This window comes from Pipistrellus hanaki, assembly GCF_964339955.1.
Source record: "Pipistrellus hanaki genome assembly, chromosome: 15".
NCBI classification, from domain to species: domain Eukaryota; kingdom Metazoa; phylum Chordata; class Mammalia; order Chiroptera; family Vespertilionidae; genus Pipistrellus; species Pipistrellus hanaki.
The window spans coordinates 42,090,565-42,231,105 of NC_140517.1; the positions used below are offsets into that span (position 1 = coordinate 42,090,565).

Here is a 140,541-nt window from a genome sequence, read left to right on the forward strand (position 1 = left end):
TATTCTTTCTTAAGTAATTTTACTATCTTTTGCTCTCACTTGATTTCTTCACATTGAAAACTTTTTTGGTTTCTTCCTCCTTGTCCTGGGAACTCAGCAGGTTGGCCTGTGGCACCCCTTTGTGCTCTACGGGCTCCTGTGCTGTTTCAGCCTGTTGCTGGGGTCGGCTCCACCCAGGAAGCAGCCCCCGGCCTTGGCTCCATTGCCTGCGCTCAGCGGTCGAAGGCTCGGGGGCACCCCCTTCCCCCCCCGGGAGCCCCGTCGCCCGGTTCCTTGCTGGCACCTGGCTGGCCGGTGTCCGGCAGGGGCTCCTGCTCCTCGTCGCGTTCCTCCAGTCTGGAGCTTTTTTTCTCCTTCCTGCTAGGGGAGTCTAGGATCAGAGTCAACAGACTGTCCTCTGCGCGCAGTGTGCGCAACTCCGGGGGCTCCGCTTTTCGCCGCTTCCCTGGGATTCCGCCTCACAGCCCCGTCTCCCCCTGCCGGAGCCTGGGTCCCCAGGGTCTGGCCCATAAACTGGGGCTCAGCGCTGCCGGTTCGGGGGTTCAGCCCAGGCTGGGGGTTCTATTTCCTTCCCGCTAGGGAACGCCAGGCAGGCACCCAGCCCTCTCCTCCTCTCCGGCTACGTCCTCTCTGCCCGCACGTGCGTGCACGCAGCATGTCTCCGTAACTTAGGCTTTTTCAGCTCCTCTGATTTTCCTTCTGGTTTTCTCTTTCCTTCTTGTTGTAGAATTTTCAGTCAGTCGACTATCTGTAGCTCTGGGCAATGTCCACTCTACATTTTAGTTGTATTCCATTGAAATTGTTGTGTGCTGCTGCGGTTAGGTGTCTACCTGAGCAGCCCTCTTGGATCCTCCTCCTTTTACTTTTCTCTTCCTCTTTTGTCCCCCATAAACTCTCCCAGGGACACCCCTCCCCCCCAGGAATGGCTTGTCAGCCTCCTATGTCTCCTTCCGTTATTTCCCCAGTAATCCCACATAGATGTGTAGATATAGCCATATATATAGATGTATTGATATCAATATATATGTCTACATGCATATGCCATGACTATATTATCAATACACCTGCCATAGCTGTAGCATGTTGACATGTTTGTGTCATGTCCCTGTCATGTAAGTAGATAGGGTTTAGGGGCCTCTAAATGTTAGCCACAGCTCTCTGCATCTCGCTGTTCCCAGCAGCTCCTCTGGGGAACCCCCAGGCCATTTGATTCCCCCCTGAATGGCTGCGGGGGGCTCACAGGGCCGGCCCTGCTGTGCCAGCTCGTGATCTGTCAGTCCCGCTGCTGAGAGGCTCACAGGGCCGGCCCGGCTGCGGGGTCCCCTTTGCTTCCTTCCCTCCCTCCGGCCGTGAGCGGGGCAGCAGCAGGAGTGCTCATTGTTCTGTGCTTCGCGTCTCAGAAGTCCTAAGACTCTAAAAGCCTGGACGATAGTGCCCTTTCATACATTTAAATGAAATTCTAACTTGTATAATGACCCGGGATCAAAAGGGACACACACATTAAAAGTGAGAAATGGAGACCGCCACCTTCATCCGGGAGCCGGTGCCCAGGAGCCGGTGCCGGGCGCGTCCTGTGCCATCGAGAGCCGCTCTGCTTCTGCCCTCTTCAGCCCCCACACCACGTACGCCGTCACGATCAACGAGGTCACACCCCACAGCTCCCCAGTGCCCGAGCTCACACCCACACTGCCCAGTGCCCGAGCTCACACCCACAGCTGCCCAGTGCCCGACCTCACATCCCACACTGCCCAGTGCCCGAGCTCACACCCCACACTGCCCAGTGCCCGAGCTCACACCCACACTGCCCAGTGCCCGACCTCACACCCCACACTGCCCAGTGCCCGAGGTCACACCCACACTGACCAGTGTCCGAGGTCACACCCCACACTGCCCAGTGTCCGAGCTCACACCCACAGCTGCCCAGTGCCCGAGCTCACACCCACACTGCCCAGTGCCCGAGGTCACACCCCTCACTGCCCAGTGCCTGAGCTCACACCCCACACTGCCCAGTGCCTGAGCTCACACCCCACACTGCCCAGTGCCCGAGCTCACACCCACACTGCCCAGTGCCCGAGCTCACACCCACACTGCCCAGTGCCCGAGGTCACACCCACACTGCCCAGTGCCCGACCTCACACCCCACACTGCCCAGTGTCCGAGCTCACACCCACAGCTGCCCAGTGCCCGACCTCACACCCACACTGCCCAGTGCCCAAGCTCACACCCACACTGCCCAGTGCCCGAGGTCACACCCCACACTGCCCAGTGCCCGAGGTCACACCCACACTGACCAGTGTCCGAGGTCACACCCCACACTGCCCAGTGTCCGAGCTCACACCCACAGCTGCCCAGTGCCCGACCTCACACCCCACACTGCCCAGTGCCCGAGCTCACACCCACACTGCCCAGTGCCCGAGGTCACACCCCACACTGCCAAGTGCCCGAGGTCACACCCACATTGACCAGTGTCCGAGGTCACACCCCACACTGCCCAGTGCCCGAGCTCACACCCACACTGCCCAGTGCCCGACCTCACACCCACACTGCCCAGTGCCCGAGGTCACACCCCTCACTGCCCAGTGCCCGAGGTCACACCCCACACTGCCCAGTGTCCGAGCTCACACCCCACACTGCCCAGTGTCCGAGCTCACACCCACAGCTGCCCAGTGCCCGACCTCACACCCACACTGCCCAGTGCCCGAGCTCACACCCCACACTGCCCAGTGCCCGAGGTCACACCCCACACTGCCCAGTGCCCGAGGTCACACCCCACACTGCCCAGTGTCCGAGCTCACACCCACAGCTGCCCAGTGCCCGACCTCACACCCACACTGCCCAGTGCCCGAGGTCACACCCCACACTGCCCAGTGCCCGAGGTCACACCCCACACTGCCCAGTGCCCGAGGTCACACCCCACACTGCCCAGTGCCCGAGGTCACACCCCTCACTGCCCAGTGCCCGAGGTCACTCCCACACTGACCAGTGTCCGAGGTCACACCCCACACTGCCCAGTGCCCGAGCTCACACCCACAGCTGCCCAGTGCCTGAGCTCACACCCACACTGCCCAGTGCCCGAGGTCACACCCCACACTGCCCAGTGCCCGAGGTCACACCCACACTGCCCAGTGCCCGAGCTCACACCCACACTGCCCAGTGTCCGAGCTCACACCCACAGCTGCCCAGTGCCCGACCTCACACCCACACTGCCCAGTGCCCGAGCTCACACCCCACACTGCCCAGTGCCCGAGGTCACACCCCTCACTGCCCAGTGCCCGAGGTCACACCCCTCACTGCCCAGTGTCCGAGCTCACACCCCACACTGCCCAGTGCCCGAGGTCACACCCCACACTGCCCAGTGCCCGAGGTCACACCCCACACTGCCCAGTGCCCGAGCTCACACCCCACACTGCCCAGTGCCCGAGGTCACACCCCTCACTGCCCAGTGCCCGAGGTCACACCCCTCACTGCCCAGTGCCCGAGGTCACACCCCACACTGCCCAGTGCCCGAGGTCACACCCACACTGCCCAGTGTCCGAGCTCACACCCCACACTGCCCAGTGTCCGAGCTCACACCCCACACTGCCCAGTGCCCGAGGTCACACCCCTCACTGCCCAGTGCCTGAGGTCACACCCACACTGCCCAGTGCTCGAGCTCACACCCACACTGCCCAGTGCCCGACCTCACACCCCACACTGCCCAGTGTCCGAGCTCACACCCCACACTGCCCAGTGCCCGAGGTCACACCCCTCACTGCCCAGTGCCCGAGGTCACACCCACACTGCCCAGTGCCCGAGCTCACACCCACACTGCCCAGTGCCCGAGGTCACACCCCTCACTGCCCAGTGCCCGAGGTCACACCCACACTGCCCAGTGCTCGAGCTCACACCCACACTGCCCAGTGCCCGAGGTCACACCCCACACTGCCCAGTGCCCGAGGTCACACCCCTCACTGCCCAGTGCCCGACCTCACACCCCACACTGCCCAGTGTCCGAGCTCACACCCCACACTGCCCAGTGCCCGAGGTCACACCCCTCACTGCCCAGTGCCCGAGGTCACACCCACACTGCCCAGTGCTCGAGCTCACACCCACACTGCCCAGTGCCCGACCTCACACCCCACACTGCCCAGTGTCCGAGCTCACACCCCACACTGCCCAGTGCCCGAGGTCACACCCCTCACTGCCCAGTGCCCGAGGTCACACCCACACTGCCCAGTGCCCGAGCTCACACCCACACTGCCCAGTGCCCGACCTCACACCCCACACTGCCCAGTGCCCGAGCTCACACCCACACTGCCCAGTGTCCGAGCTCACACCCACACTGACCAGTGCCCGAGGTCACACCCCTCACTGCCCAGTGCCCGAGGTCACACCCCACACTGCCCAGTGCCCGAGGTCACACCCCACACTGCCCAGTGCCCGAGGTCACACCCCACACTGCCCAGTGTCCGAGCTCACACCCCACACTGCCCAGTGTCCGAGGTCACACCCACACTGCCCAGTGCCTGAGCTCACACCCACACTGCCCAGTGCCCGAGCTCACACCCACACTGCCCAGTGCCCGAGGTCACACCCACACTGCCCAGTGCCCGAGGTCACACCCCTCACTGCCCAGTGCCCGACCTCACACCCCACACTGCCCAGTGCCCGAGGTCACACCCCACACTGCCCAGTGCCCGAGGTCACACCCACACTGCCCAGTGCCCGAGGTCACACCCACACTGCCCAGTGCCCGAGGTCACACCCCACACTGCCCAGTGCCCGAGCTCACACCCACACTGCCCAGTGCCCGAGGTCACACCCACACTGCCCAGTGCCTGAGGTCACACCCCTCACTGCCCAGTGCCCGAGGTCACACCCACACTGACCAGTGTCCGAGGTCACACCCCACACTGCCCAGTGCCCGAGCTCACACCCACAGCTGCCCAGTGCCTGAGCTCACACCCACACTGCCCAGTGCCCCAGCTCACACCCACACTGCCCAGTGCCCCAGCTCACACCCCACACTGCCCAGTGTCCGAGGTCACATCCCACACTGCCCAGTGCCCGAGGTCACACCCACACTGCCCAGTGTCCGAGGTCACACCCCACACTGCCCAGTGCCCGAGCTCACACCCACACTGCCCAGTGCCCCAGCTCACACCCCACAGCTGCCTGAGATGAGGGGAACATGCCCCACGTGCCCAGCCACCCCCAGGACCTCCAGGGCGGAAGCCTGGAGTGGCTGAAGACACTGTGAAACTCCCCCTTCCCCCTCCCCCTCCACTGACAGGGAGGAGGCCCCCTCCCTGTGGCCCCAATAAAACATGAAAACTGAAAACAAAAGGTGAGAAATGGTGAGCTGGCCTGGCCGGTGTGGTTCAGGGCATCATCCTATGTTTGGAGAAAGTTGCCAGTTTGATTCCGGGTCAGGGCACAGGCCTGGGTTCGGGCTCCACCATCTCCAGTGGGAGGCATGCAGGAGGCAGCCCGTTCTCACATCATGTTTCTCTCTCCCTCTCCCTCCGTCTCTCTTAAAAAATTAATTAATTAAAGTTATATAAAAAAAAGAAATGGTGAGTCGCGGTTCAAGCCCCAGCTTCTACTCCCTTCCCCCTGACTCTCATCATCCTTCCCCAGGCCAGGGTCTCTGCACATCCCCTCTCCCCTGCAGGTTCCATGGAGAAGTCAGCGCAATTACTTCAGTCCTTGAACTTGTCGGTGGAAGGGTGCTGGGGTGAAGGAACCCAGTGCAGTTCATTGATTAAGAGGTAAGGCCAGCCCTGACCAGTGTGGCTCAGTGGATAGAGGGTGGGCCTGCAGACGGAAGGGTCCCGGGTTCGATTCTGGTCAAGGGCATGTACCTTGGTTGTGGGCACATCCCCAATAGGAGATGTGCAGGAGGCAGCTGATTGATGTTTCTCTCTCATCAATGTTTCTAGCTCTCTATCCCTCTCCCTTCCTCTCTGTAAAAAAATCAATAAAATTAAAATAAAAAAGAAAGAGGCAAGGCCAGATTGGCCTTTAGTAGTTCTTCTTCTTCTTCTTCAAATATTTTTTTAAAGGATATGATGTCATGCCTTTATTTATTTATTTTATTTTTTTAAATATATTTTATTGATTTTTTTTACAGAGAGGAAGAGAGAGGGATAGAGAGTTAGAAACACTGATGAGAGAGAAACATCAATCAGCTGCCTCTTGCACACCCCCTACTGGGGATGTTCCTGCAACCAAGGTATGTGCCCTTGACCCGAATCGAACCCGGGACCCTTCAGTCCGCAAGCCAATGCTCTATCCACTGAGCCAAACCGGTTTCGGCATCTTTAAATATTATATTGATTTCAGGGAGGAAGGGAGAGATGAGAGAGAATCATTGATCGGCTGCCTCCTGCACACCCCACAATGGGGATCAAGCCCACAACCTGGGCATGTGCCCTCACCGGGAATCAAACCGTGACCTCCTGGTTCATAGGTCGACGCTTAACCACTGAGCCACACCACCCAGCTGAGTGCTTCCTCCTGAGCCCGACCTCTGCGCCTCTGCCTGGGCGCCTGTTCCTCTCTGCGGGCTGAGCCTGACTCCCAGCCTCCCCTCGGCCTCCTTCCTTCAGGAAACAGCCCTGTCCTGCCTCCCTGGCCCTCTGCAGGCAGCAGCTCAGGGCTCTGCCCGGGGCTGCCTATGTTTTTATAATGCCTGTTTTTTCTAGAATACTAAAATAGTTGAAAAAACACTGAAAATCTATCTAAAGGGTATATTAAAATTCATTCTTTTGAGTTAAAAATGTTTTATTTATATCAAACAGAATTGATTATAATTTTATTTTGGCATAAGTTAATTAAAAACTGTTTAACCTCCTCATCTGGTCTAGAGGACTGTAAAGCCTGAAAACCCTCTCATTTAAAAACACAACGGATGAGTTTGTTTCCATCAAAGCCAGGGCACACTTTTTCCCCTGGTGTCTGGGCATGGCACTGGTCCTTACTTAAAATGTTGAGATTTTGTTCATTCAAATATCATGGATTTTTGCGTTAATTTTTATTTTTAAAAAAGCATTACATTAAACTATTCTTTTTAAAAATATATATTTTATCGATTTTTTTTTTTTTTTTTTTTTTTTTTTTTTTACAGAGAGGAAGGGAGAGGGAAAGAGAATTAGAAACATTAATCAGCTGCCTCCTGCACACCTCCAACTGGGGATGTGCCCACAACCAAGGTACATGCTCTTGACCAGAATCGAACCTGGGACCTTTCAGTCTGCAGGCTGATGCTCTTTCCACTGAGCCAAACCGGTTAGGGCACATGAATCTATTCTTTATTGAGCTTCTGTTCCCCTTTAATTTTGCAGCCAGGGCAGTGTCTCACTTGTTGGCCTCAGCCCTGGCCCCTGCTCTAATCAAGTTGTACCCCTGATCCCCACCTCACTCCTGGCCCCCTCTCACGACTCTCCTCAGAGGCCTTTGGTTCTCTCCCAGGTACCAGGTGAGTGAGTCCTTCTAGAACTCGCTCCCCCATCACGCTGCTCCAGCCACACCAGCCACCACGCCTCTCCCAGCCACACAGGCCCGGCTCTGCCTCGGGGCCTTCGCCCTCCCGTGCCGTCTGCCCGGACTGCTTTCCCCTCGTGTCCACATGGCTTGTTTCCTCACTTCCTGCAGCTCCCTGCTCAAATAGAACGTCCCCTTCTCATAGGGCTCCTCCCAGAACATTCTGTCAGACGTAATGCGCTCCCTCCCCCGAATCATCTGGCTATTCAGTGGCCTGCAGGGATGATCTGTTATCTCTCCAGAGTCTGTGGGGTGGTTGGGCTCCGCTGGATGGTTCTTCTGCTCCCAGGTGGTGTTGGCTGGGACCACTCTTGTGGCTGCATTCAGCTGGAGCGCCACGGGGGCTGGCATGTTCTAGAAGGCTTCAGGCTCCGCTCCCTGTGGCCTGCCTCTCCCCAGGGTCTCTCCAGCCGGGGGGCGGGATCTCTCTCTTCGTGGTAGCTCGAGACTCTGAGGAGCTGTGGAGACAGAGGCTTCAGTGAGGGGAGCTGGGGTCCCCCCAGGGGCCTAGGTCTCTGACTGTTGGTCCCTAGACCTTCAGCTCCTTCCCGGTGCAGGTCGGTCCCCACCCTTTGACCCCATCTCAGCTCCGTATCTCTCCACTCCTCCGTGACCGGTGCCTCTGACGCTATTTTGCTCTGGTTCCTTCTGGCGTGGTCTCTCGTCCATTGTAACGTCCTGCCCGATTCTCCCTTGTTTTTCCCTTGGGGAGTCTTTCTTCCCACCCCACTTCCCCCTTTCTTGGGGGCAGGGGCTTTGCCTCTTTTCTTTCACGTCTCTCCCTACTCCCATCTCCCTCTTTGTCTCACTGCTGCCACTTAAAGCGATGAGAGGAGAGAGCAGAATGGAGAAAGGCATCCGGGAGAATCAGCACTGAGCTGGGACTTGAAGGACAGGTTGGAGATGGTGTGTGTGTGTGTGTGTGTGTGTGTGTGTGGCGGGGGTGTAGGAGAGGATGTGAAAACTCAGGGGGTGAGGAGGCCAGAGTCATGGGGCCTGGACAGCAGCTGCTGAACTGGGTGTGGATGCTGCCCAGCTGACCCCATGGGCACGAGTCCTGCAGGACTAGGCAGGGCCGCTGCAGTGGGGTTTCTGAGCCGGCCTCTCCCCTGCGCTTCCTGTGGTCCCAGCAGTGCTGGCTCAGCTAAATCCCCTCCCTCCCCACAGGGGCGGGTGAGTAGATGGCTCGGAGAGGGGAAGGAGAGGGGAAAAGGAACAGTTTGTTTCGGGAACTGAGTCCCTGACGGAGGAGAGGCAGAGGGCGGGTGCTGAGCGGGGCCAGGCCCTCAGACACCGGGACGATGTCCTGGGCGTCATGGCGACCACGGGCAGGTCTGGAACCAATCTGGGTGTTAGGAAGAGCTCTCGCTGGGCCCCTTAAGGGGGCCAGGGCCCAGAGTGACTGACATTGGCCCCACGCGTAGCTGGGGGGTGGGGTCCCTGCCCCAGGGTAGAACCCCACCCCCTGACATCACTGTCCCATTATTGCACGTGGGCTGGCTGACCAATAAGCTGCGGCTGGCTATGGTGGGTCCTAGCAACGGGGTCTGGCCCCGGGCTAACAGGAGAGGAGAGCCTGTCAGTGGGGAGCGTGTGAGGGGAGGAGGAGAGCCTACAGGGCAGGTGAGCGTCCCCAGGGCAGTCGCTGGGGCCTGTGGGTGCAGCTTCCCCTCCCAACGCCACCCCGGGGCCCTGGGTCTGTCTGCCCCTGGCCGCTGGTGGCCCAGGCTCCACACCTGAGACGGGAGTGGGGGTGGGGGGGGAGGGGAAGAGAAGGGAGGGAATGGGCCTAGGGTGGGACTGGCCGACCTGGCATGGGGTCGGACCTGGTGGAAGAACGCAATAGGGACACATCTCTGTGGGTCGGGGGATGGAGGTGGAGACGGGGGCAGCCAAGGAGACAAGGTGGAAGGGGGGGGGAGACGGCTGCCAGAGGCAGAGCCGCTCCTCAGAGGGGCAAGGAGCCGGGCCCTGGGAGTGAGGCCTGGTGGTGGCTCGGAGCAGAGGCTGAGCCTCAGTGACGGGAATGTGGTTGTCTCTCCCAAGGTTCTCTGAAGAGTCTTAGTCAGTGAGGAAGTGTGTCTTAGAGGCGATGGCCCCGAAGACAGTGTGACTGGGAAGAGGGAGGGCCAGGGCAGCTCCCAGGTGAGGAGGACGGACCCTAGAGGCCCTGGCGGGCTCCAGGGCGTGGGGGGGCCTTGGCCTGGCGAGGCCACGGCAGGGCTGGGCGTCCAATGAGGGGACCCTGGCCGGTGTGGGGGCTTCTCCCGCCTGCTGGGCCCAGGCTGTCCTCACAGTGAGCCTGGAGACAGACCCCGGAGGCAGGCAGGGTCCCCGCATCCGTGCGGACACGGCAGCCGAGGCTCAGAGAGGGCAGGGGCTCGCTCAAGGCCACGCAGCTGGAAATATTAATATTGACAATAGCACAGGCCGCCTGCTCCGGGCCAGGCGCCACTTTAAGTGCTCTGTGTGACTGACTAGTGAGATTCTTAACAACCTGAGGAGTGGCGGCCTGCAGAGGAGAAAAGGGAGGCAGAGCATTAAGGAACCTGCCCCAAATCGCTCAGGGGCCTGTGGCAGAGCCAGGACCCGACCCCGGAGGGCCACTGTCCTTGCCTGGCCCGGGAGCTGGGCGGAAGCCGGGCGGAAGCCCTCTCCCTGGCCGGCCTGGCTGCCTCACTGGCAGGCCCAGCCCGGAAGAGAGAGGCAGGGCGCCTAGATCAAGCGGTGTTAAGGCTTTCAACCGTGCTGGCAGCTAAGCACCAGGCCAAGAGCCGGGCCTCTTAGGTGCAGGGCCTCGTGTGACTCCGCAGGTCACACGGCCCACGAAACTGCCCCCTTCCCCCGGGGTTACCCCAAGACTCCTCGGGAGGCAGGCCAGCCCCTGTGTCCGGGGCCGGAGAAGCAAGCAGGCTCAGAGAGGTGCCTGTTCCGCCTCGTTAGGGGCAGAGATGGGATGTGAGGCTGGGCCTGCCGGACTCCAAGGCCCCCCACCTCCTTCCTTCCCAGAATGTCCCCCAGGGAGTGTGGGAAGGAAAGGGCTGTGGGGAGCCCGAGAGGCCCTCCTCACATCCTCTGTGTCTCTCTCTCTTTCTCTCTCTCTCTCCCCCCACCCCGCCCCAGGCCCGGAAGGCGAAAAGGCTCCCTTCTCCCCGAGAAGCCAGGACCAGCCGGTCCGTGCCTCGCCCATCGGCCCTCTGAACCACCACCGGTCGCCATGGCCACCTCCAAGTGCCCCGGCGGGGAGGAGGAGACCACCATCCTCATGGCCAAGGAAGAGCTGGAGGCCCTGCGCAGCGCGTTCGAGTCCGGGGACATCCCGCAGGCCGCGTCCCGCCTGCGGGAGCTGCTGGCCACGACGGAGAGCTCCCGCCTGGAGGTGGGCGTGACGGGCGAGTCGGGCGCCGGCAAGTCGTCGCTCATCAACGCGCTGCGGGGCCTGAGCGCCGAGGACCCGGGCGCCGCGCTCACGGGCGTCGTGGAGACCACGATGCAGCCGTCGTCCTACCCGCACCCGCAGTTCCCCGACGTGACGCTGTGGGACCTGCCGGGCGCCGGCTGCCCGGGCTGCCCCGCCGACAAGTACCTGAAGCAGGTGGACTTCGGCCGCTACGACTTCTTCCTGCTGGTGTCGCCGCGCCGCTGCGGCGCCGTGGAGACGCGCCTGGCCACCGAGATCCTGCGCCAGGGCAAGAAGTTCTACTTCGTGCGCACCAAGGTGGACGAGGACCTGGCGGCCTCGCGCAGCCAGCGGCCGTCGGGCTTCAGCGAGGCGGCGGTGCTGCAGGAGATCCGCGAGCACTGCGCCGAGCGGCTGCGCGCCGCCGCGGGCCTGGCCGAGCCGCGCATCTTCCTCGTGTCCAACCTGTGGCCGGGCCGCTTCGACTTCCCGCTGCTGCTGGCCACCTGGGAGCGCGACCTGCCGGCGCACCGGCGCCACGCGGGGCTGCTGTCGCTGCCGGACATCTCGCTGGAGGCGCTGCAGCGCAAGAAGGACATGCTGCAGGAGCAGGTGCTCAAGACGGCGCTGGTGTCCGGCGTCATCCAGGCGCTGCCCGTGCCCGGCCTGGCCGCCGCCTACGACGACGCGCTGCTCATCCGCTCGCTGCGCGGCTACCACCGCAGCTTCGGCCTGGACGAGGACTCGCTGGCCAAGCTGGCCGAGCAGGTGGGCAAGCAGGCGGGCGACCTGCGCTCCGTCATCCGCTCGCCGCTGGCCAGCGAGGTGTCCCCCGAGGCCGTGCTGCGGCTCTACTCGCAGTCGTCGGACGGCGCCATGCGCGTGGCGCGCGCCTTCGAGCGGGGCATCCCCGTGTTCGGCACGCTGGTGGCCGGCGGCATCAGCTTCGGCACCGTCTACACCATGCTGCAGGGCTGCCTCAACGAGATGGCGGAGGACGCGCAGCGCGTGCGCATCAAGGCGCTGGAGGACGAGGAGGAGGACGAGGAGGAGGCGGCGGCGGCGCCTGGAGGCAGCGGCGGGCTCAGCCTGGAGGCGGCGGGCGACGGCGGCCCGGAGAAGGGCGGGGCCCCCGGGGAGGGCGGCGGCGAGGACGCCCCGCTGTCCACCCGCCGCAAGCTGGGCCTCCTGCTCAAGTACATCCTGGACAGCTGGAAGAGGCGGGACCTGGAGGAGAAGTGAGAGCGCAGCCCCCCGACCCCCCTGCCTCGCCCCACGAACCTTAAAACAAAGCCAGCCAGCCAAACGCCAAAGGCCCCTGTGGTGGTGTCTGTGCGCCGAGGGGCTGAGGGTGGTGCAGGGCGGAGGGAGGGGCAGGGCCGGCCCTCTAGGGGGAGAAGGGGGTGGGCAGGGGAGAATGGGGTGGGAGGGCCAGCCGGGAAGCAGGTGGGGTCTCCCGAGTGGAAGAGGGATTCACTCAACGGGGACAGGAATTGATTCTGGGGGCGGGGAAGGGGGGGAGGTTCAAGGGATGGGTGGTGGGCCTAGGGCTCATTGGTGGTCTCTCTCCCTGGCCCCTAAGTGGCCCCGGGGGATGTGTGGGGTGACAGGGCAGCCCAGCCTGGATGTAAGACAAAGACAAGTGTCGACCTACGAGGGTGGCTGAGCGGGGGTCAGTGCCCGCCGAGGTGCTTATTTTAGTTGCAAGGTCATTCACATCCCTTTCTGAGAACCCTTGGTCCTGAAGGCTGCCTCTGGAGGGGGGAGGGGCAGCCAATCGGTGCCCAGGATTGGCACAATGGAGCCTAGCAACCAACCGGTTAAGCAGAGGTGGGCAGATGGACATCCTGGGCCTGTGAGTGATGGTGGGCCGGGAGGCCAGCCGAGGGCGCCCCATGGCCCCTGGGCTGGCCTTGGTGCAGAGGTGGTGGGAGGGGGTGGGGCAGGCGGTTTCTCTGAGCATCAAAGCAGAGAGAATGGTCGGAAAGACTGTATGTTGATAAGCGAGCTGTGTGCTGGCTGGGAGGAATCCTGGCGAGTCTCCATGATATTGACGCCATGTGTCTGAGGTAGAGAGTAGTTTGCTGAAACGGGGTTACCTGTGTGCGTGTGCGTGTGGGTGTGCGTGTGAGAATACTGGGATTGTGCTGAAAGGCCCTGAGTGTGAATGATGGCGACTGTGTCGGGATCTGAAAGCTGCACGTGACTGTGAGTGACAGGAAACGTGCACACACGTCTGGACCAGGCACCCAGTGAAACCAAACTCCTTGGCTGGTTCAAGGATCACATGATTGCAATCGAAGGTCTCCCAGGCTGGGGTTCTGGACAGGGTGGCTTGCCCGGGCTTCTGTGGGCTTGGACAGGGTGAGGGAAGGGTCAGGCTAAGCTGCAGAGAAGGTGAGTTCCCAGGAGTTCACCGAGGGCTCAGGAGGGTACGAGGCCGGTGGCAAAGCGGGGACGGTGGTGCCGGGAGCCGGCCTCACACAGGTGCTCACACACTCCCCGTGGGTTCCCAGGAGCTGGTGATGGTTCTTGCCTCATCTGGGGGCCTCAAATGATCCCTAACCCAGGAAACAGCTGACTCCGAGGTCCGCTTTAACCTGGACCATTAAAGGGGTGCTGACGCTCTTGGCTTTGCCAGAGGGTCCCTCTTCCCAGAGGCCTCACATTCACTGCCTTGCCGGGACTACGGGGGCCCACATGGGTCTTTCTGCACCAGAAAGTGTGTGGGGATCATGGTGGGGAAATCCCAGGTCCCAGATGTGTAAGACATAATCCTTTCCAAATCCACTCTCACACCACAGCTCACTCCTTCTACCTGTGGGCCCTCAGACGTCACTCTAACACAGGACTCTCTGGCCCAGGGGCCAGGATGCAGAGGGGGTGTGAGTAGGGAGTGCTCGCACCACACTGGGCCGAAGGGTCGCTTCTGTCTCCAGCCAGTCGCATGTCGTGGCCCTCCTGCCTCATCTCTCCACTCCCCATCTCCCACCTACACATCCGGAGCCTCTGCTCAGCTCAGGTCTCGCCCCTCCACCCAGTTCCTGCTCCAGCCCCTTCCTCACCTCATCTCCCAGGCTCTAGACTCCCTCCCCATGAGGCCACAGGAGGACTCACCATTCATGGCAGACTGCTCCCTGGCTGCTCAAACCCTTCCCATGGCTCCCACAGATAAAGATCAAGCTCAGCCCGTCCCGAGCCCCGCCCCCGCTGGCCCTGCCTGAGCCCCGTCAGCAGTAAGACCCGGGCCTTCCTGCAACAGCAGAGCTGGGAGGCTGCGAGGAGCCCTCTCTCCACCTGCAGGTGAGGAGGCGGCACCCACCCTCAGGGGTGTAGGAAACAAAGGCGGCAGAGGGGGCATGGCTTGCTTAGCGCCGCCTGGCAAGTCCCAGGCGCGGCAGGGACTAGACGCAGTCGTGCAAGTCCACGTCAGCGCTGGCAGCCCGTCCATCCCATGACTGAGGACTCCAAGCCCAGAGGCAGATCCGGGGTGCTGGGTGCACTGAGGCTCCGGAGCAGACGAGCCCTCAGAAGCCAGGCCGCGAGGTGGGCAATGTTTCCACAAACGCACCAGGTTCCCTGGGTCTCTCTTCCTGGCGTTGGAACCGCAGCACCCAGAGGCCCTGGCGCACGAGGCGCTGCATCAGGGGACACACACAGGGGAAGCGCCAGGAGGGGCCGGTCCATGTCCTGTCTCTCCCTCTGTAAAACGGGGACTTCATGAAGTGATGCATGTGTTTGGACAGAGGCTGGCCCAGAGCAAACAGTAAATACACTGTTAGCGATGATGAGGGGGTCTAGCTCTTCATCACGGATCTATGCTTTTTTTTTTTTTTTTAATATATATATTTTATTGATTTTTTACAGAGAGGAAGGGAGAGAGATAGAGAGCTAGAAACGTCGATGGGAGAGAAACATCGACCAACTGCCTCTTGCACACCCTCTACCCGGGATGTGCCCACAGCCAACATACATGCCCCTGACCGGAATCGAACCTGGGACCTTTCAGTCCGCAGACCGACGCTCTACCACTGAGCCAAATCACTTTCAGCTTAATCACTGACCTATGTTGATTGTAGTGCCTGGTGCAGGGTTATTTAAGAATTGGAATTGTAGGATCTCGAGACCAAAGTCCCAGCCCCACCCCCACACACTAGCTGGAGGCCTCGAGCCAGGGCGCTCTCCGCTCACTGCTGAATGTGGATCGTAAGGGGATCGATCTCTTTTGGCCCTTGGGGACTCGATGATACCCTGCAGCAGGGCAGGGACAGTAAAGCACTTGGCCCCGGGCTGGGATACATACGGTCACGCTCGGTACCATTACTGCTCATGCTGTGACTGCCCACGTCTGGGGCTTGCTGAGGGCTGGAGAGGAGAGAGGGCAGCTCGGGGTGAAAGCACTGCTTTGCCTGTCCTGCCAAAGGTCACCAAGTCCCAAAGACGTGGAACGGGGGTCAGGCAGGCCATGGCCAGCCAGCTTTTCCAGTCCAAGATATCACAGCTCTCCATGGACTCGGGGGCTCTCAAGGAGACCTTCGAGGCGGGGAACCTGCCAGTGGTGGCCGCCAAGCTGCAGGCCACGCTCCAGGCGCTGGAGAACGTCAAGCTGGACATCGGCGTCACCGGGAGAACAGGCTCGGGCAAGTCCACCTTCGTCAACGCCATCCGGGGGCTGGGAGATGAGGACCCCAGCTCGGCCGGCACGGGCGTGGTGGAAATGACGGTGGAGCCCACGCCGTACCCGCACCCCAAGTACCACAACGTCAACATCTGGGACCTGCCGGGCATCGACACGCCCGCCTTCCAGGCCGACGCGTACCTGCAGCGGGTGCTGGCAGACCGCTACGACTTCTTCGTCATCATCACCTCGGACCTCTTCACGGCCGGCCACGGCCAGCTGGCCCGCGGGCTCCTGCAGCGGGGCAAGGCCTTCCACCTCGTCCGCTCCAAGGTGGACGTGGACGTGGCGGCCTCCAGCCGCCGCCGCCCCAGGGCCTTCTCGGAGGCGAGGGTGCTCAGCCAGATCCGGGAGGACTGCTGGCAGCGGCTGAAAGGTGAGGTGCCCCCTCCGGGGGTCCTGGGGGTGGGTGGATCCTTGGGGGACTACCGGCCTCTCCCCCTTTGTCTTCCAGCTGAGACTCAGAGTGGGGAACGGGCCACCTAAGGTCACACGGGGAGGCTGAACGAGGCCTCTCAGGGCCATGCATACTGCCAGCTCAGCCCATCAGTGACCTACACTGGGACGGACAAGCCCTCCCGGTTCTTAGGATGGCAGATGCTCGCCCTTCAGCAGCAGCCATCGGGGACACTGAAAAGATGCAGGTCTACTACTCACAGGACCTGGCCTCACACACAGCACCCCCGGGGCCACGCAGCGAGGGCGCAGAGAGCAGTGGGCCTGGGTGCTGCTTTTACTGGGCCTCGGGTTCCGGCGTTAAATGTAAGAGCAGGAACAGAAGGCGCAGGAGGAGAAAACAAGTAGCCCAGGGGGTGAGATATCAAAACCCACCAAGTTCTCTAACACAGGGCGGGGAGGAGGCTGGCCAGCCTGTCTATTCCAGACAGCCCTCTTTGACACGGATGCCTCCTCAGTCAAAGCTTAAGTCAGGCGCGTGTGTTACAAAAAAGCCAACGTCAGGCCTCACGCTCCATTTCCTGAGCTTTGGCACTTCTCAGTCACAGCGACAGAGGCCCGATCACGTGCATCAAGGAAGGACATAGTATGTATTGGCTTGTGTGCTAGTTGCCAGGCAAGCGGTGCCAACGCTATGCAGATGCTGGCGCCTATGGCTGGTGGCACCAACGTTCACTGAGGGCTCAGCACAGGTCACACAACTCAGTTCACGACCACAACTTCCTTACCAAGTAGGTAAAACGATCACCTTCATTTTACAGACCAGTGGCGAGGTTTGGCAGCTTGCTCAAGGCAACACAGGTAGCCAGGCTCCTGCCTGAACCCAGGCAGCCTGGCTCCAGGGCCCACACTCCTCAGCCACAGGCTGCGTGGGCTCCTGGCACGCGCGTGAGCCCAGGTAGCTGTCAGGCCCGCGGCTGCTCTGGCGTGGAGGCCACTGACCGGTGCTCTTGCCTCCTGCAGCGGAGGGCCTGAACAGCCCCAAGATCTTCCTGCTGTCCATGTTTGAGCTGGCCAAGTACGACTTCTGCCTGCTGGAGGAATCGATGGTGGAGGGAGTGGAGAGCCACAAGCAGCATGCACTCGTGGTGGCCCTGCCCACCGTCTGCAAGGCCATCCTGGAGAAGAAGGAGGCCTCGCTGCGGAAGCACGTCTGGCTGGTGGCCGCGGTGGCCTGTGGCATCACCCCGGGTCCTGTGCCAGGCGTACAGGACGTGGCGTGTGACCTCGACCGGCTCACGCACGCCCTGGAAGGCTACCACCACGGCTTTGGCCTGGATGAGGACTCCCTCGCGAGGCTGGCCGAGCAGACGGGCCAGCCCCTGCACGGATTCCTGGAGGCAATAGAGGGCCCGAGGGCCACGGTCACCAGGGAGCAGGTGGTGAACCTGCTGGGCCAGGCCTCCAGGGACGCCTCCATGTTCACCCAGGAGCTCCTCAACGTGCCCATCCTGGGCGCCCTGGCAACCTGCGGCATCTCCTTTGCCACCGTCTACCAGATGCTCCGCATGTCCCTGGACGCGGCGGCCGAGGACGCCCACACGCTGATCAAGACCTTCCAACACACCAGTGAGCATAGGCTCTCAGAGAATACCAACCAATGACCAGCCTCCGCCCAGGCCGGCGGGGGTGGCAGGAAGGGCGTGGTCTGCCTCCAGGCTGGGGGTGTGGGGACGAGAAGATCAAGGTCCGACTCTCCTGACGCAGCCCGTGTGCTGTCTCGTGTTCTTGTGCTCCGGGTCTTGTGCCCTCTGGAGCCATTGCCCCCTGCCCACTTCCCCACTTTGCAACCCACCAACCAGCAGCCCCCTGGGAAGGGGCAGGGGATGGGCCATGGACAAGAGCTCAGTTGTCTGCCTGGAGAGGCCGTTAGGAGCGCCTGGGCAGGTTGGGGGGTGGCAAAGATGCAAAAGCATTTCTCTAAGAGGGCAGCGGGTGTCACAGGATCCTCTGAAGGATCCCAGGGCTCCTTAAGGAAGGTCAGCAAGTGGCAAGGCCAGAGCCTGGTCTGGGCGTCACACCTCCCAGACTGCAGCCCTCCCAGAGAGCGGCAGAGTCCCCACTTCCGGCCAGACCTTGCCTGGCCTCAGTGCTTTCTTCAGCTGTGCTTTTTCTTGACAGACTCCGATTCCCATGACATGGACATCAGGACTCTCTGGGTCCGCCCAAGGGCGGGGGAAGCCAGGGAGACTGAGAAGGGGCATGGTGCGGTGGTAGACATGAGACTAGCTGGGTAGACTAGAACCGACTGCTTTATGGAAGGGTGGAGTGGCATGATTTGACAGGACTAATTTGGGATGTGGGTGGGGTGACCAGACCAATTCAGAGACATACTTTGTGAAATACTGAGATTATATCCTGTATTTAGCTTAGCAGATGAGAGAGTACTAACTGAACTGTATGGTGTATTTAACTGGGGGTAGGTCTGGGTTTAAATGAAAAGTAGGGACCATTTAAAAAAATTTTTTTTTAAATAATGGGAACATACCTGAGGGACCATTTTTTAAAGAGCAGATGAGGTTTATAGGGAAAGGAAGCCAACATATTTAACCAACAGCAGGTTAATCATGTGGGTCTGAGTATTTGAACACAGCCGGACTGGCTTCAGCCACGGGGAAGCACTATATTTAACCAACTGCACCGAACTAGGAACATGCTCTATTGCTAACCAGGTGATAAGCTAGGCGTTGTATTTAGGCATTTCACCAAAGGCAGACACTACCTTCAAGTGAGAGCAGACGGTACAAGGGCAGTCAGTGACTTTTCCTATTCACAACACAGACTGAGGCCTGAGGGGAACAGAACACCCGTATCGAGGGCTTCCTCTCTAACTGAAACTGGTCTTCCCCTCCCAGCGAGTCTGTGACGGACACTGAATGAGGCAGAGGAAGTTCCTTGAGGCACAGGGGGTGGCCAAGGATGATCTGCCCGCGGGGTTGGGACCCAAACGTGCCTGCTCCAGGGTGGCATGCGGGAGAAAAGAGGAGCAGCACAGCATAAGCTTGCATGACGGTCTTTATTCGCACCACCAGGTCTGCTCCAGTAAAGAGCTCCCAACACTGGGCCCCCCCTTCTCGGAAAGGGCTGGCGTCAGGGAGGCGGGGCCTGTGCTCCGGTCCCTGCAGGGTCAGGGTGGAGCCTATGCTCTTTGGTGACCGTTCACCTCCTCCCACCACCCACCCTGTGGGGGACCAAGGATGGCTGTCCTGTCCCAGGCTGGGGTAGGATCTCAAAGTCGTCCCTGAAGAATGCTCCATGGAGGGTCAGGGCCTGACCTGAACGCCTCACGTCTCCGGGCGAGGAAGGCACGGTTCCTCACCCACCGGTCCCTCTGCCACACTCCACCTGCCGGAGGGCCGAGGACGTATGTGCTCCATGCCACCCACTGGGGCCCAGAGAGGGCTGCTGCATGACACTGCGCCCCTCGGTCTCAGGCCAGCAGACGGCTGTACTCTGCCAGGGCAGAGGACTTTTTCACCCCGTCCCAGATCCGGGCAGCATAGTGGAACCTGTGAGAGGAGCGACAGTCAGAGTTGCCCTGGCTGGGGCCCCACCCCGCCGTGGGCCCATCTATGACTGTGATGTGGGCCTGCTCAACTGGGCGACAGGGAAGATGCCAACCCTGACTCCCTAACTGCCATGGTAAGTGAAGCTGCAGATCCGGGACCTGGACTAAAACCCCAGCCCCCACCTCCGTGTCCAAACCTCCCTCCACTCTACTCAGTGCTGGCTTTGTGGGAGCGGCTTTACCTCTGCCTCCCTCCAGTCTTGTGATGACCAGCTGCCTACCCTCCTACCCCAATTCTCCCTCCCCACTGGGCTGGTTCAGACCAATGGGAGGAGAGCTCCAGCCCGCCTCCTCCTGCCCCTTCCCACAGCCGAAGGCAAACAGATCCAGGGAACCACGGCACAGGCCGCACCAAGCCAAGCTCTTGCTTTTTCTGGTTTGTTTCTCTTAGAAATTGGAGGAGGCAAGCCTGGTGTGGGCTCTGGATATAAAGTCACTTAAACGTGGGGCTGGGGAGGGGTGCAGGCTCTAAAACCAGTGGCAGAGGAGGGAGAACATGGGGGGGAGAGGGGGCGGCAATGAGACCACCTGGTGAAAGCTGGGAAATGCAGTCCGGTGGTTCCTGGCGGCTTCTAGTTTCTTCTCCTGTGAGGCTACTTTCTGCACTGAGGGCCTTAGCATGAAGCTTACTGTCCTACTCTTCACAATCAAACGACACCTAACCACAGGGGTGTGACCTAGCCATGTGACACTTCTCTCTGAGCCTAAATTTCCCACCAGTAAAATCAGGGAGGAAACGTACACTCCAATGGTTAATTAGGATATAAAATCACATGAAACAATCCTATCTATACATTCTACACTAATAAAAGAGTAGGATGCAAACTGACCATATCTTTGTGATGCCCACCAGCCAATCAGGAGTGCTATGCAAATTGACCCAACAAAGATGGCGGGTTTATTTATACATGCAAGCACCGAGTGGCCAGGGATGGGTAGGGCGCTTTGTCATTGCCATGGCAACAACACAGGCATTCTGCACCACCCCAGCCGCTTCAGGCCTCTGGGCATCATGGGAAGGCAGAAAGGTGGCTCTGGCCAGAGTGAAGGTGGTGCTAGCAGCCAGGGGAAGGAAGGCCCATCCTTGCATGAATCTTAGTGCTTTGGGCCTCTAGTCTATAGAATTAAAGGCTAATATGCAAATCGACCAAACAGCAGATGGCTATGACATGTGCTGACCACCAGGGGGCAGATGCTCAATGCAGGAGCTGTCCCTGGTGATCCATGTGCCGCTCAGCCAGAAGCCAGGCTCACAGCTGGCGAGCACAGTGGTGGTGGCGGGAGCCTCTTCCACCTCTGTGGCAGCGCTAAGGATGTCCAACCGATGGCTTAGGCCTGCTCCCCCAGCCTAAGCCACCAGACACCCCCCCTCGGCTCCCAGACTGCGAGAGGGTGCAGACCGGGCTGAGGGGACCCCCCTACTCAAATGCACAAATCTCGTGCACCGAGCCTCTAGTGTGGAATATAAATTTAAAGCAACAAATGAACAAAACAAACCCATAGACACTGACAACAGTATGGGAATGACCAGTAGTAAAGGGGTGTGGAGGAGGATGGAGAAGGTAAAGGGGTCAAAATATCTGGTGACAAGAGACTAGACTTTGGGTGGTGAGCACACAATGCAAGATATAGTTGACCAGAGTTGATCATAAGTGTATCATAGAATTAAACTATGACTGTGATGTGGGCCTGCTCAACTGGGCTACAGGGAAGATGCCAACCCTGACTCCCTAACTGCAATGGATAAAACTTAGATAATGCTATAAAACTTAGATAATGCTATTAACTTATAAAACTTAGATAATGCTATTAACCAATGTTACCCCATTAAGTTTAATTAAATAAAAAAATAAACCTAACCCTAACACTCTTAACCTAACTCTCTAACACTAACTATACAACTAACCTCAACCATTTAGCACTAAACCTAACATTAACCCTAACGGCCTAACCCTAATACTTACTCTAATCCTAAACCCTAAACTTTAAGCCTTAACCCTACACATAACCCCAAACCTAAGTCCTCAATCAAGCATGTCAAACTCGAGGCTCAGGGTTTGCAGCCCACAATGAACATTTTTGCAGTCCAGCCAATATAACAGTATGTAAAAAATGTTTTAATAAAAATTTTGTAACTTAATTTTATAATATCCTGTTATATATAACTAATGACCCGGTGCATGAAATTCGTGCACCGGGGGGGTTGTCCCTCAGGCCAGCATGCACCCTCTCCAATCTGGGACCCCTTGGGTGACATCCATCTTGCATTCCAGGACCGCTGGCTCCTAACTGCTCATCTGCCTGCCTGCCTGATCACCCTTAACCACTCTGCCTGCTGCCTGCTTGCCCCCAACTGCCCTCCCCTCCTGGCCTGATCGCCCCTAACGGCTTCTGTTTTGGCCCTGCCACCATGGCTTTATCTGGAAGGATGTCCGGAAGATCTCTAATTAGCATGTTGCCCTTTTAATAGAATAGATATTGGTATACAGGCCTGGTACACAGGTGGGGGCCGGCTGGTCTGCCCTGAAGGGGGTCTCAGATTAGGGTAGGGCTCCTATTGGGGGGTGGGGCCGGTCTGGGCGAGGGGCTGGGGCCATTTTCAGGCTGGTCACACACCCTTTGGGGTGGGGGCCCTCTGGGGGGGGGCATGGCTGGCCTGAGGGAGGGGCTGATGGCCGTTTGCAGCCTTGCCACGCCCCCAATCTGGGTGAGGGTTCCCACTGAAGGGACGTGGCTGGCCTGGGCGAGGGGCTGAGGGCTGTTTGGGGGTGGTTTGCAGGCCAGCCACACCCCCAGCTTTGTCCAGAAGGTCTCCGGGTCTAATTAGCATATTACTCCTTTATTAGTATAGATTAATTCCGAACTACAACATACGTTAATGACTAATTACTATAATCATGTTGCATTCATTTCCCTACACGCCTTACATGCAGGTGCACCATTTCTCTCACTAATACCAGCAGCAAATATTTTAGCAGCTGAAGGCCACATCAATAGTCTTGAACTGACTTGTTTGGTGTGCAACAGAAAATATTTTGCTTTCGGAGAACAAGAGAAATAGGCTTATTTGTTTTATGATTTTTAATTTGTGCAATTATTCAGTGTCTGGTAAGTTCACTTTCAAGAAAAAATATTAGTTTTTATTAAAATGTTCTATTTATGTTAATGATTACTCATTGATTTCAGCCCTCTGTATTTAGCATGTCTCTATCAAAATAAACCCACGTTTCTATGGAAATTGAAGCTTTTGTTTTTTTGCAGCCCACATAAACTTACACCTTATTTGGCCCGTGTTAGCCTTTGAGTTTGACATGCTTGACCTAAATCCTCAACAATAACCCTACTGCTATCTCTATACCTAACTCTAATCTAACTGCTAAACCTAACCTTAAACTCTGCCCTAAACCCTAACCCTGACCCTAACTTTAATTTTATCCATACAATTTAAAATATATATATATATATATTTTACTGATCTTTTACAGAGAGGAAGAGAGAGGGATAGAGTGTTAGAAACATCAATGAGAGAGAAACATCGATCAGCTGCCTCTTGCACACCCCCTACTGGGGATGTGCCCGCAACCAAGGTACATGCCCTTGACCGGAATTGAACCTGGGACCTTTCAGTCCGCAGACCGACGCTCTATCCACTGAGCCAAACTGGTTTTGTCTATCCATACAATTTTTAAATAAAAATCACCACATGAAACAGCACATTGCCTGGCATGGAAGAGGCCCTTACAAGATGGAAGTAATTACCAATGTTCCAGGAAAGGAAACAATGTGGAGAGAACTCTGAGAACATATTCTGGGCGGGTGGGAGGGAGGAGGTAGGGGTGGGGGCACCCCCTCTCTGCCAAAAGCTCTTACCAGTTCTTCTCGGTGAGAATCGTGTGCGACAGCTGCGGCCGGGCCATGGACATCACTTGGCTCCGGAGTTTGCTCACCAAGGACTGGAAGCTGGGGTGGCCACGGTACCCCGGGAGCAGGGAGAAGAGTGGGCTGGAGCTGGGGCCTGCTAAGTGGAGGTAGGAAGATAAGGGGCTTCCAGAAGCCACCGGGGCTCACCCGAGCCCGGCTCTTCCCATCCGCCCCCCACTCTGAAACGCTCCTGAACAAGGTCCCGGCACCTCAGGGGCAGGTCAGAGTCTCTCCTCACCCCGGGTGGGTTCCTGTCACCCCCAGGCCCGGGCGGACCGTGTCGCCCCTATCAAGGTGGACCCATGTCAACCTCCAGACCAAGGAAGCAGTCTCCCATGGCCCATTGCCTTGAGGGGGAGCCATACCCGCTCTCGGTGGGTTTTCACTCTCCGCTTCGCTGTCCATGAAGGGCATCAGGAACAAGTTGACCTCGGAGTCCAGGAAGTCCGGGGGGAGCCCGGGGAAGATGTTGCACTGTAACATGGACAGAGTACCTGGAGGAGAGAGCTTGTGAGCCTGCTGGCGCCATGCTGCCAGGGGAGGGGCGGGAGGCACTTGTAAGATGGTCAAGCTGGGATCAGACTAGTCTGGGATCTGGGCTGTGAGGCTGCACCAGGAGTCAGGAGGCCAGTGGCCAACTTGGGAGTGAGGGGACCCTCACCCTTGTAACGCAAGTGGGAGTGAGCCATGAGCTGGTCGATCATCAGGTGCATCTGCCGCAGCTTTCTGGGACAGAAGTCCTCCCGGCGAGCTTTGTTCTGTAGGAACACTGTGGGTAAAGGGGAGATGGGGCCTGTGAGGCTTGGCCACGTGCACGCCTCCCTCCCACCCCAAAGATCTACCTTACCCCCAAGACCACTTGTAAATATTTATGTGACATGGAACTGCACGTGAGCACCAGGCCCTGGGTGAAGCCGGGGACCCCGAGGATGAGTCAGCAAAGATGTAAAGACAGAGAGGAGGATGGCCACAGGATTAGAAGTATTTCAGAAAAGCACGAGGGGCTCGGCAAGGCCAGAGAAGTGGGCAAGACCCTGCCTGGGTGCCCTAAAGGAGCTGGGTCTCTGCAGAAAAGCAGGGCACCCACAGAGCAGAGCAGGAACCGAGCAGGCAGAGGAGCGGCAGGTGGGAGCACAGGGCCAGTGGGAGCACAGGGGCGCTCGGATCCCTCCAACACTCCCTCTGAGCCCGTTTGTGTAGATGCCAGACCCAGAAACAGGCAGATGTAGGTCCTGTCCCCCAGCGTCTCCATTCTGACCAAGGAGCCAGACCCAGACTCAGACTCATGCCCTCAGAGGCCAGGGTGGGACCCGCAGAAAAACTAGTGGCTAATTCTTTCTTACTTCCCTCCGCCCAGCTCCCTACTTCCCCTTTCTTCCCTCTACCCATTCCTCTGGCCCCCGAAAGCCTCTCACCCAGGTGGGGGTAGTACTCGGTGCCCTCATCAGAGCCGGAGGAGCTGCTGGACTCGTGGCTGGGGGACGGGGTGGAGGGCTTCACCATCTCTGCTGTCTGGAGGAACCTGGGGGATGTTGCATACACACCAGATTTCTCACACAATTGTAGGGAATTCAGACACAAATCTATGGATTTATATCAATTGTATAAATTTTTTATGAGTTTATGCTATTATATTTAAGAGCAGTTTAAGTTCATAGCAAAACTGAGTGGAAAGTACACACATTTCCCAAAGGCCCCTGCCCCAGTCCCCAGCCTCCTTGCTATCAACCTTCCATGAACCTACACCAACGCCATTATCACCCCAAGGCCACGGTTCACATCGGGGATCCCTCTGGGTGCGGCTTACTCTTAGGGTTTGGACAAACACGCCATGCGGTGATCACAGTACTTTTGCTGCCCTAACCGTGCTCTGTGCTCCGCCTGCTTACCTCTCCTTCCCTCAGCCCCGACCCTGGATCCTTTTACCGTCCCCACAGTTCCGCCTTGTTCAGAACGCCAAAGAGCTGGGAGCACACTGAACGGCACCGCCAGGTCGGCCTCCTTTACTTAGTAATATGCACTAGAAATTCCTCCGTGTCTTTCCACGGCCTGACGGCTCAGTGCTTTTGAGCCCTGAGTAATATCCCCAGGTCAGCACGGACCAGTTTACCGATCCATCACCCAGGGAAGGACATCTTGGTTGCCTCTACAGTTTGACAGTTATGAATAAAACTGCTGCAAACATCTGTGTGCACTAAGTTTTCAGTTTATGCTACTTTTAGGTGTTTCCAAACATGTGAAAGTAAATACCATTAAGCTGTTATGAGGTAAGAAATGATGGGATATGATAAAACGATGGCCGTTTTCCTCACAGACACACACCCAAACACCATGGTCTCCACAATTTAAGGGGTTCACCTACTCTAAGCCCACTGGTAAACTCCGGCTTAAAAACAGGGCTCTCCCACCTGCCAGCACCTGAGCCCACAGTCCCCCAGAAAGTACACGCCAAAGGGCAGTCTGTTTAACGCTGTGTTCACAGCTGGTCCCCGGTGCCAAGAACAATGAATGGCATGCATTAATGCTCCATGTTATCTGTCACGTGAATGAATTCCAATGAACAATGGTGAGGAGCGGAGGTTTCACAATTAGGTAACTTGGACCTGGTCACAAAGCTGGCTCCCCAGCAAACCTCCTCTGACCAGACCCAAATTCCCCCAGCACCCAGGGTTACCAACACAAACACAAAGCCCCATTTAGCCCCAGTCGGTTAGAGTCGTCCTGATATGCCAGGGTTGTGGGTTCTATTCCTGGTCAGGTACAGACAAGAATCAACCAATGAATGCATAAGAAAGTACAAAAACAAATCCATGTTTCTGTCTCTCTCTCTCTAAAATCAATAAGTAAATTAAAAAAAACACACCTTGTATGGTGGGAGTACAAGGATCATACCTCAACATAATAAAAGCTATATATGATAAACGCACAGCCAACATTATACTCAATGGGCAAAAACTAAAACCATTCCCTCTAAGAACAGGAACAAGACAGGGATGCCCACTCTTGCCACTCCTGTTTGACATAGTACTGGAAGTACTAGCCATTGCAATTAGACAAGAGGAGGAAATAAAAGGCATCCAAATTGGAAAAGAAGAAGTAAAGTTATCCTTATTTGCAGATGACATGATATTGTACATAAAAAACCCAAAAGATTCCATTAAGAAACTAACTGACTTAATAAATGAATTTGGCAATGTAGCAGGATACAAAATTAACGCCAAGAAATCCATGGCATTTCTATACACCAACAGTGAAACTACAGAAACAGAGACTAAAAAAGCAATTCCATTTACCATCGCACCAAAAAAATTAAGATACTTAGGAATAAATTTAACTAAGGAAGTAAAGGATCTATATGCAGAAAATTACACGACACTGAAAAAAGAGATAGAGGATGATGTAAGGAGATGGAAGAACATACCATGTTCATGGATTGGTAGAATCAACATCATCAAAATGTCCATACTTCCTAAAGCAATCTATAGGTTCAATACACTCCCCATTAAAATACCAACGGCCTATTTCACTGACCTAGAAAGAACTCTCCAAAAGTTCATTTGGAACAATAAAAGACCCCGAATAGCCACAGCAATCCTGAGAAAGAAGGGTAAAGTAGGAGGGATCTCAATACCGGACTTCAAACTGTATTACAAAGCCACTGTTCTCAAAACAGCCTGGTATTGGCACAAGAACAGACATATAGATCAATGGAATAGAATCGAGAACCCAGATATCAACCCAAATCAATATGCTCAATTAATATTTGACAAAGGAGGCACGAATATACAATGGAGTCAAGACAGTTTCTTCAATAAATGGTATTGGGAAAATTGGGCAGACACATGCAAAAGAATGAAACTAGATCACCAACTTACACCATACACAAAAATAAACTCAAAATGGATACAGGACTTAAACATCAGACGGGAAACCATAAAAATACTAGAAGCATCCACAGGCAGCAAAATCTCAGACGTATGCCAAAAGAACTTCTTCACTGATACTGCCCCTAGGGCAATGGAAGCTAAAGAGAAAATAAACAAATGGGACTACATCAAAATAAAAAGCTTTTTTACAGCAAAAGAAACCATCAACAAAACAACAAGAAAGCCCACGGTGTAGGAGAACATATTTGCAAATAACACCACTGATAAAGGTTTAATCTCCAACATCTACAGACAGCTGATACAACTAAATAAAAGAAAGATGAATGATCCAATTAAGAAATGGGCAATGGACCTAAATAGAATATTTTCAAAAGAAAACAGAAGGAAGGCCAAAAGGCACATGAAAACATGCTCAAAGTCACTAATTATCCAAGAGATGCAAATCAAAACAACAATGCGGTACCATCTCACACCTGTCAGAATGGCCAACAACAACAAATCGACAAACGACAAGTGTTGGCGAGGTTGCGGAGAAAAAGGAACCCTCGTGCACTGCTGGTGGGAATGCAGACTGGTGCAACCACTGTGGAGAACAGTGTGGAGTTTCCTCAAAAAACTGAAAATGGAACTCCCATTTGACCCAGTAATCCCACTCCTAGGAATATATCCCAAGAAACTAGAAACACCAATCAGAAAGGATATATGCACCCCTATGTTCATAGCAGCACAATCTACAATAGCCAGAATTTGGAAACAGCCAAGGTGCCCGTCAGCAGATGATTGGATCCAAAAACTATGGTACATCTACACAATGGAATACTATGCTGCCATAAAAAAGAAGGAATTCTCATCATTTGCAGCAACCTGGATGGAATTGGAGAACATCATGCTGAGTGAAATAAGCCAATCAATGAAAGAAACACCACATGACCCCACTCATTTGTGGATAATAAAGATCATTATAAACTGATGAACCAAAAGATAGATATAGATACAGTAAAGCAACAAGCAGATTGCCAAATTACAGCGGGGAGGGGAGGAGGATCTGGGGGAGATAATATATCAACCAAAGGACTTGTATACATGCATATAAGTACAACCAATGGACATAAAACTCTGGGGAGGGAGGGGATATGTGGGAGGGAGGGAGGGGGGCAAAAAAAAAATCAATAAAATATGTTAAAAAAAATAAATAAAATATGGAAAAAAAAAAACCACAAAAAAAACACACCTTGTAAACATCAGTTCTCACTATGTACCAGGCACTATGCTGAATGCTTTAAATTCTTTTAACTCGATCTGTGTAAATCCTTGCATACGGGGAACTGTGGGGCAAGAAGCCACGTCCAGTGGGAGCTAGGAGTCAAACCCGGGGCTGCCTGGTTCTGGAGACATCTGCTGCCTTTAGCTCAGCGCCCCCCTCCCCAGAGCTCCCTTCCCTCCCGCCTGTGCCTGTGCCCCAGGCCGTTTGCCTCCCCTCAGCTACCTGCCTCGGGGAGGCCAAGAAGAACCTGTGGCCCTAGGTTCTGAGCCAGCTCTGTCTGGGGCATTTCTGGAACTTCCAGCTGCCTGAGCCAGGACTGCTGCCAGATCCCAACTCCCTCCCTTTTCCTGCCTGCAGGATACCAGCGGATGGTACACATGCCTGCAGGAGATGGATAAGACTCTAAGGACCAGCCTAGCCAGCTCCTGCTATTTATTCAACAAATCTGTATTAAATATCTACCCTGTGCCAGGCACTGAGTGAGGCACTGGGGATTCTGTCCTCCTAGTCATCCCTCCATCTTCCTAATCCCCTGGCAACCATGGAGCTTCCATCCTAATGGGGAAACAGAATAAAGAGATCTACACTATCCTGTCAGCGGTGAAAAGTGCAACGAAGGAAACAGCAGGGCAAGGGGGGAGGGGCAGAGAGTGCTAGTGAGGAGGTCAGGGAGGGCCCGAGGCTGACTGGAAGGCCATGAGGGAGGGATTCTTTTTCCTTTTCTTGATTAAGGTATTACATATGTGTCCTTATCCCCCCATTGCCCCCCAACACCCCCCCTGTGTCCATGTCCATTGGTTAGGCTTGTATGCATGCATACAAGTCCTTTGGTTGAGCTCTCCCCCCTTGTCCCACCCTCCCCTACCTCCCTTTGAGTTTGACCGTCTGATCGATGCTTTTCTGTCTCTAAGGTCTGAGGGCAGAATGTTTCTGCTGAGGGGTGAGGATGCAGAGTCTGCGCTCCACGTGGAACAAGGCTGAGGGCGCTGTGGCTTTAATGCAGGGGGAGGGAAAGTGGTGGGAGAGCCCTGAGGTGACAGGAGGGTCAGGTGGGAGTGACCCACTCCAACTCCGCACACACTCTGAGAGGGCCCCGTGGCTGCGGAGTGGAGCTTGGGAGACTGGGCAGGTGGCTGGGACTCTGGGCCGTCTCATGGCCAGTCCCCGCTCCTACCAGCCTCTCACCTGTACAGACTGAGGTCCGTGAACCAGTCCTGGACGACGATCACCACGTGGCAGACGGTGAAGAGGAAGGCGGCAATCTGGAGTGACTGCGGTGGGGGAAGAGACAGCAGAGCTGAACGTCTCCTCTGCCCAGAGAGGGGTCCCTGACCCCAGCCTCAGCTGAGGCGGCAGCAGGGGAAGGGCCTCAGAGCCTTGAGGCACGCACCGTGTGCCCAGACTGTGCTGGCACCTCTCTCAGGGGCCATTCCTAAATCGGACAAAGTTGGAACAATCCCCCCGCCCCCCCCCCCCCCCCCCCCCCCCCCCCCCCGTTTTCAGAGGAAGACACTGAGGCTGGGAGGGGGAGGGGCGGGCATGACTTTGAGAGGCAGCACCGCGTCTGACTCTGAGTTGTCCTCTTCCTACAGCCGGGGCTCTGATGAAGCAGAAACAAGGACAACCCATGCCCAGCCTCTCCCCCACCATTACCGATCTTGCAAGGAAGGGTAGGGCCTCCCCCCTGGGCCTAGCTCGGCCCCTCACCTGCATCTCAACGTAGGTGTGGGGCAGGTTGTACTCTGGAGGCAGCTTGCGGTCATTGTTGATGAGATGGTCCAAGATGGAGGGGCTCAGGATGGGCTGCAGAAGAGAAAAACGGGTCAGGGAAGGGACTGTGGGTCGGATCCTAAGTGTCACGGCTACCTAAGTCTCTCAGGCTAAAGGCAGAAACATCGCCTCACCTCTCTCAGGACAAAATAAGGTCAGAAACACAAGCGGGCAGCTGCTAGTTAGTGCTGGTCAGCTAGAGGCGGAAGGAAAGTTTCGAAGCAGCCTCTTCCCCAGCTCTCTTACAAATCACACTGCTCGCAAGTGCCTCATGCCTGACAGGAGAGAACTCCTGGTGCTAACAAGTGGAACATCCACTTGAATGAGTCAGGCCCCTCTAACACTCTTCTGTTGTTGTTCCAAACACTTTCAAAACTTTGCTAAGATAATTACTTAGGTAGAAAATGATTAGTGTGACCTGGCTGGGTGGCTTAGTTGGTTGGAGCATCATCATCCTGTGTACATAAAAAGATTGCGGGTTTGATTCCTAGTCAAAGTGCGTACAGGAGGCAACCAACCGATGTTTTTCTCACATCGATGCTTCTCTTTTTTTCTCCCTCTCTAAAAAAAAAAAAAAAAAAAAAAATCAATAAAACATATCCCTGGGTAAAGATTACAAAAAAACTTAGTGTGAGGATTTAAAAATTGTACCAGCCCTAGCCAGTTTGGCTCAGTGGATAGAGCGTTGGCCTGCAGACTGAAGGGTCCCAGTTTGATTCCGGTCAGGAGCATGTACCGTGGTTGCGGGAACATCCCAAGGGGGAGGGGTGCAAGGAGGCAGCTGATAGATGTTTCTAGCTTTCTATCTCTCTCCCTTCCTCTCTGCAAAAAAAAAAAAATCAATAAAATATATATATTTTTAAAATTGTACCAGTGAGTGTAAAAGAATCAGCGGTGCACACATGAAACTATTTGTAAAGGACTATTGTATTAAAAAACTTAGAGCTAAATTAGCTGATAATCTCCTGCCTTCTTGCAGTGAGTGGGATTAGGAAATGTGCTTTTCCAACTGCTCACTATCTGAAACTCCAAGCACTGCAGTGTTCTGTCCTGTCTTGTTTGCTAACTTCCGTTCTGCCGCTGACCCAGCTGACATACAGTTCGGTTCACTTCCAGGGCCCATGGTCCCTGCACAGAGCCTGGCACACGGGTCTCGGCCACATTGGCAGGTTTCCCTCTCCATGTCACCAATGCCCAACGTCAGCACCGCCTATGGGACAGGCTCCCAGACTGCTCCAGGCAGGTGGGGCGGGGGAACAGCACACAGGAACCAAACTGATCATCGACCTATGAACCAAATCAGTTTGATTCCCAGTCATAGTATACGCCCGGGCTGCAGGCTTGATCCCCAGTGGGAGGGGTGCAGAAGGCAGCCAACCAAGGATTCTCTTTCATCACTGATGTTTCTCTCTCTCTCTCCCCCTCTTCCTTCCTCTCTGAAATCAATAAAATAAAAAAAATGTTTTTTTTTTTTTTAAAAGAACCAAACTGATAAATTACGTGCTGCGATGAGAGGAGAGCACAGGCCCTAGTGGGCTCTCAGAGGAGGGGAAGGCTTCTGAGAGCAGGTAACATCCCAGTGAAATAATTCAGGGAGAGGGCATTAGCCAAGCAACGTGGAGAGGGCAGGAAGAGTGCTCTAAGGACAAAGGCAGTGAGGGATAGGAGCACTGAGTACCTACTTTACGGCAGGTGCACTTGTGTTAACTCACTGAAATCCCACAAAAACCCTAAAGGTAGGCAATGTTGTTTCCCACTTAAGAAAAGAAAGCCCGCAGGGTCTCTCCAGACCCCAGCACTGCAGTGTTCACAGACCACGGTGAGGCCTGCGATGGGCGTGGCAGGCTGGTGACTGCAGCAGAGAGGGAAGGCTGGAGGGTCTGGAGGAGGCAATCACATAGGCCCCGAAGGCCAGGCTAAGAGCAAGGGACAAGGTAGGGAAAGCTGCCAGTTAAATGCATGACAGGCCTCTATGAAAGGTAGCGATGAGCCTGGATGCTCCGTATGTGGCAGATCCTGTGCCATGCACCGTGCCTGGATGGTTCCACGGGATCCTTGCCACAATCCTGAGGCTGGGATGCTTAGCATCCGTTTACAGATGAAGAAACTGAGGCTGGGAGTGGGGAGAGGGTGTTGGTTACTTATAGTCACCCAGCTGGTAAGACTGAAAGGCAGAATCCGGACAGACTGATTCCAGGGCCACACTTTAAATTGGCATGCTAGAAGAGTTTTTAGGCTACTCTGTACTCATGAAGGGGAGAAGAGGGAGGGCAAAACTGATGAGACATAACTTGTCTTTAAAAACTGCAATCCAAACAGGGCGCTGGCTTAGACTATTGTGGGATGGAGCTGAGGGTGCATGCAGCAGGGTGGGGCAAGTGGAGGTTGGCACCTGAGTGTCCAGGAAGACGATCCGCTCTTGGGTAATGAAGAAGTCGATTCCACTGGTCTGGTTGCCCCCTCGCTCCTTCATTTCAGCGCTCTGGGCCCGGAAAACATACGCCCTGTGGAGGAGCAGGTGGGGAGCACTGGAGTCTGGTTCCGGCCTTGGACCCTCCAGTGAAATGAGCATGTGGACTGTGGCTCCCTGCCTGCCCACAAAGCCTTCCCCCCACTGCCCTGCAGTCTGGGGATGGAGGGGAGCTATATTTTACGCCACGTGACTCCACCCACTCCCATAAGTATATCTGTTAATTCATTTAACAAAGTTAATAGACTGCGGTGAAGAGCAGGGACTAGGCCTGACTGCTTGGATTCAAACCCCAGCTCTGCCTCTTCCTGTCTGTGTGGCCTCAGCAGATTCCTTTTTTCTTGATTTCCTCATCTGTAACATGGGGATAACAGTCTCAAACCTCTTGGTTACTGTGAGCCTAATATATGCAAGGCCCTTAAAAGAAAGTGTCAGATATACACTGATTTGTAATTGCTAGTCATTAATTACCAAGTGTACCTGCTCTCTGCCAGGCACTGGAAGCGAGCACAGATACCTCTCCATCATAGAGAGGTTGTTTGGTGTCTTGGGCCTAGCTCTCCCCCATCAGGCGGGGCTCTCACTTCTGCCTGTGCCGGATGCTGCGGGTATGACATCAGAGCTGGCAGAGCTGGGCCTTGTCCTAAACCACTGAGTTCAATTTGGTCACTGTGACTTAGAGCGATTCTGTCTCTTTTGAGTTATAAAATCACGACACCCTACCCCTCCCTGAGATGCTTAGTATGTCCTCAGACACAGAGCAGGTATCTTCCCGCTTAACCCCGTGCCGCAGACCTCCTATGTGCCAGACACAGGACGTAGTAGTGAACAAGAAAGACAAAGTCTCTGCTTCCGAGGAGCTCCTGGTCTAGCTTAGGATCAGCAGAAGTCAGTAACTGCAGGGGTTAGGAAGAAGTGGGGGTGAGTCTGTCTATGGAGGAAGGAAGGATTGCCCTGAGAGGCAAATGCTGCTGCTGAGGGTGAGAGAGGAAACTAAGCAACTTAATTAACTTAAAGAGGGACGTGGGTGGGGGGATGGAGGACAGAAAACTAGTCCAGGCTGAAGGCATGGTCTGTGTAGGATCAGAGCAGAGTGGGGAGGGCACAGAGGACAACGGGGGTTGGGAGTTGGAAGAGGTACACAGGCCCTGGAGGGGCACAGTGAGGAGCTGGGGCTTTGGCCCATGAACCTGGGGAAGCCCTGAAGAGACTTGGCAGAGGAGTGACAGGACTGGATGTGGGTTTTGGAAGAGTAGATAATGACTGACAAGCCCTGCCCTCTGGAGCCGCCCTGTCTTTAACCTGATGCCCACCTCCCCTTCTTGTTCACCCTGCTCCAGCTGCGGGGCCTCCATGCCACTCTGCACACACGCCAGGCACTCTCCTACCCCAGAGGTTCACACTGCCTCCCTCCGGCTGGAATGCTTTCCCTCCTCCAAGTCTGCTTTTTCTCCAATGCCCTTGGCGGACCCTTCCCTAACCACCCACCTGAAGACTGTAAAGTAGCCCTCACACGGCCTCCCCGAGTCCTTTCCCACTGTGTCATCACCTCCTAGCACGCCCCATAGTGTGTTTATGTAGTTAGGTGACTATCTCCTCCATTACAATATAAGTCCTACAAGGACAAGTATTTTTGCCAGTTCTGTTTACTCTCACCTCCCAGGACCCAGAACAGTGCCTGCCTCACAGTAAGCACTCCATAAATACTTGCTGAATTGAACTAAAGCAGAGAGACCAGTAGGGGACTTCTTGGCATCCTCCAGGGGAGATGTCAGTAGCTTGAACTCGGGAGGTGGGAGTGGAGGAAAAGAGAAGCAGATGAATTCTAAAGGTAATTAGGAGGTAAAACTTATGAGACCTGATGACAGAAGTTGGTACCAAAGTCCTCCTTGTCACAGGCTGACAGGGGTCAAAAAAACAAACTAGTCCAGCGGCCGGCAAACTCACTAGTCAACAGAGCCAAATATCAACAGTACAATGATTGAAATTTCTTTTGAGCCGAAGCCAGTTTGGCTCAGTGGTAGAGCGTCGGTCTGCGGACTGAAAGGTCCCAGGTTCGATTCCGGTCAAGGGCATGTACATTGGTTGCGGGCACATCCCCTGCAGGAGGCAGCTGGTCAATGTTTCTCTCTCATCGATGTTTCTAGCTCTCTATCTCTCTCCCTTCCTCTGTGTAAGAAAATCAATAAAATATATATTTTTTTAAAAATTTCTTTTGAGAGACAAATTTTTTAAACTTAAACTTCTTCTAACACCACTTCTTCAAAACAGACTCGCCCAGGCTGTGGTATTTTGTGGAAGAGCGACACTCAAGGGGCCAAAGAGCCAGCTAGGCCAATAGAATTCTGGCTCAGGAATCTGAGAGTCACAGGACATTGTGCTAGGTGGGGTTGAAAGCTGAGGCTGGGAGACTAAGAGGTGGAGCTATTCCAAAGCGGAGCCGAGTCGAGCTGAAGTCATGAGTGAGAAGAGGGGACGGAGCGACTGGGAGGCAGGGGAACTCAAACTCCGGCTCTAGTGGGTATGTGTTCTCACCGCGATGGTCCTTAACCAGTTCTGGGTCTGCATCAGCCCCACCCCACCCCTATCCCACCCCGGATCCGGTGGAAACTATGGATCCTCTGCCTGGGTGAAACCCCTGACCGCAGATGTGTAAAATTCTGCGTTTGTCGTTAGGGGTTCCCCATGGATCCCTGATGCCCATCTGGGGAGTGCAGTGTGATATCACCTGCTTTATTAAAGAAACAAAACTACTGTTTTGAGATAATCCAAGTGGCTACCTCCCGTTCTCTTCCCCCATTTTGAGTCTTCCTACTCTTAACCCCTGCCTTTCTCCCTTTCCTTCTCTGCCCTCAGTTTTGGATCCTAGATCTTAAGCTCTTCCTCCACCAAGTCCTCTCCTGAGACTTCATCCTTTATCTTCACACCTCATCCTTACTCAAGAATGCAGGACTGAGGCTGGTCCAGAACCCATGCCTTCCATCCACATCTCACATCCTACTTCGCAGGCCGAATCAGCCACATCCGTGAGCATTTGCTCTGTGCCAGGCTCTCGTTAGTGTTGGCCTTCCTGATTTTACTTCAAAAACCCACTTTACAGATGAGGAAGTGAGATGCGGGAGGTGACCTGTCCAAGGTCCATCAGTTAGTGAGCAGCAGGGCTGGGACTGAGGTGGGTCTCAACCAAAAACAAATGAGTACACCACCCCAGCTCCTGGCTGTGCTCTGTACATTTTCCAGGGGAAGTAGAAGGGGAGGGAGGACCAGGATTGGTTACCTTGGAACTACACAAAAATTTAGACAGCCTGATAAGTCCTCATCTGATGAAGGCATTGAGGCTAAGAGAGGGAAAGCAACTCCTCAAAGATCTTTGGTGACAGCACTAGGAACACCCAGGCCTGCCCTCCCCTGTCTCAGGTGGGTGCCCACTTCTCTCCTGGCCCTCCCCACACTCCTACCTGATGTCCCCTCACCTCTGGTCCTCCTCAGGAGTGTTGGCTGACAACAATGACATGACCATGGACTTGCCTGTCCCCTGAAGGCCCAGGACACCAACCACCAGCACATCAGTCTGATCCAGCAGGTACTGTGGGAAGATGCAGGAATACAGCCCTTACGCATCTGTCAGCTGCTACAGTGGGAATGAGATGAAGGGGCTCCAGACCTCCATGGCTTGCCCACCTGTCTTATCAGGTATGAAGAAAAAAATTCTTGCCCTCAATATGTGTATGTGTGTGTGGTGGAACACATAGAATATTTGGGGCACAAAGAACAGCATATGTGAGAATTCCAGAGTAGAAAAGAGCCCGGCTGGTCACGAAGCTAACAGGAACTCAGTGGGAAAAAGGGGAGCGTGGCCTCTGGGAAGAGAAGGGGAAGCACAGGAACGAAGGACAGGTTCAAGGTAACTGGGGCTATCAGAGCTGACTCCTGGGAGGCTCTCTGCTCAGTCAGGCTGGGACAGCATGGGAAGGAAGAGTGAGAGAGGGAGCAGTGTGCAGAAACGGGAGGTCAGTACGTCCTGGCTCTTTCTATGGGATTTGTGAGACCTTCACCTCTGGGCCAACTCTGCTGACTTTCACCACCAGGGGGCATAAGAGACATTACTCAAGGAAAAGGAATAGAGCAGGTCCTTGAGAAGCATAATTTTTTTTATAAGGTTAATGAGAAAGAGAAAAAAAAAATCAGTTCCCAGCAAGGGTCACTAACTGTGTGGAGTTTGTATGTTTTCTGCATGTCTGCATGGGTTTTCTGTTGGGAATCCGGTTTCCTCCCACCTCCCAGGGATGTGCAGTTTAGGTGAACTGGTGTGTCTAAATTGTCTCAGTCTGAGCCAGTGTGAGTGTGTGAGTGTGAGTGTGTGTGTGTGTGTGTGTGTGAGAGAGAGAGAGAGAGAGAGAGAGAGAGAGAGAGAGAGTGTGTGTGTGTGTGTGGGTGTACTGGCCCCTCGATGGCAGAACTACTGTCCTGGGTGGGTTCTCACCTTGAGCCTGAGCTGTAGGAATAGGCTCACCTGTGACCTTGAACCAAATGGAATAAGGGGGTTGGAAAATAAACACCTAACTTGTTTTTATTCATCTTTTGGATTTCTTAAAATTAATAAAAGCATTTATTTCAATGTTTAATGTTAGAAGTGTTTCGGGTCTTTATTTAGAAATTTGGTGATGTTTCTGTGACCAGAAATAAGCCATAAGACCTTAACTCTTGTTCATATCAATTAGCCTAGGCCCTAGGGCAGTGTTTCCCAAACTTCTCTCCTGATGAGAATCACCTGTGCCCTGGTTCAGTATACAATCTAAGCTTAGAGCACTATCAGGGGTCCTCAAACTTTTTAAAGTGGGGGCCAGATCACGGTCCCTCAGAGAGCTGGAGGGCCGGACTATATGAACTACTAATTCCTACTGTAACACCTCGGCTGCGCTCACTGCCCAAAAAACCTGGCGGGCCAGATCAGACTCCTCTGCGGGCCGCATGTGGCCCGCGGGCCGTAGTTTGAAGACCCCTGATAAGTGTACAATTTTACCTATATGTTCCCAAAAATTCTAGTTTAGCACTTCTTAGTTGGGATTCAGGAATCTGTATTTTAGCAACTCCACCGGGTGATTCTCATCATGAGAGAAGTTTGGGAAACACTGCCTTAGGGTAAAATCGGTTTCATTATACATCATTATGCTTAAAAGTCGCAGTTTCCAAGACCTTATCAAGGATGGTAAATGAGGATTCACTCTGTCCTCAACTGTGACTGCCTCTCCTTAGAATCACCTGGAGAGCTTTTTTTTTTTTTAAAGGCAGCTAATCCTGGGCCTAACTCTGAACACATGAAAGCAGCACATCTAGGGCTAGCCCTGCCACTGACCACATGTGGCTATTTAAATTAAAATTAAACAAACTTAGCCAAAACTGGTTTGGCTCAGTGGATAGAGCGTCAGCCTATGGACTGAAGGGTCCCAGGTTCGATTCCGGTCAAGGGCATGTCCCTTGGTTTCGGGCACATCCCCAGTGGGGGGTGTGCAGGAGGCAGCTGATCGATGATTCTCTCTCATCGATGTTTCTGACTCTCTATCCCTCTCTCTTCCTCTCTGTAAAAAAATCAATATATATTTTTAAAAAATTAAACAAAATTAAAAGTCCAATTCCTCAGCTGTACTAGCCACTTATTGGGACATGTGGATCAGTGCTCAATAGTCACATACAAGGATAATGGCTACCACACTAGATACCACAAATACAGAGCATCTTTACAGTGCTAAAGTAGGGCCTGGACACTGGCTCCTTTTTATTTTTTTAGAGTGGACAAGAGGAAGAGAGATAGAGAGAAACACATTGATTGGTTGCCTCCACATGACCCCAATCAGGGTCGGGGATTGAGCCTGCAATTAAGGTAGGTATGTGCCCTTGAATGAAATTGAACCCAGGACCCTTTAGTCTGCAGGCCGACACGCTGTCCTCTGAGCCAAATCGGATAGGACTGCCTCCTTAAAAAACAAAACAAAACAAAACACACTCCCCAGGTGATATCAATGTGAGAGAGGACACACAGATGCAGCAGAGCCAGGTAACAGGTGGGCCTGGCATGTTGTCCCAATAAGTCCAAGCTGTTGGGGAAGGAGGAGGCACACCAGGTGAATTGACTAGGAGCCTGATCTGACAAGTCTGGCGATGGGGGGAGAGCAGCAAAAGAGGCGAAGTGAAGACTTGGAGACTAGAGGTAAGTATGTCAGCCCAGGAAAGGGAAATCTGAACCAGAGCAGGGCACTGGGATGGAGGGGGAACCTCTGGGGAGTGATATTCAAACCAGTTAACACTGGTACAAGTGCTTCCACCAATTAGGAGGGAGACTGAAGCAGGGTCCAGGAGGCCACCCTGCTGTGGGAGGGTGGAGTAGACCCCCAGGCATCTAGGTGGCAGTGGGAGCACCTCTTAGCCAACCAGCATGAAAGGTCAGTACTTTACCAACCAGTACAGCTGAGCTAGTGAAGCTACTGAAATTCAGCCCTGGCCGGTGAGAGCTTCCGGATCCGTTTCCTCTCATTGCTGCAACTGCCCGATAGCTTGTCTGGTGTAGCCCACCAAGAGGCCGGAGGTATGGGGTGGTGGGGGTGAGGCTGTGGGACTGGGGAAGCTCAAGCACGGAGAGACCCATCCCCCCGTACCTCAATGGCACTGTCGCACCAGTTCATCTGGTCATCCACCAACTTGATGCTGTGCTTCATGCGCTCGGGAGGCAGCAGTTTGGCCTGGCCCACGACAGCTGGAAACAAACAGAGCAGGAGACAGAGGAGGCAGTGAGGGTCTGTGCGGGGTTCCAGCTCCCAACCAGATTCTCGTCAGTCCCAACTCACGGTCCATAACAGCTGGAGCGGCAGTGCCCATGCCCCGGTTCTGGATCTGGTACACAGGCTGCGTGGGCCTCTGCCCCTCCTTCTCCCCCTTAGGTAGCACGGGGGCTGCAGGGGGCGGTGGGGTGGTGCCCTCGGGGGCTGAGGCATTAGTTGCAGCTGCAGGCCCTTTGCCCTCCTCCCGTGGTTTCATCAGGACGATGGGCTTCTCAAGAGGGGCTGGGGCAGGTGGGGCAGCAGGGGCCGCTGGAGGTGGTGGCTGCTTTGACTGTGAGTGAGGAGGTTCCAATCAGGGGGAGAGATCCTTGACCCATTACTCCCAACCTCCCCCCTCCCCCCCAAGATTCTTCCCTGCTCACCCGCTCTGCCGGAGGTTTGGAGAGGATGATGGGGGTTTTCTGCATGATGGAGGCACCTGTCTCTTCGCTGCCATCCTGTGATGAGGGAGGGCAGTTACTCCACTGGTTCTCCTAGACACCACTCTGAAAGCCTTTATGTGCCAGGTACTATTCTTCTTGCTTTCATACATTAACTCCCTCAGTCCTACCAACAATCCTGTGAGATACATACTATCATTTTTTAAAAGTATTTTCAGAGAGGAAGAGAGAGGAAGAGACAGAAACATGAATGATGAGAGAATCATTTATTGGCTGCCTCCTGCACACCCCACACTGGGGATCAATCCTGCAACCCAGGCATGTACTCTGGCCAGGAATCGAACCGTGACCTTCTGGTTCATAGGCTGACGCTCAACCACGCTGGTCTGGCAGATACATACTATTATTATGTACAAATAAGCAATTGAGGCAGATAGGTTAACTGGCTAGTCAACACAGCCTTATAAGCAATGGAGGCAAAACTGAACCCTGGCAGCCTGACTCCAGAACGCAACAGCTCTGTGCAGCTCTCTCTGCTAGATAAGCCCAGGGGGAAGGAGCAAGGATGCTGGAGCTAGACAGATCTTGGTTCAGACCTAGCCCTGCCACTTGTGAGTTGTATGAATATGGATGAGGAATATCCTCACTTAGGCCTGTTTCCTCCTGGTGAGACCATTATGAGTCTGAAAGAAGACAGAATTCATCATCTGCCCATGTGGCACATCTGACACATGGCAGGTGCTCACCATCTGAGAGCTGCTGGTAGCACCTGCTATTCTGACCCTCTTCTCCTCAGCCCTGCTCTTGTGCTGGCTGAGCCCATGGACTGATTCCCACACCCTGCCCACTCTGTGCCTCTTCTGACTCCCCCCATCTGCCTGAGGAAAGGGAGATGTGAGTTTGAGTCTTAGTCTTTCTCTGGTTTCTTGATTAAACTTGGGAGAACCTTGACCTCTCCCTGGGTCTGTTTCTCCTCCCACATAGTGAAGATCATTTAAGCTCCCTCACAGCTCTCTCCACTGGCCTCTGGTGAAGAAAAGAACAGAAGGGTGACATGCAAGAGCTCTGGAAAGGACAGTGGCAGAGAATTGTTGGAGGAAAGGCTGTGGGCTTCCAGGTGGCCAGGGTGACAGGTGAGGAGGTGCCGGAAGGAGTGGATGATACTGGGACTGAGGCAGTGAGGGTGGAGAAGATGATGGATAGGATATAAATCCAGGAGGCACAATGTGCAGCACTGGTGCCTGACTGATGTAGGATTGGGAGGCAGTGTCCAGGATGTGGCCCAACGGGTTGTCATTGATACTAGGAGGAGAAATGGCAGAAGGAAGATGCTGAGGTCAGCAGGGGACATGAAGGTTGTGAGGAGTCCATTGGCCAATTAGGAAGCTGTCAGGGCTCCGTCGTCAAGACAAGAGACAAAGCAAAGATTTGGGAGTTTTGTTCAGGGTCTGAAGGTGTAGGAAGATGGCAACATTCCCCAGAAGATGTGTGTGGAAGAAAGACTGTGTTAGACTCAAGGGAAGAAACAAGCAAGACACTAGCTCCCTGTGAATAAGTTATTCTTTTTAAAAAATATTTTTTATTGATTTCAGAGAGGAAGGGAGTGGGAGAGAAACACCAATGATGAGCTAGAATCATTGATTGGCTGCCTCCTACATGTCCCCAACTGGGGATCGAGCCTGCAACCCAGGCATGTGCCCTTGACCAGAATTGAATCTGGACCCTTCAGTCGGCAGGCCGATGCTCTATCCACTGAGCCAAACCAGCTAGGGTTAGATAATTTATTCATCTTTGCAGTCTTAAGACTCAGAAACTGGTCCCAATTGTTACCTTCTTCCACCCCACCAAACAGCTTTCAGAGGTGGGCAGGCCACTAGAGGAAAAACCCAGGGGTAGATCCTGGCAATAAGTCATCTAAGCACCAGAGAAGAGCAAGGAAGGGCCTGGGCCACACCAAGGCCCTGATTCCCAGTCCAGGACACTCTGCAGCAGTTAGGTGGTGCTCTGCTTAAGGCTCAGCTGGATCTGGGTTCGAGTCCTGGCCCTAGAGCTTACTGGCCATGACTTAGGGCAAGTCCCTTACCCTCTGAAGCTCAACTTCCTCCTTAGTGAAAATCACATTTATGGGTAGCTGTAGAGTTCAGGAATACCCGAAGGATGGAAAGCACTTTGCACAGTGTCAATACACTACATGCTGCTCAATAAATAGAAACAGTTATTGTTAGTCTCCAACTCTCCAATGCCCATTTCATCCCTTGAATACAAAACCATTTCCATGGCTTCCCATGGCCTACCAGTTACCTCCCTGACCTCATCCGGTCCCAGTTACCTCCCTGACCTCATCCTCCTATCATTTTCCCTCCTTCATCCTCTGCACCACACTGGCCTCCTGGCTTGAACACACAGATACAGGCCTCAGGGTCTTTGCTGTTCTATCTAGAATGCTCTTCACTCAGGTTTTTATCAGTGCTTGTTCCTTCACCCCAATCAGGCCTCTGCTCTTCAGAGAAGCCTTCTCTGACCACCCCATCTAAGACAGCTCCCTTTTTCACCCTCTACCTTCTTACTCGCTGAGGGCAGTCGGTTTTGTTCACAATATCCCCAGCATCCAGATTAGTGCCTGGCACGTGGCAGGTGCTCAGTAAACATCTGTGGAATGAGTGGATACAGAAATGCTGTGCTTGGGACTGGAAACTCACCCGTCTCTCTCTTTCCCATGGTGCAATGTAATCCCTCTCCCGACCACCAGGCCCAGAGAGGTTCTGGGGGCCGCCGGCGCCAGGCTCCTTCCACCGCCGCCGCCTCTCTAGACCATAGGGCCCAGGCTGGCTGTGACCAGACTCAGACATGGTCGCCTACGGAGAGAAAGAGGTTGAGTCCAAGGTGAACCACTCCATTTGGTTCACCCTGGACCATAAGAAAACATTTCAGGAGAGCTCTGTAGCTGCGGCAGTGACTGCCAACTGGCTCCCAATATCACTTTTTCCAAAAAAATAAAACCCTCAGTTCTGAGCTGGGTATCAGCACACTCTGCAGTTAGGATGTCGCGTGATGGCAGCTCAGAAACTTTCCTTCATAGACGCTCGCCCATGCCTTTTGCGCCTTCCCCGTCCTGGCTGGAAGGAATGTGGATGTGGAGGCGGGGCTCAAGCCGCCATCTTGGACTGTGAGGCAACTTAATGGAAGGAAGGCCGGTAGAACAAGATAGAAGGTTCAGGGGTTTGAATTGCCTACCTCAACATTCATAAGAAAACAAACACACTTCTACTTGTAACCAAAACTACTCCCAACTATTAATTGCTTTGTCCCAACATATATATAATTCATAGAGGCAGGGTCCCATAAAAATGGGACGTTCTCTTTCTCAAAATGCTGTAAGGCATTTCCTTACAAATCAGCAGCATGATTCTCAGTGAGACAACTCCTCTTTTGATGAACACTTACTGGCATTTGGGGACGGGACTCCAACATTCAAGGGCCTGTTTTCATCTGGTGTCCCTCAACATTCCAGTGTTGGTTACCTTCCTTTCCTGGTGGCTCACCATCCATTACACTCCGAGGTCTCACCAGTGTTCATGCTATAAAATGTATGTCATCTGTGTGACCCTCTCCCTACCACTTACGTGACTGTCTACAGGCACCGAGGCACTTTCCCGGGTGTTTACGCACCATTCCAGGGAAGTCTGAGCGCTTGTCTGTCTGGTTACAGGGCTATAAGGCCAACTGTACTGCTCATGGGTCAAGTTGGCAAACCACAACCTAAGGACCAAATCAGCTCCGCCTTCTGTTTTGGTAAATAAAGTTTTATTGGAACACAGCCATCAGTTTACAAATTGTCTATGGCTGCCTTCTTGATTCAATGCCAGAGCCAGGATGGCATGCAAGTCTAAAAGAATTCCTCCCAGCCCTTTGCAGAAAAAGCCTGACTCTTGCTTAGGGAGCTCTCAAGTGCCTGTGAAATCAGTAAATCCCCTCCAATCCTGTCCCAGTACAAGGTGACATAACAGGTCCTCATGAGCGACTTTTTCTAGAACGGAAAGTGTCTGTTGACAGGATGCAGGAGTACTTTTGCTCGCCAGGTAGGGACTTGCCTAGCTGCTCTCACTGTTCTGTGACCCCTTCCCCAGCCACAAATGCGACTGAAGACTGGAGGCCACGGCATCACTAATGTTGATGGAAATGATTCATTCAGACTTAAATGACTGTTTACAATCTCAGTACGAGATTCCCTGCAGAACTTGGGACTCCCGGCTTCCTCCCTGGCAATTAAGCGTCTGTGGACTCATTCTTCTGACGACGACTGCAGTGCCTAAGTGTCTGTTTTCAGCCTCAGTGGGGATTCTGTCCCCAACAGTGTTTGCGTACCTACAGGCCCCCTTCCCATGCAAAGAAGTGCCCATTTGCGTGTTATTCCAGAAACTTCCACAGTATTTGGGTCTATTTAACAGCCCCAGGTGGACAGTTACCCAGAATAAGGGTCCACCAACATGCAATTTGGAGGCCTTCACTGTTGTTTCCAAGCTCCTTTGGGGATTTCCCCCAAAACGTATAAAGCCCATCTATTTCTAAGTGTCTATTGACAGGATTCCATGGTGACCTCCCAGAAATGGGAGTCTAATTACACATTTCTTTGGAGGGGGAAGGGGTCTCCTCAGTACGTATACATCTCTGCACACACACACCCCTTTTGGGGATCTCCCAGAATCCAAATTATTTGGGGGGAGACTCCCAGTTCCTAACTCCTAATTTATGCCCACCCTAAGCATCCTAAGGAAGCACTCGAGTCTGCACGCTTCTTCTGAGGACTCTCTGGCACACAAACATCTTTGCAGTCCCTGACCGGGGGCCGCCCCTACAAAGGATGGGTCCTTTATTCAGGAGACTTCCCCCGTGCAGGCATGAGGGACCCTGTGACACTGACACCGCATCTGAAGGGACCTGGAGTGGCTCCCTGGCCCTCGGGGGGGGGGGGTCTGCTTGCAGGCGCACCTCCACGGCTTCAGTTCCTCTCGACACGTTACCGTTTGGGCCTCCGCGCGCTTTATAACCAGCTGGCGGGCCCTCCGTCCCAGCGCCTCCCAGAACCGAAGTTCCTAGTTCCAGGTTAACGTCCACTCCCCTCCCCACCCCCGCCCGCCAAGCCGGCGACGTTCAGCGCGCAGCTCCTGGCTCAGAACCCGATCCCGCAAAACCCGCGGACGTCCGCCCCAGCGACGGTTTAACGGTCAGGAAGGGGGCGGGCCCTGGGGCGCCCCCGCCGGTGCGCCGGCCTCGCGCGGGCACGCGGGCCCCTTACCTAAGGCGGCTGCTGATTGGTCCGTGGGACGCGGCGCGCCCTCTCCGTGGCGGGGGTGGGGAGGGGAGGTCCCAGCAGCGGCCGGCCGCCCGTCAATGGCGGCCGAGGGGCCAGGAGCGTGGGTGAGACAGAAAAGCAGGTGCTGGTCACTCCGGAGCCGGCGTGAGCATCCCGGAAGCGGCACCTGAGGAAGACCGGCCCGAAGGAGGAAGAGGAGGCGGGGTTATCGCGGGGCCAATCAGAACGCAGGTCCCGCGAGCGCGCGCCCGACGGAGCATGCGCTGTTGGAGGTGGTTGGCCTCGGCGCGCCTGCGGGTTCCGGAGGGCGGGCGAGCGGCGCGGCGGCTCCGCCTCAGTGCGCGTGCGCGTGCGCGTGCGCGTGCGCGTCGGGGGTGGGGTGGGGGCCGGAGTGGGTGTGCGGAAAAGAGGGAGAGAGGGCGGCCCCGGAGATTGAGGTTCGAGTCCCGCCTCCCCAGTGGTTTTGGCGGGATGCGGTGGGGTGGGGCGGCCGGGAGGAATTTCAGTGTCCTGGACCAAGTATGTGCTGAGACAGTAATGAGTCCGGTCTGGCGTGGCGCCGCATGAGTTGCTTCCATTATGTGCAGGGAGTCAGCTAGAGGTTCAAGGCACTTAGGAGAGGGTGCAGGGCCGGTTGGACCTTGAAGCAAGGATGTAACCCCCTCCCCGGCCCCCCCAATAAAGGTCCAGACTGGCTTAGACTTGGAGTTCCCCCGAGATGTCAACTGGGATGGGCAGGTCGGAACCCTAAGTGGATCCAGAGAGACGTGGAGTGGGGGGACAGGACCGCTTATTAAATCCCACAAGGGCCTCGGACATAAGAGGGGTCCAATCAGGGGTGGAAAATGCAAAAGCCTGCAGAGGCAGAGAGCCCTGTGCGCGCCCAGAGTGCAGCCCGTGGAGAGCGCATGCGCAGTCCAAGTTGGCTAGGGTGGTTGGTTCCCCAAGGGAATGAAAAATTGTTCAAGAGAAGAAAATGGTGTATTCATATGTAACGTGTATGATAGGTGAGTGGGGGAAATATCATTTTTCATTTGAAATTTTATTTAAAATTTTTTTTAAATTACACCTGAATAGAGAACGCATACATTCTGGCAAAATTCAAGCAGCCAGTAAAATACAATACAAGTAAGTCTTCTGCCCTGGTATTCCATTCCTAAAGCACTTGTTCCCAGTTTCCATCCTGAGCTTCGGTTAGAGCAAAGCATTGTAGTAAGAGCTTGGGTCTGGGTTCACATATAAGGCTGCTGACCTTAGCCAAGATTCCTTAACCTGCTCTGCCTTCTGTGTCCCCCATTTCTGAAATGGAGGTGACAGCAGCTCGTACGAGGTCATTGGCAGCGTTAAATGGGTGAAAGTGCCCAGAACAGTGCCTGGTGCATAGTTACACTATTAGTATATGTTGTCCCTTATTTTGTGGTTCATAATAATGCTAGTGATTGATTCTGAGTCAGCCTCTCCTCTCTGAGCCTCTTCCCTGCTGCCATGTTCTCAGCACTGGTTTCTGGTGGAATGGGTGAAAACACCCGTCACACAGAGTTGAGAGTCCTGTTGTTTATGGATTCTTCAGGAGGTTGGGGGTGTTTAGGGGAGATACACATGACAAGCCATCTTGGTATTATATCAGTCAGTGTCCCTTTTTAGCATCTTCATCCAGCCATATCTGTTTTTCTTATCTGAATTTCTCAACCCCAGCTCACCCTCCATGCCACTTCCACACCTGGCAACCCTCCAAGGTGGCTATGACTTACGGGAAAATAAGGAGCCTGGCACTGACCATGGGCCCACTGTGTACCAGGCTCTATTTTATATACTAGCATATTGTAGAGGGCCCCTTGGGAATGCACATGGATGACCTTTACATTAATGTCAGCTGAGTCACCGTGACTGGCATGGCCGTCCCCCAGAAACAGCCTCCCAAAATGTCGGAGACCGTAATCAGCACCGATTTCTTATCTTTATCCATGAGCTTGGAATGCAGAACGAATAGGACCTTGACTTACCCAGGTCTTGATATGCTAAATCCCAGGAATGAGGAATGAATAGGACCTGGGCACACCCAAAACTTCTTTGACCTTAAAACCCCCCTCTGGAAAGCAATACATGCCCTGTGTTGTCTGTGGTGGGTGGTGACTGCCTCTCCATCAGAGTGGCAGCCCCCCATCTGGATCCCAGCTTGAATCTACTTCTGCCTCTTGGTTTCTTTCGTTTTTCTTTAATTTCTTAATCCCCAGCTCCTCCACTCAGGAACCTGTCGTTTTCCGTGCGGGTCGAGGAAAAGAGAAACAGCCCCCCACAATATGCAACCTTCCCCCCTCCCCTATTTCACAGATGCGGAAAAGGAGTCTGAAAGAGAAGCAGGGCCTTACCGAAGGACCAAAGCCAGGCAGCAGCAAGCTTGTCTTACGCTGGGCAAACCAAATTTTTTCTTTCCCTGGCACTGGGCAGGCTGCCTAGTGGTGAGTCAGTCAAGTACCCAGAGAGTGATTGTATTCGAACTTTTGCTCCGACAAAAAAACGTCTGCTGTGATTTACATCCTTGTCTATCTGATTGCATGTATCTGATAAGTATTATCAGGAGAATATCTTTTGTTTGAAATAGAGTTTCTGGTACAAAGGACAGATGTTTGGGGAACGTTGAGAGTCATTCCCAAATCACCTATTCACTTCTTAATTTCCCTGTTCGTTTTATTCATTCATAGATTGAATGAATTATGGAACTCTAGTCCTCTGCTGGACATGGCTGTAGTTTGGAAATCCTATAGTGAATAGGACAGAGTACCTGACCTTTGGGAGCAGATGTTCTAGTGGGGTAGGCGATGTCAGGTGAAAGATGCTTGGAAGAAAGGAAAATCAATCTGTTTTCCAGCCAGCTGCACGGGCATTTCAGGAGCTGCAGGACGGATTGTGTTTTTAAAAATCTCTTGTTCCATTCTGATCAACTAAAGGAAATAAAATTAAGGCGTCCGCTCCTCTCAAACAGTGACCTTCAGGTTGGAGGGCAGGGAGAGTGCCATCCTTGCTGCTGTCCTGTTGCTATGGAGCTGCTGACAGCCATAGGCCTCAGACTGGGGCTGGGACACTGTGCTGTGCGAGGGCCAGTGCGCCGCCCACCTGCCTGCCACAGAGGGACAGAGTCAGGACTCTCTGGTTGTGTTTTTAATGGAGTCAAATCCACGTGGTTTGTATATTTTTCCTTTAATCTTGGGCATTTTGTTTCTCTTTCTGAGAACATAACTTGAAACACTACAGAGCCAATAATCATATAAAAAGTGTACCCGTAAACGCTGTACAGTTTTATACACATTCACAATGTACTTTTTGCTGCCTTCTAGATAATTTATTTTGCAACACATTACTGCACAGTTGTAAATAACTTATGTACTGTAACATCACTTCAGTTATGTGTAAAGAAATAAATGAATTAATTAAATGCTCTTTGTACATGACAGTCCCCTTCCCGGGAGGGGCCAGTATACAGGACTGTGAGATGAGGGTTGTTCCACTGAAAAACTCCATTGTCTTAAACATTTTTCCTCCCAAATGATTAGCTTTTGATTTTGAAACAAATTATATAATTGACCCTTGAACAAAATAGTCAAAAATCGTTGACTCCCTCAAAACTTAACTACTAATAGCCTACTGTTGACGAGAAGCCTTACTGGTAACATAGTTGATTAACACATATTTTGTGTGTTATATACTGTATTCTTACAATAAAGCTAGAAAAAAGAAAAAAAAAAAAAAAAAAAAAAAAGGAAAATCAGGGTAAGGGAACTGAGAATGGCAGGTGGTCAGGGAAGGCTGCTCGGAGGAGGCGACTTCGGAGCGGAAGGTGAGGAAATGAGCCATATAGAGATGCTGAAGAGCAGGGAGGGGAAAGACCCGAGAAGGTGGCGTGGGCCTGGCTATGTAAGGATTGTCAGGGTGGCCAGAGTGACGAGCAGAGCCAGGGGAAGAGAGGCAGGATCTGTTAGGGATGGAGGTACAGAGAGAAACTAGATGATGTGAAACCTTGCAGACCACTGTAAGGGCTTTGGAATTAACTTCTAAGTGTAACAGAAAGCCATGGGAGGGCTGTGAGCAAGGACCAGTGTGTTGTGTATGCTTTGTAAAGATTTCTCTAGCAAACACCAAAAATTAATAATGGCGGTTGTGCCGAAACCGGTTTGGCTCAGTGGATAGAGTGTCAGCCTGCGAACTGAAAGGTCCCGGGTTCGATTCCGGTCAAGGGCATGTACCTTGGTTGCGGGCACATCCCCAGTAGGGGGGGTGTGCAGGAGGCAGCTGATCGGTGTTTCTCTCTCATCACTGTTTCTGGTTCTCTATCCCTCTCTCTTCCTCTCTGTAAAAAAATCAATAAAATATATTTTAAAAAATAATGGTGGCTGCCTGTGGAGGTGAGGGTAACAGACAGATGTGGATCGGGGCTATGAGGAAGACCTGTTAAGACTTTTATGTTTTTGAACCATGTGATTATTATCTATTTTTAAAAAGTTAAGTAAAAATGCCGGTGGCTTTGAGGAGAACGGCCTGCAGCTGGGCAGGGTGGAAACAGGAGATGAGGAAGCCGGTGTCCCTGCCTGGGCAGGAGACGATGGTGACTCAGGAAGAGGGCTGTGAGAGGAAGCATGAATCAGGGATGACTTATAAATTGTCCTAAAGGTTTTGGAACTGACTGACTGGATGGAAAGTGATGCTTTTTATCAAGATGGGAAGTAGTCTTGACGGGAAGCCGGCAGCCTTTGAACTTCTTAACTTTGAGATGCACATTGGACACCAAGTAAGGGGTCACAGTTTGGGAGAGAAACCAGGGTTTGTAGATTCAGAATTTTTTTTAAAATATATTTTATTGATTTTTTTTACAGAGAGGAAGAGAGAAGGATAGAGAGTTAGAAACATCGATGAGAGAAACATGGATGAGCTGCCTCTTGCACACCTCCTACTGGGGATGTGCCTGGTACATGCCCTTGACCGGAATCAAACCTGGGACCTTTGAGTCCACAGGCCGATGCTCTATCCACTAAGCCAAACCGGTTTTGGCAAGATTCAGAATTTTTACCGACTTTTTAAAAACACACACAAAGGTATTGTGATAAAGAACATCCATCACTGAGTATTGACAGTCATCTACATCTTTCTTGTCTTTTTTCTCCCATTTCCCCCTCCCACATAAAGGCATACTCTTTCCTGTAGTTTTTCTTTTAAAGCGGATTTCACATAGCTCATCATTTTACCAATAACTACAGTATGCTAAATTTTGGAGCTGTTAATATAGAGATGATATTTAAAGCCCTGGGTTTGTCTGAAGCCATCGAGATTGAGGGGATAGAGGGATCGGGCCATCGGGCCTCCCACATTTGGGGACAGGAAAAGGACCAGCATCCTAGAGAGGAAGCAGAGACATCAAAAGAGGTGATAATCTGGTGCCAAGGGAACAGAGGGTTCCAAAGAAAAGGTGCTCCACTCGAGAGCCAGAGGAATAGGGCAGTGGCTGCAGGTGGCTGTGGGGACCACAATGAAAAAAGCACAGCCTTCTTATCCCTCCGTCTAACTATCGATATGTTATGGAAACGTCTCAATAACGTGATACAGATTCTAGAAGAAGTTTGTAAGTACTTACTTTTCTTTTACTTTTTAAAAATATATATTTTATTGGTTTTTTACAGAGAGGAAAGGAGAGGGATAGAGAGTTAGAAACATCAATGAGAGAAAATCATCGATCAGCTGCCTCCTGCACACCTCCTACCGGGGATGTGCCCGCAACCCAGGTACATGCCCTTGACCGGAATCGAACCTGGGACCTTTCAGTCCGCAGGCTGATTCTCTATCCACTGAGCCAAACTGGTTTCAGCTTTTCTATTACTTTTTTTTCAATGAAGTGTAACTTAAATGTAAAGTGCATAAAGAGCACAGATTTGGATGTAGGTCATTCAATTTTTTTAAAAATATATATATATTTTTTATTGATCTTTTACAGAGAGGAAGGAAGAGAGACAGAGAGTCAGAAACATCAATGAGAGAGAAACATTGATCAGCTGCCTCCAGCCCAGGGGATGTCCCCACAACCAAGGCACATGCCCTGACCGGAATCGAACCTGGGACCCTTCAGTCCATAAGCCAACACTCTATCCACTGAGCCAAACCAGTCAGGGCAGTCATTGAATTTTTTATAAATAAATATACTCATATAACCACTAACATTTCCAAATACTCAAAAATTGCCCTGTTTGCATTTTCCTGTCCATTCCCCCACTCCAGAAGCAACCACTGAGCTGATGCCAGTCACTCCAGGTTAGCTGTGCCTGCTCTTGAACTTCATAGAAATGAAACCTTAGAGCAGGTCTTCTGTGCGTCCGGCTTCTTTAGCTCTATGGCCGTGGAAGTCTTCCCGATGCATGTAATAGGATTTGGCTCTACCAGAACTGATTTCCTACTGGTTATCTTTCATGCTGGTTATTTTACAACATCTAAAGTAAAGACAGAATGTCAAGGCCAGATGTTTTGCAGTTTGGTGAATACCTAGTGAACTTTAAGGATAGTGGAGGCTCTATAGTGCTTAAAGCTATAGTGGGATGTTTTTAAGATGGGAGAAATCACAGCTTGTTGGTATGCTGATGGGAGTGATAGAGGAAGAGACTTGGGAACCAGCTCCTCATAAAGGTGAAGGGGGGGGGGGTGCGACAGGGTGGAAAGAGGGGCTGGAATTAAAGGAGGGCCAGCTCATCCTGGTAAAAGAAAGGAAAGTCTTACTCTTTGACATCCCCTCCAAATTGTAAAAACCGCTCCCGTGGTTTTTATATGTTGGCAGCTATTCCACATGGCACAAAAGCTCAAAACAGGTCTTTGGACTTTCAATCCGATGTTGACGCAGATAATACGGCTCTTTTTATGGATCTGAGTAAAAAGCTGGACAAATACTGGCGATGGTTGTTCTAAGTGGGCGGGGCGAGAGGGAGAGGAGCGTGGTGGGCAGTTACTGCAAAGAACGTTTGGGAAGGAAGAGGAGCCACATGGCAGCCACAGGTGCGATACTGTGATTTACAATAAACAGGTATTTGCTCTTCTTCCTGTTCCCCTGCACAGAACCCTTCAAACCCTTCAGACCCTTGGCATTTTCGGAGATGAGAGTGAAAAAGGTGTCTTGTTATGTTAGTAAGGTGACTTTTGGAAAGCCCCTGTGTAACCGAAGGAGGGGCGCTGGTGGCCCGGAGACCCAATCATATGATTACAATCTTAGAATTTTTAGGTCCACAATCCCTCCACCCCATCTCCTGGGAGGGAAGAAGGAAGGGCTAGTGGTCCAATCAATTGCTAAATGGCCAATCACTTAATCAACTATGGCTAAGTAATGAAGCCTGCATTAAAAAAATCAAGCCGAAACCAGTTTGGCTCAGTGGATAGAGCATCAGCCTGAGGACTGAAAGGTCCCAGATTCGATTCCTGTCAAGGGCATGTACCTTGGTTGCAGGCACATCCCCAGTGGGGGTGGTGCAGGAGGCAGCTGATCGATGATTCTCTCTTATCGATGTTTCTGACTATCTCTCTCCCTTCCTCTCTGTAAAAAATCAATTATATATATATATATATATATATATATATATATATATATATATTTTTTTTTTTTTTTTTTTTTTTAATGAAAAGGCGGGGTAAAGAGAGCTTCCGGGCGGTTACTACATGGAGCTGCCAGGAGAGGGGCATGCTCAGAGTAGGGACGCTCCAAGCCCTTCTTTCTTACCTTGCCCTTTGCCTCTCTTCCACCTGGCTGTTCCTGGCTTACATCCTTTTATAATAAGCTGATGTTCCAGTAAGTAAACTGTTCCTATAAGCCACTCTAGCAAATTAATGGAATCCAAGGGATCGGGTTGTTGGAAACTCTGATTCATAGCCAGTCAGAGGCCCAGGTGACAACCTGGACTTGAAATTGGTGGCTGAAGTAGGGGGACAGTCTTGTGGGACTGAGCCCTTATCCTGTGGCATCTGGCTCTTCTCCAGTTTCATATTCTAAGAAATGTCTAAGTGTAAGAAATGTCCAGGCCGAAACCAGTTTGGCTCAGTGGTAGAGCGTCGGTCTGTGGACTGAAAGGTCCCGGGTTCGATTCCGGTCAAGGGCATGTACCTTGGTTGCGGGCACATCCCCGGTGGGGGGTGTGCAAGAGGCAGCTGGTCGATGTTTCTCTCTCATCGACGTTTCTAGCTCTCTACCTCTCTCCCTTCCTCTCTGTAAAAAAATCAATAAAATATATTTTAAAAAAGAAAAAGAAAAAGGAATGTCCAGATCTGTGGAGAGTGGGTATGAGCCAAACTGACCATAATTGCCGGCTTAGGATATGACAAAATCGCAATGGGTTGAGAAAATGCCCCTGAGAATGGCAGTTTTACTTTACAATCAAAGGAGGAGGAGAAAGAACGGTTACAGGAAATTCATTGGTGGTAGATTAGGGAGGTGGGAAAAAGAAAGCAAGGCAAGAGGAAGTTTCTGAGATTGGGTAAAGAGTAAACTGGAGAGACAAATACTTCTTTCACATTGGCGGGTACCAGATCATTAACCATTAACCTTTACAGCACGGAGGGACGGTGTGCAGGGAACATGATGGCATGAAGGGTTTCTGGCCCCAGCGCCAGCCAGCGGCTCTGTCCTTGAGGAGTCTAGAAAAAAAGGGATTGTTTTGACCCCCCAAAGGCAGGTTATCATAGATGCACAGAGATAATAGGCTCAGTTAAGGAAGAAATTGACCTTCGGCAGGAAAATACTGGCTTAGGCTATGACTGCCCTCCATGACTCACTTCTAGTTAGGAAGCTCTCATTTCAAGCCATCCCGTGTGGTTATTTTTGGATGTCATGCAGGCCTCCTCAGAGCTTGTCTGGTTCAGTATATGACCCCTTTTTCGTCCACACGATTCAACAAGATCTCATTATGCTATTTATTCCCGTAAGACTCCCAGCTGGCCTCTGAGGATTGCTTGATGTGAGGAAAATCCATAAGTGGGAGCTGGCTGCATAATAGTTAGCAGCCAGGAAGGGGGGTGGGGGTGTGTGTCTAAAGTGGGGGGCAGCATCTAAACACCCCTGTGGATGTGTTAACACAACGGAATACTATTCTGCAGTGCAAAAAGAATGAGTGGATGGAGGGGTCTCACAGCCACTGGAGAACCAAGAAGGAAACACTGAGGGTGGAGGAAGGTGTCGGCTGGGACAGGAGGGCTTTTAAGGGTCTGGAAACGCCTGGCCGAATCGGAGTAACAGCTACTCTGGTGAATGCATTTGTAAAAATTCACTGAGACTGCATTTAACATTGGTGTGGCTTTATGTAAAATGGATCTTCATAAAAGGAAAAACGAGCTAGGCTTAGGAGCTAGACCAAGAGAGGGCAGGAGGGAGCCACGGAAGGTTTTTGAGCGGGGATGGCCCAGTCAGGTCTGGGTATGACGAGGGAGATCTTCAGGGGTGCGTGGGGGCGGGTCCATGGAAGGAGAGGGGCCAGAGTGTGGCCCCCGCCTCAGCTCCTGACCGGTTCTCTGGTCCTGGAGAGCGTCCACGCCTCTCTGGATCCTCTTTTTCCACCCAGCCCTTCCGTGGGAGTGCAGGCAGAACAGAAGTAGGAGGGGGAAGTAGCCCAAAATTACCCTGAGACTGAGCCCCTCGAGGACAGAGCCCTGACTCATGCCTGCAGCCCGGCGGCCAGGGCCTTCAGGAAGTGCTGGTTCGGTGAGGAGGGCAAAACCTGCCAGAAGAGGGGGTAGATAGGGGTCAGGGGTCAGGACCTGTGCCCACAGCGGAGAATGGGAGCAGGTAGGTGGGGGCAGAGCCGAGATAATGCAGAACTGGGGTCTCTCACGTGTTCTTAAGTTCTCAGTCATTGCCAGGGCCAGCCTGACGGTGGAACCGGGCTGAGGTAGGGAGGTGGGAATTGAGAAAAGAAAGACAGGAAAGCGGGGTCGGGAGGACTATAGGTAGCCATTGACCGACTGCAGCAGGTTTATTAACTATGCAACGCCTTTTATACACAAACACTGAACAGGAGGTCTGTCAAGAGGAATGTATTCTTTGTTCCTCTTAATCTCTAAGGGAGAGACAGAGCAGAAGGACAAATTCTTGGTATAGAAAATCTCAGTAAATACCCTGTTTCCCTGAAAATAAGACAGTGTCTTATATTAATTTTTTTCTCCCAAAGTTGCGCTAGGTCTTATTTTCAGGGGATGTCTTATCTTTCCATGCGCTAGGTCTTATTTTCAGAGGATGTCTTATTTTCGGGGAAACACAGTAGTTATAGACTTCTTGGCAAGCCATGAAAGGTTGCTCTCATTCTACTGATAGTCGCCATCCAAACAAGCGTGGGAAAACTGTGTGGGTAGGGGGCCAGCCTTGCTAGCCCCCTTGAATGCAAGGACCTTGTCAGCTTACACCCTGTCTCCAACAAGTCATAAAGCCCCTTCTGAACAGTCCCTCCCTTGTCTCAGTGGAAGCCAACATGTGGCAGAAGGTGAGGGGCTTTGGGCCACATTAGAGATTTACTGTGCACACGAGGCCCTGCACATGGCATTGATGACACAATGTGAACAAAAATGAAAATATGGCCGGGACCGGTTTGGCTCAGTGGATAGAGCATCGGCCTGCGGACTGAAGGGTCCCGGGTTCGATTCCGGTCAAGGGCATGTACCTTGGTTGCGGGCACATCCCCAGTGGGGGGTGTGCAGGAGGCAGCTGGTTGATGTTTCTCTCTCATCAATGTTTCTCTCTGTCCCTCTCAATTCCTCTCTGTGTAAAACCAATAAAATATATATTTTTTTTAAATGAAAATATGGTGAGCTGATCTGAGAAGACCAGTAGGCTAAGCACTGGGCTCTGGAGCCAGCTGCTGGGGCAAATCCCAGCTCACCCACCTCTTCGCTGTGGTTCTGAGGTTTCTGCATCTCAGCTTTCTCATCTATAAAATGGGGCCAGCAGTGCCCGCTTTGCCTCCTTTTGTAGAGATCTGTAAGATGGGTTCTACACAGGGCTTAGCGTGGTGCTGGGCCCGGTAAATATTGTGAGCAGGCTCACGGGGCTAAGGTAAGGTGACCAGACGTCCCGCTTTTTAACAATTTGTCCCCGCATCCCGATTTAATTGGGACTTTTTAAAAACGCCTCGGGACGAGGGACAAATTGTTAAAAATCGGGACATCTGGTCACCTTAGGCTATGGAAGCTTCAGGGGACTTCCTGGGAGCGGGGACATCTAAGCCAAGGCCCAAAGGAGGAGGAGGAAGGAGTTTGCCAACTAAAGGGGGTTGGAGGGGGCCGGAGAAAGAGTGGTCCCAGATGAAGGAGTTTGGCAGGTTACCAGGCGACACTGAGGAGGGCTTCCTGGGGGGAGAGCCTGTTGGAAGTGTCTTCAGAGGTTCCATCGGGTTCCTGTCTCCGTTACCCTCCAGGAGGGCTGGTGGCGAGGAAGGGCAGTCCGGCAGTGGGCGGTGCAGGCCCCAGTTTAGCAGGGCTGAGGGGTGCGGCTGGCTGCGGATTTGGAGGGAAATCCAAAGATAGCTCAGCAGAGGAGGATGACTTGGGGCCCAGCTTCCCCGAAGCTCCAGGGAAGTGAGCATGAGTCAGCCTCTCAAAGGGGAGCGAAGCCACTTGTAGGAAGTGAGACCTGGGTTCGAGCCCCGTGGCCACTGTGCCTCTGACTCATCTCCCTCGGGGCACAGGGAGACAGGCTGGGTGTGAATCTGGACCCTGCAGCCCTGGTTCTCGGTGTCAGGTCTGGCTCCACTTACCCGCAGTTTCTGTATCTGTACAGCAGGGTGCGGTGGGGTGAGGCGGGGTAGGGTGGGGGGTGATCTTGGTGATCTATAAAATGGGAGCACAGTGGGATCTCCGAAAGTGCCAGCCCCCTCCCTCTTCCTGACTGAGTCCTAGCAGATGTGGGTATAGGGGGGTGGTTTAGGGTGGTTTAGTCTCCTGATGGGTGAGTTGTCATCTAGGTTTCAGTGAGGGGAAAAGGGCAGAAGAGAGAAAAGGGGCAGCTGAGCATGGTCTGAAAATCAATAGAATAATACAAAGACTGACTATCTTCCGTATTTGGTTCTCACTGAATTCCTGACCCTCTGTGCCATTCTGTTCTGGCCCAGTTCCATGGGGGTGGCCCATTTTACAGGTGAAATAAAATATTCAGGGCGATGGGAGCGTTTGTCCCAGTCGCACAGCCAGTGGATGGCGGAGCTGGAATCTGCCTGAATCTGTTCTTAGTCTCAGAGCTAGGAGGGGAGGTGGTTGAGGACTCTGAAGCCTTCAGACACGGGAGGGCGCTTAGGAAGGGCCTCTGCTTTACAGACGGGGAAACTGAGGTTCAGACAGGGCAGGATAAGGGTCTTCCATTGGATGAGCTGCCTGTGTGAAGTGTGGGCATGTTTAGAAAGAAACAGCGACGCCTGTCTTTGTGTAAAATTTATTACAAAGTGTAAGAACAGATACCGGTGAATCCCTTCACCCCCTCCACCTCCTCTCCCACCATATTCTCTGCAACTCTAGAAAAATAGTGTCCTCCTGCTCTCCCACCAGGGGGCGCCACCTCCTGCCTCGTCCAGCTTCAGGCCTGGCTCCTTCAGCTCTGCCGACCAGCGGTAACTGAGGCGCCTCAGGACCCTGGACTCTGGGCCCCAGCTGTCTCAGCCCCCAGAAGCTGGGGGTCATCGGTAGCAGCACAGTGAGGATGTTTTGTTGAGGGTACGTGGGGTAGTGGTGACCATTTTCCCATGTGGGGCCTCCAGGATGGGCCGCGGCCTCCCTCCTTCAGCCGGTGTCCCTCCAGCAGCCTCAGTGAGTCAACCCACCCCGAGGTGGGGCCCCCGCAGGCCTTGCATTTGAGGTGTTTTAGTCATAGGGCTGGGCCAGGAGTAGAAGAGAGAATGTCCTTGACTTCAATCCTTGGGAAAAGTAGCCTGGTTCTTCCTCCATGGGTCCTGGGGAGACAAAGGGAGATGGATGGACGTCAGACCAGACACCAGAGGAGGAGCTAGAGCGGGGACATGGAAGTGGAGGCGGACAGAAACCAGTGGGCAGAGGAGGAAGTAAGAGGGTGGGTGTACCCAGCACCAAGAGATCAGGAGCAGCCGGCATTTGGGCAGAGGCAGAGCAGGGGCCCAGGGACAGGCAGAGAGAGGGACAGACAGATTCCTAGCAATAAAGGGGCGGGTCCTGAGGGCCAGCACAGGGCAGAAGAAACGTGGCCTTCCGCCCCTGCCATCCCATCCCAGGCCCGGAGTCCTTTCTCCCCAGCACAGCCGGTGCTGTCTCGGGCCGTCCCCGGCCCCCCTCACCGTCCGGGTGCAGACCGGACCCCTTTCCTCCGGAACGCTCTCCCACCCACGCCCCCGCCCCGTACCCGCTATGTGGCCTCCTGGCTGGGTTCCGGGAGCTGCCTCAGGGCCGTGCTGAGCAGCTCCGTCAGGGTGTCCAGCTTCCCTGCCAGGGTGTCGATCCGCTTCTCCAGGGCCTGGTGCGAGCTGCTCAGACCCAGCTGCAGGTCACACAGGATCATGTGCATCTGGTCAGGGAGAGGGACGGAGGCGTCAGGACTGAGGTACAGCCCCCCTGTCCGGCGGAGGAAGGCAGTGGAACGAACATTTAGTGACGGGCCCTCAGGGTTTATCCTCAATTGTAACAGGTACAAAGTATTGACCTCTATCACCTCCCCCCCCCCATCTCCCACTACTTGGCAAAATCCTGAAAGTCATGGGGAGTGAGAATCCCGTCCCCATATTTACAGCCGAGGAAACAGGCCTGGGCAGTTCATGGACAGGCCCGAAGCAGCCCCTACCACAGGGCCTAGGACCTTGTAGGTTCTCACTAATACTCATGGGACTGCTGACCCTATAAATTGATATTATGATTTTTTTATTGTCATATATATTATATATATATATATTATTAATTTTTTTACAGAGAGGAAGAGAGAGGGATAGAGAGTTAGAAACATAGATGAGAGAGGAACATCGACCAGCTGCCTCCTGCAATAAAGGGGAGGGTACTGAGGGCCAGCAACCAAGGTACATGCCCTTGACCAGAATCGAACCCGGGACCCTTGAGTCCGCAGGCCAACGCTCTACCCATTGATCCAAACCGGTTTCGGCAATAAAATATATATTTTTAAAAAAATACTTGTGGGACTGACGAACGCCTGACTTTAAAAACCCACCTACCCCCTTCCCCTGCCTTCTCACACCAGGACTCACAGCTTCCTCCGTGAGGGCAGGGGAGCTTTCTCTGAGAAGTCTCTAATTCTGTGCTGGACGGCAAGATAATCTTGGGAAATTATCGCCTGTCAGTTCCGGCAGACCGAGGCCACGGCCTCCTCGCCGAGGCCTGTATCCGGGGCTGTGTTTACCCTGGCAGGGGCGCCGGGGGCCACTGTTTGAACTGTCACAGACTAATGAGGAAAGGCAAAGGCCACGGGGTGAGCAAAGGGCGCGGGAGCCCAGCCGAGGGGCGTGAGGCCCCACCCCGAGGGGCGAGCGTGTCCAGGCAGGCGAGGCACCCTGGTCCCGGGCCCCTCTTCCCAGGGGCAGCAGAGATTGAGTTTCACCGAGACAGCCTCCCTTCCCCATACCAGTGCCGTGCGTGCGCCTTTTATTGGCCTTGCCGTGTGTGCTTGGGCTTGGTTTGTATATTTGCTTTGGTTTTATTATTGCGTAAGAGTCAGAGTTTGAAGGAATTTTATATCCGTTCACAGGTAAGTAAGTTGACAGTGAAAATAATTTACAACCAAACACTGGAGTTGTGCCATTGTTTTTCTTTTAAGTTTAAAAAGGATCTCTCTGTATCATACGTGACTTTTAGAAACTCGGGATTGCATCACTCATTCATCCATCAGCCGCAGACCTTTCCTGAGTGCCTGTGTGCCGGCCCTGGCCGGCGCTCCCCGGCCCCGAGCCAGGTCTCCCTGCCCGCGGCCCCGCCTCCCGCCCCGCTCCCGCGGGACCCCGCACCTTGGAGATGTCCACCATGGAGTTCACCTGCTCCCGGAGCTTGCGGTGTTTCAGCCGCACCTGGCGGAACCTGTGGGAAGAAGCAGGGGTTCAGTTTTCCCATAAGCCTGGTCCCCAGTTGTGGCCCTAATGCAAGGGGGGCGGTGAGGGGAGGAGAGACCCACGTAGATACCATACAAGGAGGAAAAGCTGCTAGAAAGCTGAAGTGGGGGCTGCACCCATGAGTCCACCTCCCTGGGAGAGACCCAGGTCTGGGGGTCCACAGACACCCCGAGATATGCAAAGTCAGCCACCGCAGACTCACAGTCACGAAGAGGGCCAAGCAATATCTGTTCAGTCACACACGGTGCATGCGGCTGTACACACACACACACACACACACACACCACACACACCAATCCCCTCCCCCCATGTGGGTGCACGTGGGTGTGGGCTCCCGCACACACATACACACACGACAGCCCTCACGTGTTGATAGCAGCCAGCAGCTTGCGCTGGTGCCTGCGGGCAGCTCCGGAGTCCTTCCTGCGCGTATGTTTGTAGAACATCCAGGCCTCTTGCAGCACTCGGGCAGCAGACTCCCTCATCTGGGGGAGGGGGCACAGTGTCAGCGCAGACTGACCCCTGGGCTCTGGGAAGAGGGGGCTGGGGGCCTGGGTCTGAGGGAGGAGGGACTGGGGGCCTGGGCTCCTGGGTCTGAGAGAGGAAGGGCTAGGGGCCTGGGTCTGAGGGAGGAGGAGCTGGGGACCTGGACTCCTGGGTATGAGGAAGGAGAGGTTGGGGGCCTGGATTCCTGGGTCTGAGGAAGGAGGAGCTGAGGGCCTGGGTCTGAGGGAGGAGAGAGGAGGGAGCTGGGGTTGGGACTCCCCTGGGGCCCGCCCTCACCTCCTTGGCATACTGGATGTCCATCATGAAGTTGTGCACATGCTTCTCCGCCTTATTGAACTCCAGCTTCCGAGCCACCACGGCCACCAGCAGGGCTGTGCAGCAGACGCCCTGTGGGCACAGCAGGCACTGACACAGGGCTGTGGGGCTCTCTAGCCAGTCCTGTTCCACCAGCTCTCCTATGCCCCCCACTCCCCCCCACCCCCACTCTGTAATCCTCCAACAGCCACAGAAGGCAGGCCCGACCACCCCTAAGTGACAGACAGACAAACAGCTCCAAGCGGGGAGTGAGGATTAGAAAGTACGGGTCTGGGATGAACTCTTGTGTGTATTGACACCATCAAAATATTCTCTTTGGTTAAGGTGGCGATCGGCAAACTCATTAGTCACCAGAGCAGCAAACCGAGGTTGTGAGCCGAAGGTTGCTGACCACCGGGTTAAGGGTATGAATGGAGGAGGAGAGGAGGGCTGGGCTGGGCAAGGGGCAGGCCTCAGGCTCCTGCTGCTCACACCCAGGTGGCCATCACCCTCCTCCCTGGGGATCCAGCATGTCCTCCCTGGGACACCATCAGGGCTGGGGACTGGCGGCTTGAGCCCCTGAGGGTAAGGGGCGCCGGTCTCCTGAAGGCCAAGGCATTGGTGTTGGAACCCGGGGGGATGGGGGGAGGAGGGGAGATCAGGGCTGCATGGGAGGAACTGGGTGCCTGGCTCTAGGAAGCGGAAAGGGGGAATGTCTGGATTCAGGAGGAGGCTGACTCTGGAAGGAGGCCTCCTGGGGCTGGAGAGCCTCTGCCTCGTCCTTGAGGGCACTGGTGCTGGGGGGGTGACAGATGCCTGGGACCATTATAACACCCCCCACCCCGCTTTCCTGAGCATCTCCTGTGTGCTGGGCACCCTTTGAGATCCTGTACATGTTTCAGTTCATTTACTCTCCTCAGGAACCCGAGGGGTTGGGGGCCTGGGGGCCTGGGTCTGAGGGAGGAGGGGCTGGGGGCCTGGGTCTGAGGGAGGAGGGACTGGGGGCCTGGGCTCCTGGGTGTGAGGGAGGAGGGGCCTGGGGGCCTGGGCTCCTGGGTGTGAGGGAGGAGGGGCCTGGGAGCCTGAGCTCCTGGGTGTGAGGGAGGAGGGGCTGGGGGCCTGGGTGTGAGGGAGGAGGGGCTGGGGGCCTGGGTGTGAGGGAGGAGGGGCTGGGGGCCTGGGTCTGAGGGAGGAGGGGCTGGGGGCCTGGACTCCTGGGTCTGAGGGAGGAGGGGCTGGGGGCCTGGACTCCTGGGTCTGAGGGAGGAGGGGCTGGGGGCCTGGACTCCTGGGTCTGAGGGAGGAGGACTGGGGCCTGGACTCCTGGGTGTGAGGGAGGAGGGGCTGGGGGCCTGGACTCCTGGGTCTGAGGGAGGAGGGGCTGGGGGCCTGGACTCCTGGGTGTGAGGGAGGAGGGGCTGGGGGCCTCCTGGGTCAGAGAGAGGAGGGGGTGGGGGATTTCATAGCCGAGGAAACCGAGGCCTGGGAGGTGCATGGCTCGCTCCCAGCCAGGAAGTGGCAGGAGCGGGATGTGTCCCCAGGCAGCCTGGGTCCCCAAGGCACACTCTTCCTGATGAGAGTCTGTAGCCTGGACGGAGGCTGGGAGCGTGGATTCCTCTCCCAGGGCTGGGAAACGGTGCCCGAGTCCTGGATGACTGGGGGGGGGGGGGGGAGGAGGAGGGGGCGGGGGGACGGGAGGAGGCTCGATGGGGCTCAGGGTAGGTTCCTGGACTCTGGAAGGAAATGGAGCTGGGAAGTTCGGGGCCTGGTGTTCCTGAGGAGGAGGAGGTTTCAGAGAGAGCAAGGGTTCAGGGATGGAGTCCTGTGTTTTATAAGGACATGGGGCTGGGGGCTGTGTCCCAGTGAGGGACTGGGGCTATGGGGCGGCCCTGCCCGCCCCTGTTGGCTCCGTGGCCCCCTGGAGCCAGTGCGGAAGAGGGGAGGGTCCCTGAGGCGCCCGTACTCACCATGACGCCGGTGCAGAGGCAAACAATCTTGCCCCACGTGGTGCCCGGCACCACGTCCCCGTAGCCGATGGTCAGGAAGGTGATGGGGATCAGCCACAGAGTGTCTGAGAGGTGTCCGGTGGCGTTAACAGCCTGCCTATGGGGAAGGACGGGTTAGATCTGAAATGGCTCCAGGAGTCCCCGGGTGTCTGATACCCTCCTTCCTAATACATACCCACAGTCCCAAAAAGCACCAAGAAAAAACACACAACCCCCCCCCCCCCCCCAACAAAAACAGTAAGTTCTGGGCTTTGGAGAGCCTGCCTGTGTGAGCTGGGCTGGACGCTCAACCTCTCTGGTCTGTGGGACTTGAACCTGGTGCAGCCGGTTCCAAAGCCTGCTCAGTGTCGGTGAGGCTATCAGGCTGCTGTATTCAGAGTGTGTGGTGGAGGGTGGAGGGTGGAGGGGGCAGAAACCCAGCCCGGAGTCCACGTGTCAGACCCTGGCAGGGGCTGCATCCGCCCAGAGGAATGGGAGCCGTCTGGCCTAGAGGCGGCCCCATCGGGACTGAAAGGGTGGGTGGGACTCTGCAAAGTCTTGGTGGGACCCTACATTTCCCCCTCACTTCATAGAAGGGGACATTTCGGTCCAGCCATGGAAGGGATCGAAAATCAGGACTTGCAAAAACCGGTTTGCCTCAGTGGATAGAGCATCGGCCTGCGGACTGAAGCGTCCCGGGTTCGATTTCTGTCAAGGGCATGTGCATCCCCAGCTGCAGGAGGCGGCTGATCGATGTTTCTCCGTCATCGATGTTTCTCTCTATCTCTCTCCCTTCCTCTCTGTAATAAAATATATTAAAAAAAAAAAAAAAGAAGAAGAAGAAGAAGAAGAAGAAGAAGAAGAAGAAGAAGAAGAAGAAGAAGAAGAAAGAAAAGAAAAGAAAAAATCAGGACTTGGACAACTCTGGCCCACAGACCCCTCCTGCATCGGGGTCAGTAGGGAACCACAGCTCAGACCCACTGAAGGAGTGTCTATACGTGGAGGCTGGCCCCTAACCGGTTTGGCTCAGTGGATAGAGCGTCGGCCTGCAGACTCAAGGGTCCCAGGTTCGATTCCGGTCAAGGGCATGTACTTTGGTTGCGGGCACATCCCCAGTGGGGGGTGTGCAGGAGGCAGCTAATCGATGTTTCTCTCTCATTGATGTTTCTAATTCTCTATTCCTCTCTCTTCCTCTCAGTAAAAAAATCAATAAAATATATTAAAAAAAAAAAAAAAGAAGAAGTGGGGGTTGAGTCTGTGCTGTAAATAAGCTGCCTCCTCATCCCAAAGTACAGCCACACTGGAGGGAGGACCTCTGCCTTAGGAGTTAGAGATGTGACTCCCGCCCCAGCGTCCTGTTCTTCAGATAAACATGGCGGGAGCACCATTCGTTGACCCTGATCATGACCGATTCCCCAACTGGGGACCCTGAGGGGAGGGCCTGCCAGATGAAGCTTAAAACGACAAAGATGGGAATGCCAGGGAGACTTGAAAGCTGGTGGAATTGGTGAAAATGGTCCCATTGTACAGATGGGAAAACAAGCTTGGAGAGGAGCGATCTGAAGCCAGGTCTCTCCCTCTCCGCCTCCCCCCCAGAATCCTATGCCAGGCAAACTTTACACGTGAGTGGGCATCCCAGTCACTTGTTAAGACAAATTGCTTGGCCCCGCCTGTCAGAGAGTTTAAATCCTGTCCGGACGGGGCCTGAGAATTTGGCTTTGCAACAAGTTCTCAGGTGATGCTGCTGGCCCGGAACCACACTCTGAGAACCATGTGCTAAGGTTACCCCCAATCGTGTGTGTGTGTGTGTGTGTGTGTGTGTGTGTGTGTGAGAGAGAGAGAGAGAGAGAGAGAGAGAGAGAGAGAGAGAGAGAGAGAGAGAGAGAGAGAGAGAGAGAGAGAGAGAGAGAGAGAGAGAGAGGCGGGGGGAGAGGCGGGAGGGAATAGAGAGAGATATCATCTGAAGTTCGGAAAGGGCACAGGCCCAGCATCAGGGCGAAGGATGCCCAGCAGGCAGCCTGGAATCAGGTACCAGTTCCCTTAGGGCCGTGGTCGGCCAACTCATTCGTCCAACAGAGCCAAATACCAACAGGACAACCATTGAAATTTCTTTTGAGAGCCAAATTTTTTAAACTTGAGCCAAATTTTTTAAACTTAAGCTTCTTCTAACACCACTTCTTCGAAACAGACTCGCCCAGGTTCGTGGTGTTTTGTGGAAGAGCCACACTCAAGGGGTCCAAAGAGCCGCATGTGGCTCGAGAGCCGCAGTTTGCCCACCACGGCCTTCGGGCATTCTCTTTCAGAGTGGCCCCCAAACAACCCCCCGTGGGCATCACGGGGAGCACCCACACGGCATCTGTGCTGGCCCCTCCGAGGCAGACGCCGTGCTTGGCCAGGCCTGGGCTCTGAGCCGGAGCAGACAGATGCCTGGCACCTGAGGCCGGAGAGGCCCGGAAGCAGGAAGGGAGGGGCTTCCTAGGCTCTGCGCGTGCCCGGGGAGGGGGAGGCCGCAGGTGGAGGAAGGGCTGGGGCCGGCCTGGACACATGTGGACAATGGCCTTCTCCACGGCTGGGCCCCAGGGACACCCAACCTGCACGCCAGCAGGGCGCTCAGCAGGGCGCTGCTGCTGCAAGCGGCTCCCCCAGTGGCTCCTGGTACCACCCCACACCCCAGCACCCAGCACCCAGCACCCTCACCTCTCGGCCACCGACAGCACCCAGGCGGTGGTGAGCCACAGGCCCAGCGTGAGGCCCAGCAGCAGGCGGCCGGGGTGCGTGTTCATGTAGAGCTTGGCCACGAACCAGTGGCGGAAGCGGACCTGGTTGAGCGCGCCGATGCTGCGGTAGGACGCGTTGAGCAGCACGCCGCTGCGCAGCAGCACGGCGCGGGGCACCAGGTAGAGGCGCAGCAGCATGGCCAGCGACAGCAGCGCCTCGCCCTGGCTCAGGAAGCCCGGCCAGGGCTGCGGCGCGCTGGGCAGCGGGCACGGCGGGGCCCGCACGGGCGCCGGGTGCAGCCCGCACACCGCCAGCTCCACCACGATCTGCGCCGCCTGCCGCCCCGTCAGCGCCACGCGCCAGTCCCGGAGGCTGTTGTCCGTCATGAACAGCTGCGGGGAGGGAGGGTGCGAACCGGGGGAGAAGGAGGGGAAGGAGGGGGGTCACATGGAGGCCAGGCGCCGGACGCCAGCCTGCTGCCCGGAGATAAGGGGGCCGCGCCCGCCGCCAGGCCAGGGCAGGAGGCAGATAGCGCAGGGGCGTGGGCCCGGAGGGTGGGCGCGGAGCGGGGCAGCGCTGGAGGAGGCCGTTCCTCCCCTTCCCCCCTCCCTGCAAGGGCAGCCCCCTTCCAGGCGCCTGGGAGGCCCTACTATGTGTCCCTGGCCTCCCAGGCGCCTGAGATTGTTCTAGGACAGTGTTTCCCAAACTTCTCTCACGATGAGAATCACCTGGTGGAGTTGTTAAAATACAGATTCCTGAATCCCAACTAAGAAGGGCTAAACTAGAATTTTGGGGAACTGCCGAAACCGGTTTGGCTCAGTGGATAGAGCGTTCGCCTGCGGACTGAAAGGTTCAGGTTCAATTCCGGTCAAGGGCATGTACCTGGGTTGCGGGCACATCCCCAGTAGGGGTTGTGCAGGGGGCCGCTGATCGATGATTCTCTCTCATTGATGTTTCTAACTCTCTATCCCTCTCTCTTCCTCTCTGTAAAAAAAAAAAATCAATAAAATATATATATTTTTTAAAAGATTAGAATTTTTGAGAACATATAGGTAAACTTGTATACTTAACTAGTGCTCTAAGGCAGAGCACCAAGTTAATTGTATACTTAACTAGTGCTCTAAGGCAGAGCATTGTTAGTTGTATGCTTACCTAGTGCTCTAAGTCAGAGCACTAAGTTGATCATATGCTTAACTAGTGCTCTAAGGCAGAGCACTAAGTTGATCATATGCTTAACTAGTGCTCTAAGACAGAGCACTAAGTTAAGTGTACAATTTTACCTATATGTTCCCAAAAATTCTAGTTTAGCACTTCTCAGTTGGGATTCAGGAATCTGTATTTTAATAACTTCACCAGGTGATTCTCATCATGAGCGAAGTTTGGGAAACACTGTTCTAGGAACTGATGGGAACAAAAGACAGAAACTCGCCGCCAAAACCAGTTTAGCTCAGTGGACAGAGGGTCGGCCTACGGACTGAAAGGTGCCAAGTTCGAATCCAGTCAAGGGCATGTACCTTGGTTGTAGGCACATCCCCAATAGAGGGTGTTCAAGAGGCAGCTGATTGATGATTCTCTCTCATGGATGTTTCTAGCTCTCTATCCCTCTCTCTTCCTCTCTGTAAAAAATCAATAAAATATATTTTAAAAAATAAAAATAAATAGATAAAAACTCCTGCCTTCCTGGAGCTTCCCCTCCAATCCCTGGGGCCACCTCCCAGCCCTGTGTCTGGGACATGCATGTGTGCAGTGAGCGTGGTCACACACCGTGAGCGTGACCACAGCTGACGCCCAGGGGGCGTGTTGGGTGTGCGGGGGCCGCTTACATGCTGTGGCTCAGGGAGTGCTCCCAGCACGTGGGGGTGAAAGTGTTATTACCCCCATGCTACAGGTGTGGGAGCAGAGGCCCAGGTCCCGCAGGTCGGCCGGCCGTGGCCCAGCCAGGCCACAAGCTCAGGACACTTCACGGCTCACACGACTGCGGTGAGCGGTCATGTGTACTTTGTGCCAAGCACCTCTTACATACCAGCCCGGCAAGGGCCATCAGGGCACATGACCCATAGCCCCGTCTTACAGGGGGGCAGGGAGGAGGGAACAGGATCTGGGGACGGGGGTGCACCGGAGGGGGTCAGGGGTGGAGAGACATGACGCTGGAGGGAGGAATGGGTGGGAAGGGCTTCTGAGTCAGGAGGGCACTGGCACAGAGGGGAGCGCAGGAGTGGGGGCAGGGAGGTGTGGGCATAGCCCCTGGGGGTGGGGGTGGGGGGTCTCAGGCTGCTTGGGATTGGAATAGGTGGGGATTCAGAGATGGAGGACTGAGATCTGGGAGGCTGGGCCTGACGTGAGGCTGCCGGGGGCAGAGTGGACAGAGGCCTGGGGGCAGGAACTGAGCATCCGTGAGTGTGTGTGTGTGTGTGTGGGGGGGGAGACGGGGTGCAGGTGGGGGAAGGGAAGCGGCTGCTCAGGAGGCCCTGTTGGCCTGTCCACAGCTCATCCCGTCCCAGGGGGTGAGGGTGTGGACGCATCTCAGGCAGAGGAACCTCATTACTCAGCCCGGAGGAGGAGGAGGAGGAGGAGGAGGAGGAGGAGGAGGAGGAGGGTGGAAAGTGTGAGCCGGCAGGGCGTGGCGGGGGGCTGGCGGCAGAAGGAAGGGGTTGGGGCGGGGCCCATGCTACCTGGATCTCTTTGGCATGAAAGGCCACGATGAAGCAGAGGAGCAGGAAGGTGGAGATGCTGATGGTGCACTTAACCAGGAACAGGTAGAACGCCCACTGTGGGGAGAGAGAGGGAAAGGGGTGAGGTCCCAGGTCTCTTCCCTCGGCCTCCTCTACCTTCCTCCCTAACCGCCTCTCCTTCTCCCTTCCCAGTTCCCTGGACTCCTTTTCCCACAAGCCACAACCCAGTGCCTCCCGACATCTCAATTCCGGGAAGTCTCAAACCCATCCTCTGGTCCCCATCCTTCTCAACCAGACAGCCCTGGCTGCTCCTCCTCCTCCTCTGCCCTTCTCCTCGGACCCACATCCCTCAGAGGAGAGCTGGAAATGCACATTCCTTCTTAAAAATATATAGATATAGATATAGATATAGATATAGATATAGATATAGATAGATAGATATTGTCCATCAACCAGATCTAAAATAGCATGGCTGACATGTATGCATAAGGAACTATTTGACATTGAAATTGAGACTCAGAAGAACTGTTGGCCCAGAAAGGAACTCACTACAGACTGATTCATTTGCGTCTCAGCATAACCATTATGGCTTGTCTCAGTTTAGGTTCTTACAAGGGCATTTCTTAGATCACATGATCTCACACATCTAGAGGAAATGATGAACAACATAGACTGATGAACAAAAACAAACCCAGAGGAAGAGAAGCAGCGATCAGACTCTCAAACCTCAGAGGGAACGTAGGGGAGGGTGGGGGTAAGGGGAAGAGATCAACCAAAGGACTTGTGTGCCAGTGGCCGTGGACAACGGGGAGTGAGGGCATATGTAGGGAGGGGTTTGGGGGGATGAGGACAATTATGTGATACCATAATCAATAAAAAATTAAAAATATATATATATATTATTGATTTCAGAGAGGAAGGGAGAGAAAGAGAGAGATAGAAACATCAATGATGACAGGGAATCATTGATTGGCTGCCTCCTGCATGCCCCCTACTGGGGATGGAGCCCACAAAACAGGCATGTGCCCTTGGCTAGAATCGAACCTGGGACTCTTCAGTCCATAGGCCTTTGATAGGTCCTCCCTTCCTCCAACTGATGGACAGACGAAAACTCCACCTGCAGCCGGACATTCCTGAGCACTGAACCACCAATCAGCACCTGCCAAACACCCTAAGCCCCCGATTCCTAAGTCCCTAGGTCCCATAGGCCTTCCATGAAACCACCAATCAGCATGTGCTGAGTGCCCTAAGCCCCGTCCCCTCTCTTTCCTCCCCTTAAAGGTGCTTGTGCCCCAGCCCTCGCTCTCTTCCGCTCTCTCTGGAAGCAGCTGGCAGTGGTACTCTTCTCTTCAATCAAGCTTGTGTCCTGGCATCTCGATCTCCAGCCCTCTCTATTTCATCTTTCACCCTTGACAAGAATCGAACCCGTGGCCCTTCAGTCCGCAGGCCAGACAGTCTATGCACTGAGCCAAACCGGCTAGGGCGATTCACATTCCTTCTTAATTCCCGGCCACTACCCCATCCAAAATAGCTCCTCAGCCTGGCCGTGGTCACTCAGCGGCTGAGCATCGGCCTAGGAACCAGGAGGTCACGGTTCAATTCCCGGTCAGGGCACATGCCCAGGTTGCGGGCTTGATCCCCAGTAGGGGGGGAGGGGCGTGCAGGAGGCAGCCCACCAATGATTCCCATTGATGTTTCTCTCCTTCTCCCGTCCTCTCCGGAAGGGGCAGAGTGGACAGAGGCCGGGGGGCAGGCCCTCAGCGTGCCAGGGAGATGGCGCTGCAGGTGGAGGAAGGGCTGGGGCTGCTCCAGGAGGCTCTGTGGGTCTGTGTTCCTCCGTGGTTTGTGTGTATGTGGGGGTGTGCCTGCACCCCCCCTCCCAAAAAAAAAATCACTAGAGACCTGCCCGCCTCCCTCACCCCCAAACCCAGAAGCAGACATTTATTTGGCCTCTAAAGTGTGCCCCCTGCCCTTCCCTTCCCACCCAGCTGGCCTTGCCCTAGATAGCAACTTCAAGTCCCACCCCCATGCCCCAATTCTCAGGGGGCCTAGAGACTGTCACTCAGCACCCAAGGAATGAATGACACCCTCCCTGCCCTCACACAGGGGGCTGAGTCCCCGAGGGGCTCAGAGGAAGACCCTCGCCCCCTCCTGTGTCCTGCCTCTCCTCTCCCTGACCTGCCGCCCCCTCTCCTGGCTCTAAGCCCGGGGCCGATCTGGCGGGAAGGACATGGCACCCAGAAGCCACAGAGCAGGCTTCTCCCACTTCGTGTGGCAGCGCCTTGGAGGAGTCCAGGGGAGGACGGAGAGGGGATTGGGATGGCCAGATTCCCCAGGAGGAGCTGGGAGGGTGTCCCTGCCTGGGGGAGCCGGGGCGGGGGGGAAGGGGTGTCAGGAGAATGAGACCACCTGGGCTCCCACCTGCTTCTCCTGAGATGCTGCCAGCGCCCCTGAGGGAGCAGCCCCCCCCCCCCCGCCCCCTGCAGGGGAAGAGAGCCAGTTTCCTGCTCCCGGGCCTGCCCCCCGCAGCCTGAACAATGGTGCTGTTGTCCACGGCCCTCCCCACCCCTCCACCCCTCTCTGGAACCTCCTCCCCCGTCTCTGCCTTTTTATTTTTATTTTTTTAAAATATATTTTATTGATTTTTTAAAATGTATTTTATTGATTTCGTACAGAGAGGAAGGGAGAGAGATTGAGTGTTAGAAACATCGATGAGAGAGAGTCATCGATCAGCTGCCTCTTGCACACCTCCTACTGGGGATGTGCCCGCAACCAAGGTACATGCCCTTGACCGGAATTGAACCCAGGACCTTTCCGTCCCCAAGCCAACGCTCTATCCATTGAGCCAAACCGGTTTCGGCTATTTTATTGATTTTTTTATAGAGAGAAAGGGAGAGGGATAGAGAGCTAGAAACATCGACCAGCTGCCTCCTGCACACCCCCCACTGGGGATGTGCTGCAACCAAGGTACATGCCCTTGACTGGATTCGAACCCCGGACCTTTCAGTCCGCAGGCTGATGCTCCATCCACTGAGTCAAACAGGTTTCGGCCTGCCTCTGCCTTTCGTTTGTTCCAAACGCTGCCCAACGAGATGCAGCCCCTCCCCACACTGCAGTGCGCCTCTCCCGCAGCCATGCCCACCCTCTCGGACCCTGGACACTCCCCCACGCCGCTCTGGGGCCTCCGTCTTGCTCCCCTCCATGTCTGGACCTGGGCACCTGCCTCTCCTCCAGCCCCTGGCCCCTGGAGAGCGGGTGTCCGGGTCCCTGTGCCACAGGCTCCTTAGACTGAGCTGGAGGTGGGGAGGGGACATGCCGGCGTGAAGGCAGCCAGGGAAACGGGGCTGTGGGAGCCCCCCTCTCCCCCGAGGATCCCGTTCTTCACCCCTCACCCGGCTTACAGACGGGAAAACGGGCTCAGAGCCTCGCAGGCTCCACAGAACCTCACTGCTGCAGGCAGAAGCCTGGCAGGTGGAAAAGGAAAGACGAAATGAAAGAGAGGAGGTGAACGGGGCGGGTCAGAGTGACCCCCTTGTGCCTTCCTATCTGCCAGGGTTCCCATGTCCTCGCCTCCCCTGCCGGGCGGGGAGCGGGCGCGGAGCGGGGGTAGGCTCGGCCATGCTTCCTGTTGGCATGGGCCTCAGCCGCCCCACCCCCTCGGTGCCCGCTGCCCTCCTCTTGGCCTCCTGGCCCAGGAAGCCAGTCTGTCCCGACCTTCCCTGGGGCTCCGGCCACCGGAGAGAGCCGCCTGCCTCCCTCCCTCACCCCCGCCTCCCAAGCGTGAGCCTCCGTCCCCCGAGAACCTCCTCCAATCAGTGCCCCCTCCTGCCCAGACCAGCCCGACTCCACATCCCTTCACCCAGACTGGTCTCCAACCCCTCCTTTCCTGTTGAGCAATTCTGTTCTGTCCTCAAGCCGCTAATTCCGACCCGTGTCCTCCCCGTGCCTGCGGCTGCCCCGCCGGCGGGGCTGGAATGTGCGGGGAGCTGCTCGGACTTGTCGGGGCCCCACCTGTGCTTTCCCTTTCCTTTCACTCTATCCCGTCAGGTCCGTCCCCAAAAGATGCTCCAGGCCTCCTCCTCCAGCCCCGGAGCCGGCCCTCCTCCCCCGGGACCAGGGTCCGGCTATCAGCCTGCGTCTCCATTACTTCCCAGGTTGCACAGCGTATAGATTCTGAGGGAGTTGGGCTTCTTAATGATACAGAAGGGTCAGAGTGTGTGTGTGTGTGTGTGTGTGTGTGTGTGTGTGACCGTTTCCCACCCCCACTCCAGCCAGTTTCTTCTGGCCTCTACCCTTAGTGCTGAGGTTCTGGGTAAACTTTCGGGTTTAGATAAGGACCAAGGAGCCACCCGCCTACTGGAAGAACTTAGTTCCTCTCCTCACCCTCCCTTCGCCAAACCAAGGGTTACCGTTGCCCTTATCTGCTCTTTGGGGACCTGAGTATCTGATTACACCCCCCCCCCAACACACACACACACACACACACACACACACACACACACACACACCAGGGGTCCTGGACCTCCAGCTGTCTGACTGCAATACCTTCACAGACTGAGACCCCTGTCCCTTCATTCTGCAGAGAGAACTCCCAGCCTTTGCCTCCCTAGATCCCAAGCTCCTCAGCCCCAGTCCCCTCTGCCCTCAGACCCAGGAGTCCAGGCCCCCAGCCCCCTCCTCCCTCAGACCCAGGAGTCCAGGCCCCCAGCCCCCTCCTCCCTCAGACCCAGAGTCCAGGTCCCCAGTCCCTCCTCCCTCACACCCAGGAGTCCAGGCCCCCAGCCCTCCTCCCTCAGACCCAGGAGTCCAGGCCCCCAGCCCCTCCTCCCTCAGACCCAGGAGTTCAGGCTCCCAGCCCCTCCTCCCTCAGACCCAGAGTCCCGGCCCCCAGCCCCTCCTCCCTCAGACCCAGGAGTCCAGGCCCCCAGCTCCTCCTCCCTCTGACCCCTCTGACCCAGGAGTCCAGGCCCCCAGCCCCTCCTCCCTCAGACCCAGGAGTTCAGGCTCCCAGCCCCTCCTCCCTCTGACCCAGAGTCCAGGCCCCCAGCTCCTCCTCCCTCTGACCCCTCTGACCCAGGAGTCCCAGCCCCCAGGCCCCTCCTCCCTCTGACCGGGGAGTCTCAGCCCCCAGCCTCCGGTGGCCCAGCGTGAGTTCCACTCACCGTGCACCCTCCGAACCACAGCATCTCTGCGTGCAGCACCATGAGCCCGATGCCGATTCCCGCCAGGGTGAGTGCCCAGCAGGCCAGCCACCTCTCCTGCTCCAGCAGGCGCTTTCGCCGCCTCAGGGCTCCCAGGCCAGGCACCAGCTCCCCGCCCATGGCCCCCTGGGTCTTGGGACTCAGCCAGCTTCCTGCCCAGGGTCCCCCACCTCGCAGCACACAAAGGGCAGCCACCGTGGCTGGCAGGTCCTCCGCCTGCTCCGCTCAGCCGCTCTGGGGCTCTCGCTTTGAGGCACGGAGAGCGGTGCCCTCTGGGGGTGGTGTCTGCTGGGCAGGGCAGGGAGGGGCCGGAGGCCCTTGGGCAGAGGAGGCTCCCCAGCCCCGCTGCTCAGGCTAAGGAGGGGCCGGAGCGTGTCCTGGGGCAGAGCAAGGAAGAAGTGTGCATCCTCCTGGATCAGGACACACTGACACCACGGCCACTCACAACGGGCTGCCCTGTGAGCACACACCTACGTCTGGCCACGCCCAGGCCCCATGTGACGCCAGCACACCCAGCGTGGTCACAGACAGACCCGAACACACACGGCCACACTACACAACCTACACCAAGTGACTCACAACTCCCAACACGTTCTGAAACCCACAGCCACACCCAGACACCACATTCACGGGGTGACACACTCGGGCACTCGGCGAGGAGGCACACACAGCCACCCAAATACTGTCTGCTCACAGGCACAAACATTGCAACCGAAATGGGCACAGCATGGCCCGGCACTCACAGCCACACCCAGACACCACATATCGGATGCACACACAGCTACCCAAGCACACATACAGCCAGTATTTCGCACACACACAGGTGGTATTGACATAGTGGTGCCCAAATGCCACACACACACACACACACACACACACACAACACACACACACACACACACACTGGTGTTAACAGTGCACTCTCATTTCACGCCTGAGGAATGATATCCAACACATGTGGACACACAACACTTAGGGACAGGGGACAGTCCCCATCACCCAGCACATGGGAAAATGCACATGGACACATGCCATGCACATGGCAACTCACACAGATGCCCAGAGGCTGGTTCACAGCACACACAGTGTGCCCCGGACACATGCCAGTAGGAGAGCAGTGTGAACAGACGCAGGCAGAGACCTGTGTTGCACAGCGACACACAGAGTCCCCAACGGCACGGACATCACAGAGGACACAACCCAGAATCGTGCTCCTGGGGAAGGGGCACAGGCCACATGCACCCCAATGCCCAAATGCAACCTGTACAGACACCATGCACCACCGCCTCTGACAAGCCCTTCCAGGCACCGTGTACAGCAGCCACACAGGGCCCCGCACTCCTCATGCTCCCCCACACATGAACACACCAAGGCAGCACGCACAGGGAAACACACACACGCACACACGCACATGCAGCGGCACCGAGCACAGCGGCCCCACACGGCCCCACGCCGCCTTTGACAAACACCGCGTGTCACATGACTCAGCAGATAGGACCCGCGGACGCAGCTGATAGGCCTGCAACAGCACCCCACACACCGCCAGAGGACAGCCTGCCGCACATGCAATACACAACCTCACAGCGCAACACCCTCTGGCTGTGGGCAGCCAGGCCGCTGCGGGCAGGAGAGGAGAGGCCCCCCAACAAGGACACGCACCTCCACATAAAACACACGGTCACCTCACTGAGGGATACACGGCCTTACCCGTACTAGTGCAGCACCCAGAGAGACACACACCACACACTGACACACAGGCCGGCACACACAGTGCAGGGTGTGACCACATGCCAGAGGCACAAGTCGAAAGCCTCCGACAGCATCACGGGGACACACACCTCGCACAGCGTCACACCCCGATCTCCTGACACACCACTGGCCCCAGGGCACCACCCTTGGGGGAACACAGAGACGTAACCCCTCTCCTCTTTCGTGTCCCATGTCACGCAGAAACACGGGCCCGCCAGCAGCTACACAGGGCCCTGCACTCCACATGCTCTGTCACGCACGACCACACAGAGGCAGCACGCACAGGGAAATACACAGCCACACAAACACACAAACACACAAACACTGCTGTACACGGTGCTTGGCGGTGCTTGTCAGGGAAATGAGATACGCACAGACGTGCCTGGCAACACACTAACACAACCCACACAGACACACCCGGAGACACCAAACCGCACACACAGACACTCCCAGTGACAAAAACACAACCCGCGCCGGGGCCCTGCCCTGTGGCACACATGGCTCTTGCCGGGTGAGACAGACCAGGGCACACGCAGACGCCACACGCGTGTCTGCTCGGAGGAACGGCTGCTGCCGGGCGCTCCTGGGCTGAGCCTCAGCACCTGGCACCTGCCGCCCTCGGGCCTGGCACGGGTCCCTGTGCCTCTCCTCCAGCTCCTCTCCTCATCTCTCCAGCTCCAGAAACCTCTGGTTCGTGTTTATTTCTGCCTCCTGTCTTTCTCAGTCTCTGCTTTTCTCTCCTTTCACGCCTTTGTCTCTTTCTACCACTCTGTCTCTGTCTCCCTGAGCATTTCTGACTCTCTCTGCCCGTTTGTTCCACTTCTCTCTCTGCTCTTTATCTCTCTCTCTCGGCCTCCCTCAGCTCCGTGTCTCTGTGTGTCTGTTAGCATCTCTGTCTCCGTCTTCGTTCTCATGACCCTCTCTGTTTTTCTTTGTTCTCGCTCCCTGCCACTGTCTCTCTGCCTCCCTGTCCCTCTCTGTGCTTATCGACGTCTGTGTCCCTGTGTTTGTCTGATTCCATCTCCGTCTCTGCTCTTTTCTGTCTCACTTTCTCTCTGTCTCTGTCTCTTGCTGGCTCTAGGTCTCCCTCTGTCCATGGCCATAGCTCTGTTTCTCTCCCGGCCTTTTCCAGTTTCACTCACCCCACTCCACTCAGAGGCCAAGGACCAGAGACACAGAGACTGCCCGAGACACAGAGACCTCCAGCACCGGCCCCTCCACAACTGTGCCTCAGGGCAGGCACCAGGGAAACCGACACAGAGGGAGAGACCTTAGTGGTGCAGCCAGATGTGTGTGTGTGTGTGTGTGTGTGTGTGTGTGTGTGTGAAAGAGAGAGAGAGAGAGAGAGAGAGAGAGAGACAGAGAGAGAGAGAGAGATTGAGAAGGAGGACAGAAGGAGAGTAGGGAGAGAGAATGAATTAAAAACAAAAGCAGAGCCAAAACCGGTTTGGCTCAGTAGATAGAGCGTCGGCCTAAGTAAGGACTGAAAGGTCCCAGGTTCAATTCCGGTCAAGGGCATGTACCTTGGTTGCGGACACATCCCCAGTAGGGGTTGTGCAAGAGGCAGCTGATCGATGTTTCTCTATCATCAGTGTTTCTAACTCTCTATCCTTCGCTCTCCCTCTCTGTAAAAAATCAATAAAATATATTAAACAAAACAAAAAACAAACAAACAACAACAACAAACAAAGCAGAGATGGAGAGAGAAGAGACCCAGAGGTAAAGAGACAGCAGAAACCAGAATCAGGTCACGAAGTCATTGCAGAGAGGTTTTGACTTCGAGGAGACCATGAGTGAGAGACGAAAGGAGCAAAGGCTGGGCATGGGAGATGCCAGGGGGGCGGCAGTGAGGACACAGTGGGAAGGGCACCTGCCTCCAAACTGAAGTTCCAGGCTGTGGGGGTCAGTGTGTAGGACACTTGGCTTGAGCCAGCTCCCTCCAGTCCAGGGAGGGGCTGAGCTGGGCGGTGGGGGTGACTCAGGGCCCCAGAGCTTCCTGTGACTCAGCTCTGGTCTCAGTCCTGGAGGTGGTGGAGGGGAGGAGGGTCTCTGTAAAAGAGAGGAAGTGAGGAGCACCAGAAGGCCTCTGAGCCAGGGCCGGCCCCTAGGAGGGGACTGAGAGCTGAGTGGACTGGGGGTGTGGACTCTGGGGCCCAGACTCCTGATTCTGAGAAAGGAGGGGGCTGGGGGCCCAGACATCTTCAGAAAAACCAGAAGAACTGATTCCAAAGTCCCTGGGACTTTTTGCTGGCTTCATCCCAGCTGCCCCACCTTCCTCCCAACCCCATCTCCGGGTCTGGAACAGATCCAGTGCCTTGGGGCCCAGCCGGAAGGGGCTAAGCACAAAGGGTTGTTTAACCGCTCAGGGAGTGAAGAAGAGGGTGTCTCAGGCGGAAAGGTCACTCGTCGCCCAGGGCTGGAGCAGGGAAAGGAGAGGCTGAAGTGGGGGGTGTGGGGGGGCCGCGGGTAAGACTTCCTGAAAGCCAGGCCAGTGGCCGCAAATCCTCCAGGGCAGACAGTTTTTTGGATTAAGGCAGTGGGTGGCTTCAGGCATCGGGCTACTGACACCTAGTGGTGGTCTTGGGAACTGCAGGAACTCTGCTTGTCTAGCCCAGTTTCCTGTCAGCATAATACTGAGCACTTGCTGAGTGCAGGTACCGCTCTAAGCATTGAGAATATCCTATCTAATACAAGAGTAATATGCAAATTAACCATCACTCCCCTACACCCACAAGCCACGCTCACAAGCTATGCCCACAAGCCAATCAGGAGTGAATATGCAAATAAACCCAACCAAGATGGCTATGGCCACAGAGATCAGGAGGGAGGCTTGGGTTTCCCCGGTAATGGAGGAAGCCAAGCTTTCTGCCTGCCCTTGCCGGCCTAAGCCTCCACTCAAGGCTACAAAATTTCAATGATAGAAGGTAAACAAATCCAAACAGAAATGGCTGCCTCCACTGAGGGAGCAGAAGGCTTGGCTCTGCTCCAGGCTATAGTTTCAATTGTAGAAGGTAAATAAACCCCAGATACCAGGGCCTCTGCTTGGGTCGCTGGAGGGCATGGCTGGTCTACAAACCACCACAGGCCCCTCACCCAGGCCATCCCATGCCCCAAGGGAACCCCCACCCTGATCCAGGACATTCTTCAGGGCAAACCAGCTGGCCCCCTCCTGTGCACCAGGCCTCTATCCTAGCTAATAAAAGGGTAATATGCAGATTGACCATCACTCTAACACACAAGATGGCTGCCCCCATGTGGTCAAAGATCCTGCCCCGAGGTGGACACAAGATGGCTGCCACAGATGGCCAGCAGGGGAGGGCAGTTGGGAGGCACCAGGCCTGCAAGGAAGGGCAGTTGGGGGTGATTAAGCTTGCAGGTGAGGGCAGTTAGGGGTGACCAGGCTGGCAGAGGAGGGAAGTTGGGGTCAACCAGGCCTGCAGGGAAGGGCAGTTGGAAGGAACCCAGGTTTGCAGGGGAGAGCAGTTGTGGGAGAGCAGGCCTGCAGGGGAGGGCAGTTAGGGGCAAACAGACTGGCAAGGCAGCAGTTAGGCATCAATCAGGCTGGCAGGGGATTGGTTAGGGGGTGATCAGGCTGGCAGGCAGAAGCAGTTAGGGGCAATCAGAAAGGCAGGCAGGCGAGCAGTTGGGAGCCAGCAGTCCTGGACTGTGAGAAGGATGTCCGACTGCACGTTTAGGCTCAATCCCACCGAGGCGTCCCTCGAGGGGTTCCAGATTGGAGAGGGTGCAGGCTGGGCTGAGGGACACCCACCCCCTGCATGAATTTCGTGCACCAGGCTTCTAGTAGTAATAATAAAATGGACAAAACCCCTGCCCTCACGAGCCCCCAAGCTAAAGGAAGTCTGGTGGTCTTGTCAATCTCGCTCTCTTGCTCTGGCTCTCACTCTGGCTCTGTATTTGCTTCTTCTTCTCTGTGTACCCCACTGGCCTTGCTTCTCAGCTTCTGTCTCTTGGTCTTTGTCTCCATTGGCTTGTTTTTTCCCTTTCTCCTTTTTTCTTTCCCTCTGTTTTTGTTTATTTTAATCTTTGTATCTTTTTAAAATATATATTTTATTGATTTTTTTACAGAAAAGAAGGGAGAGGGACAGAGAGTTAGAAACATTGATCAGCTGCCTCCTGCGCACCTCCTATTGGGGATGTGCCTGCAACCAATATACATACCCTTGACCAGAATCCAATTTGGGATCTTTCAGTCTGTAGGCCAACACTTTATCCACTGAGCCAACCCGGTTAGGGCTCTTCTTTCTCTCTCTCTCTCTCTCTCTCTCTCTCTCTCTCTCTCTCGCTCTCTCTCTCTCACTTTCTCTCTCTCTCTGTAAAAAAAAATATATATATATATATATATATATATATATATATATATATATATATATATTGATTTTTTACAGAGAGGAAGGGAGAAGGGATAGAGAGCCAGAAACAACGATGAGAGAGAAACATTGACCAGCTGCCTCCTACACCACCCCCCCCCCAACCAGGGATGTGCCCGCAACCAATGTACATGCCCTTGACCGGAATCGAACCTGGGACCTTTCAGTCCGCAGACTGATGCTCAATGCACTAAGCCAAACCGGTTTTGGTTTCTTTTTTTTTTTTTTTTTCTTTTTTTTTGGGGGGGGCAGACCAAGGGACGTTGAGACCCTGCATCTAAAAGAAGGTGTTGGGCCTCTTGGTGGTGAAGCGTGGCTTGTGCTGGCGACGAAGGACCCGGTGCGGCAACGGGAACTTGATCTTGGAGTCGTGGGACTGCGTGACCGCCGGTCGGCGGCACTTGCTGGCTGCGATCTCCTCCACCTTCACGATCTGGATGGAGTGGGCGCGGGCTCGGTGCCGGGCGCCCATGTCTCGGTAGCACTGGGTGACGGCCCCGGCGGTGGTCAGGTCCCGGTACTCGCGGTACATGTTGTGGGTGCCACCGCGGGAGTCGCAGCGCAGCCGGATGCCGAAGTTCTTTACGCGAAGGGGGGTTTTCAAACGCCTGCCCGCAGTGGACGATTTCCCCGAAGACTTCTTCATCTTCTTCAGCGGAAACACAAAGTACCAGAAGCGGGACTTGGCAACAACATGGTTAGGTGAAAAGAGGCGCATGCGGTGTAGGGGTGGCGTGTGGCGCTTGGGGGTGGGCAGGCAGCGCCCCACCGCTTTGTACTCTCGAAGCGCTCCCGAGGCCTTCATGGCGTGCTCCCCGCGCGCGCCACCACCCACAAAAGGAAGCGGTTTTGGTTTCTTTGTATCTTTTTGTTCTCTACCAATTAACAATGATGTCTATTACTCTGCTAAATTATATATCATAATTATGCATTAATATATAACTATGTATTAATTATAAATAATTATGTATTAATATATAATTATTTATATATCAAACTGGGAGTCTAGAGACCTTGGTTCAAGCCTTGCTTGACATGGCCACTGACTTTTTTTTAATCTGTGGGATATAATGCATATACATTCTGGTTTATTCCTTTATTTTTAAAAATGTGTTTTTGTTGACTTTAGAGAGAAAGGAATGGAGAGAGAGAGAGAGAGAGAGAAAGAGAGAGAGAGAGAGAGAGAGAGATGAAGAGAGAGGCCAACAAAACATGAATGTGAGAGAGAAACATTGATTGGCTGTCTCCCACATGCACCCCAACCAGGAAATGAGCCCATAACCTGAGCATGTGCCCCAATCTGGAATCGAACCGGCAACCTTTAGGTACAAGGAATGACACTCAACTAACAGTTATACCGGCCACAAAGCTGAGTGCATGTGAAGTTCTGCTATTCCTAGCTGGGTGTCCTACGAGTCCTCTAAAATGGGGATGAAAGTACCAACGCCACAGGGTTGCTTGAGGATTGGGTGGATGGACTATCCAGATCCCTGGCATATGTCGGGCACTCGAGGTACACTGCCTCCCCTCTCAGTTCTGGCGTGTGGCTTCTCTCACTAAGTGATAGGCTCTGTGTCCTTTCTCCTTCAACCTGGCTGGCTTGTGACTTGCTCTCAACCATAGAAAGTGGCATAAATGATGCTGGCTGTCCTCACTGGTTTGGCTCGGTGGATAGAGCGTCGGCCTGCAGACTGAAGGTCCCAGGTTCGATTCCGGTCAAGGGCATGTACCTTGGTTGTGGGCACATCCCCAATAGGAGGTGTGTAGGAGGCAGCTGATCGATGTCTCTCTCTCTCTCATCGATGTTTCTAACTCTCTATCCCTCTCCTTTCCTCTCTGTGAAAAATCAATAAAAGATATTTTAAAAGAAAAGAGATGGCCGAAACCGGTTTGGCTCAGTGGATAGAGCGTCAGCTTGGGGACTGAAGGGTCCCGGGTTCGATTCTGGTCAAGGGCATGTACCTTGGTTGTGGGCATATCCCCAGTGGGGGGTGTGCAAGAGGCAGCTGATCGATGACTCTCATTGATGTTTCTACCTATCTCTCTCCCTTCCTCCCTGTACAAAATCAATAAAATATATTTTTTTTTAAAAAAAAAGAAGAAAGAAAAAAAGAAAAGAGATGATGCTGGCTGGTTCCAGGTCCAGTTTTTAAGAGAACTCAGTGCTGCTGCTGTTCTCTTAGAACCCTTAGAATGCCACGCTGGGAGGAAGCCCAAGCCAGTCACGTGGAGAGGCCACGAAGAGGAGAATCGAGGCACCTGGCAGGAAGCCCTAGACCAGTCCCAACTAAATGCAGCTGCAGGAGTGACCTCTAGAGAGACCAGCAAATGTGCCCTTGAACCCTCAGCATCAAGAGACATAATGGAGGCATGGAGCAGCAGCTTCCAGGCTGGGAGCGGCCAGGCCTGGAGCAGCAGCTGCCAGGCTGGGAGCAGCCAGGCCCGGAGCAGCCGGGCCCAGAACAGCCGGGTTGGATGTGGCCAGGCCTGGAGCAGCAGCTTCCAGGCTGGGAGCGGCTGGGCCTGGAGCAGCCCGGCCCAGAGCAGCCGGGTCGGGTGTGGCCAGGCCCGGAGCAGCAGAAGCCAAGCCAAGAGCAACCAGGTCGGGAGCAGCAGTGGCCAGACCCGGAGCAGCTGGCTGTGGAACGGACCAGAGCAACAGAGGCCAGGCCCGGAGCAGCCAGGCCCGGAACAGCTCGCTCCTCGCCTGTCCCTGCCCCACGGCTGCCTCTCAGACATGGCTGGAAACTTTTACGGGAACTTGAGGGTCTGCTGAATCAAGTGATGAAGGCTTAGATCTGGATATGTTGAGTTAGTATAGCGCTGGGGTGTTGATCTGTGAGTGCCTTGGATGGGGCCTGGATGAGGTTGGTTGACCTATTTGGAAATGTCTTTTGTGTGAAGTGTATCTTTGGGCATGTGGATATGAGAAAATGCTAAGTAACTGATTTACTATCTGAAAAGGGATTTACTATCAGGGAAAGGGAGGGAGGAAGAGACTGAACATAAACTGTGCACCTATGGATGAGGACAATGGGGGATGGGGAGGGGGCGGAGGGTGAGGTGGGAACCTGGTGGAGGGGGGAAGAAATGAGGAACCTTTGTAATAATATGAACAATAAAGATTGATTAAAAAAAAAAGAGAGAGAGACATAATGGGAAAAGGCACTTTTTATATGAAGACGCTGAATTTGGGGGTGGCTTGTTACACACTAACAATACATGTTCTGTTCTTCAGTTCACTTTTATGTTTGAAGTTTTCCATAACAAAAGTATACATAGGAATATGTATAAACTGGGACCCCTCCCAAAAAATGTATACACACTTCAACAGCTGATAGCTCAAGTTTAAAAAGAAAATGTATTTTATTTTTATTTATTTATTATTTTTTAAACATATCTTATTGATTTTTTACAGAGAGGAAGGAGAGAGGGATAGAGAGTTAGAAACATCGATGAGAGAGAAACATCTATCAGCTGCCTCTTGCACACCTCCCACTGGGGATCTGCCCGCAACCAAGGTATACATGCCCTTGACCGGAATCGAACCTGGGACCTTTCAGTCCACAGGCCGACGCTCTATCCACTGAGCCAAACCGGTTTTGGCTAAAATGAATTTTAATAAACACTGCCTTTATAATTATTCAAAGTATGCATATACATTTTTTGGGATACCTTATATATGAATAGGTAACGGACTACATAATAAAAACTGCCTTTATGAATTGCAGCTAGTATAATGTGCGTCTTATCTTTTAAAATATATATATATATATATGCATATATTTTTATATTTATTTCAGAGAGGAAGGGAGCGGTAGAGAGAGATAGAAACATCAATGATGAGAGAGAATCATTGATCGGCTGCCTCCTGCACACTCCTCACTGGGGATCGACCCTGCAACCCGGGCATGTGCCCTGACTGTGACCTCCTGGTTCGTAGCTGGACGCTCAGCCACTGAGCCACGCCAGCCGGGCTGCTTCTACCTTTTTGCCTGGGAGTCTTTCTCGACTCTTTCAACCACTGCTTGCTTTTCATGCTTTCTCAGCTCTCCCGTCTTCTCGCTGTGTGTCTACTCCAGTGGTGCCCGAACCCCAGCAACCACTTTCCCCTCCGTTTATTCCGCTCCAGGACGTTGAGCCTCTTGCTGATCCTAGAATGTGCCACGCTTTTTCCCACCTCGGGGGGCTCGTCGCCTGCTTCCCCCTCTGTCTGAGGGCTTTTTACCTCCAACCTCCTCATGGACCACCTCCCAACCCCCACTCCATCCGGATCTCTGCTCCATATTGTCTCTTTTTCTTTTTCTTTTTTTTTTTTTTTTATAAAAATGTATTTTATTGATTTTTTTACAGAGAGGAAAGGAGAGAGATAGAGAGCTAGAAATGTCCATGAAAGAGAAACATCAACCAGTTGCCTCTTGCACACCCACTACCGGGGATGCGCCTGCAACCAACGTACATGCCCTTGACCGGAATCGAACCTGGGACCTTTCAGTCCGCAGACCGATGCTCTACCACTGAGCCAAACCGGTTTCAGCTTGTCTCTTTCTTGATCACCTCTTCAACAACGGTCCCCGCTGGCCCCATAAGCTGTCCTGTGTCCTGCTTCATTTTTGCCTTTAGCACGGCGCTTTGGGCAATCTGAACGGTCCTGTTGGCCCATTTTTCTAGTTGGTTGGGACCGGGATCTTGCCTCCCAGCCTTCAGAGCGGTGCCTGCACCGCGGAGATGCCCAATGAATGTTTGGTGAAGAAATGCTCACGTTCAATGGCCCTGACTGGCTCTCCTTCGACTCGACCCTCTCACCCTGTCCCACTCTGTCCTGGAGGCGGGAGGGAGGACGTCACTCCCGGGGTGCCCTGCCATCTCTGCCCCTATCAATGGAGTCGCTGTCTGAGGTTCTGAGACCCAAGGCTACGGCTCTGTCCTTGGTGCTGACTGGGCTCCCACTTCCTTAAGCTGGGAGAGCAGAGGGATCTTGGGGAAGGGGCAAGACGCTGTAGGATCCCCGGACATGCCATCTGAACCCCGCAGAGAAGGTAGACACCTCAGTCCTGAAAGGAGAGGGTGCCTGGGCCACTGCTCAGCAGGTGTTCCTTCTGTTTGTCTGTCTGTCTGTCCTTTTCATTACGGAAACCTTCACCACACACCTGGGAACGGAAGCGTAGAGTCAACCTCTGTGGTTTAACAAGTGCCAGCACGTGGCTAATGGCATTTCATCTAGGCCCCCACCCCACTTCCTCACTTGCGCTACCATTTTAACCCGAATCCCAGACATGATATCACTTAATTACAGGCTGTGTTTTTAGGTCTGCTCCTTCCTGTTGAGGTAGACACTCACACAGTGTTCCGTTCACAGATCTGAAGGGTTCACACGGGTGCAGGCCGGCCTGTCTGCAGAGCAGCTCCGCTCGCAGGAGGGTCTCTGGCATCTTGTCCCCACAGACTAGCCCGGGGGCCAGGAATCCGACCGCTGGCCCCAAAGATGAAGGAGCCACACCCGGGAGCCCGAAGACCTGGCCTCCAGCCTTGACTTTGCTCCTGGCATGTTTTGTTTGTTTGTTTTTGGATGTGTGAGGCATACCATTAATGCAGAAAGTACGTACAATATCGAGGTACATTTTGGGCAAATAATTATATAGTGGACCCCCGTGTGAAGTCACCACACTCACGTCCAGGGAGAATATCACCGCTTTATACGCAGACCACACCTCGTGCAGGACCTTCCTGACCACGAGCCCTTCCCAGCTTCCAGAGGAAACCACTGTCCTCACCCATGAGGAGCTTTACTCCTCCTAACCCGCAGCCCCTGCCAACTCCACACACACACACACACACACACACACACACACACACACACACTCTCTGTGTGCTCAGTCCCTCCTTCCCATAAGCCCTCCCACACTATGTGGTCCCTGACCCTGGAGACCAAGAATGGGAGACCCCATCACACCACCCTCTCGCGGGCCTCCCTGCCTCCAGCCTCACCCCTCTGGTTGGTGCCTTGCCTGGCCGAGGAGGAGCTTACCACCCCCTGGCTGTGAGCGGGCCTCTCCCCTGCTCTATGCCTGCCCAAGACCCCCATGGGCAGCAGGGGGAAAGGCACTCTCTGCATCCTCAGCTTCCTTTCTCACACTTTATTCACCGGCCACGCCTCATGCGCACGGTCCTTCCTCCCGGGAGTGCTCTTGCTCCTGCTCCTTTGCGATTCCTACTTGTCATCTCGGTGTCTTTTCAGAGGCCCATTCCCATCGGAAGCCATCCCTGGTCTTCCTCTTGGGAGCTTGTACTTCAGGCTTTGCCCGCCGTGAGTTTCCGGGTTCGGGAGGGAACTTTCTAGACCAGGATGCAACGTTGGCTCTGACTCATCACTGAGTCCCGGCATCATCCCGCTCAGAAGGACAGGTTCTACACGTTTGCTGAGGTCCCTTCCTGCAGCCCTGTCTCTTCCCGTCCCTGCTCTGTCATTTAGCCAAGTTCCCTGAGACCTTGTCATGGGCAGTCCCTCCGCCTGGAATGCTGTTCTCCACTCTGTTAGCCCGGCCACCTCCTCCTCATCCCGCAGGACCCAGAACCCACTGCATCCTCCATGAAGCCACCCCTGGTGTCCCAATGCCCCAACCCTCCAGGCTGAGGTTTCTTCTCTACCTTCCAGCAGCGCGCCCTCCTGTTTGTGCCCGGTCTCTCTCAGGGCTGTGTCCACCTGGGCTCCGTCTCTGTCCCCATCAGACTTGGGATTTCTCACAGCTGGGGTTCTCCACAGTCACCCAGTGCAGAGGAATGAATTACAAGTGTCTGTTGACTCTCCAGTGAGATTACCACTGCCTCTGCCTCTCTGTTTGCATGAGCTGGTCGCTCTGACTGGAAGGCTATTCCTTTTCTTTCCACATGACGTGAGTGAAGACCTGACACCAGGTTCTCCTCCCTCTGGCCCTGGCCCCAATGTGTCCCTTTCTCAACACTCGTCCTGCTTGTCCCCCCACATCCCTCCACCGTAGGCCTGTGGCTGCCTGAGCAAGGATCTGCCTCTCCCATCAGACTGGACTCACCTCCGTGGCCCAGTGGCCAGGAACACAGGAGGGTCTCGGTGAATGCTGGACACCGATGTGGATAAACTCACGTTTGGTAATGTTGGTCCCCTACTCCCTTCAGCTGCATTTCTGAGAACCGTGTCTGAAGCAGCCGCTGTGGATAAATGGAAGCTTGGGGATGAAAAGCTCCCTCTCTCCCCGGGACTGCAGTGTCTTCTCCTCCACTGAGTTGCACACAGCACTACTTTTATTATTATTATTATTGTTTAAGGTATTAGAAATAGTAGTGCATATGTCTCCTCCCTTCTCCACAATTAACCTTCCCCCAGCCTCCCCTACTCCCGGCACATGCCCTCACTCCCCCGCCCCCCAGTGTCTTGTGTCCATTGTTGTGCTTATGTGCATGCATACAAGTCCTTCCATTGATCTCTTACCTCCCCACCTCCCAAAACTCCCCAGCCTTCCCGCTGTAATTTGACAGTCTGTTCGATGCTTCGCTGCCTCTGTATCTATCTTTTTGTTCATCAGGTTATAATGTTCTTTATTATCCATAAATGAGTGAGATCATGTGGTATTTTTCTTTCACTGACTGGATTATTTATTTCACTTAGCATAATGCTCTCCAGTTCCATCCACGCTGCTGCAAATGGTAAGAATTCCTTCTTTTTGATAGCAGCGTGGTATTCCATTGTGTAGATGCACCATAGTTTTCTGATCCATTCATTTGCTGAAGGGCACTTAGGCTGTTTCCAAATCATAGCTACTGTAAATTGTGCTGCTATAAAAAATATCCTTTCTGATTCGTGTTTCTAGTTTCTTGGGATATATTCCTAGAAGTGGGATTACTGGGTAAATGGGAGTTCCATTTTTAGTTTTTTGAGGAAACTCCATACCATTCTCCACAGCGGCTGCACCAGTCTGCATTCCCACCAGCAGTGCACGAGGGCACCTTTTTCTCCGCATCCTCGCCAGCACTTGTTGATTTGTTAATGATTGCCATTCTCATGGGTGTGAGATGGTACCTCATTGTTGTTTTGATTTGCATCTCTCAGATGATTGGTGACTTTGAGCATGTTTTCATGTGTCTCTTACCAGGGAACCCATTACAAAGCAAATGACATGTGGCAGGCTCACGCCATGGGTCTCGCTGGTCTCTCTTCACACCCCATCGCCCAGAAGGAGCTTCTCCGGTAAAACAATGAATGACTCTGTTATTGTTGCCACTACCCTCAAAAGCTGGGGTGGTGTCTCACAGGATGTGGCCCGTGATCCAGGGGCTGACCCCCGTGTCACCCGAGCACATGGGTCTGGGTGTCCAGGGTGGCAGGGCTCCCGTCATGATTCCACCCAAGTCCACGCACAGAACTGCTGCCTCCCAGCCCCGTGACTTGGGGTGCAGCTGGCTTGGGGGTCCTGGTGCCCAGGGAGGATTGCTTCCACCAGAGGACGCGACGGGTGCCCTGAACTGGAAGTGGGACTGCCCCTGGCCCTGTGAGCTCCTCACGCCACTGCACCCGCGGGAAGGCAGAGGATTGCCCTCATCGCTGAGTGACTGAGGCCAACGACCAAGGGGGAGATGGGGCCACTGCTCCACAGCAAACCAAAGTGGCCCTAGTTTAAACAGAATCAGATTCAACATGTCCAATACCCCACTGTTTTTTAATGTTTTTATTGGTTGAAAATGTTATTTTATTGATTTTTGAGAGAGAGAGAGAGAGAGAGAGAGAGAGAGAGAGAGAGAGAGAGGCATTGATTGGCTGCCTCCTGCACACCCCCTACTGGGGACCAAGCCTGAAACCCAGGCATGAATTGAATCAGTGACCTCTTGGTGCATGGGATGTTGTTCAACCCACTGAGCCACACAGGCCAGGGCCAACACGCCCCCTGTTGTTTCTCACTCGTGCCCATATGTTCTTCTCTTTGCTAAATAGCATCCCCATTTAGCCTGTCCCTCAGGCCAGAACCTTGAAGTTGTCTTATCTTTTCTTCCCCTCGCACGCCTCCACCAACGTATCAAGTCCTGTCAGCTCCACCATCAAATCTATCCCATTGCTACCCCTCTCAGTACCCCTGTGGCCTCCATCATCACATGCCTGGACTGGTACAGCAGACACTCGTCAGCTTCTGCTTCTGTTCTTGCCATAGGGATCCTTTTAAAATCTAAAGCATGCACACAGGAGAACATGCTGAAGAACTCCATTGATATGAAATACAAAAGTGGGCAAACTTCACCTATGACAGAAGTCAGAGCAATGGCTACCTCCGGGGTAGGAAAGTACCTGGGAAGGGCTAGGAGGGAGGATTTGAGGTGGGGGCAAAAAATGTCCTGTATCTTGATCTAGGTGGAGGTTACTTAGATGTATACACACAGAAACATTGCACTTTATGCATTTACTGTATGTGTTTTATTCCTTGATGAAAAAGTTATATGTAATTATCATACACTAGAGGCCCGATGCATGAAAATTCATGCACTGGAGCAGGGGGTCCCTCAGCCAAGCCTCCCCCTCTCACAGTCTGGGAGCCCTCAGGGGTGGGAGGCAAACAGGCCATCAGGGGAAGGCAATGCCCCATCACATCTCTGCTGCTGCCACTGCCAGCAGCACAAGCCTCAGCCAACCCTGGTTACCTGAGCCTCAGGCGGCCCTGGGCAGCTAGGCAGCAGACATTCAGGCTGGCCTGTGCCTCGGGCTGGCCCTGGGTGCCTGGGGACTGAGGGGCCTGGGGGACTCTGGAGGCAGGCGCATGGAGCGACCGGGCTTGCCTGCCACTCCAGCCGGGGCTGAGGGAACTGGGCACTGCCATCTTGTGGCTATGGGTGCTGCCATATTTGAGGGTGTGACAGTCAATTAGCATATCCCCTCCTTATTGGCTGTGGGTGCCATCATATTTTGTGATGGCATGAGGGTCAATTAGCATACTCCCTCTTTATTATATAGGTAAAGAGTATGTCCCCACTAATAAAAGAGAAAGATGCAAATTGACCATGCCTTCACAACATTCACTAGCCAATCAGGAGTGAGTAAGCAAAATAACCCAACAAAGATGGTGGGTTGATTTGCATATGCAGGTGTCAAGCAACCAGGGGTGGGGCGGAATGCTTGTGTCGCAGCCATGGTGACAATGCAGTCATTTCACACCACCCTTGGCCACTCCAGGCCTCTGGGCAGTGTGGGAAGGCAGAAAGGCCGTTCTGGGCCAGAGCGAAGGTGGAAAGGTGGCTCAGGCCAGAGCAAAGGTGATGCAGGCACCCCGGGGGAAGGAGGGCCCATTCTTGCACAAATCTTCATGCATCAGGCCTCTAGTATACTGTATAATATCCATAATATAATATGTATTTACATTATGTATATGTAATATATACACATATTGTATAGTTATATATACCGGTAATTACATCTATAAATATATATATATAGCCATGGTAGTCCTCTGATGTTAATCCTCCAATGGATTCTGTATCAGTCTTGGATCAATCAGAACAACAGAACTAGTTGCAGATACATATGTGTGTGTGTGTGTGTGTGTGTGTGTGTGTGTGTGTGGATTTAATGCAAGGAAGTGGCTTCTGTGATTGTGGGGCTGGCCAGACATGTTGAAAACTTATAGGGCAGGCTGGCATTCTCGGGCATGGGCTGAAGTTGCTGTCCGTAGGCAGATTTCTTTTCCAGGAAACCTTACGTCCTGCCACATTCCTGAATGAGGCCCGGCTGGATGATATAGGATAACCTCCCACATTCAAAGCCACTGATCATGGACTTCCATCACGTCTACAAAACACCTTTGCAGCAACACCAAGCTTAGCGTTTGGATGACCGACAGACGGTCGCCTAGCCGAGCTAGCAATCAGACTGGCCCTCCCAGCTTCAAACCACATTTGCAATCAAATCCAAGTCAGCTTCCCCATTGGAAAGGTCAGCTCCCTGACGGTCAGGACATTTGCTTTTCGTTCAGCGCTGTATGCCCAGCAAACAGAACGGCGCCTGGCACACAGCAGGTGCTCAGTAAACATGATGCTGAGTGAGTGATGACACCAGCTTCCCCTTCTATGTCCACCTCTCGTTGGCTCGCCTGTCAGATGTGGAAACACCTGGGATCCCTCTCCCCTGGACCTCACAGGCGGGTGGCAGTGTTTCTGAGATGCTCTTTGCCCACAAGGCTGCCTCTTGAGGGACCGTGAGAAGGTGTGGGGTTCCATCCTGGCTCTGCCACTTACGCCAAAATCACACCCTCTCACTGGGCCCTGGGCAACTTGTCTGAGAAATGGGGGTGCAACTCCCCTTCTTGCTTGCCTCACTGGGTCATGGGGAGAACCACGTGGGGGAAAGGATGCGAAAGGACCTTCAAAAGCAGGAGCACCAGAGGGTGAAGTTCATGTGCTCGTGGGAGCGTCCTGCACACCCTGGGGGCTCCTTCCTGCCTCTGGATCTCTGTCCAGGCTCCCAGAATGCCCCTCCCTCTATGCTTTTTGCCAATGCCTCTTACCCTGTAGGAGTTTGACTACATTTTACTTCCTCCAGGACACCTTCCCTATCTCCACCGGGAGGGGCGTGGCCCTGGTCTAAGGAGGGAGGCGTGGCCATGGCCGGAGGAGGGGGCGTGGCCCGATCTGAGGAGGGAGGCGTGGCCCTGGTCTGGAGGGAGGCCTAATTCAGCTTTGCCTCACGTGTGTCTCTGCCAAATGAAGGAACACCCATGTGCTCGGGCGGTGGGGCTGCCTGGTGGTTCACGAGGCTGGGAGTCACGCTCCTGACCGTGCACGAGCTACACGAGCTGAGCAAGTGCTCCCACCTCGTCTGCTCACCGGTCACACAGGGTTTGTGACCAGAGCCCACCTGTGCTGGCTGACAGCTGTGTCCCAGGCGCTCCACGCTCAGCTCGTTAAATCCCGACCACAACCACGGGGGAGCAGGTTCTGTCATCATCGTAGGTTTTATTATTTTATTTATTTATTTATTTATTTATTTATAAATATTTTATTGATTTTGTACAGAGAGGAAGGAAGAAAGATAGAGAGCCAGAAACATCGATGAGAGAGAGTCATCGATCAGCTGCCTCTTGCACAACCCCCACCGGGGATATGCCCGCAACCAAGGCACATGCCCTTGACCAGAATCGAACCCGGGTCCCCTCAGTCCCCAAGCCGACGCTCTATCCATTGAGCCAAACCGGTCCCGGCTTATTATTTTTTTAAAAATATACTTTATTGATTTTTTTACAGAGAGAAAGGGAGAGGGATAGAGAGCTAGAAACACCAATGGGAGAGAAACATCGACCAGCTGCCTCCTGCACACCCCCCACTGGGGATGTGCCCACAACCAAGGTACATGCCCTTGACCGGAATCGAACCTGGGACCCTTCAGTCTGCAGGCCGACGCTCTATCCACTGAGCCAAACGGATCAGGGCATCGTAGGTTTTATTGTCACTTCTGCCTTACAGGTGAGGAAACGCAGGTGCAGGAGGTTAAGTAACGAGCCCAAGTTCCCCACCGCCTAAAAGGTAGAGCTGGGACTCGAACCCATTCGGCCTGGTCCGGAGCTGGGCTCTGAACTTTTATAACTGCCTCTGGAGCCTCTCCTGATGATAATAAAGACATCATCGTGGCTGCCTGCTGGAGCGGCCCTAGGCTGGGAGCACAGGGATGGGGTCATGGGGTGCTGGGCCTGCTCAGCACATAATATCTATTGTCAGGTTTGCTCTTCATGCTGTGCAGGATGTGGCTGTGTCTCCCCACCCTGGGCCTGCTGAGCAGGTGAGGGTGGGGCAGCACAGGGAAGTGCGAGGGAGAGACAGGAAGGAAGCTATATTTTTATTTCCCACAGTACAGGGGCTGAAGCAATGGGGGGGGGGGAGGGAGAGGGCGTGCCCGGCCCCCAGCATCCTGCTCACGAAGAGGCCGGAGGGGCTGCCTATGGGGAGAGGCAGAGGGGTCCCCCCAGCGTGCCCAGCAGCAGAGGAACTGCGAGGAGCAGGGCCAGGAAGTGCGGGGCCAGGGGCGGCGCGGTGGCCGAGGCGATGGTGAAGGGCTGGGTCACGGAGCCCCCGTTGCACAGCGGCCCCTCACAGCAGAAGCCCTGGAGGTCGATGTCTGTCCAGGGGCTGGTGGTGCCCATGATGGTGCAGGAGGGCCGGTGGCAGGTTCTGATGTACACAGGGACCGTGAAATTGTCTGGGGAGGCGTGGGGGGCGGCGGGGAGATGGCAGTGAGGAGGGGTCAGAACTGAAGGAAGTCAGTCAGGGCCACAAGTGGGTCCACAAACTCATTCCCAGTCTCCCTCCTCAGAGCGGGCCACGCCCCCGCCTTAGACCATGGCCACGCCTCCTTCCTCCGACCCGGCCACGCCTCCCTTCTCAGACCGGGCCACGCCCCCTCTGCAGACCGGGCCACGCCTCCCTCCTCAGACCGGGCCACGCCCCCTGCAGACCGGGCCATGCCTCCCTTCTCAGACCAGGGCCACGCCCCTCCTCAGACCGGGCCACGCCCCCCTCCTTAGGCCAGGACCATGCCTTCTCCCTCCGAGGGGACCACAGCTCTTCCTTAGGGCCCGGCCTCCCCGTCCGGCTGTGCTGCCGGCGCCTCCACCCTCCGGCCTGCCCTGCCGCCAGCCGGCCCCGCGCCCAGCCTCTCACCAACGCTCATTTCGCCGTTGCCCTGGAAGCAGACGCTTTGGTCCTGGTGGCACTGGACCCGCCGGGACTTCCTCGGGGCGCAGTCCTCCGGGCGGGTCCCCACGCAGGCGTAACACTCGGTGCCGCTGAGCGTGGGCGGGTTGGGCGCTGGGAGAGAGCGCGGACACCCCCTTAGCCGGTGGTCCCCCCGCGGGCGTGCGGACCGCGCACCGCCCCAGGGCGCCCGCCCCGCCAGCTGCGGAGGCTGGGGAGGCCGAAAGCGGGGAGGCGCCCCGGGACCCCACCCCCGCCCCCGTCCCCGCCCCCGCGCACCTGGGCTCAGGTTGGGGACGGTGTCGTGGGTCATGTAGACGGCGTTGCACCAGTCGGTCGTGCAGCCGCGAATCACCGAGTAGTCGGGCGGCAGCGCGTCCTCGTTGGACTGCATCTGGCCCCTGGGCGGGCCGGTCCAGCAGCCCTTCTGCACCAGGGTCACCGAGGCGCGGTACCCTGCGGCGGGAGGGGCGGGCCGGTGCGCGCTTCTTCCCCGCCTTCCTCCTCGCCCTCCTCTTCCTCGCCCTCCGCTCTCCCCCTGTCCCTTTCCAGTCTCCAGTCTCCCCATCCGCTCCTCTCTCTCCCTTCCTTCTCCCTCCTGCCTTCCATCCCCCCTCTCTCCCGTTCTAACTCCACTTCCCCGGCCGCCTCCTCCTCTCACCCCTCCCCTCTCCTGTCCTCATCAATCCTTTCCTCCGTGGCTCAGGTCTCCCTCCCTTCCTCCTCCTCCCCGCACCCTCATCCGCGCCTTCCTTCTCCTTCCTTTCCTCCACCTCCCACTCCTTCCTTCTCCTGCCCACGTCCTTCTATTCCTCCAGCCCTTCCGCTCCTCCCCTCCCTCCCTGAGCTCTCACCCTGGTCTTTGTCCCCCCACCTCTTTCTCTTCTGCACGCCCTTCTTTTCTTTTTTTTCCTCTCTCCCCCACTTCCTTAACCCCTCACCAGTGTCCAGCGACAAGACGGCCTCCGAGCATCCATCGGGACAGGAGACGCTGGCGAGTTTCATGTTACTGAGGTCAAAGGGCCCGAAGTAGATATGTTGAAAGCTGTAGCATTGCAGGGCTTGGGACCCTGAGGAGAGGAGCAGGGTGGGTGAGAGGAGCAGCCAGGGATGCCCGGTCCCAGGCACTGGGGACTCCACCCTGCACATGACAGCCACCCCTCTGGCTGTTCTCTGAGGTGACAGGGTCTGCTGTCACCACTGGTCATGGCTGTTCTACCTGAGCCAGACTCAAGGCCTGAGACGGCACCTGCCAGTCCAGTCCCCTGGCCCCCGCCCCCCAGGCTGATCCCGGTCTGGACTCTCCCAGGAGCCTCTCTGAGACTTCAACTGGAGGAGATGATTCACTCCTGCTCTGCCTGTCCCTCTCCCAGCTACACTCGTGACGTTCAGCTGCACTGAAAGGCCGCCGATGGAAAACAGATGCTCCAGCCAGGCAGCCGATGTGTGATCTTAAACTCCACCTCCACAGCCAGCCCCAGGATGCGCACACAGAACCCCTAAACACGGACATAAATGCAAAGGAACAAAACTGGCAGGCTCCTGCAAACCTCACAGCCCGACAGAGTATCCTGAAGGCATCCATTCACCCGCAAAACAATCCCGCCAGGCCCCCATAGAAACCCCCCAGGCCATGGCACAGCACCTCATACATGCAAAATCCTACTCACACACAGAAAAACATGTGGCTGTGGGACCAGTAACCCCACACAGACACCCAGGAAGCCATACCAGACGCACATGCAGAGAGACCACAGTTCCGTAGTGGGAGGTCCGTGAAAAAGACCCACGAAAACGTACACGTTGAAGCCATCGATACGAGACACACGGAGTCATGAGACAGAGGTACACAGAGTGACGTGCACACATATGCACAGAGAAAAATGCAGGCCTGCCGGTCTCAGAGGTGCATCAATACAAAGAGAGACACGGACGTACAGATTATACATGAACAAGTGAAGGGAGAGATAAACACTGTCAAAGCCTTTGTTCAAACGCCCAGGCATCAGAACCTGACGCGGAGGAACACACACACCAGCTCAGAGACCCCCGGACACGGGGACACACGGACACACAGACACACACGCTGCCTGTCTCCCCTGGAGGAACACACCCCACCAGCTGTGCAGACACAGCTCCATCCCACCTCTCAGCACCTGTCATGTAAGGACTGTGGCCCTGTTCTTACCCACACCGGGGGAGGGGGTGCCTGAGGATGAGACCAAGTTCCCTGACAGCTTTGTAAGGAGCCCCCGCGGCTCCCGGAGTGCCCTAGGGTGGGCTCATGGGCAAGGAGATGAGAAAGGCAGGAAGACAGATGGAGAAAATGACTAATAGGGGGACATAAATAAAGGGGACACAGTCTCCAGGCCTCTCCATAGCCAAGAACCAAAAGTCCAGGCCCCCAGCCCCTCCTCCCTCAGACCCAGAGACCAGGCCCCCAGCCCCTCCTCCCTCAGACCCAGGGGTCCAGGCCCCCAGCCCTTCCTCCCTCAAACCCAGGGGTCCAGGCCCCCAGCCCCTCCTCCCTCAGACCCAAGAGTCCAAGCCCCCACCAGGCCCTTCTTGTCAGTGGACTCAGAAGTCTGGCTACCTGTCAGGCAGAGAACAGACCCAAAGAGGTAGAGCAGGATGGCTCTGGGGACTCCCATTGCCAGCCGTGGAGCTCAGCGCAGACACCGTGGACAGCTCCTCCTGCTCTGATTTCTGCCCGGCTAGTTCTCCCCACCTAGCTCCAGGCATCCCAGCTCCCCGGCCTGGCAGGATTCCTCCACCCCCGCCCTCCCTCTCCAGGGCTGGCCTCATCCTAGACAGTCATGGTGGGGCCACGAGGAAGCCCGGGCACTCCTGTCCCGGGGCCTGGGCTCTTGGGGATGTGTCAATAGAGGGGGAGAAGGAGGGAGAGGGAAGAGAGAAAGAGGAGAGCGAGTAGAGTGGGAGAGGAAAGAGGGAGAGAGAGAGGGAAAGGGAGAGGGACGGGAAGGGGATGGGAAGGAGAGGGGAAGGAGGAAGGGGGAGGGGAAGGGGGAGAGGGAGAGACTCAGAGTCACGCATGGCATGTAGAAAGACAACGTGGACAGATGTGAAGGTAAAAGAGGGGTGACACCCCAACGAACAGGACATACCCACAGAAGGCATTTAGTAAGTGTTTATTAGATCATTAAATGAATGAGTTTTAAAAACTGGATGAGATAGAGACACAGGCAGCCAGCCAGAGGGACACACTGTCCCCCAAGGACACAGACAGACCTGTGTGGACATCACACATAGGGCCGATGGGGACATGCAGGTGGTGTCCCTGCGGGCAGTCGGAGCTGGGGCCCAGACCCCCTGTCAGCCCTCCCCGCTTGGAGGAGCCTGCAGGCATCACACCCACTCTGTGCAGGGTGGGCACCGGGTGCGTTCAGAGACCTAAGGTCACAGGCCCACAATGGATGGGACAGAGCTGACATAATGGCGCTGGCCAGGACAGCCTTCCTGGTCCCCTGAGCTTGACTACATTTCACACAGGTTTCTTCCTGACTGTAAGTACAGGCCCCGGCCTTCCTTTTCCTAGAGCGTTTACTTCAGAAAACTCGTCATTGCAAATGCTCTGTCTGTCCCTTTGAAATGTAGGTAGATCTTCTCCCAGCCTCTGGCCGGTTTTGCACCCAGGATGCCTTTCTCAGGGACCTAGGAGCCACCCCTTGGAATGTCCTCACCCAGGAAGATAGCACCCCTGTCTCCCAGCTCCGTGGGAGGGCAGGAGCTGCACGGGAACAAGTGACAATTAGCACACACAGAGGCCTAATGACAGGGACAAACACCTGACTCAGGAATGATGAGGCGCTGGACACAGCCCCTGGACCGAGCTCCCTCTGCTCATCCTCCAGCAACTTTCCTGCCCTGAGCCCATCAGGACTGGAAACCCTTCCCCTTTTGTTTCCTGGCTTTGGGCTCAGCCTCTCTCCCCGATTGCCCCGGTCTGAATGAAGTCTCCAGGCCTGTTTAACTTTGTTGGGGTAAGTTTTCTTTGACCGCGGATCCCCAGGAACTACAGGACACTCGCCAGGGCTCTGGACTCCCTCTCATCTTGCCAAATCCCCTCCCCTCCCAGTAGGCACCACTTCCCCCAAACTGCTTTGCATCCAAATTATTATTCCTGTTTCTCCTGTCCCCGCCCCAGGCTCACAGGTGCAGGTGGAGCCAAGGGCCAGGGAGTGGAGGCTGGCCCAGGAAGGGGGTGGGGTTCTTAGTGGAAGATGGTGTTCACAATGGCTCCCTGATCCACAGGTTGAGGCTGAAGGGTCTGCTGAGCAGCTCATTCTTGTGTGAGTTTGAGTGTGTGTGTGCAAGTGTGAGCGTGCATGTGTGTGTGTGTGTGTGTGTGTGTGTGTGTGTGGGTGACCGACCATGTGTGTGTCTGGGCATGTGTGATCTTCAATCTGGTAACTTCCAGGTATTTTCAGAGGCTGTGAGATGTCAGGTAGAAAGCTCCTCATTGCAGGTAATCAAGTGGAGACCCAGTGTTCTAGCCCAGTGGTCGGCAAAGTCATTAGTCCACAGCCAAATATCAACAGTACAACGACTGAAATTTCTTTTTTTTTTTTTTTTAATTTTTTAAAATATATTTTATTGATTTTTTACAGAGAGGAAGAGAGAGGGATAGAGAGTTAGAAACACCGATGAGAGAGAATCATCGATCAGCTGCCTCCTGCACACCCCCTACTGGGGATGTGCCCGCAACCAAGGTACATGCCCTTGACGGGAATCTAACCTGGGACCTTTCAGTCCGAAGGCTGACGCTCTATCCACTGAGCCAAACCGGTTTCGGCTCGACTGAAATTTCTTTTGAGAGCCGAAAACCGACTTCTGCGCAGGAGCCATGAAGTTTCCATCGCACTGTACAGGGCACCCACACGTGGTATTTTGTGAAAGAACCACACTCAAGGGGCCAAAGAGCCGCATGTGGCTCGAGAGCCGCAGTTTGCCAACCACTAATCTAGTCTAAGGTGTGGCAGGGTCCTGGCATCGACAGAGGGCCATACAACAGGAACTCCCAGCTCCCTAGGAACCTAGATTATTATTTTTTTTTGTAGACACTTTTTAGTAATTAAGCTTTAGGAATTAATTAAGAGATTGGGAAAAGTGAGGATGTTTTGTCACAGCCATCAAGGTGCTATTTTAAGGACTTGTTACTGAAGGTACTTTCCAGCACACACAAACATACGGAAACAGCATACTTCCACTTGGACTCATCTTGTTATTCTGTCCCCTTTGCCCTCATTAGGGCACTGAATTGGGTTCCTGCATTATTTTGCTCAAAATATTACTTTCACTTAAAACATCATGAAAAGTAGATGATTTTTGCCTTGGCCTGGCAGCTCAGTTAGTGTTGTCCCATACACCAAGGTTTTGGGTTTGATCCTGGTCAGGGCACATACAAGAATCAACCAATGAATGCACAAATAAGTGGAACAACAAATCTCTCTCTCCCACCCCCTCTCTCTCTTTCAATAAAATGAAAAAAAAAAAAATTTAAGCCAAAACCGGTTTGGCTCAGTGGATAGAGCGTCGGCCTGCAGACTGAAGGGTCCCGGGTTCGATTCTGGTCAAGGGCATGTACCTTGGTTGCGGGCACATGCCCAGTGGGGGGTGTGCAGGAGGCAGCTGATGGATGTTTCTCGCTCAAACATTGATGTTTCTAACTCTCTATCCCTCTCCCCTTCCTCTCTGTAAAAAAAAAAAAATCAATAAAATATATATTTTTTTAAATGAAAAAAAATTTAAGAAGTAGATTATTTTCGAAGTGTATATTTGGCTTACGTTCTAAGATGCAAATCTTTATGAATGCCATGAACAGTTTCATAACCTCAACTGAATTCTTAGCTAACTTTCTCTTCGCATATTGAACAGCTTCAACTTTATTTTTGACAGAAGGATTTTCTATATATTCCAACGTTTATTAGGAGCTGCAGAGTAGCTGCAGAGTGCGTGGACGACATGGAACCTTCAGGGGCACGGAAAGAAACGTTGGCTGCATTACTCGTTCCCCCGTTTAACGAACGTGCAGACCAGGGCTTTGCTCCTCCAGGAAGAGGGAAGGAGGCAAGTGAGGAGGTTTTGCCTGGAGTCTCTTCCCCAGAACCAACCTATTGGCAAAGGTCTGGATGTCCTCAACTGCCTGGTGATTGAGTGTCCAAACGGGACTGCTTGAATGCCTTAGAATTTTCTCAAGGATCTTCTGTCGTATTCCAGAAGCTTCTATTTTTATGAATACCTCACCTCTCAAATGATCCTCCTCCCCCCCAGTTTAGTTTGTGTAATCAGTTTTCTAAATGTGTACATCATCTGTCTCTAATATATCATCTACTGGACAAATCCCCAGAGTTTATATATAGGAACAGGTGCAACCTGGAAATCAATCCACCTAGCAATACTTGTTAACTGAGCTGTTAACTACAAACAGGCTTTGTGCCCAAATAATTGGGAAACACTTAGTATTCCTTACCTTCTGTGAAATAAGTCCATTCATTAACCAAACATGCAATATGGTAATGAGTTGTGGTGTGTGTGTTTTTAAAATATATTTTATTGATTTTTTTACAGAGAGGAAGGGAGAGGGATAGAGAGCCAGAAACATCGATGAGAGAGAAACATCGACCAGCTGCCTCCTGCACATTCCCTACTGGGGATGTGCCCGCAACCAGGGTACAAGCCCTTGATTGAAATCGAACCTGGGACCCTTCAGTCCGCAGGCTGATGCTCTATTCCCTGAGCCAAACCGGCTGGGCATGAGTTGTGGTTTTTATTTTATGTGGCCACCCTAGTGTGGCTCAAGCCTGCAACCCAGGCATGTGCCCTTGACTGGAATCGAACCTGGGATCTTTCAGTCCGCAGACTGACGCTCTATCCATTGAGCCAAACCAGCTAGGGCAGTTTTCCATTATCTATCCTTCTTGGTAAATGTAAAAATAGTCTTGATGTCTTATTTTATAATTTTAACAACTTAAAATAATATGTAGGTAAGTCATAACATTTTAATGAGTGTTAATTTTTTTAAACATTAAAAAACTGTTTTTATTGATTTTAGAGACAGGGGAAGAGAGAAACATTGATGAGAGTGAGACATCAACAGGCTGCCTCCTGCACACCCCCTCTTGGGGATTGAGAACCCATAACCCTGGCATGTAGCCTGACCAGGAATGGAACCGGGGACCTCCTGGCAAATGGGATGACAATCAACTGAGCCACACCAGCCAGGCAATAGTTAATTTTTATACTGCTGGAAAATTTTAAAGCAATAATAAACAACTACTATAAAAACATAATTAACCGGCTATTGTGTAATGCTCTCTAATTTCCACCCACCTCTGTTCTCTGTGAATTACTAATGGTAACAGTATATTAATTATTACACGCGATCTGTGCCAAGTGAGAGGACATGTGAATTTAAGTTTAGAACTCACTAGTTCTGGTCTGTTCCAGTAAATAACTAGCAGAAAATATGAACTGCAATAGGAAACATTGAATGCGGGCAGTGCATAGATACCATTAGTTATTAAAAAAAAAAAAAAAGAAAAGAAAAAGAAAGAAAGAAAGAAAGAAAGAAAGGGATAAAAAAGATGCTCTGTGTATCAGGTGGAAGAGCAGTTCCTTATTTAGAAGTATCAACTATTTTATTTATTTATTAATTATTATTATTTTTAATCCCTACCTGAGGATATGCTTATTGATTTTAGAGAGAGGGGAATGGAGAGAGAGAGAGAGAAAGAGAGAGAGAGAGAGAGAGAGAGAGAGAGAGAGAGAGAGAGAGAAAGAGAGAGGTGAGAGAGAACATTGGTTGGTTTCCTTCCATCCAGGCAACCTGGGGATGTGCCCTGACCAGAATCGAACCCGAAACCTTTCGGTATAAAGAACAACGCTCCAACCACCTGAGCCGGCTATATTAGATGATATGAGATCAACAATGTGTTCTCATGTTCACGCTGATTTCTCCTTGGCCGGTGGAAGAGGAATGGTGGCTACCAACCCTGTTGAAAGGAGGCACTTTACTGCCATCTGCTGGAACACTGTTGCAATAAACCAGAAATCCCTGCAGTCACAAGAGGAACAAAGGACACAAAAGTTTTCATTGCTTCCAAAATAATAGAAATGCCTGCGGTGTGACTGGCACCTGCTTAGGGATAGTGCTCTCGTGCAGCGCCCAACACCAACAACTGTGCGTGGTGACTGTGGAAGGCGACACACAGATGGGGCAGATGTGGGGGAGGATTGGCTCATGACGAAGAGGAAGACTGAGGCTTCTCGGAAGAGACCCACAGCCAGGAGCAGCAGTACTTGGGAGTTAGGATTGGATTTTAGGACCACCTAAAGCAGTGGTTCTCAACCTTCCTAATGCCGCGGCCCTTTAATGCAGCTCCTCATGTTGTGGTGACCCCCCAACCATAAAGTTATTTTTGTTGCTACTTCATAACTGTGATTTACAACCCACAGGTTGAGAACCGCTACCAGGGTCGCCTGAGACCATCGGAAAACACAGATATTTACGTTACGATTCATAACAGTGGCAAAACTACAGTTATGAAGTAGCAATAAAAATAATTTTATGGCCGAAACCGGTTTAGCTCAGTGGATAGAGCGTCGGCTTGGGGACCGAAGGGTCCCGGGTTCGATTCCGGTCAAGGGCATGTACCTTGGTTTCGGGCACATCCCCGGTGGGGGGTGTGCAAGAGGCAGCTGGTCGATGTTTCTCTCTCATCGACGTTTCTAGCTTTCTATCTCTCTCCCTTCCTCTCTTTAAGATATCAATAAAATATTTTTAAAAAATCAGTGGTAAGGATTTAAAAATAATAATAATAATTTTATGGTTGGGGGTCACCACAACATGAGGAACTGTATTAAAGGGTCGCGGCATTAGGAAGGTTGAGAACCACTGATCTAAAGGGATGACTGGGGTAAGAGTTGGCAAGTCAAGAAGGCGGGTGATTTCGGAAGGTCACCGAATGTGGGCCAGTTCACTCATCTGTGAGACACCGCACTCCTCGTGTCCTTCGCGAACCCCTCCTCCTCCTTTGCACCTCTGGGTGTGAGGGAGGCAGGAGCTGCTGCCCTCCGGGAGCCCCGCCCTTTTGGACCATCCGGGGTTTCTGAGACCTAGAGACTGCGGTCTCCAGGATGGTCCGGATGGGGAGTGCAGGGCTCATGTGCGATCATTGTAGGAGCAGAGGCGGCGGAACTTCAGGAGCCTTGGCCGTGTCCTGGCCACAGGGGTGTATCCTCTGCCCCTGGGGCTGAGGGACGCTGGGATCTCAGCTACATGCCGGGAAGAACACGCAGGAGTGTGTCTTGACCCACAACCCACAACCTTTTGAATACGCCGAGTTCCTGCTGCATTCCACACTTCTGTCTTTCCCAAGGATTTCCGTTGCCTGCCCCTTCGCAACCCTCCCATCTCTCTCACGTTTGCATCCTAGAGTTCTCTCACGGATCCCCCCTACCTCCACCCATGGCAGATCTTTCTCCCCCCTGCTTCCCTTTTCCTCCTAGAACTCTTTTTCCCACCCTCTCTTCCACACCCACCCGCTTTCTTCCATCTCTTTTGGAAGATGAGACATGTCCCGGGTTTGGGCACCAGATGAAAGACAAGACAGAGGCCGGAGACCAGGAGACCAGGACACGGCTTTACTGGAGGAGAAGACCCTGCCGGGCTGCCTTCCAAGGAGAAAGAGCACATGTGAAGGGTGAAGGCGCCTTTTGAGGGGAGAAAAGGAAAGGGACGGAACTTAGGGCACTCGGGACGCGCTGATTGGTGGTTTCAGGTAAGGCACATAATTAGGGACTTAGGAATGGGGGGGGGGGGCTTAGGGTATTTGGCAGGTGCTGACTGGTGATTCAATGTACAGTCCATATAAGGTGCCTGGTTAAGTGCTCAGAAATGTTTGGACTGTAGGTGGAGTTTACGTCATTCTCAGTTGGGAGAAAGGAGGATCTATCATTTTTCTCTTCGCTTCCCCCAATTTCCAAGTCTTTCCAAGCTGCCCTTTCAGTTCACCACACTTTCCCTTAGCCTTTCTTTCTCTGTCCCCCACGTCCTAACCCTTCTTTCCCAGGTCCATTCCCTCTCTGCCCATACACCTAGGGTTGCCAGGTCAAACGTAAGATGCTAATTTAAATACAAAATACAATAGGTAGTTCTTACTATAAATATGTCTCAAATATTTCACGGTATATTGTAAAAGATTATTTGTTGTTTACCTGCAATTCAAGTTTGTATTAAGTAACATGTTTTTATTTGCTCAATCTGGCAACTCTACTCTTGTCTCTCCCCCACGTCCCTGCTCGCATTCACTCCACCCAGGCTGGTCTTCTTAGAGATTCTAAAATTCTTCCCTAACAGGTTTGGCTCGGTGGATAGAGTGTCAGCCTGCAGACTTGAAAGGTCCCAGGTTCGATTCCCATCAAGGGCATGTACCTTGGTTGTGGGCACATCCCCAGTAGGGGGTGTGCAGGAGGCAGCTGATCGATGTTTCTCTCTCATTGATGTTTCTAGCTCTCTATCCCTCTCTCTTCCTCTCTGTAAAAAAAATCAATAAAATATATTTAAAAAAAAATAAAACTTTTAGGCAGGTGGTCCAGTGCCCCTCACTCCATCACCGCTACTCTGGGCCTCCTCACAACCCCGCAACTAGAGTGTTATCAGCGGGCCATGCAGGGAACTTACAGGACATGGACAGTTCTGATAGGCACCTGGGCACATTCATTGTTATGTGGTTTATTTCATTGACTTATGCGTTTACCCTTAGGTCTTTACCACCCTGACTTAATTACTGGAGCTTTTGAGTAAGCCTTGAAACAGAGCGGAATAGTCCTCTTCCTTTCCCTTCAAGATCATCATGGCTGTTCTAGGTCCTTGCCATATAAGTTTTTAAATCAACTTGTCAACTTCTACTTTAAAAAGTCTGCTTGCATTTTTATTGGTGTTTTGTTGAATCAATAGGTACATTTTGAGAGAATGGACAGGCTAACAATATGTTATAGTTCTCCATTTATATATGCCATTGATTTTTCAAAGTTTCAATGTTTATAGCATTTACAGTAGGCCCTGTATATCTCCCATTACATTTATTTAATTTTTAATCCTCACCCAAGGATATGTTTATTGATTTTGAGATATATATATATATATATATAGAGAGAGAGAGAGAGAGAGAGAGAGAGACATACAAATATATATATTATTGTATCACAAACAGTTTGGCATTAATTCTATCAGAAATATAAAGCTATTAACAAATCTAAAAATTATAATGGGAAAAGAGTTTTCTTCCAGTCATCAAGTAAAGCATGAGCAAAAAGATCATATAAAGAAAATCATTTGAAAAAAAGAAGAAAATAATTTGATTGAGGCAAATAACACCTGCAGGTTTTTAAGTTCACTTAAGTATATCTTTTTAATACAATAGGACATTTCACCATAAGATTTCCTATGAATAACCCAATTCTGGTAGGTGGATTCTACAGATGGAGTGAGGAATGTATGCACACAGAACAATGTGTGGTACACAGGATACTTAATAAATGTGGCTGTAGCCCTGGTTGGTGTGGCTCTGTTGGTTGGACATCCCTCTGCACTGAATGATGCTGGTTTGATTCCCCATTTAAGCACATGTCTGGGTTTTGGGTTCATTCCCTATTGTGTGTGTGTGGCGGGGGTCTGGGGAGGCAGGGGTGCAGGAGGCAGCCAATCAATGTTTCACTCTCACATGGATGTTTTTTTCTCTTTCTCTCCCTCTCCTTCCTCTCTCTTTCAGATTCAACAAAAATATTTTTAAAAGTAAAAAAATAAATGTGGCTCTACCTACTCCTTCATCATTGACTATCCAACTAAAATGTCATTTTGAATATATAATCCTTGCAAAATGCCTAACAAAATCCTTAATAGATGGTATATAATTTAAAATTTTTGGAATATTATCAATCCATATCATTTTTATTTTTGAAAAATATATTTTTATTGATTTCAGATAGGAAGGGAGAGGGAGAGAGAGAGAGAGAGAGAGAGAGAGAGAGACATCAATGAGAGAGAATCATTGATTGGCTGCCTCCTGCACGCCCCCTACTGGGGATTGAGCCCATAACCCAGGCATCAAACCAGGGATCCTTCAGTCCACAGACCAACGCTCTATCCACTGAACCAAACTGGCTAGGATTTAATCCATACCTTTGAATACCGCTTGACATTATGTCATATCCATTTTTAATTAGCCATATGATATTCCATCACATGGATATAATACATCTATGACCTTTCAGTCTTGGGTCATAGTTATATACCACAAAACCACACTATCCATACTCACACTAAAGGATGAACTGTCAATCATCTTGTCACATTTGTACATCAGATGTTAGTCATAGTCTCTCCAGCCCTCAGATTGTCATAAGCATACACTAAGACCCTGTCATAAGCACAGATACTAGTACACACACAACATAATGGCAGATAACAAGGAGACATATCTCTGCTATGATTCTCAGACAGATGTCAACATGTACTCAACGTGTATAACACACAGACCATTCACTCCAGATCTGTGGAGTCACACACATGTTCAGATGCATGTAATCGTTGTTACATACAGTTACAAAGACATACTCTAGACTTGTTATGTCTAGATACTCACTTACCTACTGCTGTCAATGTAATTCCAGAGACAGACATATGCCCTGACTAGTCAGTCATATGCTCAAGACACACACACACACACACACACACACACAGATGTTGAGCATCTTTTCATATGTCTATTGGCCATTTGTATGTCCTCTGGAGAAGATCCAGACTTTTATTTATTTATTGATTTGAGAGAGAGAAACTTCAATTTTTTGTTCCACTTATTTATGCATTTATTGGTTGCTTCTTGTATATGTCCTGACAGGGGATTGAATCTGAAACCTTGGTGCATCTGGATGTTACTCTAACCAACTGAGCTACCCAGCCAGGGCTCTCTACAGACTTAATAGAATAGTCCCAAGACACTGAAACAAACCATCTAAGGTCAGGTCCTTGTCTCACTATTTTAATAGCTGGGAGACCATGAGCAAGTTTTTTAATTTTGAGGATGCTTCATCTATTCTCATTGGCATAATCCTAGAGAATACTACCACATGCAGGATGATATTTTTTTTTAATTAATATGAGTCATATGTTCATGAATCTGGTACTTATAAGCACTCATCTAATTTTCTTTTCTTTTTTTTTAATCCTCACCTGAGGATATTTTTCCACTGATGTTTGTTTGTTTGTTTGTTTGTTTTTATTGATTTCAAAGAGGAAAGGAGAGAAAGAGATAGAAACATTAATGATGGAATAGAATCATCTTTATCAGATACCTCTTGCATGCCCCCTACTGGGGGTCAAGCCTGAAATCCATGCATGTGCCCTGACCAGGAATTGAACCATGATCTCCTGGTTCATAGGTAGACACTCAGCCACTGAGCCACTCAAGCCCTGGGATCCCATTATCGAGATTTAGCTGGCAATCAAGGTACACACCCTTGACAGGCATTGAACCTGGGACCCTTCAGTCAGCAGGCCAACATTCCATCCACCAAGCCAAACCAGCTAGAACATTCATCTTATTTTCTTAGCCCAGTCATGATTCACCTTCCCTGCCCCTGGGCTGCTGGATCAAAACTGCCATTCTGTCATCAGGAGATGGCTGTTAGGCAGGACACCTCTGTGGCTGCTACACTCGGCAAAATATTCTTTACAAGTAAAGAAAAAATAAAGACAATTAAAGACTTGCAGGGGCTCAACAATTATGCCAACCACTTCAACCGTCCAAGCAAACTCTTGGGGGAGATCCAGCTGAAAGACATTGGAATCAGAACTAAGTTTTCATGAAGGAGAGATGAGGTGACCATCCAGCAGTCATGCTCCTAAACCTTTGACCCTCTTTCAGTTCCTCTCAAAGTCTCCAGGCTCCTTCCCTTCTAGGGGGCTTCACAATGCCAGGAATTGCCTCACCCCTGTCTTTGCCCAAGGATTCATTCTCAATCTTTCAAACTGTAGCGTAATAATTAACTTCTCCTATAGATCTTCCTTATATCCATATATTAATCATGATCACCCATCAACCGGTTCCCCCCAAGCCCCCTTTCTTTTTCTTATCTCATCATATTATATACTTTTAAGTTTTTTATATACAAACTAGGTATATAAATTCCATGCATGGGCAGGTCCCCTCAGCCCAACCTGCACCCTCTCCGATCTGGGACCCCTTGGGGGATGTCCGACTGACATCCCTCTCACAATCCCGGACCATTGGCTCCTAACTGCTCACCTGCCTGCCTGCCTGATCACCCCTAACTGCCTCTGCCTGCCTGCCTGATTGCCCCAACCACCTTTGCCTGCCTGATCGCCCCTAATCACTCACCTGCCTGCCTGATTGCCCCTAACTGCTTCTGCCTTGGCCCCCACCACCACAGCTTTGTCCAAAAGGACGTCAGAATGATGTCCAGAAGGTCGTTCGGCCGTCTGGTCTAATTAGCATATTATGCTTTTATTATAGATTATTAACCTGAGAGGAACTGAAAGATGGTCAAAGTCTTTCAGCTGGATCTCCCCCAAGACGGTTGAAGTGGTTGGCATAATTGTTGAGCCCCTGAAAGTCTTTAATTGTCTTTATTTTTTCTTTACCACTTTCATAATCACCATGGTATGCACATAAAAGAAATGCCTATCAAAAAAAAATCTTACAAATATTACTCATCTCCAGTTACTGATATTAATAGTACCAATAATGTGAATCAGACCTCCTCACATCTCTGTCAGTCTAACGGAGAACTTTGAATAAATTCCTGTGGTCACATTTATGCTTTTCAACAGGGGCATAAATCACTTAACAAAAACTACCTTACACCTAAGGAAATAAAGATTCACAATGGCAGAAACTATACCATGAGCATAAATAACTCCATGCAAGGTCCCAGACAACGAATTGGTCCCACAAATTCACCCAGAACAAGGCAAGCCATCCGTTCAAATACCACACCCTGCTCCAGTCGCTGGTACCCAAGTAAGCCCTTGCCCCGCTCAGAGTTATTTCCGTGGGCTTCACCAGGGATGGTCCCGCTCACTGAGGGCTAAATCCCGGGTCATCCTGCACTCCCATTTTTGCCTTCGCTGAGAACCTTTCTTAAAAAAAAAAATCATATATATATATATATATATATATATATATATATATATATATATATTACTGATTTTTTTACAGAGAGGAGGGAGAGGGATAGAGAGCTAGAAACATCGATCAGCTGCCTTCTGCACACCCCTTACTAGGGATGTGCCCGCAACCAAGGTACATGCCCTTGACCGGAATCGAACCTGGGACCTTTCAGTCCGCAGGCTGACCCTCTATCCACTGAGCCAAACCGGTTTCGGCATGAGGACCTTTTCATTCACCCTCAGCCTCACCGAAGACACCAGAGCCGCCAGGCTCGCCCAAGCCCGGGTGGGCTCCCTACGGCAAAGACTAGCTCTCTGGGTGGGCTCCGGAAAAGAGCCTCTGACAGCTGGGCCGCGCTGCATCCTGGGAGCCTTCCAGTTTCCGGGAATTCGCCAGCTGCGGACTACATTTCCCAGAAGTCCCCGGGACAGGCCTGGTCAGAACCCGGCGAGGGTGGCCGTGGAGAGCGTTAGGGACAGGCTGGGCTCCCAGAAGCTTCGGGGCCCAAACTGGCCTCGGTGTCTGCGTTCTTTTCCGTTGTCCCCAAGTTCCGTTGGACGTTGCGCGGCGGTTGGTCGCGTGCCACACAGTAGTCAGCGCCGGCCGAGGGTGGGGGGCTCATCAGACTTAACGGAAGCGGAACTGGGACCGGCAGGGACGGTTGGGAGGCGCCGGCGGCGGTTGGGTGCGGAGGCCCCTCGTGCACCGGCCCGGGTGTCCGTGCAGCGGCTGGAAGGACCGGGTGCGATCGGCGGCGGTTCAGGGCGCGGCTTGTCCGGTAACGGGGTGGTGGGGTGCGTGGCTTTATTTGTGGGCGCGGTTCGCTTTGGCTGTGCGCGCTAAGTGCCCTGGAGACAAGCATGTCAAACTCAGAGGCTAACGCGGGCCAAATAAGGTGTAAGCTTACATGGGCCACAAAAAAAATCAAAAGCTTTAATTTTGATATAAATGTAGATTTATTTCGTTAGAGACATGCTGAATACAAAGGGCTGGAGTAAATGAGTTATCTATAACATAAAATAATAGAACATTTTAATGAAAATTAACTTTTTCTTGATCATGAACTTACCAGACACTGAATAGCTGCACAAATTAATAAGCGAATAAACCTATTTCTCTTGTTCTCCGAAGCCAAATATTTCCTGTTGCGCACACCAAACAAGTCAGTATAAGACTAACGATGTGGCCATCGGCTGCCAAAATATTCGCTGCTGGTATTAGTGGAGAGAAATGGTGCACCTGCACATAAGGCGCAAGGGAAATGAATGCAACACAATGATAGTAATCAGCCATTAGTGCACGTTGTGATTTGTTATTAATAACTAGAGGCCTGAAATTTGTGAGAAAGGTGTAGGGTGGGTCCCCTCAGCCCAGTCTGCACCCTTTTCAATCTTAGGGGGTGTCTGACTACTGGTTTACGCCCAAGCCCCCTGGTTTAGGCCCGAGCCCCCTGGTTTAGGCCCGATCCCAGCAGTCGGACATCCTTCTCACAATCCTGAACCACTGGCTCCTAATCTTTCACCTGCGTGCCTGGTTGCCCCCAACTCCCCCTCCTCCCCACTTCACACCTTCCCTCAAACCCCTCTTGCCCCCCTGCTGACCTTATCACCCCTCACTGCCTCTGCATGTTTGCCTGGTTGCTCCCAACTGCCTCCCCTCCATGGCCTAGTTGCCCCTACTGCCCCCCCCCCCAGCCTAATCAGCCCCAACTGCCCCTCCCGCTGGCCTGGTCACTTCTTAAGCCCCCCCCCCCCCCCCGCCCGCCCCAAGCCTGGTCACTCCACTAGTCACCCACGCAGCCTGCTGTTCAGTCGTTTGGTCATCCCTCACTAACACCCCTGCCGGCCTGGTCGTAGGTAGCCATCTTGTGAGGGCGTGAGAGTTAATTTGTATGTTACCTCTTCATTATATAGGATTATGTATAACAGGATATTGTAAAAATTAAGTTACGAGATTTTTATTCAAACTTTTCTTACATACCGTTATATTGGCTGGGCCGCAAAGATATTCATTGTGGGCTGCATGCAGCCCCCGGGCCCTGAGTTTGACATGCTCGCTCTAGACTCTCAGGTCCTGGAAAGTTAAATGACCCCAAGAAAAGAAGCCCTGTACTCAGCCCCAGCCTGAACGTAGACTTGGGCCAAGAACTTTATTTACTTCTGGAGGCGTCCTTGTGACAGGCTCCTAGGAAGACGTGGGGGGGGGGTCCCAGGTAGGGTTCCTAGAAGAGCCACCCCTCGTTGCTCCTTGGGGGCCAGCTCCCTGCTTCCGGGCCTCAGTTCCCGAGAATTGCTGTCACCTCAGACAGAGTCCAGCCTGCCTTTAAATTCAACTTGGTTATATGTGGGTGAAAGCAGATGTGGCCCTGGGGCAGCGGTTCTGAACCTGGGGGTCGAACGACCCTTTCACAGGGGTCGCCTAAGACATCCTGCATATCAGGTATTTACATTACGATTACAGTAATGTAAATTACAACAGTAGCAAAATTACAGTTATGAAGTAGCAACGAAAATAATTTTACGGTTGGGGGTCACCACAGCATGAGGAGCTGTATTAAAAGATCGCGACATTAGGATGGTTGAGAACCACCGCTCCAGGAGTGTTTTGGTTCTGTATTTCCTTTTTTATTGAACTGTCTGCTCCAAGAAATGCTGGTGTCAAATGATTCCTCTTCCCTCCCACTGCTTTCAGGTTTTTAAGAAGGACCCTGAGGAGGAGGAAAGAATAGTTGGATATTTGGAAGTTGACGTTCAGGTGAGTTTGGGTTTCTTCTATAGCCATACAATCACTTTTGTTTTTAGATCACGAGAATATTTGCTTTCCTCGGCCTGAAATATCTTGGCTGGTAGGGTCCCATGGGTCTTCCTCCTGGTGAGGGACCCACCATTGCTGATGCCTCCCCCTTCCCCGTGGTCCCATAATGTCCCTTTCTTCGGTTAGCGGTTATCTGTTCACATGGTGAACTGTTCAAATCCTTCAGTGCAGTCTCCCTCTCTCAGTGTTCTGGAGCCCTGGCTGCTTTTGCTCAGTGGACAGAGTGTGGGCTCTCAGACTGAAGGGTCCCAGGTTTGATTCCAGTCCATGGCTCGGACCTCGGCTGCAGACTTGCTCCCCAGCCCTATCCGGGCACGTGTGAGAGGCAACCAATCGATGTGTCTCTCTCACATTGATGTTTTTATCTCTCTGTCTCTCTCTCTTCCACTCTCTCCAAAAATCAATGGAAAACTATCCTAGGGTGAAGATTAGCAAAAAAACAAAGGAACAGACAAAAAAGAAATATGCCTCATGGAGGTAACTGTTAGAGCTTTATTTTAGCTTATGATTACTTGGAGAGGTTAATATTCAGGTAGATAAACTATTTTTAAAAATATATATTTTATTAATTTTTTACAGAGAGGAAGGGAGAGGGATAGAGAGCTAGAAATGAAGATGAGAGAGAAACATGGCTGCCTCCTGCACACCCCCTACCAGGGATGTGCCCACAAGCAAGGTACATGCCTTGACTGGAATCGAACCCGGGACCTTCCAGTCCACAGGCCAACGCTCTATCCACTGAGCCAAACCGGTTTCGGCAGATAAACTATTTTTTATCTTTTCCACAGTCATGAGTTTCAAAACTCAAGGCAAGGGAACAGGGAATTGTTTACCGGATCCAGCCGGCATCACAGGTCCTGGAGGTAGGGCTAGGAGGTTTTAAGAGAAATAAAGACAAGAGAAAGCGGGGCTTCAGGAGGACTGCTAGTCCATGATGAGACTGCAGCAACTTTACTAGTTGCAAGCGTACATTTATGCGGCTTTTCTGGGCATTTCTCCAAGTGCCCCTTTCCCAGGACAAGGCCGCCCGACAGCTCCTTAAGACATTCTTGGAAAAGATACATAGAGCAAGCGTCTGGTTAGACATCATTGAGAACAGCCTAGCTGAGAACATCCAGATAAGTCGTGCATCAGGCGCACTCTCTAACAATGGGGCTATGGTCTGCCCTGTCCCTAGGTGACCCTGAAGGCTTAGGGGAGAGCAGGTAGGCGTCCCTACCCTATGCTCCATCCTTGCCCTCGGGCCCCACGGAACATGGCTTCCCGCAATTGTTAGTTTTGGTTAATAAATTCCAATGTTGTGCCCGGCCAGTGTGGCTCAGTGGTTGAGGATGGGCCTATGAACCAGGAGGTCACAGTTCAAATCCCTGTTAGGCACATGCCCAGGTTGTAGGCTTGATCCCCAGCAGGGGGTGTGCAGGAGGCAGCCTATCAATGTTTCTCATCATCGATATTTCTATCTCTCTTTCCCTTTCCCTTCCTCTCTGAAATCAATAAAAATATATATTTTTAAAATTTCCATGTTGTAATGCCTTTAGGAGCAGTGATGTGCTTTGAGCTTGGGGCATAGGGCTTTGCAGTGTGTACCAACAAGGGCGGAGACTTTCAGATAATCTTTGAGTAGAAATCTAACATTGCTAAGCATAAGTTGTTTCAGGTCCAACTTTGTGTAGGTTGTGAGAGGCAGGCAGTACTGTGTGTGGTAAGTACTGAGTAAGGCTATGGCCAAAACCGGTTTGGCTCAGTGGTAGAGCGTCGGTCTGCGGACTGAAAGGTCCCGGGTTCGATTCCGGTCAAGGGCATGTACATTGGTTGCGGGCACATCCCCGGTAGGGGGTGGGCAAGAGGCAGCTGGTCGGTGTTTCTCTCTCATCGACCTTTCTAGTTCTCTATCTCTCTGTCCTCCTCTCTGTAAAAAATCAATAAAATATATATATATATATATATATATATATATATATATATATATATATATATATATAAAAGAGTAAGGCTATGGATCTAGAGCTCCTGGATTCAAATCGTGGCTCTGCTGTTCCTGGCTGCGTGAGCTTAGACAAATAATTCTGGCTCTCTGTGCCACATCAACAAAATCAGGACCAAAAAATACCTACCTTGTGGGGTTGTAATGATGTGAGGTGAGTGAATATGTGTAAAGCTCCTTAGAACAGTGCCTGCCTCGTGATACAGGCTTGGTAAATATTAAGAGTTGCTGTTATGTGGTGATTCTGGATCTTTCCCAATCAACTCCTTATAGATCAACATATGAAGAAAACATGAAGATGATTTTGGTGGGTACTTGCAAGTTTAAAAATGTGACCAGATGCTCAAATGGTAAGGTAAATAGGAGGAAAGAGTAGGTCTTTGCTACAGGTCTTCTTATTTCAGATGACCACAAACCGCTTGAAATTGAGAGAGAATTTTGGCAAATATTTGTAAATTTTTGAAGTGGGCACAATGTCTATAACTTAATGAAGTTATCCGGTGCACATGACTCACAAAATATCTAGCTCCATTGATCTGGAGTAAGACGATATAAGAGCTGGGAAGGAACTTACAGAAAATTAGTGTCCAGTGATAATGGAGACAGGTAAATTTCAGTATTTCTTGTGGTAGAATAATATTCACCTAATTATGTTTATAAAGAATCAAAAAAAGGAAAAATGTAAGTGATAATATTAAGCAAAAGTTAAAGTTATGAACAAAAGCACTCAATTATTAGGAGCGCTATATGAATTCCATTAGAAAAGAGGACTTTGAAAGACGTTTTTCAAGGATCGTATCCAAAATTTTGTTTTCATCTTGCATTCGGTGAAGAAGTTAGGTGTAGCCACACTGGTCCAGCATCTACTTTGTACCAAATAGGTATGTTTTTGTTGTGTTTCTGCTGATGTGTATGCATTTTCTTCCTCAGACTTTGAAGGTGACTTACATACCTTGCGTTCACTGACGGGAGAACCCTGACAGTGACAGTGTCTCACTGCGGTGATGAGCCACAGCGCCAGGATGTTCCGGAGCAGGTAGGTGTGATTTGTTTCAGGCCCACTGAGTTTCAGTGTTGGGCTGTTTGTTTAGTTTTCTTAATGACTGCAATTTACCCCTTTCCTGTCACTCAATATTTTACATTTGGAAATAAGCTTTATGGCTTCGATTATGGAATTAATACAGGTTTGTGACAAAACAATTTATGAATCCAGGAATCATAGAGACTGAGGTAAAAAATTATATCCTCCTGCTCATTGTTGGTATTCCAGTGTGTGTGCGTTTTGCTTGTTTGTTTTCCTACAAGCTTGTGTGTCTGGTTTTGCTTCTACAGAATAAAGTCACATTAACTGGTGATACAATTGAGTTGAAGACTCTCTAGCTTTTAGTTGGAAATGAAATAAAAGAGGGGTAAGAAATGTAACAGGTGGTTACACTGAAGATTAAGTAAGAAAGATCATATAAAATGGTGTACAATAATTGCTTAAAATATGTTTTAGCCATTAAATAAACCCCGACATGGCTTTTATTTTAATGTTTATTTAATCTTGAGTATGTAGAAAGAAGAGGGAAGTGTCAGTGATCCTTTCCTTATTTGAACATTTTCAAGTATTTACAACGTTTAGGAATATAGAAATGCTATTTAGAAAATGATTGCCTGGGCAATGAAGATGAATTGAAAGGTTACTTCCACAGAGAATAGTGACAGTCTCTAATGTCTTACAAAAATCTATTTTACAAATAATATTTCCAAGGACAGATACTAGTACCAGGAGGTTGAATAAGGAGGTTATAGATTTAAGTATTCAAATAAGCCACCAATTTGCACAGAACAACCCAGTTGAGCCTCTGGTTAATGTTCCCAGATTGATACCTCACTGGGTTATATTTTCTGAGCCAGCTTTGCAGTGCCTAATTTTGTCTCTCCATCTGCAGCTTCTGGAAGGAGGCAATATTTTTTTTTTTTTCCTGTATCTTTAAGAGCCTGCTTTGTTCACCTTGTTCAGGAAGAATAGCAGGCTTAGAGCTGGGCTGTGAAATTTAGAATTGTAAGAAAGCAGGCCTGAGAAGTACAGATTTTATCAAGAGAAAAATTACAAGAATGGCATTAACTTTTTTACATTAACTTTCTCACATTATTACAATGTAATAAGAAATAATCTTTTTCATTTTCACTAGTAATGGCTACAACGTACATTAAGCAATTATTGTATACCATTTTATGTGATCTTTCTTACTCTTCAATGCAGCCATTCGTGGTAAACACCTTTTACCCCTCTTTTATTGAATTTCTCAACAGAGGTGTTGAGAAATTGGTAACTATCAAGTTCAAGTCTGACATCAGTCTTTATCTTAATTTCACATACACTTCACACAATATGTATCTTTTTAAAAACCTGCTTGCCTCACTAAGAAATTAACTGTGTGTGTTTTTCTTCATCAATTAATGTGGCCCATTACCTTCACAACTGTGAAGGTAGAATGGGCCATTATTTATTCACCCTTTGCCCAGTATTTCATAGTTTCTAATTCGTGGTTATCATAAATGACTTTTGGTTGACTATTCTTATGTATACATCTTGTATATTTCCCTAGCTATTTAAGGATACATTTCTATCTGGAATTTTGGGTTAAAATGTGTCCCAAATATAAGACCCTGAGATAATAATACTTGGGCAGTAATATAATGACTAAAAGACATAGTTGTTACCTATGGATAAGATAAGGATAAGAAAGGATAAGAAAGACAAAATATGTTTAGGAATAAGTAGGGCAGTCAGCAACAAAGGCCGATATGCAATTCAGATAACCTGGAAGGAGGCAATAGTATGACTATTAAGTCATACCAACTTTGTGGAGGCAGATGGGATATAGCCGGTGATTTTATACTATATAGTTTTTATCCTGCTAATATTAGTTGCAAAGTAAGGCTATAAGATCAGGTGATTCAGCAGCTCCCTGGAGGGTATCATGTCTAAAAAAATAAACCCATTTGTCAGAAGACATGAAAAGTAGCAGGATCAAAACCTCTCAATATATCCTTGAGATTTCTTTGTGAATTTCAGCCATTTTTTCTAGGGAGAGAAATCATATAGTTAGGTATAATGCATGGCCACCGTTACAATAATTATGCAGAATACCTAAACCAGAAGGTCATTATGGTCATACTACATTATTATACATAGCTATATAACTTTCCAGACATTTTTTTATCTATTGATGTCTGACAAATGTAGTTATACTATATGCTTCATGTAACATATTTTTTTTCTATTGATAATAGATCTTGATTATTTTCCCCAACTTAGCATTGTTTCATAGTGTTCCATTGCATAGATGCTCTGAGTGTATTAAGTCACATTGCTGGGCACAGGCAATTACCTGAGCAATTGTTTGTATATCCTGTCTGCTCCTATGTCTTGACCAATTTTCTGAAGTCCTAAGCCCATGGAGTGTTCTAGTCTTGGACCATGTTGGCCATTCTCAGTCCTGATAGGTGGGAATGGAGGGCGGAAGATCTGATCTGGGGAGGACTGAGTGGTCCGATCTCAGACTCATAGCAGCATCTCCAGAATTGGGCTGTGAAAGAAACCTTTCTGCTGAAGGCCCTCAGATTTTAGGTGAGAGTGTAAATTCCACATGAGGTGTGTGGGGTGTGGATTCATTTGAGTCATGATGGGATCAGTTAAGCCCACCTGGTCTAAAGCTTCCTTTTCCTTCCCCAGCGCTGGCTTCTCTGGACTCTGTGCTTCGCCAATAGAAGATCACCACGGAGCACTAATCAGTTCTTGCAATTATAGAACCATGGCTGACGTAAGTTGGTATTTCTCTCAACTTGGAATGCAGTGATTTTTAGCTCATGTGAATCTTTCCCTTAATTGTACTAAAGCCTTCTACCTAACAGAACCCCATCCCTGAGCCGCCTCTCAGTTCCTCCTATTCCAGTGAAAGGTGCTGCCAGATACCCTCCATCCCTCCCCAGGTGCCTTTTCCAGTCAGCCATCACCTCACTCACCACCTCCTGCAGGCTCCGTCTTCTGTCAAAGGAAAGGAATGGAGTCTTTTGTGGAAAGTACTTGAGCTTCTGTCAAAGAATAGCTCTCTTACTTGTCTAAAAGGAGAAACCAAGAGTAGATGGATTTTATCTATCAAAGCACAGATGAGATTTATATAAGAGGAGAGAATGAAAGACTTTAGACATTTTGGAAATGACAGTTTTCCCTTTCCTGCTAAGATGCTGGTAGGCAGGAGCCAGGAAAGAAGCCAGGCAGGATACTGTTCCCGCCCGCTGGACGGCCACTGAGAAGGCAGCTTCGGTGGCATGTCCTGGGAAGAGCTTTGGTGTGTCCGTGGCGTGTCCGTGGCAGGCTGTCCGGCGGTGCCCTTGGTTATCTCTCCACCCTCGTGCCACCAGGCCTGCACCATCTCCCTTATCAGAATCTCTCATCCCCTCGTCAAGTCTGTGGTGTGATGAGGTAGTGAGGAGGGTCCCAGTGGACCACACAGGAGAGCTTGGAACTTCCTCACAGACCTGAGTTTTCCAGAAGGTTCAGGTGGGATTTGGGATTTCTTGGTCTCAGCCTAAGTTTATGTGCAATCATGCTTTGCAAGGCTTTTCAGGATTAGAGGGGCAGTGAGTGGTTCTTTCCAGGGATCCCCTAATTGATGAACACCGGTACCAAAGTCCATTCTGTCATTGACCAGGACATGCAGGCCTTGGTGACATCTGTTAGGCACAGTATCCTCCAACTCGGGAACAAGGAAGGTGTTAAGTGATGGGTGGTTAATGATAACAAGATGAGCCAGCCCCTCAGGTGTGGCTCAGCGGTTGAGTGCCAACCTGTGAGCCAGGAGGTCGCCATTGGACTCCTGGTCAGGGCACATGCCCGGATTGCGGGCTCAGTCCCCAGTGGGGGACTTGTAGGAAACACATCAATGATTCTCTGTCATCATTGATGTTTCTATCGCTCCCTCTCCCTTGCTCTATGAAATCCATAAAAATGCATTTAAAAAAAATTTACCAAAGAAAAGATGATCCAGAGTTTTAAGTATGATTCCAAGAATTAAGGAAAATATTTAGAAATTTTGTTTAACCTCAATATGTAACATAATAAAGTTATTAATCTAATATATCCAAATGATGAACTGAATTATAGCTAATAACCCATTTTATGTATTCATCATAGTAAGAAACAATTCTTCTAATGAAATCTAATAGAATGATTTATTTGAGGCTTAATGATAATTTTAATGGAAATTATATTTCTGAAATAGAGACTTTATAGTGTGTTTTTTGGGGAAAATTTCATGCCTCTCCTCTTCCCCCTCTTCCCCCATATTCCTTAAAGGGACAAGATGGTATGACAGCTCACATTTATAAAGAATTTATGAGGCAGGCACATAGCAGGGTATGTGTATGTATACCCATAAGCCTCCCTTTCTCCCCTCCACTATTTTTCTTGAATAGAAGAGAAGCTGGGATTTTTTTTTTTTTAAATATATTTTATTGATTTTATACAGAAAGGAAGGGAGAGAGATAGAGAGTTAGAAACATCAATGAGAGAGAGTCATCGATCAGCTGCCTCTTGCACACCCCCTACTGGGGATATGCCCGCAACCAAGGTACATGCCCTTGATCGGAATCGAACCCGGGACCCTTTAGTCCCCAAGCCGACGCTCTATCCTAGGGGTGTCGAACTCAATCAGAGAAGAGGCCAAAATCTAAAATCCAGCCTAAATCGCGGGCTGAATGGTTTACTGAACAGTCATAAACTGACAATGTCATAAACTGACAGCGGAGTGCAGTGATGACAGCGCGGTGCGGGCCACATTGCAAGGCCTGGCGGGCTGGATTTGGCCCGCGGGCCTTGTGTTTGACACATGTGCTCTATCCATTGAGCCAAACCGGTCCCGGCGAGAAGCTGGGATTTTTAAGTATATTATCAGACAGGTCTGGAGAACTGAGTTATCTCACAGTATCCAGGAAGTTTTTTCTGCTCCATCAGGATTCTTCTAAAACATGTAGACACACTGCTTTAATCATACTAATTTCCTTACTTTTCCTAACTGTATGTATCACAAGCTTCAAGCCTCCTTCATTGTCATATTTTTCTCTCCTTGCAGTTTATCCTTCACAATGTTTTTTCCCCTCTTGGAAATACTTTCTTAAATTCTTTAATTTCATAAGTAGCGTGTGGATTTTTGGTTTTAGGGGTTGGTGACGTTCAGTGATGTGGCCATCAACTTCTCTCAGGAGGAGTGGGAGTGCCTGAGCCCAGCCCAGAGGGACTTATACACGGATGTGATGTTGGAGAACTACAGTAACCTGATTTCAGTGGGTAAGGTCATCTGCCTGAAATAATCTAGAATCTCCTCTCTGCAACATCCGCTTTCTTCATGGGAATCGCAGGGCTGTCTCTGAAGAGACCAGATGGATTTCTTCTTCCTGTTCTCACAGGAATGGTTTGGTGTTTGTTGGGTTAGAAATGGGTTCATGGAGCACCTTGGTCTTCCCGCCCCTCAGCAAGCTTCACACCTTCCTCCGATCCTTCCTGCAAAGGATGGCTTCTCCTCTCTAATGACCGAAGAGCTAGATTTGTGTTACGGGGCATTTATTTCATAACCACATTTCTATAAATGATCTGTGTTCTTGCTACTCAAAGTGTGGTTCTTTTGTTTGAGGAACCATAAGAAGGCCAGAGCAAAGTAGTGAAGGAGAAAATACAGAGTATCAGTCATTAGTGAGGAAGAAGGCAGGGCCCAGATTATGATATGCAATTTCGTTAGTTTAGGTGAGGGGCAGGATGTATATTGTTTTCTCAGTGACTTGGTTTACATGGGGTTTTAAATATATGTGCATATATATATATATATATATATATATATATATATTTGATTTTTTTACTGGGAGGAAGGGAGAGAGAGAGAGAGTTAGAAGTATCGATGACAGGGAAACATCAATCAGTTGCCTCCTGCACACCCCCTACTGGGGATGTGCCTGCAACTAAGGTATATGCCCTTGACCAGAATCGAACCTGAGACCCTTCATTCCAAAGGCTGACTCTCTGCCCACTGAGCCAAACTGGTTAGGGCTGTTTTAACTTTTTCATTGTTAAGTGTTACACAAAGAAGTAACTGAGCTTCTTCTGGGCTGGTTAGAAATGCAGCTTGTCAGGTCCTGCCCCAGACCTGCAGGACAAGACCCCTCGGTGACATTTACACGCCTTAAGCCCTGCTGTGTTCTTTTCTGACCCACATGGAGGTCGTACAGCCAGGAACAGGGGCCTGATGCACTCTGACTTTCAAAAGAGCCTCTTCACTTTAGCTAGGGCTGGTCTGAATGAACAGAGTTCATTTCTTACCAAGCAAATGCATTTCTTAACAACAAGTTTAGAGTAAAAAGTTACGATCTGAGCTAACTCCTAAAATGTCTCATGAAACTTCTTGTTTTCCTCTTAGCAAAGTAACATAACAATAATATTAACAGTTAACACTGTACTTACTATAAACTAGAATACATATATTAACTTACTTAACTTTCACAATGTCCCCAGGAGGTAGGTACTGTCTTATTTTTAATATGTTTTCATTGATTTTTTAGAGAGTGGGGAAAGGAGAAGGAGAGAAAAGGAGAATGAGAGAGAGAGAGAGAAAGAGAGAGAGAAAGACATGGATACGAGAGAAACATCAATTGATCCTGTACACACCCCAACAGGTATCAAACCCGAAACCTGGGCATGTGCTCTGATCAGGAATCGAACTGACGACCTTTCGGTGCATGGGACAACACCCAACCAAATGAGCCATACCAGCCAGGGCACAGGTGGGTGCTATTTTTATCTGAGGCACAGATAGTGTAAGTGGCTTTCTAAGGTCACATGGGTGGTGGGAGGCAGTGGCAGCAATTGAACAGAGGAAGTCTGGCTCCAGAGACTATATCTGTTTGTTTTAGGGATGGAGCCTGATCATTTTCCTATCTATGTGATATCATGGTCTTTATTCCCATCATCCTCTCTTCTCTGAGGTCTTTACCAACATTATTTTAACCTTTACTTTATGACAGTTAACCAAATATTTTAGCTTAGAGTAGGCACATGTGGCAACACTATTGGAGCAAGGAGGAGAGCCCTGGAGGTGCGAGGGGAGGGCCAAGAAGTTTTGACCCAGGAAGGCAGACAGGAGGGAACTAACAGTGCAGGACACGCCCGCACAGGCCACAGAGGAGGAGGAGCGGGAACATCCGGGGTGATGCTTTGGAAGGTCCCTGTACAGCACCACGGCCCGTAGAGTGAAGGCCCATCACCGGGAGGAAATTGAAGTCTGAGTTTGAGCTCCAAAAGAACTTTGTCTTGATCTCATTCCCACCCTCCTTGTTTTCTTCTCATGTTTCCCTTCGGTTTCAGTGAAGAGGATGTGCTTTTGTTTTGTTTGCAGTGTAACCATTTGGCTTATATGTTGGATTCATCACCTTTCCAGCTCTTTTGTGTTTGTGAGCAAATATATGCATTCATTCATAAAGTCTGCAATTTTTCTTTAATTAAAAAAAATATATTTTATTGATTTTTTACAGAGAGGAAGGGAGAGGGATAGAGAGTTAGAAACATCAATGAGAGAAACATCAATCAGCTGCCTCTTGCACACTTCCCACTGTGGATGTGCCCGCAACCAAGGTACATGCCTTTGACCAGAATCGAACTCAGGACCCTTGAGTCCGCAGGCTGATGCTCTATCCACTGAGCCAAACCGGTTAGGGCAAGTCTGCAATTTTTTGTTTGTTTGTTTTGTTAATCCTCAACCAAGGATATTTTTTCCATTAATTTTTACAGAGTAGAAAGGAGGAAAAGCGGAGAGAGAAAGAGAAACATCATTGATTGGTTGCTTCCCGCATGCTCCTGGACTGGGGCCAGGGAGCGAATCTGTAACCCAAGTACATGCTCTTGACCAAGAACAGAACCCACAACCCTCTTCTGCTCAGACCATCACTAACCACTGAGGAACACCAGCCAGGGATGCAAATATTTTGAATATTTGCATCCCTGGCCAGGCATTACACCATCATGAACAAGATAACTATCCATTCTCATGCAATTTATGTAGTCAGGGAGAAATAAAGTTAAGTAAATAAATAAATACATGTATAAATACAATCCTATGTTTTTAGAGGAATGACAGAGAACAGAAAATGACAGAGGTAAATGACAGAGAACAGAAAATGATGGGAATTCATAAGTATAATTCACATAAGGTGGTTAGGGAAAGTTTTCTTGAATAGACACACAAAGCCTGGGATCAAATTATGTGACTATACGGGGGGAGGACTATGCCAATCACAGTCAACAGCAAATGCAAAGGCCCTGTGGTTGGAAAGGAGCTTCATTGGAGAGCCTGTAAGGCCAGAACAGAATCGGCAGGGGAGTATGTACTAAGAAATTAGTCAGGAGATGGGCCGGGGTCAGATAATACAGTTTTGTCATTGTTTTAGGAATTTGAGCTGTTTAGTCTCTTTCACTCTGAAACATTTTCAGTGTCTTTCCGTGACTTGCATCTCTTGCTGCTGCTGATCATTACAGGCCAATGTTTGGCACAGTGCTCCTCAGTGTGGGTGTGTCTGCTTTTTCCTCACGATTAGATTTAGGTTATTTCTGCATTTTGGCAGAAATAGCACAGAATTGATGCAGCATTCTCCTTGCATCCTGTCAGGTAGTGCAAATGATTTGTCATTACTGCTGATGCTTCCTCTGAGCAGTTGATTAAGGTTGTATCTGCCGGCTTCCTTCATGTAAAGTTAATCTTTTTTCCTTTAATGAGTATTTTGTGGGAAGGACTTTGAGACTATGTATTCCCCTTCAAACTTCCTTTTATTTATATATTGGATTTCTAGTCAGTGGGTTGTAATATGCTCTTCCCATTATTTATTTTTAAGCTCAAAATATTTGAGCTTCTTCCAGATTTAACCACTGGGAACCCTGTCATGGGGCTTCTGTGTCCTCTGACATATCTCCAACACTTCCTTATTTCTGACACTTTCCCTGTTGTAGCTTTAATATCAACCACCACTTTAAGGTGGTTCCTTTTAGTCCAGAGTGGTATTTAGAAGCCAAAATCTGGGTACTAGGTTTCCTCATTGCTGCTGAGAGATGGCTGTACCCATACCCCCTCAGTGGACAGGACTAGGGAATATACTTATATACTACATATACATATACATGCACACACATTTACTTCTATATATTGAAAATCTTGAGTTCACACAGATATCTCCAATTCCAATTCAACACTACAGGTTTCATTTTAACTTACTCACTTTCCTCACCTCCAACTCCCTTCTCTAACAGTGGAAAAACCTGGCTTCCATTATCCTTAATATATTTACTTACTTGATCAAACTCTCTATATGTAACCAGCCTTCCATTTCCACCACCACCTTAATCATATGATCGCCATCTCATCCTCGGTGGGCTCTGGCAGCCCATGGCGGGTCACACACTGACACCCTTCTCCTGCTTGCATTCTGACTTTCTTTTCTTTTCTTTTCTTTTTAAATATATTTTATTGATTTTGTACAGAGAGAAAGGGAGAGAGATAGAGAGTTAGAAACATCGATGAGAGAGAGTCATCGATCAGCCACCTCTTGCACACCCCCTACTGGGGATATGCCCTCAACCAAGGTACATGCCCTTGACCGGAATCGAACCCCGGACCCGTCAGTCCCCAAGCCGACGCTCTATCCATTGAGCCAAACCGGTCTCGGCGCATTCTGACTTTCTTCATGGGACAATCCTTTTTGTAGTGGAACCCCCTCACACTGACATTCAGTACCCTACTCTGGGTTTTATTTCATTACATCTTGATCCTTTAGTGTGCATTAATATTTTATGTGATAAAATAGGAAGTATTTCTTAAGCTTCTCTGTTGCATACCAAAGTGTGATGATGGTGTTGAGGAAAACCACGTGTGCAATTGTTTGAATTGTGAGTGAAACTCGCCATTTTTTATGGAGCGCCATTTTTTTCTTGAAAGACTGACGAACACACACACTATGGTTATCCAGATTTAGGTAGTTGGAAAAATTTTCTTGCAAGTGAGCCTGTCATTTCAAGAACAACTATTTGCTGCCAACAATAGAATTCAAACTTTCAAGTAAAAAATTAGAATTGTATGAAATTTATATCCTCCATTTTGAGCTTTTCAATACTGTTTTTCCCCTAATGAGATAGGTGGTAATATTACCATGTGATTTTTTGATAGTGTATAATGAAATATATAAAATTCTCAAAGATCTGCACAACGCAGTGAACCACTGTTTTTCAAGTGACCAGTATGTGATCTTTCAAAATTATGCATAGATAAAAGGTCATTCAAATTGTAATGGATTTTTAAAAATATATATTTTTTATTGATTTCAGAGAGGAAGGGATAGAGAGAGAGATAGAAACACCAATGATGAGAGAGAATCATTGATTAGCTGCCTCTCGCACACCCACACTGGGGATCGAGCCTGCAACCCAGGCATGTGCCCTTGGCCAGAATCCAACCTGGGACCCTTCAATCCACAGGCTCTACTCACTGAGCCAAACCAGCTAGGGCAGATTTTAATGTAACATAGTATGAAAAGTTCCTGGGTATAGTTGCATATTCCACATTGTAATTAACTTTTAAAGAACTATCACTTCTCAAGTTTTACTGTAATATCAAAGAAACACATCCACAATTACCTGAACAGGTTTATAAAATACTAGAGGCTGGTGCACAAAATTCATGCATGGAGGGGAGGAGGGGTGTCCCTCAGCCCTGCCTACATCCTCTCGCAATCTGGGACCCCTCAGGGAGGGCCCCTTGGCCTGGCCAGTGATCAGGGCCTATTGGGACTTGCCTTCCTCAGGCTGCCACTAGCTAGCCCCACTCCCACCACTGCCACTGCTTACCATCTGTTCAGCACTGTCCCCCTTTCCCTGCCACCATGCACCTCCCTCTGTGGGTGGCAGGTATGGGGTGCGATTGCTTGGCTGGCCTGGGCCTGCCTCTGTGGGGCAATCGCTGGCCCGCTTCACACACCTGTCACATATCACTGGCCTGTGGCCTGGGCCTTCCTCTGCGGGGTGATCATGTTGCAATGACAGGGCCCCCTGACCAATCACATCGCACCTGCCTTGACTGGCCTGGCACCAATGCATGTCATAGCATGGTCACCTGGAAGGCTGTATGGTCATTCAGTCGATTTGCATATTATGCTTTTATTATTATAGATTATTCCATTTTGCAACTGCATATCTGTGGAAGATTGGATTCTTCATGTACTTAACCAAAATAGCATTGCCTCAGATTAAATGCAGAAGCAAATATGAGAATCCACTTGTTTTATTTTGGAAAATGTAATTATGTTTCATGAAATCTGTTAACATTCAATGATTTATTGTAAAAAGACATAACCCATATAAACAAAAGTGTTTTTGGGTTCTCAATGATTTTTTAAAAAACATCCAACAAGAAGTTAAACCTATATTCATTTATAAACTCTGGTAAGCCTTACAAAAAACATTCAAGTACTAAGTAATTATAATGCAAGCCCTTATCTGGCTATTCAAACTTAATTGAACTATTTGTTGATGCTAAGTTGTACAAAACTGTGTTCCAAGCTTGGAGCTGAGCTGGGACTGGGTGGTAACTATCATTACTTTTAGTTTATTTCTTGTTTCTAGATTTTAACATCTTTCTTTGCTCTAAACTTCCCACATGACCACTGATGGCTAACCTCTTTTAGTGTATCAGGATTTGAGCTGGGTGGTTGTATTACAGCTGTAGTTAGTTTCATTTCACCTGTTGTTTGGAAATGCAGTAGAACCTTGGAACTTAATAACTGCTCAAACTGCAAGATTTTGTCTACTTTCTAGCCCAACACTAACCACTCAGAAAAATTCCTGTGAGGGAGAATTATCTAGCTTAAAGTGGTTTTTAAATGTGAAGATTTTCTAGAATCCAGTTAATCATGTCAGCCTTTACACAGTCATTAAAAGTTTGGCTGGAATCACACCTGTGCACAGAAGGGCTTCACTGATACAAGGACACATTTGGTTTAAGGAATCATCTGTATAGAAAGAGGGACTTGTTAAAGTGATTTTTTTGTCAAATTCTCCAGAAAACTGTCAAATCAGAACATTAAGATTACAAGAACTGAAAAGTCAAAATTTAATTTTATGAGAAGAGACTTGATGCTTAGGAGTTTAGTAAGTCTACTAATCCAGTTCACTTATAGGTATTATTTCAATTCATCTTTTATTTTTACTGTAAAGGGCATTTTTCTGGTAGAGGAAATAAAATGTATGGTTTTCCTGTTTTCTTTTAGATTTGGAGTCAACTTATGAGACCAAAAATAGCTTTTTAGAAAAGAACATTTCCGAAATAAGTTTTTCTCAATGGGCAGAAAAGGAAAGAAGTAAAACCCTTGATCTTGAGGAATCCATTTTCAATAATAATTGGAAGTGCGAAAGCAAATTTGATGGACTACAGGAACATCAAGAGGAATACTTTAGTCAAATGGTAATCAGTTATGAAAAAATGCCCACTTACCAAAAAAGTAAATCTCTTATTGCACATCAAAGACTTAATCCAGAGAAACCCGACATTTATAAGGAATGTGGGAAGACTTGTAGTCATGGTTCAAAACTTGTTCAACAGGAGAGAACTCATACAGCTGAAAAACACTTTGAATGTAAAGAATGTAGTAAAGACTTTTTTAGTGCCTATCAACTCACTGTGCACCAGAGATTTCATACTGGTGAGAAACCCTACAAATGTAAGGAATGTGGGAAGACTTTTAGTTGGGGATCAAGTCTTGTTAAACATGAGAGAATCCATAGTGGGGAGAAGCCCTATGCATGTAAAGAATGTGGAAAGACCTTTAGTCGTGGCTATCACCTTACTCAACATCAGAAAATTCATATTGGTGTGAAATCTTATGAATGTAAGGAATGTGGAAAGGCCTTTTTTGGGGGCTCAAGCCTTGCTAAACATGAGATCATTCATTCAGGTGAGAAACCTTATAAATGTAAAGATTGTGGGAAAGCATTCAGTCGTGGCTACCAACTTACTCAGCATCAGAAAATTCATACTGGAAAGAAACCTTATGAATGTAAAGTATGTGGAATGGCTTTTTGTTGGGGGTATCAGCTTACTCGACATCACATGTTTCATACTGGAGAGAAACCCTACGAGTGTAAGGAATGTGGGAAGAGCTTTAATTGTGGTTCAAGTCTTGCTCAACATGAGAGAATTCATACAGGTGAGAAGCCCTATGTATGCAAAGATTGTGGAAAGGCTTTTAGTCGTGGCTATCACCTTGCTCAACATCAGAAAATTCATACCGGTGAGAAACCTTTTGAATGTAAGGAATGTGGGAAAGCCTTTAGCTGGGGTTCAAGTCTTGTTAAACATGGGAGAGTCCATACTAGTGAGAAATCCTATGAATGTAAAGACTGTGGGAAAGTCTTTGGTAGTGGGTATCAACTTGCTCGACACCAGATATTTCATACTGGGGAGAAACCCTATGAATGTAAGGAATGTGGGAAGACCTTTAATTGTGGTTCAAGTCTTGTTAAACATGAGAGAATCCATAGTGATAAGAAGCCCTATGCATGTAAAGAATGTGGAAAGACCTTTAGTCGTCGCTGTCACCTTACTCAACATCAGAAAATCCATATTGGTGTGAAATCTTATGAATGTAAGAAATGTGGAAAGGCCTTTTTTTGGGGCTCAAGTCTTGCTAAACATAAGATCATTCATTCAGGTGAGAGACCTTATAAATGTAAAGAATGTGGGAAAGCATTTTGTCGTGGCTACCAACTTACTGAACATCAGAAAATTCATACTGGAAAGAAACCTTATGAATGTAAAGTATGTGGAATGGCTTTTTGTTGGGGGTATCAGCTTACTCGACATCATATATTTCATACTGGAGAGAAACCCTACAAGTGTAAGGAATGTGGGAAGAGCTTTATTTGTGGTTCAAGTCTTATTCAACATGAGAGAATTCATACAGGTGAGAAGCCCTATGAATGCAAAGATTGTGGAAAGGCTTTTAGTCGTGCTGATCACCTTACTAAACATCAGAAAATTCATACCCGTGAGAAACCTTTTAAGTGTAACAAATGTTGGAAAGCCTTTAGTTGGGGTTCAAGTCTTGTTAAACATGAGAAAGTCCATATTGGTGAGAAATCCTATGAATATAAAGACTGTGGGCAGGCCTTTGATAGTAGGTATCAACTTAGTGTTCATCAGACATTTCATACCAGTGAGAAATCTTATGATGTAAGGAATTTAGGAAGATTTACTCAGGGCTCAGGTCTTGTTCAACATGATAGAACTTATAGTAATGATAAATTCCATGAATATAAAGAATGGGAAAGTCTTTATATGGTCAACTTACTCAATTGAAACAATTGCTATTGGAGAAATTATGATTGAAGAGATGTGAAAACATTTTTGTGTGTGTGTGTGTGTGTGTGTGTGTGTGTGTATGGACAATTTAAACAGAAATCTTATTCTAGAGAAAACTTATTAATCTAAGGGATGTCCAAAAGCCTTACATGTGTATGGAAAATTTGATATTAGAAAATTTGTACTAGTAAGAAATATTTTAAATATAAGGAGTATGAAAAGGCGTTTAGACTTCTGCACAATCTTATTGAAGATCAATTTATATTGATTTGAAATTATTTAAATGAAAGGAATGAATCTTTACTCATGACACAGAGTCTGATAAGCATTGGAGGATTTATATTTAAAAGAGATACTTCAAGGAATTAGGGAAGAATGGAAATTTAATTCAGTTCTTGCTCTGCATAGAGGAGAATACTGCTGCGAAGTCTTATAAATGTAAGGAATGCAGAAAGGTTTACAGATGTGATCAGCATCTTAGAATACATCAGAGAACTAATCCGCATGAGAAACCCTTAGGTTAGAATGCAGGAACACCTTTAGTCAGGTGCTATTCAAACTGTTGTCTAGAGACTAGTACTAGTCCCCAAATGGTAATCTGTCCATCAGGAGATAAATGCAGAAAATGAGAGTAAATGTTTGGAAACATTTATAGCAATTTGATATTGCCATAACATCGTTGCATTTTATATAAGTATCAATTAGCTCATGAATGTTTGAAAATTAAAAACAAAAGTTTGCCCTTACCCAGAAATAACTGAGACAGCATTCATACTTATAAAAATTGACACAAGTTACGATATGATTAATTGGAACAAGAAATCCCTAACTTGTCACCTGATTAGCAGAATGTTCATGCTATAGGAAGATTTGACTAATGTGGGAATCACAACTTCCTTACGCCCATAAAAGCATAGAAAATTTACACAAAGTAAGTTCATTTAGTAAATGTATAGAAGGCTTCTAACACTATTCAGTCTTTGTCAAATTTTGTTTTGAATAACAAATATTTATTATTCATGTAATTATTTCTGTAACAAAGTTAGGGAGCCCCTTATCCATGGCACACATTATACTGATTGTCATCACTTTTCCACCTCTTTATTCCCTGTGGGATGTTGGTCAAAATGTTTATCCCTTTTGGGAGTCATCTTTAAAATGCTGGTGATGGTAACTATTTAATTGTGCTTTTGTAAAGATTGGATGGATTTATATGCATCAAATCCTTAGAAGAGTATCCGGTATGTAGTCTATGCTCAATACATATTAGCTTTTGTTCTTATCCTCATCATTAGTATTACTACTAGTGAATTCTTAAAGAGAGGAATGCTCATTGGTATACTAAATTTAGGAAAGCTTTTCATAATCACTTAAGAATTTGAGTTTCAGGTAGTTCATTCTGGATAAAATTTAGTAAAACAAAACCTGAGAGGATTTTTATTCAGAATTTATCCCTTAAGCTTCATAAGACATTAAGACTGAAAATAAATGTGGATTTAGCAAGTGTTAAGATGGGAATATACCTGAAGAACCAGGGAGAGGTATGAAATAATTTGCCTGAAATGAATTCCAACAGACAAGTAGGCAATAATTATAATTCTTTGTTCATATTTCAAGATAAATTAGAAATTACAAAGGAAAAAATACATTTGAGGATTCTTTCCCAAAATCTTATGGCAATTTTCAGACAAGTTGAAAGAATAGTATAATGAATATACTCTTCTCTACCTAGAATCAATAATAGTTAACATTTGACCATATTTGCTTTCTCTCTGAATATATGTGTGTGTATATTCATGTAGCACTTGACTTATAAATAAGTCATGATAGTTCATTCCTGAACACATTAGCATGTACCTTTTTAGATTAAGAATGATCTTATTTAATACCATGGTCATACAAGAAAATTGTCAATAATTCTGTAATACCAATATTCTTTTCTATTTCATATTTTCCAGTGCTCCCAATAATTTATCCTATTGCTATTTACTTTCTTTTAAATATATATATATATATATATATATATATATATATATATATATATATATATATATATTCTTTTATTGATTTTTAGAGAGAGGGGAAAGGAGAGAGAGAGAGAGAAACATTAATGTGAGAGGAACATCAATTGGTTACCTCCTGCAGCCGCCTACTGGGATGGAGCCCACAACTTGGGCATTACCCTGACTGGGAATTGATCTGGTGACCTCTTGGTGTATGGGTCGTCACCTGTTGCACTGAGCCACACCGCTGGGCACTATTTACTTTCTAACCAACATCTTCTTTATATTCATGCATTGTATTTGGTTGTCATGTCTCTAGGTTTTAGTCTCAAACAGACAGGAAAGCTGTTTTATAGAATGAATACATTCTAGATTTGTTTCTTTCACCATTAGGAAATAGTGCATTAAGAAAAAAATTGAATTGTAAGACTAAAGTCTCATATTGATAAATTTTAGGTTAATCTACAGGTTAGACCCATAATGGTCAGATATTGAGTGCTTAACAGTTGTTGAATATAGCTGCTTGTAGAAGGACAATTTGGAGATTTTCTTTTCTTTCTCTTTTTAACCATAACTGACATAGTAAGTTCTGAAGATTTGAGTATCACAGCTGATGAGCACAAAGGGACTGAAAGCTGGAAAATAAGCATCTGGGAATGTACTGATGTTCACCAGTCATGTAAAGTGATAAGACAGAAGAGAGAGAATAAAGGGGAACAGATTAGCTCAGCAGGACAGTAAGATATTGGTTTTTGAGGAGGCACATGTTATGACTCAATGATGTGGTCATTGGGTGTTTTTATATCCATTATTTGTTTTAGAAAATAAAGTCAATTAAATTCCTTTATTGCGGTCTAAGATGAATCTGAAGAGGATTTATTTATGCCTTTTCTCCACTCTGCCCAAAGGAATATCTCTTATTTTTTACTTTAAATATATTTTTTAATTACAAGGTGACACAATATTGTATTAGCTTTAGGTGTACAACTCAATAATTTAGACATTATATAACTTACTAAGTGGCCACCCTGATAACTAGTACATATATGACATGATACATACTTATTACAATCCTAGAGGCCAGGTGCACAAAATTCGTGCACAGGGTTGGGGTGGGGGGGAGTCTCTCAGCCCAGCATGCACCCTCTCCATTATGGAATCCCTCTCACAACCCAGGACTGTTGGCTCCCAAACTCTCGCCTGCCTGCCTGCCTGCCTGCCTGATGGATTGCTCCTAACCGCTTCTGCCTGACAGCCTGATCACCCTAACCTCTCCCCTGCCAGTCCAATTGCCCCTAACTGCCCTCCCCTGCCAGCCTGGTCACCCCCAACTGCCCTCCCCTACAGGCCTGGTTGCCCCCAACTGCCCTCCCCTGCAGGCCTGGTTGCCCCCAACTGCCCTCCCCTGCAGGCCTGGTCCCTCTCAACTGCCCTCCCCTGCTGGCCTGATTGCCTACAACTGCCCTCCCCTGCCAGCCATCTTGTGGCGGTCATCTTTGACCACATGGGGTGGCCATCTTGTGTTGAAGTGACTCAATTTGCATATTACTCTTTTATTAGATAGGACTAGAGGCCAGATGCACAAAAATTTGTGCAGGTGTAGGCCTTCCTCCTCCCAGCTGCCAGCACTGGCTTCCCTCCAGCACTTGGGACTCGGGCTTCCCTCCTCCAGCCGCCAGCAGGCATCTGGGACCCGGGCTGGCTTCCCCCAGGTTGCCCACACACACTTGGGACCCGGGCTGGCTTCCCCTCAGCTCCGGCTTCGTCAGGAAGGACATCTGGTCTAATTAGCATATTATCTTTTTACTATTACAGGTTATTGACTACTAGAGTGATCTGTCCTTTTGCAGAGGCCCAGTGCATGAAATTCGTGCACAGGTGTGGTCCCTAGGCCCAGCCTACAATTGAAACTTGAGCGTCTGGTATGGAAGGGCAGGTCCCAGCTGACCTCTGGGCCCTGGGCAGCACTTCCTCCCTTTCCCACATGCCCCCTCCACCTAAGTCACAGCGCCTGAGTCCCCACATACAGATGCAGTGAGCGCGGCCAGGCACTGCAGGCTGGAGCGCAGCATGGGCCTCTGGGCTGCCCAGCGGCACCACACGGAAGCTGGACAGCCAGCACACACTCTCCCAGTTGACCTCTCAGACTGGTTCCTGCGTGAACCCGTGGGGAGTCCAACCGGCCCCTGCCATCCAGGCGGCTGCACCTGGCTCACCAGGAAGGGGCTGTGTGGGTGTGGGGTGGGCTCCTTATGGGTGCCTGGAACCTGAGGGCAGGAGCTTCCCCAGCATGCGAGCCCTGGTTTCCAGGGGAGGTGTAGCAGGGAGAGTGAGAGCAAGCTTGGCAGACACCCCACATTCTCACGGCACCTTCGCGTCCCTGTCACTCCCGCCCCCAGGTAGCTGGCAAGAGGTTGCAGCCCCCTGCCCTAGTGCCACAGGAGATTGGTCGCCTCTACCCATGCCCAGATCCCCGTCCAAGCCCAGGACCCCAGCCCCAATCGGGTGATCAGGGCCTGCTGACTTCTGGTTGCCATCTGCAGGGGCAATTGGTCAGGGCTGGCCCCCCTGCCTGGCCAGCTCCGCTCCCCACCTCCACCACTGGTTGCCATCTGTGGGGCAATGAGCAGGGCAATTGGTTCCCTGCTCGCACCCTCCATGGCCTGGCGGCACCTGCTCTTCTCCACCATCCCACTGCTGTCCTGCTCTTGTCAGGGCCCATTGGGGCCAGCAGTGCCTTCACTTCAGTGCATATTGCTGACACCTGCTATGTTCCGTGCCGCCCTCTTGTGGTCAGTGCACATCATAGCGAGTGGTCAAACTCCTGGTCGGACAATTTGCATATTAGTCTTTTATTATATAGGATATTTCCTATGCTGTACACTACATCTCCTTGACTATTGTAACTACCAATAGTAGTTCTTAATCCCTTCACCTTTCACCTACTCCAACACCACTCATCTGAAAACCATTAAAATTTTCTCTATGAGTATTTCTGTTTTGCTTGTTAGTTTATTCTGTTTTTTAGATGCTACATATAAGTAAATCATATAGCATTTGTCTTTCTTTGTCTTATTTTAATCAGCACATTACCTCCTATATTGTTGTAGGCAGCAAGATTTTATTCTTTTTTATGACTGAGTCATATTTCATTGTATATATGCAACACTTCTTTATCATTCATCTATTGATGGACACTTAGGTTGCTTCCATATCATGGCTACTGTAAAAAATTCTGCAATGAACATATGGAAGTATATATCTTTCTTATTTGGTGTTTTGGGTTTCTTTAAGATAAATACCCCTGCCCTCGCTGGTATGGCTCAGTGGATGGAGCCTGCAGACTGAAGGGTCCCAGGTTCAGTTCCAGTAAGGGCACATGCCCAGGTTCAGGCTCGATCCCTAGTAGGGGGCATGCAGGAGGCAGCTGATCAGTGATTCTCTCTTATCATTGATGTTTCTATCTATCTCTCCCTTCCTCTCTCTGAAATCAATAAAAATACATTAAAAATAAATACCCAGAAGTGAAATGTCTGGGTCCTTCTTTGTTACATAGCCTTTGTTTAAAAGTCTGTTTTGTCTGGTATAAGTATTGCTACATAGCTTTTGGTTTGTTTGTTTCCATTTTCATAAAATACTAGAGGCCCAGTGCACAAAATTTGTGCACAGGGGTTGGGGTCCCTAAGCCAGGCCTGCATCCTCTCCATTCCAGGACCCCTGCAGGATCAGGCCTAAACTGGCAGTTGAACATCCCTCTTGCAATCTGGGACTGCTGACTCCTAACCGCCCTCCCTTGCCAGCCTGATCACTTCTAACTGCCAATCCTGCCAGCCTGGTTGCCCCTAACTGCTCTCCGCTGTCGCCTAATCTCCCCTAACTGCCTCTGCCTCAGCCCCTGCCTCCGTGGCTTTGTCTGGAAAGATGTCCAGAGGGTGTCTGGAAGATGTCTGGTCTAATTAGCATATTACCCTTTTATTAGTATAGATATTTTTTTCTTTAATTTCAGTTTGTGTCTTTCAATCTGAAGTATAAACAGCATGTGTAAGGACCACATTATCCATTCAACTTCCATATGTATTTTTTATTGAAGCATTTAACCTATTTCCATTTAAAGTAATTGTTGATAGAAGAGTATTTATTGCCATTTTATTAATCGTGGTTTTTTTTGTGATTGCTCTTAATCCTCATCCAAGGATATTTTTCCATTGATTTTTTAGAGGAAGTTAAAAGGAGAGGGAGATACACACAGAGAGAAACACTGATGTGAGAGGGACACATCAGTTAGTTGTATCATGCACACACTCTGACCAGGACAGGATTGAACCTGCAACTAAGGTATGTGCCCTTGACTGGAATTGAACCTAGAACTCTTCAGTGCAAGAGCTCATGCTCTATCCACTGAGCCAAACCGGCTAGGACTTATTCATGTTTTGTTTTGTTTGTTTGTTTGTTTTAATCTTTTCTTCTTTAAGAAGACTCTTTGCCCTAGCCAGTTTGGTTCAGTGGATAGAGCATCAGCCTGCAGACTAAAGGTTCCTGGGTTTGATTCTGGTCAAGGGCACTTACCTCAGTTGCAGGCTCTTCCCCAACTCAGGCCCTGGTCAGGGCACGTGCAGAAGGCAGCCAGGTTATGTGTTTCTCTCCAATCAATATTTCTGTCTTTCCCTCTCTCTTCAATTCTCTCTAAAATCAATGGGAAACTATCCTTGGGTGAGGATTAAAAAGAGAGAGAGAGATCCTTTAACATTTCTTGTAATACTGGTTTGGTGGTGATGAACTCCTTTAGCTTTTTATTTTCTGGGAAGCTCTTGATCTCTCCTTCAACTCTGAATGTAGCTTTGCTGGGTAGAATGATCTAGGTTATAAGTCCTTGCTTTTCATCATTTTGAGTATTTCTTGCCAATTCCTTCTGGCTTGCAAAGTGTCTATTGAGAAGTCAACTGACAGTCTTACAGGAGCTCCCTTGTAAATAAGTAATTGCTTTTATATTGCTGCTTTTAAGATTATCTTTTTGTTAATCCACACCTGAGGTTTTTTTTTTTTTAATTTCTTTATTGATTAAGGTATTATATATGTGTCCTCATCTCCCCATTAACCCCCCCCCCCCGAATATTTTTTCATTGTGTTTTTTTGTTTGTTTGTTTGTTTTAGAGAGAGTGGAAAGGAGGGAGAGACACTAAAAGAGAAACATCAATGTCTCATATCAGTTGGTTGTCTCCTGCACACAACCTGGCCAGGACCAGGGATCCAGCCTGCAACCCAGGTATGTGTCCTTGACTAGAATCGAACTGGGACACTTCCATCCACAGGCCAACGCTCTATCCATTGAGCCAAACCAGCTAGGGCAACAATAAAGAATTTTAAAATAAAAAGAATTTGTGGCAGCCGTGGCCTGTGTTTTTCAGTGGTTAGAGCATTGCCCTGTGAAAGGAAAGGTCATGGGTTCAATTCCAGGTCAGAGGTTGTGGACTCATCTCCAGGGATGAGTGCCAATCAATGATTTTCTCTCATCATTGATGTTTCTCTCTCACTCTCTCCTTCTCCCTTCCTCTCTGGAATCAATAAAAATACATTTAATACTTTTTTTTTTTTTAAGAAAATAAAATTTCAGCTGGTGGGAAGCTCGGCCCTAAAGAGGATTCTGGGATGTGTAGGCCAGATGCCTCCTGTGTATCTGGAGCACTTTCACTCTTGGAAAGTGCAGACATGTTCCTTGCTCTGGAGGGGAAACAGGGAGGTTTAATTCAAGTGTTATGCATGTATGAAGGCATTTGGGTTACCAGAGGGCGAGGTTGTGAATCCAGCTGCTTTCTGGGAATTTGAATCAGGCCGCCTGTGTTGGAGCCCGCCCCATCGCCCCAAAGGGGCGGAGCCGCAGGAATGCTGGGAAATGTAGTCCATGAGCTCCGCGAGGTCGAAGGCACTTCCGGCGGCAGGAGGCTGAGCCCGTGGCCTCGGCTTCTCCGGGAGGTGAGTGAGCCCCGGGTCCGCAGCCTCTTTCAGCTTTTCTGACCCAATCTCAGGCTCAGCCGCCGGGCCCCGGTCCCGGGGAGGAAAAGGCAGAGGCCGAGGGCGGGGCTGAGAGGCGGGGCTGCCGCTTGCCTTGCCCCGGACTGGGCCCCGCTCGGGGGCGTTTCCTTAGTGCGGGGTTAGGGAGGACCGGGGACCGCAGCGTGTATGTCTCCCGGCTGCCCCGCCTTCCCACCCCTTCCACACCCTGGCACTTTCTACCCACAAACACTGGATGAGAACTCTAATTTCCCGGTGCCTCCGTTTCCCTTCGCTAGAGTACGAGCCTCATGCATTTGTTTTGAGAAGTAATGGCAACATAGTGCAAGTGGAATGTTTTGAACAGCTCAGGCGTCTGTCTGGCGAGGTGTTAGCCGTTACTGTTAGTATTGTCAGAATCAGAAAAATAGCCCTTTCTCCGGAATTCCTCCAAGGGCCATTAGCTCATTCTGATCTCCGCAGAAATGGGGCCGATGCGTGTGCTACTTATGACCTGTTTTTGTTTTTTTTGTTTGTTTTTTTTTTAATGTATTTTTATTGATTTCAGAGAGAGGAAGGGAAAGGGATAGAGAGAGATAGAAACATCCATGATGAGAGAGAATCATCGATCAGCTGCCTCCCAAGCCCGCAAACCGGGCATGTGCCCTTGACCAGAATGGAACCTGGGACCCTCCAGTCTGCAGGCAACGCTATCCACTGAGCCAAACCGGCCAGGGCTGACCCTTTCTTTCAGGAGTGGTCTCGGATATCTCTTGTTTTTCCAGGATCAGGCAGGATCCTTCCCTCCCCTGCCCTGACTTCCCAGAGCGGGCTGTAGGCTGGAGGGGAGTGAGCCCAGGGCTTCCTTTCTGTTTGGAATGGAAGAAGGTGTTTTATTCATTCGTAGATGTTTCTGTTACGGAGGTGTTCGGTTATTGTTTAAATAACCGTGACATGTAGAACACGGGCAGCGCATGAATACTGGTCACAGTAGTTACACATTGAGTGCTAAGTATCATTCTGAGGGTTTTATAAAAATGAACACGTTTAGTCTTCACAAGGCCCAATGAAGTGAATAATACTGTTCTTACTTCACAGATGAGGAAATGGAGAGAGCGAGCAGTTACTTACCTGTCACGCTGCTAGTAAGAGCAGTGGATTTGCACCTACGGCTTGTGCTTCTTGTATCTTTGCATATTCTTGGTCCCACAGTTTAAAATCCCATAATTGGAATTAGGAAACAAATTAGTGAATGCTCCGTGTATTCCAGACTAGCCGTTGTCCTTTGCTCAGCACAGAGGAGTGAACACCATGAAAGACGCAGCAAATCAATGAAAAGGCAAAAGGATGTTGAAGGTATTCTTTTCTCCCCCACCTTCTGTTCTGATACTTCAGTTCTGTCGTACAGTTGAACAGAAATAAAAAGCTTCTGTAATAACCATTGTTTAAACCTAAAACGAATTTGCTCCCTGTTGAACTTAGGGAGTCCCTGAGTGATGATTATGTGATCGCTAAGCCTTTAAAAGGTGTACGTATGCACTATCTAACCTAGTAACCAGTAGCCACCTGAGAATGTTGAGCACTTGAACTGTGGCTAGTGCTAATTAAGCCACACAACGGATTTCAAAGACTTAGTATGGAAAAAGAATGGAAACTATCTCAATTTTTATATTGATTAAAAGTTGAAATGGTAATACTTTAAATATATTGGGTTAAATAAAATATATTATTAAAATTAAGCTGACTTTTTACATTTCTTTTTATTGAATTTATTGGGGTGACATTGGTTAATAAAATTATATAGGTTTCAGGTGTACGATTCTATCGTACATCATCTGTCTATTGTACTGTGTGTTCACCACCCTAAGTCAGCGTATCTACTAGAAACGTTTATTTATATATTTAAATATATTTTTATTGATTTCAGAGAGGAAGGGAGAAGGAGAGAGAGATGGAAACATCAATGATGAGAGAGAATCATTGATCGGCTGCCTCCTGCATGGCCCCTACTAGGGATCGAGCCTGAAACCTAGGCATGTCCCCTTGACCAGAATCGAACCCAGCACCCTTCAATCTACACTATGCACTGAGCCAAACCAGCGAGGGCCTGTAAATGACAGCTCCTGTGGTTATTATTGGGAGTATTTTGTGAATGGCCCAGGTTGCGTTATGGATAAAATTAGGGGGTTAGAGTGGTTTTGGCACTCCCTCTGATCCTAACAAACCGTGATTCTAACCTTGCACACTGTATTAGGATCAGAGGGGAAGAGAAGCTTGTAATGTGTGTTTCTCCTTCTTTAACTTTATTGTCTTTGGGCAATGGGGCAGGCTGTTGGGGTCAGAAGAAAAGTTGGAGGTGAAAAGCTCAAATTCTCTCTGAAAGTACCTAGATGGCTGGTATTGATTGATTTTACTCCAAGTATGATCCAGACATCAGCACAGCAACGTCACCCGGGGTAGTTTTTGAACTGTGGGTGCTGAGTCCCCCTCCTTGGCCGTGAGATTTATAACTGTTGGGGGTGAGACATAGGCAGCTGTATCTTCATGGGTCTCCAGGCTCATGGGCCATTACAATTGGAGAAGTACTGGTAGAAAGGACAGACTTTGCATTTTTCACAACAATATTGGCTGTTTCCCTCTGGCCAAATCACACCTCCTTCAGAGTCAGCTGTCAGGAGGCTCTCGGTTGAGGTCTCTCCTGAAATGGAAGAGAAGCGTTCCATGGCAAAAACTCATTCCGTAACAGCCCCTCCTTGTCCCTCCCACCGGCCTTATTATTCTTCAAAGCCTCTCTCCCTGTGCCACTGGACTTTTATTACCCTGGCACCCCTTTTCAATAGCTCCAGGAGATCAAGGTCTTTGCCTGCTTTGAATTTTGAAGGGGGTGATCCTTTATTTTTAGATATTATTTATTCCAAACATTTACAATTTTTACTATAAATGCAAAACAACTGATAAGAAGAAAAAACATTGAGAACATATCACACTAATAACCCTTTGCTGCATAACAGACGCCAGCCTTTGGTTTTTGCTTTAGGTAATTAGGTAAAAAAAAAACATCTCAAAACTATTATTTCTCTCCAGAAGAAACAAAGTAGAGGTATTCTGTTTAACAGGTGTGTGCTCTCCACCCAAACATGGTTCCTCCATGAATGAACAGCCTTGCTCCACGCTGTTCCATCCTTTCCTTCTAAAGCAGGTCTTCATTTGAACCCATGTTCATAAAACTGGCAGTGTTTAGCTGAAACCGATTTGGCTCAGTGGTAGAGCTTCGGTCCGTGGACTGAAAGGTCCCGGGTTCGATTTGGTCAGGGGCATGTACGTTGGTTGCGGGCACATCCCCAGTAGGATCCAGACATCCAAG

At 51.1% G+C, this 140,541-nt stretch overlaps 6 protein-coding genes, 1 long non-coding RNA gene and 1 pseudogene across 15 annotated transcripts in view; 3 read left to right on the plus strand and 5 right to left on the minus strand.

Annotated features, from left to right (window-relative positions):
* The first annotated feature begins 7,942 nt into the window (after positions 1-7,942).
* LOC311610277 (interferon-inducible GTPase 5) lies at positions 7,943-12,266 on the plus strand. Of its 2 annotated transcripts, none has more exons than XM_084861336.1 (2): positions 7,943-8,856; positions 10,648-12,266. In XM_084861336.1, exons 1-2 carry the CDS (start codon positions 8,840-8,842, stop codon positions 12,164-12,166), a joined length of 1,536 nt encoding a protein of 511 aa, XP_084717462.1. In that variant the 5' UTR covers positions 7,943-8,839; the 3' UTR covers positions 12,167-12,266. The 2 variants fall into 2 exon arrangements, with proteins under 2 accessions (XP_084717462.1, XP_084717463.1); XM_084861337.1 differs by having other exon boundaries at positions 8,834-9,147.
* Positions 12,267-15,389: 3,123 nt separating this feature from the next.
* LOC311633807 (interferon-inducible GTPase 5-like) lies at positions 15,390-17,662 on the plus strand (the record flags this gene model as incomplete). The annotated part of the gene is made up of 2 exons (XM_084906837.1): positions 15,390-16,086; positions 17,001-17,662. 2 exons carry the CDS (start codon positions 15,390-15,392, stop codon positions 17,660-17,662), a joined length of 1,359 nt encoding a protein of 452 aa, XP_084762963.1.
* A 1,393-nt stretch (positions 17,663-19,055) lies between these two features.
* On the minus strand, positions 19,056-45,675 carry SMG9 (SMG9 nonsense mediated mRNA decay factor). Of its 2 annotated transcripts, none has more exons than XM_084860756.1 (14): positions 45,451-45,675; positions 42,854-43,009; positions 40,137-40,211; positions 39,781-40,045; positions 39,592-39,689; positions 36,412-36,524; positions 32,861-32,972; positions 30,406-30,501; positions 29,884-29,969; positions 24,963-25,069; positions 24,209-24,316; positions 23,913-24,041; positions 23,497-23,641; positions 19,056-19,567 (listed from the first exon to the last, which is right to left on the minus strand). In XM_084860756.1, exons 2-14 carry the CDS (start codon positions 43,001-43,003, stop codon positions 19,489-19,491), a joined length of 1,563 nt encoding a protein of 520 aa, XP_084716882.1. In that variant the 5' UTR covers positions 43,004-43,009; positions 45,451-45,675; the 3' UTR covers positions 19,056-19,488. The 2 variants fall into 2 exon arrangements, with proteins under 2 accessions (XP_084716882.1, XP_084716881.1); XM_084860755.1 differs by having other exon boundaries at positions 23,497-23,644.
* Positions 45,676-57,881: 12,206 nt separating this feature from the next.
* On the minus strand, positions 57,882-75,714 carry KCNN4 (potassium calcium-activated channel subfamily N member 4). 2 transcript variants are annotated; one of them, XR_014792862.1, is made up of 9 exons: positions 73,875-75,714; positions 68,713-68,808; positions 66,020-66,432; positions 63,305-63,440; positions 61,320-61,430; positions 60,903-61,021; positions 60,435-60,504; positions 58,832-59,040; positions 57,882-58,409 (listed from the first exon to the last, which is right to left on the minus strand). XR_014792862.1 is itself a non-coding variant. In XM_084860766.1 (9 exons), exons 1-8 carry the CDS (start codon positions 74,031-74,033, stop codon positions 58,835-58,837), a joined length of 1,263 nt encoding a protein of 420 aa, XP_084716892.1. In that variant the 5' UTR covers positions 74,034-74,761; the 3' UTR covers positions 57,882-58,409; positions 58,832-58,834. The 2 variants fall into 2 exon arrangements, 1 of the variants encoding a protein (XP_084716892.1); XM_084860766.1 differs by having other exon boundaries at positions 58,832-58,993; positions 73,875-74,761.
* A 4,582-nt stretch (positions 75,715-80,296) lies between these two features.
* On the minus strand, positions 80,297-80,888 carry LOC311632983 (large ribosomal subunit protein eL20-like; annotated as a pseudogene). Its single transcript has one exon. The product of its transcript is annotated as a large ribosomal subunit protein eL20-like (transcript).
* Positions 80,889-92,273: 11,385 nt separating this feature from the next.
* On the minus strand, positions 92,274-96,448 carry LYPD5 (LY6/PLAUR domain containing 5). Of its 2 annotated transcripts, XM_084860818.1 has the most exons (5): positions 96,339-96,448; positions 94,687-94,815; positions 94,025-94,201; positions 93,713-93,859; positions 92,274-93,251 (listed from the first exon to the last, which is right to left on the minus strand). In XM_084860818.1, the coding sequence occupies exons 1-5, from the start codon at positions 96,394-96,396 to the stop codon at positions 92,992-92,994; spliced, it is 771 nt and encodes a 256-aa protein (XP_084716944.1). In that variant the 5' UTR covers positions 96,397-96,448; the 3' UTR covers positions 92,274-92,991. The 2 variants fall into 2 exon arrangements, with proteins under 2 accessions (XP_084716944.1, XP_084716943.1); XM_084860817.1 differs by lacking the exon at positions 96,339-96,448 and having other exon boundaries at positions 94,687-95,029.
* A 12,933-nt stretch (positions 96,449-109,381) lies between these two features.
* The window catches only part of LOC311609933 (uncharacterized protein), a 45,351-nt gene continuing 14,191 nt past the window's right edge, over positions 109,382-140,541 (plus strand). Inside the window, exons 1-7 of one of the 4 annotated variants that reach the window (XM_084860708.1) lie at positions 109,382-109,735; positions 111,649-111,711; positions 114,686-114,791; positions 117,480-117,567; positions 119,966-120,092; positions 121,469-121,576; positions 127,097-131,187. In XM_084860708.1, coding sequence (XP_084716834.1) covers positions 114,760-114,791; positions 117,480-117,567; positions 119,966-120,092; positions 121,469-121,576; positions 127,097-129,183 — 2,442 coding nt within the window. In that variant the 5' untranslated portion in view covers positions 109,382-109,735; positions 111,649-111,711; positions 114,686-114,759 and the 3' untranslated portion in view covers positions 129,184-131,187. Of the gene's footprint in view, positions 109,752-111,648; positions 111,712-114,685; positions 114,792-117,479; positions 117,568-119,965; positions 120,093-121,468; positions 121,577-127,096; positions 137,160-137,379; positions 138,534-140,541 lie in introns of those variants that run through there. The other 3 variants (XM_084860709.1, XM_084860710.1, XM_084860711.1) reach the window with 3 other exon arrangements.
* LOC311609991 lies at positions 131,226-135,077 on the minus strand. The gene is made up of 2 exons (XR_014792889.1): positions 132,429-135,077; positions 131,226-132,393 (listed from the first exon to the last, which is right to left on the minus strand). It is a non-coding gene; the product is annotated as an uncharacterized lncRNA (long non-coding RNA).

Bases quoted from the DNA above. Each gene is read 5' to 3' on its own strand.
- SMG9 (XM_084860755.1), bottom strand. From the start codon at position 43,003: ATGTCTGAGTCTGGTCACAGCCAGCCTGGGCCCTATGGTCTAGAGAGG. The intron at 25,070-29,883 runs GTGAGAGGCTGG...AACATCCCCCAG, and splicing joins ACGGACCTCAGTCTGTACAG to GTTCCTCCAGACAGCAGAGA. The intron at 19,568-23,496 runs GTAAGAGCTTTT...CTCCTCTCACAG, and splicing joins ATTCTCACCGAGAAGAACTG to GTTCCACTATGCTGCCCGGA.
- KCNN4 (XM_084860766.1), bottom strand. From the start codon at position 74,033: ATGGGCGGGGAGCTGGTGCCTGGCCTGGGAGCCCTGAGGCGGCGAAAG. The intron at 66,433-68,712 runs GTAGCATGGGCC...CCCTCCCCGCAG, and splicing joins TTCATGCCAAAGAGATCCAG to CTGTTCATGACGGACAACAG. The intron at 61,431-63,304 runs GTGAGTACGGGC...CTGTGCCCACAG, and splicing joins GCCTCTGCACCGGCGTCATG to GGCGTCTGCTGCACAGCCCT.
- LYPD5 (XM_084860817.1), bottom strand. From the start codon at position 94,894: ATGTGCAGGGTGGAGTCCCCAGTGCCTGGGACCGGGCATCCCTGGCTG. The intron at 94,202-94,686 runs GTGAGGGGTTAA...CTCCCGCCGCAG, and splicing joins CGTCTTGTCGCTGGACACTG to GGTACCGCGCCTCGGTGACC. The intron at 93,252-93,712 runs GTGAGAGGCTGG...ACGCCTCCCCAG, and splicing joins CAACGGCGAAATGAGCGTTG to ACAATTTCACGGTCCCTGTG.